Here is a 143846-nt window from a genome sequence, read left to right as displayed (position 1 = left end):
GATCTCAACCTCAATCAATTTTGAGAATTGTTCCAGCACATTATTTTTTAGCAGAGGAAAAAAATTTAAGATGATTTTAACCATATGATCAACGAAGGCATAATGGGGCGCATATATACAGAGATAGGCTACCATGTTTTGCAAACTAAAGTGAGTGTTTTAATTTGTGTTCATATTTTTAGATTTAAAATTCAAATATTTCATCCAAAACTTTCATAAATATAGATAAATTGTTAAATTTCTCTGGCTCCAAGGGTAACACTTTTTATTCATTAAATATCAGCTGTTTGATCAAACTAATTCAAGCTGATCAAATTGTTCGTAATGTACTGTAGAGTCACTCATAAATTATGTAAGGCTAACAACCCCGCCTACCCGCCCACGAGTGTGTATCCTCTGAGATATCTCAATTTTTGCGTGACCGACGTGTCTGGTGCCTATTCGGGGTGATGTAGGGAGTCGGTATTATTTGTGCTTTGAGATTCGTACAGAAACGCATTTAAACGGTTGGAATTTTCCATAAAGTCACGCAAAGTTTGAGATATCTCAGAGGATACGAATTCCCCGCCCACCCCCACCCCAAAAAAAAAAAAAAAACTCACTTCCAAAAGCCCCGAGTAAAAGACAAAAAGAAAACGAAAGCAAGCTTGCAGTCTCTGATTTGTTTGACCATTCTTTTAGTGTAGTTAAAGCAAGGAACGCTCCAGCCTTACCGGTAACTTTAGATTTGTTCCAGTTTGGTACGCATCAATCCACTATTGGTTTTTATGTATTATTAATTAATTTGTCAAATAGCTTTTTCACTTGAGATGTAAGTTTTAATCGTGTCTTAATTAAGCATCAGACTGATGGGATAAAAACTACAACAGATATTTTGCATTAATTAATATACCGGCCGAAATTTCGGCTACCAGTCAAATATTGAATCTGAGACGACAGTAATATATGCCTGGTAGCACATGTAGCTACCAAATATCTATCACTCTAGGCCTAGTGAATTAACCAAGCAACAAACATCACCTACCTTTGGTACCCAAACACTAATTAATTAATTCTCTTTAAAAGCAATAAAAAAATTGACATAGGATGCCCGTACATTCTTCCACCGAAAACTCTAGATAGTATAAGAAGAGTTTATTAATATACTTCGCTGATATAAGAGAAAGTTTTGAGAAGAACAAGAGATGATGACAGAAGAGATTGCACCACTCAGAAATCAAATAAACGACATACTAGAGAGAAACCGATATCTGGAAGAACAGAATTTGCAATTGAGGCAAGAAGCACAACTCCTACGAAAACAAATCCAGTCACTGAAAGAACGAGACAGTGACGAGAAAGCTGTGTTAGTAAAGAAGTTGCGTGCATCTTCTCTTGCCAGCAACTGCACCTCCAAGGAAAAGCAGTTTCTTCCTGATAATTACAACTCAAAAGCTAAGCAAAAGGTATTGCTCCTAGAATCAAAGGCGAAGGAACCAAGGGTGCCCAAACCACCCCCGAATCCAAAACAATTGCAAGCAACTCAACATGCGAAAAATGACAGTGTCCAAGGTCCACCTCCTCCGCCGCCGCCGCCGCCTCCCATGAGTTCGAAATTGCAAGGAGGTGGGGTCCTCAAAGCAGTGCAGAGAGTGCCTGACGTGGTGGAGTTGTACCGCATGCTCACAAGAAAAGAAGGAAAAGTGGATGCAAAGGCAGGATCTGTGGGAATTCCTGTGGCCATGAATTCTAGAGAGATGATTGGCGAGATTGAGAACCGATCATCCTATGTTTTAGCGGTAACTTTCAATTTTGATTTTTTTTTTTTTTTTTTTTGTAAATTAACTTAGTTTGATAGAGGAGTTGCTTTTCGATCTTGCAGGGTCCAGAACTGGGGAAATAAATCTGCTGCGATTCCAAAGAATAGCAGGACCCTGCCTTTTCAAATTAAATTATCCATTTTCTAAATTAAACTATCCATTTTTTGGAATACACGCATCTCATAATCAGTTGATTTTAAGCACGAATCTCAAAACAAATGGATGGTTTGATTTGAAAAGGCAGCATCCCTGCAGCAAATTTATTTCCCTAGAACTGGATATTAACTTCCGTTGTATATATGGCCGAAAACGAATCGAACTTATTCCAGTTTGAGTTTGGTTTGAATTAATTTCGAATTAAATTTGGTTTGAATTAATTTCGAATCAAATTTTTACGAATTCAATTTTGAATCTTTTACGAACTTTTTTACGATAAGGAAGGGTGATCATAATCACCGAAAGCGAGAGGTGAAAGTCGTATAGGGTTTTAGAACTGAGAACGAGGGTTACGACTTACGAGTTATGATTTATGGCTGGGCAGCCTTATGTTTTAACTTTTAAGTCATCAGCGGAAATTAACGGTTCACGTTACTTTGAATTTCAAACTAGAATAGTTCGTGAACCTATTTCGAACGAACCAGGTCTAGTTTGAATTTAGTTTGAATTAATTTCGAACTATTTCGAATCGAATTTTTTACGAACTTTTTCGAATCAAACTTGAATCGAATCACGAACTACGAATTTTTTATGCAGCCCTAGTTGTTATGGAGCATATACTTTAAGTGAAATTAAATACGTATGATGTTCAAATACTTCTTTTTTGTTTACATTACACTTCTATTTTTAAAACTTTAATCATTTTAATAATTTTTAATAATTTTTAAATTTAATTTTTTAATAATTTTAAATTTAATTTTTTTAATAATTTTAAAATTTAATTTTTTAATATAAAAAAAAATATTTTTTTTATTTTTATGTAAAATATTATGATTTTTAAATTTATTGATACATATTAAAATAAAATAAAAGGTGATAATTTTATTATATGTGCACATAAAAAAATAATACATATCGCATCTAACAGGTTTAGTTTGACATATAAATTTTATAAAAAATTGTTATTAGAAAATTAAAAGTGGAGGCATGATTGAGAATAAAAAAAATGGAAGTATTAATATACAAATATTTTTATTTTCAACCTTATATAAATTTATTTAAAAAACAATTATCAAGATAATTATTATCAAGTGATTCATTAATTTCCTAATATTGCCAAGTTTGTCTCATATCTAATAGAACATACATGCTACAATTTCATTAAATAACTATATATAGTATGTCAGTATAAATAATTTGAATTAAAGAAATGAATAGGGCTCACTTGATAAAATACAGTGATCAGGGTAATGGTCTTAAAGCGCTGACATCTTGTGTTCATCTCTCATGAGAGCAAATCAATGAAATAATCAATATGTAAAAAAAAAAAAATTACAAGTTGTATACCTTGTGGTACATACAGGTACCAGGTCTGATGGTACAAGGCATGACTTGAACGCAAGGAGCTAGCTATTATATTCTAGTGTTCCTATTGTTGCATAGGAATCATACTTTTAAACAAAATACGCAAATCTATGACAATGAGGATAGAAATCAAATTTGATTTTCGTTAAAGGTCAATGTTCTGAGTTATGTATAATTTGCACGTCAAGATTAATTGAGACATGGTTTAAAATTAATATTAATTGAGGTATAATTGGGTATGTCAGTTAAGATTAATTGAGACATGGTTTACAGTTAGGAGTGGCAAAAAAAATTCGTAGTTCGTTCGATTTGAGTTTAATTCAATTCGAAATTAGTTCATTCTGAAACAAATCAAACCAGTTCGGTTTGAATCTTATTCAAATCAAACTTAAACTGGGTATAATTCGTTCGAAATTGATTCACGAACTATTTAAATTCGAATCTCAAATAATGCAACTAATGGATTCAACCATTAATCTTTAATAATGCAAGAACCAAACTTATATCACCGCTCAAAATTATTAATATAATGATAACTTATAATAAGAAAATGTTTCAGCAGCGTAACAAATTAACAATGGAATAAGTTTCATTTGACTAGGTCCCTACTGTGATTTTAATCAATCCAACAGCGTAAAAAGTAAAGAAATCTTGAATTAGCTCATAATCTATTAGTGTGAATTCGTGAAAGATAAAAAAAAACCATGTGAATTTTGTTCCGCAAGAAGAAAAGTAATGCATAAACTACCGGTATAACTAGGGCTACCAAAAAAATTGTAGTTCATAATTCGATTGACTTTGATTCGAAAAATTTGTAGTTCGCAATTAATTTGATTCAAAATTAGTTCGATTCGAAATAAATCAAGCCAGTTCGATTCGAATATTATTCAAACTCAAACTCAAATTGGGCTAAGTTCGATTCGGTTTGATTCGTTTACAGCCCTATTTACAGTTAACATTAATTGAGCTATGTCAGTAGAATTAAATCGTATCCGTCAGATTAAATTAATTAAGACCGTTCAGTTTTATTTTATTGTACTGGAGACTTGTACTCTAACATGTATTAAGTAATGCTTTCATTCTGGAACTTGTTGAGTGACCAGATAAAATCAGACGTAGAGTCACAGGGAGAATTCATCAACTTCTTAGCAAAAGAGGTAGAGAAAGCGGCATACAAAGACATGGCCGATGTTGAATCCTTCGTCAAATGGTTAGATCAAGAACTTTCTTACCTAGTAGACGAAAGAGCGGTGTTGAAGCACTTCCCACATTGGCCTGAGAGAAAAGCCGACACAATGAGAGAAGCCGCTTGTAGTTACAGAGACCTCAAAAGTCTCGAGACAGAAGCTGCATCATTTCATGACGATCCAAGAGTTATCACCAGTGTGGCTTTAAAACGTTTACAAGCATTGCAAGACAAGTGAGTGTTAAAATATCAGATTAGAAATTTGTACAACTTATGATAAAAGTAGAAGAAGCAGAAATCATACCATTAGTAAATTTTTTTTTATATATATATTTTGCTTTTCTTCTTCTGATATTTATTTATATTTATCAGTATTTGTTGTCTATTGATCAATATCTTTGCCATTTTGTCATAGATTGGAGCACGGTGTTCATAACATTGAAAGAGTAAGGGATAGCACGAGCAAAAGGTACCGGGATTTCAGGATACCATGGGAATGGATGCTTGATACCGGTATTGTTAGCCAAGTACGTATATATTCCCTAGCAGACTCCGATTGTACTTCTCAAGTAACTTTGCCAAAATCGATATGGGATTCTGTGTTATTGATATTTTAAGTGGAAGTAACTGTGCTGTGTAATTCCTAATAGATAAAACTTACAAATTGTGTTTTACTTCGCTGACTCAATCCTCCATGAGTTTGAATTAATTATCTACATAACAAAACATGAATATTTGAAAGTTTTTTGCAGATTAAGTTAGGTTCTTTGAAGCTTGTTAGAGTATACATGAACCGTGTTGTGAGTGCCTTCAAATGTGGACAGTTTTTGGATGATGAGGACTTAATTTTAAATGGTGTGCGTTTTGCTTTTCGGGTCCACCAGGTATGCTCTCCTTATCTTAATTTCAGTAACAGTAGATGAATTATGTATAACAGCTGATGCTTACTTTTAATGTGAGATCATAATTTTCCTCCTTTTTTCACTCATGTTCAATTACCAGTTTGTTGGTGGATTTGATGAAGGAAGTAATCGTGCATTTCAAGAACTGAAAATGTTGGCAAGCAAGTGACTATTGGTTCAATGTCTTCTAAAGCAGAAAGGCATATCAATGTGCTGAAGAACGAAGCACTGGAATTCCATGATCAAAATAAGAAATTCAATACCAGAAAGGCGGCTAAAATTTTAATGGAGCTGCATCTTCCTATTCAGACACTTATTGGGACAATTATATTAATTGTTCTTCGAAAATTATATACTTTTCTGTCAAGCCGTTTATTATGAACCCAAATAAATTAATTAGTTGAGATATGATTAATAGTTCCGAATATTATATTTAATTAAAACTGTTCAAGGGACGCATACATTTACAGCTAGCTATTTTTGTTTACTATATTTTCCAACTCTAGCTGATAAATGAATACATTTTTAATAAATATTACTTTAAAAGTTCTTTTGAGTTTTCCCCTTACAGTATGAAATTGCTGAATTTTTTCTAGTTACCACCCTAAACTTTCATAATTCTGACCTTATCACTTTTTTAGGAAAAATTCAAAACTTGACACGTGCGCAACCCAGTATGCGCACCATTTTTGTAGTATTTTTTTTCTGTTATGTTCTCTTTTTGCACATAACAACATATGTTTGGTGCGCAGACCAGGTCTACGCATGCTCCAAAAATGGTGTGCATAACAGCTTGCGCACGTGTCAAGTTTTGAGATTTTCTACAATGGTGGTAAGGTCAGAATTATGACAGTTTAGGGTGGCAACTAAAAAAATCTCGGATGAAATTGTGAATACTTTATCCATGAATATTAGCTTGCAGATGTAGTGTCTCATCCGAACACAAGTTTTTGGAGCTTAAATGATTCCAGTTCAATAGAATTCAATAGAGATGATTTTTCTATGAATTGTTTTTAATCAAAATTAAAATGGAAAAGAATTAAATTCTTTTCAAATTATCATGTCTAACAAAGGCAACACCTCATTTCCATATGCTGTGAGCTGACGGTTTAAACACAGCATTATACATTAGTTGAATGAATTTAAACTTGATTTTGAGGAATAATAACAGTTCTGTCATGGGATTTGAATTTTGGGATTTTCTCGAAACAAGAACTGTGCCTGAGAAATTTCTATGATTAGCTGAAAATGTGACTATGATTTCTAAGTGTCAATTAAGGAAATTTATGAGGTTTATATAATTATTTGAAACGAGTTTATACCAGAGTTAGTACTGGTACCGGACAGTACCAAATGGGTGCGTATGCATTAAATAGGATTTTCAAAGCTAGTGGATCCATGTACGCTGAATTGTCAACCTGAACATTGCATATTTTGCAAATTGATCAGCTGGCTCCATAAATTAAATCAGAAAGACAAATCGAAACTAACAAAACCAAAAGGAAACACTTTCATAACCTAATAAAAGGTTCTACACAGCAACTCTTACTCATCTGACAAGGCTTCTCTTTTGTACCATTTGCCCCCACAAAATAAAGATATCACCAATTGCTTCTTGTATGAGCAAATATTTGCTAAACTTCTCAAGAAAGCCCGAGTGACATGCACACAAGTATAAAAAAAATGTACTTAAATAAAACAAAAAGCTACAAGCACAATAGCAAATGGAGCCTGCCAAACATTCATATCATGATGTATTTAAGGAGTCCAGTTTTGAATAATTAAATATCTGTCATCTATATATAACAAAAATATGACATCATTATCCTTGTTGCCATTACAAAATACGTATCACTTCAAACTTTTCTCAAACCTAGAATCCATTACGCTCTAACCATAGCTGCTTCAATCTGTCTGGACAACCAAAGAAGGTGTCAGCTATGTCATTGTTAGCTCTGAGAAATTTTGCAGCATCGAGTAACTTATCATCAGGAACCTGGAACCCCATGTTTCTCAAGTTCAGCAAAAATTTCAGTGGCCGAATAAACCCTGGTATTGTATTTGAAGAAATTCTCATTTGCCTTGTTAAGAGCTCGTGCAATAGCAGCCATGGATTCACTGAGATTCTTCAAGCACTCCTGAATTAAGTTAGTTGAGTTCCAACATTCCATATCTTCAGAAAAAATGTCTTCATATTTTCTTTTAACACTCATTTTGGACGAATAGTTTTTAATGGATTTGCTAGCGGAGGATGTATCATCTGAATTTCCTAGTTGAGGAGAAGTATCAGGGTCCTCCACTCCAAATTTTCTAGAATTACCACATTTTCAGCTTGAAGTTGATCCACCTCATCATTTGTTTTGGCCACTTCCCACTCATGGAATCTCTCTTTAGCAGTCCTTCGCTTCATCCCCGTTGCCCGATCTTTTTCATAAATGTCACGGGAAAGCTCTAAATTGGGAATCTCCTTGTCCGGAATACGCTTCATTTTTTGTTTTGCCTCAGACAAAAGAATTAGCCTATGATCATAAAGTGACAATTGATTAACTTAGGTACCATAGAAATTAAATCAGTTAATATAATCACAAACAGCAAGAAAATATATATGATTTTACCTCAAAAAAGAAAACTATATATGGCCTATTAACTTTTACTTATAATAGAATTGCTTATTACAAAAAGAAAACAATTATCAGTTTTAAATTTTAATAAAAGAAAATTAAGATGAGCAAAAAGAGGCATTATTACGAAATTCCGAATTCAACACGATTGAATCAGAAAGATTGACCTGGTATAATAAACCAGGACCTTTTTTTCTTGAAAAAAAAGGCTGCAGGCCCGTTTCATTAACCATGAAACATTTAACTTACAACTAACGAGTTTTTAGATTCAATGTTGTTGAAGGTCACTAAACTTTGTCATTTGTCATGAATTGGTCACTCAAGTTTGATTTGTCCCTCTATAGTCACTGAACTTTTAATTTGTCCCAATTGAGTGACCGTTTAACTTTCCCATAAGTATTTTGGACGGAATGAGTATACTCCATTAAAATTTTGAACGAAATGAGCACTTTCAATTTATTTTAGACAAATGAGCATATTCCGTTAATTATTTTGATGAAAAAGTTATATGGTGACTCGATTGGAACAAATTAAAAATTCAGTGGTTATTTAGGAACAAATCAAACTTAAGTGACCAATTCGTGACAAAGAACAAAGTTTAGTGACCTCCAGCAAAATTTACCCAAGCTTTTAACTACCCCATAACAATCAGATTGTTAACCCCTATCACAGACATCATAACCAAATCTCCAAAGGAACAATAACAACCACAAAACATCAACACACAAACTAAAGCTCCTCCAAATAAACCGGAACTTAACAAACTAAATATTCACTGAACCGCAAAAAAACAGGTAACACCAGAATCAACACTTAGATAGTTTGGTAGTGCTCCTAACCTGGAATGGTACTTGCATTCGGAGTAGAGATAAGTGCTGTGGAGAGAGACAAGGAGCCAAGGTAAACCACGCGAGCTGCTTCTCGAAGAGAAAGGTTTCAGCGATTAAAAAAAAAAACACTTGGATCGGAACCATGAGCACGATCCACGCAGTCTAAGTTTGGATCGTGATCCCTTTCAACGATCCAACCTTTTAAGGATCGGAGACAGGGATCACGATCCAACCTTTTAAGGATCGTTGACAGGGATCACGATCATAGCTGCATAAAAAGTGCTCTTTTGTCTCCAATGGGCGTTTGTTGTGTTTCGCAAAGGAAGCAGCTGTGAAATCGTCAAGATCAGACTGCTGATTAATTTGGAAACTCAAACGAGCGCGAATTTTTTCCAAATCAACTCCCGCCAATTCTCATCACGAAAATTCGCTTGAAGTCAAAATGTCCCTCCAAATCTCCCTAATCAAAATCAATTCCCGTCGCTTGTGTGGTCTGTGGATTTCGAGATGATTCCGATCAGATTCTAGGATTCCGATCAGACCAAGACGTCCGAAAAGGCAAAAGCATAGTGTACTTTATCCAAAGACACGGCTTTTAAGTTCAAGGCTTCATATATCCGGGCCTGAAATAGTTCTTTGGAAACAAATGACATCGCTTCCTGAAAGAGCAGAAGCCCGTTGGTGATGTAACCCAATTACCTCCTTTATTCGACTCGCATCGCACTAGATCAGAGAGAATAACTACTGCCGCTGCCCAATGCCCATGGAGCGGGATTCAGATCCAGTGCAATGCCTGACCGCGTGTAGAATGAGGTTTGAGTCGTCCATTTAGATCTGATCGAATTTTGAAATGGGTCGCTTTATGGTAACAGAACTAAAAAAATTATATAGCTGAAACACAAAATGTAAAAATACATTCCATCCATTAGGTACACATTTGATATTTTTTGAGAAATCTAAATTATATAAATATTTAAAAATTAAATTAAATTTTAATTAAATTTCAATATACATAATAAAATTTTAAAATTACGAATATGACTAAATTTCTTTGGCTTACATTAAGATATGCTCCTACCATTTTATATTCTAAGTAGGCATCAAATTAATTTTAATCTGACTATAAATATTATATGATACTTTAGGATATACTCCATGAAGCTGGCACCATATGTACCAGCCAAGCCCCTCTCCGTTGTGCATGTAGAATGTGATTTGTTTTCGGTGTTTATTGTTATAGGGTATCAGTATTTTTGTCGAAATGGATAATAAGGTAGGAGAAATTTTTAGAATTTATCGTCTGTTTTCATCGTATGATTTTTCTTGGCATGAATAATGTGTTATAGTGTTTTCGGATTTTAAAAGCTAAGTTATGAGATAAAGTATACTAATTTAGCTACAGCCGTTGTAGTGTTGATAGCGCATACTATACTATATATATAGGCTTTTATTGTTAGGTCCAAACTGAAAATTTATTTTACAGACCAAATTTTTTCAAGGCCATATTACTTTTGTTTTTAATTTAGGAGGATGACATTGATGTGTCTGATGAATCTAAAGAATGACCGATTTGAATATGGAGTAATAAAATGATACTTAATATATATGGTAGTTGAAATAGTTTGAATAGAAAATAATAAAGAATTTATACCATGATGCTGAAGTTATTTTGAAAAGAAAAATATAGATAGTTTATGATACTACTAGGGATATTATGAATAACAATTTGAAATTTGTACTGGTTGAATATGAATATTATAATTCATTAATCAATTTGGTGTTACTTATTATTCTACGAGATTTATATAATGTTGATAATTAGTATAAATATATAATATTATAATTTTTGAGAAAAAAAAATGCTATGTACGATGGTTTTCTCTATAGCTATATTATTTGCATTAGTTTTTTTTTAGCATTTTCACGATGACGCAATCGCTATTTAGAATGTTGATTAAAACAATTAAAATCCTCAAATTATTTCGGAGTAGATATTAAATTTCAAACTCACGATCTTCTGTATAAATAATAATACCTTCAATAATTCCAAGACGTGAATTTGCATTTATATAATATAATATGGACTAAAATAACATCATAAATATTTTAAAAAAAAAACCCCACTTCTCGCATTGTTTTTTATTTATACCATTCATTTCAAAGATCAAAATAAAAACATCAAAGTTCATTCTTTGAAAAAAATAATACAGATTTGTATAGAATGATAGTTTCAAAGGATTGACTTGCAAGCATTACGTTTGCTTATAATTGCTTAATTAGTCGAATACTTTAAGAGTAATTATAGTGAACATCAAATTTTTTTATCGTACATGCATTGGATAATTAAAAAAAAAACTAAAATCATTAATGCGTTGTAATTATTAGACAAACGTATGTTAAATTTGAGTCAAATTTAGAGTTTGACTAGCCATCTATCATAAAGTCGTTAAAATCTTACTATAAATTTTTTAACTATTTAATAAAAGACTAAATAACTTTCAAATCCAAATTTAATACACACGCTGTTTAAGAAATACCTCATCTACAATTTTAACTTTTTAATTTAATACACAAGCTATTTATATTACTTGTGGGCCGAGTACCGAGCCCACTGTCGAGGGCCCCCAATTCTGATTACGCAGGTGGATCCGAAATACTTCACAACGGTCCAATAAAAACCCGTTCGACAAGCCTCGAGAAGTTCCAGCCCGATCTTAGGACAATCACGCTACAGTGACCGTCACTATGCGGGTGTCACCGCTTTCGTACAATAATCTGTCAGAATACGAGTCGTGATTTTTTTTTTTTTGACATTAGTCCGTAGGCACACTCTCTCTAAATCCTGCTAGTCAGAATCGAACCTAGGAACTTCCACATGAGGGCATATGTCTCAGCCACTGTGCTACTTGGCATATGAGTCGTGAGTTACCGTAACTGCTCCTATGCGATAGTTACGGACTGACCAATATAAAGTCCCAAACTCAATCGAGTTAGAAGTTCACAATTCTATTCACATAAGATATCTATCGGAAAGAGTTGCATACCTTAACTCATTCTCTTCTCCAATACGGTCTAGCCTCTTAGAGATAGAACGCATCAGATCGTCTGTCCTTTTTTTTATACCAGAGACACTAAAATGATAAATATATTTTCTATCACTTAGACATGTTTTATTAAATTACATGCACTTTGAATTCGGTCAATTATCCAGCAAGTGATTGAAAATTAAATTCTTGACATAAGAAATTAACTATTCAATTTTATTAATTTTCGAGTGGTTGATCACTGGACTCTTAAATTGCACGGATTCATCCAAAAGTAAATATACATATATAGCTTGTATTTAAATTTTGATGAACTAAGTGTCCTTTGTTGATTGTAAAATAAATTTTATTTTTAACATATTAATTTCCTTCACAGAATTTTGTATTTTTCTTGTTTGTAGCGGCATTCCGGATAAAATTGAGGATTTCACGTTGTGAAAGAGGTAAATGTTATAATTTGAGTTTTTGCAAGTCATACATATTAGTCCTCCAAAATAAAAATAAAAAATGCGTGGATCTTGTTTAATGCAGCTGATGTGAAAAAGTGCTTATGCTCGCAATAATTAATCCTAATTTTTACCCCCCTCTTCTTTTGATGTATTGTATACTTGTATGCTTGAATTTTTTTTATAAACCATAAATAATTAAATAAATTTTACGGAACCAATATGATTACTTTTTTTTTTAAAAAAACCATAAAGACCGGACGGACCGTCCGGTTTCACATCTGTTTTATAAAAATAAAAAAAATTGAGACCGAATGATCCGTCCGGTCTCAATTTTTTTTTTTTATAAAACATAATTTTTTAAAATTTTTTAATTTTTGTATTAAAATATTAGAAATGTTGAATATATTTCTTTGAAAATAGATGAAATACAATATAATTTGATTTATTAGAAAGACTGCAACAAATAACCCGGATCAATATTTTTCAGATTGGGTTTTTCGCGGCTGTAAGAAAAATTAATATATTTCTTTATGTGTTATTGAAAAAAAATAAAAATGCTTAGATTCTGAGTTATTGATCCCGGTTCAAAAGTCACTTCTAGGTAATCCAGAAAATATTGTGATCCTTCTAGTACATTTAATTTATGAAAAGTTATATCTATTTTTGAAAAAAATAAAAAATTTAAGTCATTTAATAATTATTATTCAAAAAAAAATTCTCAAAATAGATACAACTTTTTATAAATTAAATGTCCTAGAAAGATCACAATATTTTATGGATTATCTAGAAGTGACTTTTGAACCGGGATCAATAACTCATAATCTAAGCATTTTTATTTTTTTCCAATAACACATAAAGAAATATATTAATTTTTCTTATAGCCGCGAAAAACCCGATCTGAAAAATATTGATCCGGGTTATTTGTTGCAGCCTTTCTAATAAATCAAATTATATTGTATTTTATCTATTTTCAAATAAATATATTCAACATTTCTAATATTTTAATACAAATTTTTTTTTCTGTTTTATAAAAAAAAAAAAAAATTGAGAACGGACGGACTGTTCGGTCTTAATTTTTTTTTTTTTTTTTACGGATGTGAGACCGGACGGTCCGTCCGGTCTTTATGATTTTTTAAAAAAAAAGTAATCGTATTGGTTCCGTAAAATTCATTTAATTATTTATGGTTTATAAAAAAAAATTCTGTATGCTTGCAACCTTAGTGGGGGCATTCTCGTATCAAGTACATGAACAAACAAATAGAAGCATCTATTATTCTATTCCTGGGCCTGTCTAGTCTTTTCTTTTTTGAATTTCCTCTTTCCACCTTTCCACCTTTTCGTCTTATTCTTTCTTTTTATTTGCTTCGTTCTTTTGAACAACAGAAGTCCAGATACGTCTTCTCATTCATTCATTCATTCGGTCATTCATTTTGATTTGAAATGCGACTAACCACATGGTAATTTTTTATCCATAACAATTATAAAATTTAAATATAGAAAAATTGAATTTATTGAGTCCGATCTAACTATTTATATATCAGAATCAGTATTTAGATCTAAGTTCATTTTTGTTAAAAAAAGGTAAAAATTTGCAATAAGTGTGTCACATTTTATCTAGTCAAAAGTCGGATTCATTGATCAATATTTAGACCCAAGTTTATTTTTGTTAAAATAAAGGTAACAATTTGCAATAAGTGTGTCACATTTCATCTAATCAAAAGTGGATCGGATTCAATGAATCTGATTTATAATTTTTTTTAATGACTGCCACCGAATAAAAAAAGAATTATAGATAGAACTCATTGAATCTGATTCATTTCTGACTTGATTTTTTGTGGCAACCGTATTTTAGATTTTTTTTTCTATCAACAGGCTAATTTTAAAAATGGATCTGAAGCATAGTGATAAATGAATTATTCGGGTTCGGTTCGGCAAGGTCAAAAATTCGTGATTCGGAAATAATTCGGGTATAATTCGGGTATAATTCGGGTATAATTCGGGTATAATTCGGAAATGATTTGGAAATATCCGAATCAGAGATCTCAGTTATGCAAGAGAGCAAAAACAAAAAAAAAGTTATGGGAAACAATTTGGAAACAATTCGCGAATAATTCGTAAATTTCAGAAAAATTTCGTAAAATTCGTGAATTATGGGTTTAATTTGGTAAAAGCTCGGTCAAACGAATAACTCGGCGTTTGATTTGATATCACCAAAAAATGAATTATTTAGATTTAATTCACGAATAATTCGCGAATCTTGTGACTATATTTTGAAGCATTGAATCCGATTATAATATATTTGATAAAACTAAGACACTACATCCAAATTTTATAATTTCTATGAATAAAAAATTTCATATCGTAGTGAACAAATTACTCTTTGATTCTACTTTTAAACATCTTTCCCGTCGTCGTGTAGTGCGAAACAAAGTCCGCTTTTAGTTTTTGCCTTCCAGAGAGAATCATCTTTCTATATGACAGTGTTTGAAATTATGAATGTTGCGTTACCGGGTTTGACCAGGTCCCCCGGCTTTAGGAATTCTTGTTTGCTATTTTTCGAATTGAAAATATATTCGCGTAGTCAAAATATCAAGATAAACGAAATCAAAGATGTATAATATTTAAGCGTGTGGTCAAAAATATCGAGACGAAATATCAAAGACTGTTTTTTCTTCAAGATGGTATGGTATTGGACCCCCATTTTCCAAGGAATTCAAGAATAATAATCTAAAGAAGACTGCATAATACAACAAGTGGAATTTGAATTCAAATTTCCATCCATTAGGTCAGGGCGGAATCAGAGACTAGGATTATGGGACCGAATAAATTAAAGTATAATGTGATTTTATTATATAAAAGCTGGTAAGTATTAGTGATTCACAAATCAGGATTGTTCTTTTTAAACTTCACTTTGAAACAAGAAATATTTATTGAAGCAAGAAGATAAAATTTTAAAATAACGCCATACCTATAAAGATTTTTCATTTAGATTTCTTTTGCCTTAAATAAATATTTATAAAAAATTACTTTCTGCATTTCTCTTAAAAAATGTTTTCTGCCTAAGAATACAAAAGGACTCGTAGTATTTTAAGAGTTCGTTTATACCATAAACATATCAAACAAATTTCCTTTAGATTGCAAAAAGGCATGAAGACAGTCCAACTAGGATGAATAAGAAGAGAAAAATAAAATTAGTTTAATTAGAACATGGGTGATGTGACATAATTAAGAAGCTTGTAAACTTAACTTTCTTTTATGTAATCTTTTAGATTATTTTTCAAACTTTCTTTTATGAAATTATGGAGTTTTAAAAATAAGACAGCATGTATAAAAAAATACTTACATTCAATACACGAACAAATATATATATTTTTAAAAAGATATAATCATGCATAATGAAAAATAGTATGATAAGTCTGTTCTTGTGCATATTAAAATTCTCTTAATATATTGAAGAGAAAAAAAATGGTAAAATTATGAATTTTCCGATCAGATAAAAAAGAATATGATCATTCGGTTGAGCGTGTGATGATGTGATCATATAGCTAAAAAGTTAAAAAAACTCAATTCTATTTATAAATTTATTTATTTATAACTTATAATTATAACTACGACGTCTAAAAGAAAAATAGAAAATTTCAATTTATAGAGAGCCTAGGAGCCTCTAAAAGCAGTATGGCGAATTTAGGCCCCTCCTAAATTTTATATTAAAAGTTCCTCTTCATGTTATAATCTAGAAATTTAAGCTAATTACACTGAAAGAAAAGTGCTAATCATCTCTGGTTTAATATTTCGTTCCCCACTTATTAATGGATGCATGTCAATGTCACATGCAGGTATACTTTTAATTTATTAAATGTAAAGTTGAATCTTGTGACACGTGGCGTATCTAATGGTGAAAATTACTTGGGAGATATCATTATTTAATTAAAACTATAAATAATGCTAGAAGATGTTTACAGAGTTAAAATGGTCTCCGTTTGTCTTCATCAGCATTATGTCGCCAGATCCATTAACAGCGCGCCACATCTGGACGGCGCTCCTGGCCCACATCTAGAAAACCCGAATCTCCAAGTATAAAACTGGAGATCCCCTTGATTGGAAAGACATGGCAGAGAAGAGCTCCTGCCTTGCCTAGTTGCCTTTACTCTTTCTCTCCCAGCACACTCTTGGCTCTTCCTCTCCCGTCTCAATCCAACCTATCCTTCCTCCCTTTCTCTATTAATACCTCTCGCTCCTGTTTCATCTTTATCCATTTATATCCACTAGTGCCATTCTATACTCTCTTTATGGGAACGGGCAGTTCAAAGCACCGGGATGGCTCTAATGGAGAGGAACTAGGCGGACAGCTTTATGTGTCGCTCCGGATGGAGAATTGGAATAACTCTGAACTTATTCCGCATGTTTATGGCTCTGTTCCAATTATCGGCTCCTGGAATTCCTCTAAAGCTGTACTATTCTCGTTACTTTGCTTTATCTCACTGTAATTGTCTCTTACTATTCGAGTCTGATGCTTCTGTATTTGAACTTTGATAGTTATCCATGGAAAGGGACTCGGCTTCTACATGGGAACTGAGCTCCGTCGTCCCCTCCAATCATGGTATGGCTATGATTCTCCAATCCAGTTTGAATGATTTGTACTTTTGATCAGCTGAAATTAATAAAACTCAGGCAATTAGTTTAATCAGCAGGCACTAAAATTCAGGCAATTAGATAAATCATCAGACACTATTTTGTTGGAGTAAATATGGTTATTTTATTTCACTTAGTTAATCTTATTCAATTAAGATATATTTAAAGCAGTGATATTTATACTACTATTTCTTTAAGCAATGAACCGTCATAACTGTCAATAAATAACCACCCTTTTGACCTCCTCCCAAAATGGAGTCCTCTTACTTATTCAGGATCAATTGGCATAAGCATAAATCCTTGCTTTGATTCCTTGTAGAGACATTGGATTTCAAATTCTTAGTAAAGCCCAAAGATGGAGATTCGCCTTGCATTGTTGAGGAAGGCCCAAGCCGAGTTTTAAAAGGAGGCACCCTGGAAGAGGACATGCGAGTAGCCTTATTTAAAACAAAATCTGACAGCGGTGAGGAGGTTGTGATCAACTGCAGGGTCTTTCTCAAAGAAGATTTGGTGTCCCCTTTTGATCTAGCCTCCAGCTGGAGGGCATATCAAGAAAATTTTCAGCCCTCGAGGGTACGAGGAATTCCTGATGTCGTCATGAATGTTGCTCAGCCTGAAAGTACCGAGGTTAAAGTCCTTTTAGATACATACTCTTTTTTTCATGTATGTATATAGTATGGGAAATTTCAGATAGATGCTTGCATACAGGATATCGATAAGAGTTGTTAGTATTTAGGAATACTGATATGAGTTTGAACTAAGAATAATAGAAAGGAGGTTGATACTACTTGATCATAGAATGAGCAATCTTCCATTATTAGAATCTTATGCATGTGTAGAATTTTAACTGTACAAGTACGGATGAATATGCCAATAGTTTTATTTGATTTTAAAGATGAAAAAGACCAAAACTATCCCATCTATTCACAAATATTTGTCCAGATTAACACTTGACAAACAACCGGTGTATTTTTTGTTTCTTTTTTTTTTTTCAATAAAGATCAGTCTTTCCCTTCTCCAGCTCTTTTTTCTCAGAGAACAGATTGTTACCATAAGAAAGTATGTTCTTCCGGAATAGCCAAAATAACTGCCCATGTTTTCAGAGGATCCTCAGCACCCAATATTTTATGCTGTAACAGCTCCACTGCAACTTATCACAAGGTTGTTAAGATCTAGTAAGATCTAGATTGGAGTTGTTAAAGTAGTCATCAAGAGGGATCCATTGTTCCATTTTATGATCCTCACATGACCTCGCGATATCAATCTGCCAGCATCTATTTCTTCAATTATCCTTCACTGCTGCTTCTCTTGCTTGTTATTTTATAAAATCCAGGATAAGTGTGACAAGACTGATCGGTCACCTTTGGCCCCATATCAATCTAGAATATGTATCTACCTTCATTTAGTTACGTTATTGATCCAAGCTCTTCTATTTTGTTTTGTTTGACCAATTCTATCCAAAATGGTAAAACTCAGATTTGGGCCTCTCTTTTTGAGTATATTTCTTGGATAATATTTCTTCAGATCCTATTCCCTTCACCACTTTCTGGTTGGTGTTATATATTTCATTGATGGTGATGATCCTTCGACAAGGTCATAGTCCTACACAAACCTTTTTTTTTCTTCTTTTTTTATAATGTACCCCTTTTCTTATTTTCTCTTACTTCATGCAAAAAAAAAAAAAAAAAAAAAAAACCCACTTCTAAAGCTCTCTATCACATAGGCAACTGGTACAAGTATCAGTAACTATCAGCGGCTCCAATAATAGAATTATCATTATGTTTTCTTAAAGAGTACTTTCCCTTCCAGATTTGCAACTGCTTTTGTATATATCAATTAAGTGTAGATATAAGACCTTTTTAAGTTCTTTCTAATGAAATGGTAATCCTAGATATTTGCTTGCCAGTGTACCGATGTTTCAGCAACACTGTTTGCAATTACTCACTTTTGTGGGCTACCTTGGATCTACTTCCATTAGTAATTTTCAGACCAAATTACCCCTCAAAAGTTTTAAGTACCACTGTTGGATATTCTGAACGAGTTTTAGGGTTATCTGCGTCCGTTTTAATCCCAATTTGTAGAAAACAATGGTAAATTGTAATCATTTCCCCCACTAATTTAAATGTTATTTGTTAGCAGGATGGTCCTACTGGTGGTTTGGAGCTTGATTTAGAGCAATATGTAATTCCTGCACCAACTGCTCGTACAGCTTCTTTCTATGCTGCTAATGTAACCGAAGATCCAAGATCAAAATTTCATTCGCCCATTTCATCACAAAAATATGCAAATGGAACTATATCTGGATCACATGGTAGTGTTGAGAAGGTACTAATTTTGTCCTTTGTTTCAATTCATGATGTAGTGATATATACTTCTTCTGTGCGACATTCCCGCAATATGATGCCCTTTTGTGATGTAGTGCGACTTTAGTAGTTGAATTTCTTACTATTTACTTTGTCTATGAGTTCCATTCGCAGAATTCTTATCCTAGAGGCATTATCTAAAAATTCAGGGTTCCCAGCAATATTTATTTCTCTAGACATTTAGTATTTACTTTAGAATTGAACAGATAAGGGTTCTACCTAATAACCTCGAATAAGAGACTATTTTTTCTTAAGATACTTCTGTGCATCTTTACATCAAAATTGCACACATCATTAGCCTGGTTATGCACATCATTGTCATACTTGCAGGATAGAAATGTTAGGGCTCTAGATCGATCTACATCTCACTCAGTCATGACAGACTTAAAATCAACTGGCATAACTACTTTGCAAAAGCATGATGGTCAGAGAGCTGTCTTTGTCGAACGTGGTGTCGGTTCACCTAGGATTGTTAGGCCGACTCATTCAAGTTTATCTAATGGTGGTCTGATAAGAGTTGACTCAGATGCTGAGGTAAATTCCTGTGTATTTGTACGATACATTTGAATACATGGTAAGTTATTTTTCCTCATTTTTTGTGACAATATCTTATAATGAGGAAGGCTATGCCGGCAGCAGCAGGAGCTGTGGCAGCCGCAGCTGTAGCTGATCAGATGCATGAACCCAAGGAGCACCGTAATTTGGCAATTGTTCTGGTAAGTTTGTTTATATTGTAACTTATTGGTTTATGGGATTTTCACAAAGAATTCCTCATTTGCAACGAATGTGCACAAATGACAAGGTAAGGGTGATTATTCAATTTTAGTCTTAACCTGACCTTGGATGTAATGATTGGGTGTATTGTGCAAAAGAATCTAAAATATGGTCAGTGTCAATTACAATTATCAGAAACTGTGTATCTAATGATTAAAGGTAAATAGGTTTGCAATTTTGAACAAATTATATATCTTTTGTTGTAATATACATAAATAAATTTGTTCTAGGTAGGCTTGCCAGCACGTGGAAAAACCTTCACTGCAGCTAAGCTTACAAGATATTTACGATGGTTGGGTCATGAAACAAAGCATTTTAATGTTGGCAAGGTAATTATTTGTTTTGACCTGTTGCCAAGATAGAAGTACTAATTTGTAACTTTAAAGGTTAATATTTTTTTTGTATGTACAGTATCGCCGCATCAAGCATGGTGCAAACCAGGTACATCTTAGTTGCAAACATTTGTTTGATTTACTACTTACACCTTCAACTCTGCATTGTAAATTTCTTGTATTGTATGTGCCAATTCATAAGGCACACAATCTTATTTTGCACTATTTTTCTCCAACGGTTTCCAGTTTTATTGCATAGGCTGCAGACTTTTTTCGACCTGATAACCACGAAGGCATTGAGGCACGTAACGAGGTTAGATCTAGATATTATTGTAATCAATTGATTTGCATTATCACATTAATATGCTATTTCTGACAACAAAAAAGCAAAATTATATTGACTCATATCTTTGGTGCTAAAATGGTTAGGTAGCAGCTTTAGCTATGGAAGATATGCTGTATTGGATGCAAGAAGGGGGTCAGGTAGGGGAATTTTTTCCTCTTATTATACTCTTCAGAGCTCATAATTGGCCAATGATTCCTTTCATTTCTTGACTTAGGTTGGAATTTTTGATGCAACAAACAGCACAAAAAGCCGAAGAAATTTGCTGATGAAAATGGCTGCAGGCAAATGCAAGGTATCATTTACTATCCCTTTATGTTAATTGACTGCTTTACCCATGTACTGTGTTTCAGCTAACTATTATTTTTCTCCCAGATCATATTTTTGGAAACAATATGCAATGATGAGCGTATTATAGAGAGAAATATACGGCTAAAAGTGCAACAGAGTCCTGATTATGCCAATGAGTGAGTGCATCAATTTTCATCATTTGATACTTGCTTTTAAATCCTTCATAGGGCTAATGGAAAATATTATGTTAAATTCACAGGCCTGATTTTGAAGCTGGGTTAAGGGACTTCAAAGAACGACTAAAGAATTATGAAAAGGTCGTAAAGTAGTAATTATATTGCCTCTCAGTATAATGATACAACATTATATCTAATTGTTCGAGATTAACAGGTGTATGAGCCAGTTGAAGAGGGATCATATGTTAAGATGATTGATATAGCCACTGAACATGGTGGGCGTTTAGAAGTAATTCCTTTACATCCCTTTTTATTATTGTAGCCTTCACCTTTTATCTGTTATATTAGCTTTCATTGCTCATAATCCTACCACTTGTTTAATGCTTTGTTTCTTTATCTTTTCATGATTATTCCAGATCAACAACATTAGTGGATATCTCCCTGGGCGTATGGTTTTTTTCCTGGTAGTTATCTTCATCTATCAAGATATATCAGAATGTATAACTTGTTATATGTTATTACCTTACTGAGTTAGCATGCATCTTATTGTAGGTGAATACTCATCTAACACCTAGGCCAATCTTACTAACTAGACATGGTGAGAGTCTAGACAATGTCAGAGGACGAATTGGTGGAGACTCTGCTTTGAGGTTCGCTTTGACTTTGTTTGTGCAGTCTTTTGATATTTCCTAGTTAATGAGGTTTACCGTCTTGTTGTATGAAATTTTTAGAAATTATGTTTTTTCTGGGTAGACTTGGTATCTCTCATGACAGGACTACAGTTCTAGATGTAAAGATAATGATGAAGTAGCAAACATGGATTTAGGGATGTTAGATGTAGATAATCTGGTTTTTGTCTTCCTTCCTCCTTTTTGTCTTACTGATAAGGAAAACAATAAACGTACAGATAAAGAAGTAAAACAAGATGGGGAGTAACAAAACAAATATGGTCCATACATGATCTTTTAAATTTGAACTGCTGTCCAAAGTAACTTATGGAGCCTTTTCTTTCTTTTGGAAAATAGGCTTCGCCTACTTTCAATTTTATTAATAATAAAAAGAGAGAGTTACAGCGAGATATAAGGTTTGAGAGGGGAAACAGAGTAAAACATAAAAATAGAGAAGAAGAGAGAGAAAGAAACGGCACTGTTAATTTAAGATCACATTCCTAGCTAACTAGCTAATATCCCTAAAACACTAAAAAGTGTTTTAGCTAGTAGTGAGTAACCCAATTGTCAGCTTCACTCCTAATCTCCATAGCCACGAGTTGTGGCGTTCTCTCCCGTGACTAAAATTTAAAGTCTACTTTTGCTTTGTTATTTTAAATTTTCCAGAAAGGGAACTAATACTTGCTGTTTCTTTTATGACTAATGTTGTACAATGGGTAATTATGTATCAATGTAGTGAGGCAGGGGAGCTTTATTCAAAGAAACTGGCTAACTTCATAGAGAAGCGACTAAAATCTGAGAAAACTGCATCAGTAAGTAGTCATTCAAAGAACTTGTTTTTTATTCTTTTGCATTGATCAAGGAACGAATGTCCCCATTAAATTATGCATTTTCCTTAGTGTCCTATTCTAACTTTCTAAGTGACTAAAATTCATGATCATCAGCTGTTGTGTTCATCTCTGTGTTAGTTAAGGACAGGTGGACCTAATACAACAACAACCAAGGCTTTAGTCTCAAACAAGTTGGGGTAGGCTAGAAATGAAACCCAATCGTGGTCACAAGGTGAAGTAAATAGTAGTACTACTAATAGTAATAATGGTACCACTAGTAATAGTAATAATACTAATAATATACCAACTATATTATGCCTACACTAGATCGTAGGGGGCAAAGTTCTAAGACAGGTGGACCTAATAAATAGAGAAAAAGCCCTAGCCTCATTTTCTTTATATTTATCGTGGTAATGTGGCTGCCAATGTTAGACTGTAACTTCATCTGCTTGTGTATTTTCAAATATTACAAGTCCAGTATAGACCTCTGCTACATGGACTTGAAAATATGTCAGCTCCAATATCATTATTCTGACCTCATGTCGATCTTAAGTGTGTATGTTTCTAATAAGATGAAAATTAAAAAAATTATCGTACAATTGAATATTGTGGGACCCGGTGTTGGCTCAAAGTTTTTATTGTCCTACGAACAGTAGTGCATGCTACTGCTGCGTGAAGTTCTTTTTATTTATAACATATATTATCATTGAAGCAGCACTGTACATCATTGTATAAGAGCATTTGCTTTGCTTATTCTTTGCATTTGTAATTTATCTGTCGTTTCTTTAATCTGATTTTTCATGCTTTGTTTCCATGGGATAGATCTGGACAAGTACTCTCCAGAGGTCCATATTGACCGCCAGTCCCATTGTTGGATTTCCAAAGGTCCTTTTTTTTTTCTTTTTCTTTTTACTACAGCAAGTTTAGTGGTTATTTCTAATGCCTGCCACGTTAATGTTGGATCAATTAGATAGTACATCTCAAAAACTGTTATTGTTACACTTTTACCCCTGAATTGTTAGATACAAGTTTTTTCTGTAGTAGCATTACTCTGGAAAGAGGTAAGGAACCAGAAGAGGAAACATTTAACAGATGATGGTATGGTTTTACAAATGTAAACATGACCTTGGCAAATTAATAAATTGATTTTCCACATTTCTCCGTGTCCTTTGTAGCAACGCCGTACTGCTGAATTATTATAAAATTGAACAGAAATTTCCATTCTTACTTTTAGATACAATGGCGCGCCCTTGATGAGATAAATGTTGGAGCCTGTGATGGAATGACATATGAGGAGATAAAGAAAAACATGCCTGATGTATATGAGTATGTATTGTGATCATAATCCCTTTGCTGCAATTGCATTATTATAGGGTATACCATTGCTAATGCCATGTTTTCCCGTTGACGCAGACAACGAAAGAAGGACAAATTGAGAAACCGGTACCCTCGTGGCGAATCTTACCTTGATGTAATTCAAAGGTAAACTCTGGTTTGGAATTCAATTTTGGAAAAAGATAAGTTCCAAAATAACCCACTTGACTGTTTCTATTTTTCAGATTAGAACCTGTAATAATTGAGCTTGAACGTCAGCGTGCACCTGTGGTGGTCATAGCTCATCAGGTATGCGAGCTAATTCCTTTTAATGTAACTACATTTATTATTTTCCAATGTATAGTTTTTATTTTTTTACGAATCCATCTTTTTTCTTCAGGCTGTATTAAGAGCTTTATATGCGTACTTCGCAGACAGACCATTATCAGAAATCCCTCAGATAGAGGTAAGTACAAAATTTCTTATTTATATCTTTTGTTATGTATATATGATTTATTTTTGGAGTGAGGCTATGGTACTTTGCAAAGCGCGGATAGGTCTGTGCTATGGATCCATATCTCCATTTTTTAAATTCAAATAGTTGATATGAACTGGTCAACATGATATTTATATGAAAATGTACTAAGAGACCAAATTTTATAGGGAAATTTTTTTTTATGCCACTCCAAAACATGGAAATTAGGAAATTGCCACCCCAAAACATGAAATTAGTTATTTGCCACTCTAAAGTCATTAAATTTATCAAATTGCCACAATTATACATCTAATATACATATTTGATTAAAATTATTCTGAAAAATATTGTATAAAAAACGTATTTTAGTATTTCCAATACTACCCCTTCAATTAAACAGATCAAATTCCAATCTCCAATCCCCTTCGCCTCTCTTTCACCCTTCCCTTCCAGTCCCCTTCCTCTGCCAGAACATTCAAGTAACAACTCCAGTAATGGCATATGCTTTGTTTCTGACTTAAACTGTTACATCTATTGACGTATCAGTGTCAAAACACCGCACAATCATGAATGTGTTTCAAAAGGAGCCAATAATAAGCAAAGATGTGTTCTTTGCACCAGCTGTCATGGGATATATGTGCTCATTGGCTGGGGTTCTTCTGTTTAGTATGGTGCTGTTCTAAGAAGTAATAAGATATTAGGCTTTTGCTTTTCATGCTTGATTTGCTAGAGACCATGGCTGTGAGCACGGCCATTTACAGTTTTTATACCTCCAGCATTGTCTTATTTAAATTTTTTGTTTCACGAGTAATTTGGCATTGAACTTCTTAAAGTCTATATAAATTAAAAACAAAATTGACCTTAAATAATCATCACGAATAATCATATATTTGACCTTAAATATCTGATACGACAATAGATTGTTCTGGCGGAGGAAGGGGACTAGAAGGGAAGGGGACTGGAGATTGGAATTTGATCTGTTTAATTGAAGGGTGATATTGGAAATACTAAAATACATTTTTATACAATATTTTTCAGAATAATTTTAATCAAATATATATATTAGATGTATAATTGTGGCAATTTGATAAATTTAATGACTATAGAGTGGCAAATAACTAATTTCATGTTTTGGGGTGGCAATTTCCTAATTTCCATGTTTTGGAGTGGCATAAAATTTTTTTTCCCAATTTTATATATTTTGGTATTCTTTTACTATTTTTTAGGTAGTTGGAAAATCACTATTTTCGGATGGTCCAGAATTTTTAGATCAAGTGATTTTCTACCCATCTAAAAAAATTAATAAAAAAATATAAAATTTGCTCTCCAAGTACATTTTCATATGGAGATCATGATGAGCGGTTTGGATCAACTGTTCGGACTTTAGAAATGAAGATATGGATCCATAGCACGGATCGACCTGCACTTTGCAAAGTACCATAGCCTCACTCTTTATTTTGTTATGTTGTGACAGCATAAAAATATTACCTACTGAGATGTGATATGCTGGTGGTGTGTTAATGCAGGTTCCACTGCACACCATCATAGAGATACAGATGGGTGTTACTGGTGTTCAAGAGAAAAGATACAAGCTTATGGACGGGGTTCAGTTTCCATTGTGAAGCAGAATTAAACAAAAAGAAAAAACAATTTTGATTTGTAATGTAATTTATTGCATCATCTACTTCGGTGGCAGAGGTTGAAAGTATGTAGCTTCAGATCTTCTATACCAATAAGTTTTATCTCCAATAAGGTGGTCTTTGATCAATAGGGTTAAACGATTTACGAGCCGTAAAAGAGCTCCGGACAGTTCCATTTGATTAATGCGCGTAATTGTTTGACAAAATGATTTTTTTGGCCTGTGGTTATAAATGTTTTTGCTTTCTAATGTAATTCAGTCATATGCTGTATCCATATAATAATAAGAAAATAAAATTATATTGACTCGTGCTGAATGCCCACTGCCCTCTCTACAAGGGGAATTGTTCAGTCTCGGATGTTAGCTTCGATATAGCAAGATACTTCTTAATTATAGCAGCATGAAATGATAATGAATCCTATACTGTTTTCTTCTCTATACTAGACTCGAGATCAAGTTGATTCCTTGGTGATGAGCAAGAACACAAACTGCGTTTTTTCCATTCTTTCTAAAACGATATAATAGTTTAAGAAATGCTTTCTAAAACGATATAACTGCACCATTTCGGTGAAATTTCAAATTATAGCACAAATGCTTTGTGGAGTGTTTTTTTTCTTTCAGAGAAGCACTTTCAGGAAATGTTTCTCTCAAATGAACCATTTTTCTCTTATTGTTTTTGAATTTAAAAAAATTACGTATTATTAGTACTAATTGAAAGAGTGTGTACTATCATTCGTTGTTGTTAGTCGTTCAAAATAGTCTGAACATAAAATGCAAAAAAAAAAAAAATTCAATTAAAAGGGCTGTTTCAATTTCAAATAAAATAAAAATATAAAGTGCCAAAAATTAGAAATTACAACTCAATTTTTTCAATTTCGACGATCAATTTTGGGTCTGAAAACGGTAATTACAGAATCTGGCCGGTAAGTCCTGTGGATCGTTTTGCGAGCTTTCCGGAATCCGAGTTCTTAAAGTGTGAAATTTTATTATATTTGTGTTGAATTTCTTCAACCTGCAAATTAATTTATTTTAATCAAAATAAATTAGTTATCAACAAATTAATATGCAACTTGAAAAATAGTAAATAATTTATTTCTATTTCTATTTTGATCTGTAAGATCACTTCATATTACTTCATAGTTTTCCATTTTGATTTAGCACTAGTAAGTGCCAACACGCGTTGCCGTGGGAATTAAAAAATGTGTTTTGATCACTTTTATTCAAGGTTCTAAATAGCGATTATCACGTCACCGTGAAAAGGCTAAAAAAAAAAGCTACCGCAAAGCATAGCTATAGCAAAAATTATTCTACATAGCGTTTTTTGTTTAAAAAAATATATTTATATTTCCACTAATTAACAACATTATTTGAAATATCTCTAATAAATTAGAATATTTATATTGAACCAGTACAAAGTTCAAATTGCTATTTGAAATATCCCTAATAATATCATAAACTATCTTTTTTCCATTCAAAATAACTTAAGAATCATGGCATAAACTATATATCATTTTCTATTAAAAAAAACCCTAAGCATTATTGGAATAAGCTATCTATCTTTTTTTATTTAAAAAACAAAAGTAATATGAATCTTGAAAAAAATTGATCATTGAAATAAATTTTCAGTCTGGGCTTTTAAATAAAAACCTATGTAGCATTACATTCGCTATAGTGCATAGCGTGTAGTGTGTAGCGTAAATAGGGGACCGCTATTACCGCTATAGCAGTCGTAGCTGAAATAGCACACTTTTATTCCATAGCTTAGCATTAAAAGTCCAAAAACGCTATAGCACCGTTATTGTATCATCGTAGCGTGCTATTTAGAACATTGATTTTTTTAGATATGAAGTTTGTGCAGATGGATACTTTGTTAAATTTAATTATATTTATATGAAATTTATATTGTTATAGGTGCTTTGTTAATTATCTCTTGTTTTTTCTTCTTTCCTTGTGTTGATCGTGACACAATGTTATGATTAAATTTAACAAATGAATTAGATAAATAAATATTAAATGTAATTACATAAATAAATAAGGAGAGAATAAACATTCGTAATTTTTTGTTTGTTTGCATTCAAATGACCGTAAGCTTTACATTCATTTTGGGATACACATGTTTGATTGTAAATATAAAAGATTCCCTTATTCATTTAAAAGTTATCCTTGAATTTGTTGCGAGTGTATAAGCAGCACTCTGATATCCTTATTCTCAACACCTTCGAGATAAAGGAATTATAAATAGTGCAGTGTGTAAGACCAGTCAAAGCTGCCTCATGCCATATAAGCATCAGAGGAGATTCCATGAAGGAAAGACCTAAAATTTGAAAAGAAGGAATGAAATAGGTCTATTTAGAAGTATTTGGGCCTGTAAAAGCATTGTTTCTTCTTGGTCCGAACCTAGATTGTAGGTCTTCTAAAGTGTGCTGGACCACTAAGAGCCGGGGATCATCTGCTGGTATTTTCCTTCACTGCATTATAATCAAGAACACCAAGGAGGTGATACATATAAATAAGAAAAAATGCAATAGTAACAACATCTACAGTATGACAAACTTACAAGAACTCCCTCTTCTTAAAATCAAGGTACCATCAAGATTTTTAATGCACAAAAAAACACAGTATGTGCTAAGGAATGTTTGTATTACTCTAGAGAGAATCCAATTAAAAACATTTCTTTTTCTTTATTGGATAAGTCAAATAGGTGACCAGCAGGAAGAAGTGATAGATCCTATGTTAATCTAACATGATTTTCACAATGTTATTTAATCCACCACAAGCAAAACTGCTCCAAATTGGAATTGCATATTTGTCAGGGAAAAAGAATAATTTCAATGAAATTTTTTTGATTGAATTATTCTAAAGATTCACACTTGCAATTATCAATTCTTTGATAGTAAACAAAAAGGAATAGAATTTTGGGGTTGGGGGGAAGGAGGGGATTAGATTGCAATTTCTTTTATCTCGATTAATAACTAAGTCACAAGTTCTTTTCAATAGAGATAGTAACAATTAATTATCCTTTTCCAAAGCACATAGGCTCAGCAACAATGAAGGTATAATTGCAAAATCCTAAATTTTCAAACCCAGTTCCTAAAGGAAAACTCCCTATACTAATAAACAGACATGTAAATTTAAAAATTTCAGTAGAGTAATCTATCATACATTTTAGTAAACCAAAAAGAAATAGTACCTTCAAACCCCTGTGGTAAGCCTCAACTGCAGGAAGTGGTGGCACTATTTTACGACTTTGCAACATAGCCATATGTAATTTGCAATTACATATCCACCAGTCTACACATACATGGGTATAATCAATGAAAAAAGGAAATAAGCAAGTCAAAACCTTTTGGTAGCAGTTCAGTTTTGTTATTTACATATCTTGAAATAGTTCATCTTTCACATCTCCAGTCTCTTAATTGAGGTTGCTTTGAGAGCTCAATTGGCTCTTATTCTTAAAAATAAAAAAACATGCCAAAACTAAAGAAACAAGAGGAGACACCAGAAATAATGCCTTTTTAAGAAAAGATTTATAAAAGTAAACAACGCAAAACAAGACAAATTATCATAAATTTTATAGCAAGATGCATCCCTCTCTCAGTGTAACCAACCATGGCTCCCTCCACAAATGTCTACAGTATCACACAACAGAACGAAATAAGTAATAAAGAGTTGCAATCAAAATCCAACCTAAGGTACAACCAAATAAACATTTTGTGTCAGATCAGGTTTAAGTTGTGCTCTCCTGATGACTCAAAAGTCATGCTTTGCTGCAAGTCAGCAATGTTCCAAGTTTATACATAGTACTTCTACATTAGTAAGATACTGTAAGCATCCTACTGAAGAAGTTATTTTAGTAGGAAGTATAAAAGCCCCTTATCATGTAGTTTCATGCAAAAAGAAACTGTATAAATAGAATTTGTACTAAAAAACAAATGAAATGACAACAAGAGATGTAATATATGACACAAGCTTCTTCTTATGCAAGCACTCCATAAAAAAACTAAAGTGACATTTTAAATGAATAAAACCACTTGTAGTTAACTCTAATTAGAGTATGTGGTAATTATTATGGGTTATCTAATAAGGAGTCTAGAGCTTTTCTACAGACTCAAGCCTTTAAAAAGGAAATGCAAAAGCAAAACAAATAAATAAGGATGTACCTAGTGCCGAAAGCTCCCACACGTTGTGGGAATCTGGGGAAGGGAATATCTAGGCAGCCTTTCCCTTGCAATTTTGAAAGAAGGCTGATTAGAACAAATAAATAAATAAAATAAATAAAGAAATAATCAAAACTCACCACATGTAACTCAATAGTTGGGGGCCTTGAGATGGTGTACTCCTCAAAAACCCTAAGTCCAGAGTCGATATCACCACACTGAAGATAACACCTGCAGATAGGCCGTGCCAAGGAAAAGTCAGCATTCACTCAAAAGGCTTGCTCTGAAAAACATTATAAACTTGAGTTTGTCTATGTACAATTATCACAAGTTCCTAATCACTTTGGAGGTATCCATTTTTGACATAGATATATGATCTGCAACAGCATTGCCTGATACCAGAATTGAGCATAAATTGAGAGTATACATGCTTAAATCAGAAGAATTAGGGTGTAACTTAGGTCTCATTATGCAACTGAATGCTAATTGAGGCTTGATAAGGGAAACTGAGATAAACTATGCAGCTGGGTTTACAAATAGAATACATTAATAGTTAGGCTTGGCACAAGGAGGCACCAACGAAGATCTCGTTTTAATCTCAAAAACTATATACAATACATTATATTTTACCTTATTTTTTAATGAAAAAGGAAAATAGACACAGACGAGATCTTGCAGGGCTTTTGGAATTCCAGAAAACCCAATCCATGAATATTGATTTTTCCCCTTTCTTACAAGAACCTAAAAGAAAACAATTACAGTTGTAAATCACAAACACAAATTGGAATTTCTTGTTTTACATATAGGACCCTGCAATTTGTGATTTTACATATCTTCTCTATACATTTTTTTTAAGGAAAAATTGGCTCACCGCATACCCTAAAGTGGGTAGAGACAGGTACCAAGGCCGTGGTGCTGCCCTGCGACATCACCTCCTGGTCGTGCTTCCAATCCACGAACACAAGCGACACCGAGGCACACAAGCAAAAAAAAGAAAACCTAACAGGTGAGTGTTGAGCGACTTAAAAACCTAGGGCCAAGGAGACGGAGGCCGGAGATGCGGATCGCGGAGAGCACCGTGCGCGGCGCGTCTGGGGGGCTGGTCGCTTCGCTGTCTCGCTGGTGGGGATTAGGTTAGAGTTAGTAACTTAGGTCAGAGAAGGCAGAGATGGGATTACGGAAAGCACCTCAATTTTTCTCCAAGAGACAAAGAGGAAGCGTAGGCGACTGAGGGAAGAAAAGACACCGACTGAGGAGACGAAGAGAGAAAAGGAAAGAGAGAGGATCCCAAGAGAGGAAAGAGGGAGGAGATGAAGATGGAGAAAGAGAGAAGTGGATCCGTTTTCCTGCCAGAGACTGAGGGAGAAAGAAAAATCCGTGTGGCTTTGTATGTTGCAGGTTGATATATAATTAATTTCAGACTTGTACACAAACGGATACATAAAATACATGCATAATATCTCATATTTAACAGAATGGTTTAGAATCGTTGGATCTGGTGAATGAAAGGCTGAGATCGTCTCTGGACAGATACACCATTCAGTCCCCTTTATTTCAAGGTGCTATTATAGAAGTTCTGATATTACTATTTATTTATTTATTTATTTATTTATTTTAGATTAATAACAACAACGAGGAGGGTTAAAATGCACCCTCCCCTCATATTTTCATTTTCAAAGTTCAAATAGTCGATTCGAACCTTCTAATATGTTATTCATATTAAAATATGCTTGGAGAACAAAATTTACATTTTTTGAAATTTTTTTTTTACTATTTTTTCAGATTTAAAAACCATCACTTTGCTAAATTTTTTTATTATTGTTTAGTTTAATCAAAAATTCTGAAAAAATAATAAAAAATTTTCAAAAATTATAAAATTCGGTCTCCAAGCACATTTTAATATGAAGAACATGTTAGAAGGTTGAAAATGAAGATATGAGAAAAAAATGCGCGTTAGAAGCACAAAAAGAGAGTGCATTTTAACCCTCCTCAACAACAAATAATATTACATAATTTTGAAAAACTGATGACCAATAATATTACGCAATTTTATACATAATTTCTTAAATTCAAAAACATGCAAGTAAAATAATATCAGAGAAACGCTTCCCGGAGAAATCTTTCTCCAAGTAGAACCTATGAAAAACTTCTGCTAGAATACAGGATTTCACCATACCCATGCTACTCGTTAAATTTATTTAATTTTAAATGCTTCAAATGAAAAATCGGAGATATTTCGGATCTGTATTTTATAATATGGTACTTAATTTTCTTAACCCACTTCAGCATTAAGCTTCAATCACCCAATGACCCAATATGCACATACTTAAATTACGTAATCCCAACCCCTTTCATTTCCTGACTGTATTAAGGCTGAAAGATAACCATCAGTTGAAACATAATCCACTGATAGCAGGAGTTAGCAATGTTATTTCCTAAATAACAAACAGCACGATTTTAAACAACACATTGCCATTTAACAAACTGAAAACAATAGCTATGCTTTTTCCTAAATGAAAATTTGTGCATGACAACACAAAAGTATACATAAATGACATGCTTATAACACAAACGACTACACATAAATGACCACTTAAATGAACAGCAACCACGTAGAGGGTGGTCGCATGCAAATGCAATTAATGAACGAAACCCTCTCCAAAACTGGCAAATCGCTGCCATTCTGCAACACTAAAGGAACCTAAATGAATGAAACAAACACGACAAGACACATCCTATGGCATATTACCCAGATAAAGAAATGACAATTCAAACATACGAGCACTTTTCGCTTGCCTAGATGAAAGGACCCAACTACCATAGATGCTGCAACAATAGGACACTGCCAGCTGGACACCTCCACCTCACGAAACCAGAACTCTTCTGATCATTCCCTGAGTCCATGTGGCAGTCTCCCTCAGCTGGTCATCATCAGACTGGAAGCACTCTCCCAAGAACTCCGCATGGAATGTGCAGTCTCTAAATAAGAGCTTCAGGTTTGGCCCCAGAGTATCAGCTAGGTCTCCCAGCATAGCAACGGCAGCTTTAGTCACTCCCTCATCCCTACAAAGTATTCATCTAAATTAGTTTTGAATTTTATGGGAGTACCTGGAATAAATGGACTAAACTTTATGGATTTTTCAATTGTATTTTTAATTTTGCTCCATTAGCACAACCAACCAATTTTTTTCTACAATTTAAACCCATGGACTAACCAAAATCGTCTATCTACCAGTAAAAATCAGTACTTCAGTCAAGATCTAAAATTAATTATTGCTCACCTGTTCTTGTCTTTAAACACTGCCTCAGTAAACTGCAGAAGATGGCCTGCATAAGGCAACATCAGATCGGCCTTAGCACTCTTGAAACCCTGCAGTATGCCTGAGTAGGCCTCAAAAATGCCACGTCTAAGCGAGTTCACATATTCCTCCGTATCCTCGTCAGTACACTCAATCTGCGCAGACAGCTCAGCAGCACCTTGCAGCATTGGGATTACATATGGCAGATATTTCTCAAAGTTCTCCCCGATAGCCAAAGCAATATCACCAAAGCACGAAAAGATTGGTGGTTTTACCGACCTGTGAAGTACTGCATTGGAGAGATCCTTCAGAAGAACGCTCATTATGCCGTCACAGAAAGGAAGCACTTTGTCGTCCAGTGCACGGCATATATCGCCCACCACACCAACCGAGATTGAACAGACCTGGTATTCCTCAAAGTTCTGCAACCCCCTTTCTAGGTGTCTGAAAAACTCAGGCATGTACTTGGCAAATTCTGGCCCAGTTGTATAAGCTAGGGCACCAATTGCCAGCATGGCCTCCTCATGGACCGTTGAGCTGTGGCATGCAAAGACCCGAAGGAACATGACCATCATCTGGTCAGCCGACTGGAGGATTACGGGCAATGACTCCGACCCGTTAAGTGTCTGTATGATGACCTGAATTACACCACAGAGCAGGGCTTGTAGGTTGCTCTGCCTCTCCTTGTCATCGGTAGAAACAATCTCCATCTCCATGGTCTGGCCTAACCTCTTTAAAATCTCATGCAACAACTGTGCGATCATGTTTGCATTCTCAGGTATGCTGCTACATCTCACAATCTCATTGAGTGTTTCATATGCTGATGATGAGAGCCGGTTACTGCTAACATCTGTCCGGTCTGCAGTAGAGAGGAGGGCTGCTATAATGTTCCCCAGATAAGGTGTGAGCACTGATGAAGAAGGCCCAGCATCTTCATAGCCCTGAGCCAGGAAATAAATGGCCCCACAAACCTTCTCAGCAACATTAGGTACATCCCGAATGCTCTCCAGAAGCACCGACATGATTTTGGGAAGGTTTGAGTTGTCTATTATGGTACTGCTTGGCGAGTGCAGGATTTCAAATATTCTGCTAAGGGTCCATGCAGTTGTGTCCCTGACATGACTACTGGGGTCTTTCATTGCACTGAGCAAAAAATCAAGCCCATTGTGTACCATTGGCGCCAACTTGTCAACAGAAGGGCCTTCTAGGATGGACCCGAATGCAAAAGTAGCTGCTTCATGGCTACGCCACTCTGACTTTGTGATATTAGCCTGCACAAAGGGCATCACAAGAGGGACCACCGCATCCCCAACGGTACAAGCAACTAATCCGAGACAGGTCCCACCAGCCATAGATAGATTCCACACTCCATCTTCTTGGTCTTGGTCCTCCTCTTGCTTCAACAAGGTTTCCAGCAAAACAGGTACCAACACATGCAACGCCTTTTCAACAAACCGGAAATGAAGCACAGAATTACCCTCATCAGAACCGGCACACTCTTCCTGTATCGCAATCTCCTCATCGCAAACTGTGCTCCAGAACTCAATCGCCTGGAGAGCAACTTGTTCCTCATCTCCCCTTATAGCATTGGCCGTCAGGTTAAACAATGTCTGCATATAGGGCTCGAGAAGGCCATAATAGATGGAGGCGATGGAAACGAGGCACTCAAAGGCAGCCTGCCTGATTTCAGGCTCCTTAGACACAGCAGTCTCGCAAATCACCTTCATTATATAGTTCCTCTCCATTTCATTCTCAAAGTTTGTCTGTGCAAAATCGAGGGCATTGTACAATGCCGTGACAGCTGCTAAGCGCACTTCAAACCCGTGTTCAGACTGGTTCATACCCTGAACCACTGCTGTCAGAACAGCATTGACCTGGTCTTGCTCCAGGTCGGAAGGAGAAATCTCCTCACAAACATACCCAAGAGACTGAAGGGTGGCCTGTTTGAGTGAAGCAGGTGTCTCTTTGGTCGTCATGTTGGCAAGCAACTTCCCGATCAAATCCTGCCATTCCTTTCTTGGGATCTCAATGGAGGCCACCTTGGCAATGACTTGTGAAGAGGTGCTGCGTGCATCAGAAACCGGTGATGCCAGGGTCGTTAACAAAGCCTCCTTGATCTGAGACTTGATGGCAGGATCGACAGCAACCCATTGCTTGGTCAGCTGCTCTTTTCTGAAGGAGTCTTTTGCATCGAGCGAGTTCTTCAGCAAGATACCTGCGAGCCGGCGGGATTCAGGGGGCTTTTGCTCGTTTGCCAACTCAGCTGATAAGGAAAGGAGGAAATGAGGGAGGTTCTGCTCCTGGAACTGCTTTAGGTTTGACTCCGCAACAGTACGGATTTGGCCATCAGGAGATTGAGCTGCCAATAGCACCTGAGTGATCTCCATAGCCATTTACTAACACTGAAAGATAGGGCATAAGCAAATAAAGACAGTTCGAAATAGGGGGAAAGAGTGGAAATGTTAATTTATATAGACTAACCACAGAAGTATTTAATCACCGATGGAGGGTTCAGTATGTAATTAGCATTAGTAAGGAGTTGTGCGGGTACATTTTCATGGAACATGTTGACTAAAACCTCTGAATCACACTTCAAGACTAAATAAAATGAAATAGTATCCTTGGGCTCAAGGTTAAATGCTGAATTACATTGACCTTGAAAAAATAAAAAAGGCAGAATTAAATTTCAAAATATTTGCAATGCATGAGAAAGCCAATATAACTTCATTTCAGTTATAAATCAACAGAAGGCTCCAAATGAAACTGTGACATTAAATCAAGAGATCTAAGAGAACAGAATTAATTACACAACCTATTTTGCATGTGCAAGGGCTCTGCACCTAGCAACCTTTTTTGAGGGGGTAACGTCACACCAAACAGTACAGAATCCCTCTGAATATATTTGAGGAAATAAAAAATACATATACTCTTACAATACACAAGAAAATCGCTCGGAAATAATTATGTTTATGAATTAACAAGTCCCTAGAGACATAACTCTCAAAATACCTAGGTCTTCGTAAAAATTGCCGAAAAGGGAAAAACCCTAAAATAGACCTAAACCCTACCATTTCCAACACCAGCAGCACCTTCGACATCCAACAACAAAAAACAAGGAAACTATAGTTATATTACCTACGATTGACTGGACGCTACTGCAAAGAATGGATAAAAGTTTTAAAAATCAAAGAAATTCGAAATGGAAAGCAGATCTACAAATAGGTGCTGTATGAGGAGTTTAAGAACTATTACCTTGGGTTTAGATTCGATGAGGCAACTTCCGCTTGTTAGCGCTTCCGATCGGCGCTCGACAAGGAGAAGAGGGAAAGGGAAAAGGAAAGATAAGAGACGACGGTCGGGATTTATTCTGCGAGAGAGTGTTTTCGAATTTGATGGGAAAAGCGGGAGGGCGTGGGAGCGAAAAACCCTAAATTCAGAGAATCGTGGTCACGTGATTCTCCCGTGCTATGATTGTGTGGGCCTTAGAGGGCTTAATGGCCTTTTAATAAACCCAATATGTCAAAGCGCAACTTGAAGTTTAATGATCTAGATTAGAATAACGAATTTATGCCGCAATGAAAAATCATCCTCAATCGCACGACTCTATTTTACAGTCTGTCCATGAAAAGAGTTCAAAATCCTTACACGACGATATCTCGAAGTAAAACTACTAAAGATTCCCAATTCACAATCCAAACCGACTAGAGCAAGCAATTCTCGGTGAATTTCTTATAGTTCTCTCTCATTCTATTGTACAATGAGTATTGAATTATGTGAATTATGTCCCTCCGTCAAATGCTATCCATTGGAGATAGATTGATCTTAATCAATTAAGTCTTGTTCTCTATGCCACTTTATACAGTTTCTATATATAAAATTCTAGTCCATGTCATCAAATAAATAGATAGAATTAGATGTAGATTTTTATGAACAGATAGAAGTAGGAAAATGTATGCTTTAATCGATCAAGTGGCAAATAGCATGCTTTGCAAAAGAATATGAAGATTTATTTTGGACCTTAGACAAATGAATATAGTTTTTCTTATGAAATTGCGGTGGAAATTTCAAGACCAAACTTATAACAATTTGTGGAAAACCATTACCCAGTACAAATACTATTCTAATTTTGATATACCTTATTCAGCCTTTTGGTGAGAAATAATGAAATTAGATAGTTTAGAACATTGTAGTGTGTTACACCAACTAAGAGTTAATTCATTGTTATTGTTCTGGTTAGATAACATGGGATAATCAATGCCCATTGGCAACCCAATTCTCCTGTCTATTTGAGATGTGTACCGATCAAACAGTTACATTGAAAGAGGTGATCAATACACAACGGAAAAGTCAAATTTAGAAGACAATTTGACCACATTACATTGACTGAATGCTCCTCTATTTTACATAAGATTAACAACATGTCTTTCACCCATACGTATGATATGATAGGATAGCATGGAAATGGAAAGCATCTGGAAAATTATTTGTTAAGTCTATGTATAAATTCATTACTTTTGTAGCACCAATCAAACCAATGTTGTGGTGGACCATACATATTCCATATAAAATTAAAATATTCATGTGGTTAGTTGTCAAGAATAGAATATTGACCAAACACAATCTCAACAATTGAGGATGGATAGGTCATACCAAATGTCAATTCTGTAAGGATGGAAACCACCAATCATTTGTTTCTTACCTATCCTCTTGCACATCAAATTTGGTTTTGGATGGCCCAAGTCAATATGTTCATAAAAATTGATATAGTTTTCAGGATATTATTGAGTTTGCTTGATCCCTTAAGGGAGAAAATCAAATTGCTTTCTTAATCATGCTTTGTGCTTTATGTTGGACAATTTAGAAACTTAGAAATACATATGTTTTCAAAAATAAAAAATCATTTAGAACAATCATTTTGCTAATTATCTCTTTGATCACTTATTGGATTGGTATCACAAGAGACAGGCAAAGGAGCTGGTGCCAGCATGGCTACCGGATGACATTAAAACAATCTCTTCGCAAGTGTGGGACCTAAATGACACTCAAATAGTATTGTATGAGAGTCCAAGTGAAGAAGGAGAAACATTTGAGTATACTGTTTAAATTGATATTATGAATTTTATTATGGTTTGTAATAGGTAGTAATATATGGACTTCGCTTTTGATGCCAAACATTAGTAGGCTTATATTCTATCTTCTAGTCAGTGAACTGCAAGTACTTAGTTCGTAGATTCAGTAGGTTTATTTTGTGTTTTGAACAATTGATCTGATGGATGACTGCAGATAGAACACAGTATTCATTTTTGCATATAACCAGTTTCAAAATTTCTCTAATGAAACAGAATAGTTTTCTATCTAAAAATAAATATTTCTCTCCAACTTGAAAGAAAAAATGGCTAAATATATTAAGTTTTAAAATAAAGATCAGGTTTAAAAAAAAAAAAAAACAAGAGATGCATTTTGAAAGTCATATTGAGTGCAGTCAGGAAGATATTTGCTCCTTTTGTCTGATATATTTTGCAAAATAAGCTTCCAAAATTATAATTCTAAACATACAAAATTCTAAAAATATATTTGAACTTCAAAATTATTACAAAATTAGGTCTATCTTAAAATTTTGCTCTATTTTTATTTCATACCGTGATGGTTTTGCTACAGCGCATGGTCATGAAGTGTGCTATGTACCGCAGCTGGACAGCATAGCAAATAGAACTTGTAGGTTCTGTTGTTGCATACTTTGCATATTAGCTAGAGGCATAACTGTACATAAAACTTTTAAATCAATTTATGAACCAAATCACATTCAAACAAACCGAATATTCAGATAATTACTTAAATGAGGAGGGTTCAAATGCACCCAAATTTTTGTGCACCCAAATGCACCCTATCATTTTTCTCCATTTTAAAAGTCTGAATAGTCAATCCGAACCGTTAGATGCGATCTATATATTAAGATGTGCTTGGCGACCAAATTTTACATTTTTTGGAATTTTTTTACTATTTATTAAGCCACTTTGAAAATCGCTGATCCAATGGTCCAGAAAATGTAAAATCAGCGATTTTCAAAGTGGCTTAATAAATAGTAAAAAAATTAAAAAAATGTAAAATTTGGTCTCCAAGCACATCTTAATATATAGATCGCATCTAACGGTTCGGATTGACTATTCGGACTTTGAAAACGGAGAAAAATGATTTGAAAAATAGGATACATTTGGGTGCATTTGAACCCTCCTCTACTTAAATATATGAAGATATGTGGTACCACTAGGGGTGCAAACGGATCGGATAGTGCTCAACCCATATCCGTATCCGTATTTTTTTTTTCGGATACGGATACAGATCGGATAGTAATCGGATACGGATACGAATCGGATATTAAACGGATACAGATACGGATCGGATATTTTTGGATACGAATACAGATACGGATATAATTTGGATTTCTAATTCAAAATATATATCTAATTAACTTGTTACACCATTACAAAATATATATCTAATTAACTAAAATTCATCAACATAAATATAACTTTAATTAAAAATACCAACACAAAAGATCATCTTTAAAGATATTCTAATACAAAAGATAAATAGACACAAAAAAAATTCTCTCAAGTCTTAACATATCCGGATATCCGAAAAATTAAAATATCCGGATCCGGATAATTATCCGTATCCGTATCCGATTCCGAAACTCAACCCGTATCCGTATCCGAATCCGCATAAAAAAAATCCGTATCCGTATCCGATTCCGCAACTATCCGAATCCGCAATCAGACGGGTAATATCCGACCCGTTTGCACCCCTAGGTACCACATACTAAACTAAAACTGAGGCAGATATCGAGCTTTTTATTTTTATTTTTCGTAACACCGCCAAAACATATATACAGCACATATCAGAAAGCATATATATATTTTTGTAAGGTCAGATAGCGTATATTTATAATGTGTGGATATCTGCCCAGATGGCATAGATTACAACGACAAAAAAAAATGGCACGTGGATAAACAAATTGCATTTGTTTTTGGTGAGAAATATAAACGACGTATTTTTAAATAAGAGATCGATTATATTTAAAATACTTTTTATTGAAGACGATGGCCTAACGAGTTATTAAAATTAACAAAGTAAAGTAAATATACAAATATTTTTTTAAAGTTAAGATAGATTGTGTATTAAGCTTGATGTAATTTTACAATCGATTGATCATCCATATAGTCTAACAACAATTCAATTTTATCAATATTTAGCGAATGATACAATAATTTTCATATTGTACGAAAATCCAATGTACAAGTTATCTAAACTACATTGAATCTATGTAAAATTTTATTTTTTATTTTGATGAGCCAATGTCTCTTTGAAGAATGAATCTTTGAGTTAGTGACAAAGACAATACTCACTTCATAAAATGTCACAATCCAAATTTAAATGGAACATCATTATGATTATTAAATAGTTGAACAATTTAATGTCCAACATTTACTCAAAAAATATTCCTATCCTTTTAATCAACTCAATATACAAATACATTAAAACCAAGGTTCTAAATAGCGATTATAGCGCAACCATAGCCAGTTATTTATAATCATTATAAAATAAAAGGGGTTAATAGTGTCATAATTTTTGAGGTATGAAAAAACTATAGCGCAGCTATAGCTAGCTATTTAGAACCCTCATTCAAACAAAAACGAATATGACATAAATGATGAAATCATGACATTTTACCATGATATATTGAAATCTTCGGCTCAAACTGATATAAATAAAATTAAAATTGGAGGAAATATGCTGCAAAGGATCGGATATTTTTTATGATTTGTTATCAAGAGGCCACCGCTACCCGGGTGCAAAGGATCCGTATCCTTCCAGGTACCTGACTCAAGCAAATTAAAACTGACGGATCAATACCCGGATCTCTATGTCCAGACGCAACGGAAGGAAGCAACCATCAGCAATGCATATAACAGTGGCGACTGGGACCTTAATCTAGAGACATATCTCTCACAGAATGCAATGGAGCAAAGTCAACAGTTACTGCAGCAACTCAACATTTTAACCTTTTAAGAAGGTCAACACGATGTGGCACTCTGGAATTGGGAGAAAAACAAAAACTTCACTGTCAATTCATTTTACAGGGGTATGGAAGATTATCCCTGTGTAAATGACATCAGGGCACAATCTTGGAATATTAAGGCTCCTCCAAGGGTACTGATTTTTATTTGGCTCATGTTAAGAAATAGGATACTCACGGTTGATAATCTTGTCAAGAGAGGTTGGGAAATCCCGAACAGGTGTATCTTATGTATGAGAGCGTCCGAAACGGTCGATCATCTGTATCGCGATTGTCGGTATACGGTGACAGTAATTCAGCATCTCATAAGAAGAACTCGGCATACATGGCAGTGCCCGGCCGCACTGGCAGCACAATACTTGCAAGGAGAATACAGAGATAACATCATCACCAATGGATATTTGGAAATTAGAAGAATGCAGGTCGTCATCTGCTTCGTGTTATGGAGGGAAAGATGTAAAAGAATTTTTAGGGAGGAAAGCATGGGTGAGGATATGTTGGCAAAGGAGATAATTGATGAATATACCAGTTGGTTTGCAAATGGCTGAGGGGGTTCGGAGGTCAATCTCAGAACATCAAAGAGAGACAGGGGCTTGTTGCAAAGCCACTCGAAGATTGGCTTATGGCAACTTTTAAGTTCGGTTCACAAATTTTACTATTTTTGCATTTACATTCCAAAACAGTAATTTCAATTATTGTGCTTTCCTTAATTGCTTTACATTTACAAATTGTATTTTAATTTCAAAAATCTTGTAAAAAACGACATCTCTGGTGTCAGTTTAATGGAACTTGAAGGCGAGACCTTCATTTTTCTCTCAAAAAAAAAAAAAAAACTGACGGATCAGATTAATTCCAGCCGGATCAAACTCAATTCAGTTCATGTGAAAATTGAAGGAGTCCGTTTTGAGATTCGTGCCAAGCTAAGAAAACCGTCCAATTGTATTTGTTCTCAGTCAGGTAACATGAGGGGATGTGAATTCCGGGTGCAAATGGTACTGACCAGACATGGGCTGCTCCGCAATAATTGTGAATTAAATTTCAATCCCTCATGTTTAATTATTTTAATTTGCGAGTAAAGGCTAAGGAGATAGTCCATGGACCATGGAATGGAGGTAGGGGCGCAAACGGATTGGATACAGATCTGATAGTGGTAAAATTATATTTTTATCTGTTTTTTTTTATTTTTTAAATACAAATACAGATATAAATTGAATATTAAACAGATATAAACACGAATCATATATTAAACATATACAAATATATGTACAGATATTATTCAGATACCTAATTTATATATTGTGATAAAATTAATATGTTATTTAATAAATTATTTTTTTCAATAGAAAATAAAAATAATATAATATACATTTATAATTCGAACATTCAATCATTACGATGAACAAAATAATATTTTTCTCATGTTAAATTTGTTATATCATTACAAAATATCGATATCATTAATAAAATTTAATCACTAACATAATCATATTTTAATCAATAAATACCAATAAAAAATTCCTTTCTAACTATATATGAATCCAAAACAAGTGGATACAAAAATGTGGATACAGGTAAGTATCTGTATCTGTAAAATTGGATATCCAAAAAAACTAAAAAATTACAGATACGGATAATTATTTGTATCTGCATCTACTTTCGAAATCAAAACCGTATATATGTAACTGATATGTTTGCACCCTTAAGTGAAGGGCCTTGAGATATGGGCAGTAATTAAAAATTCAAGCAAAAGGAATTGAAAAGAGATAGTCTCAATCTGCACTTAAGAATCAATATTAAAACAAGTAAGCACTTGAAGAATTTGATGAAGAGTTAAGAACGAGGAGGTGCTTATACACGTGATGAAGGGGCAGACCCGACAAGGGCTAGGGAGCCGAATTTTTTATTAATACTCTAAAAAAAAGTTTTTAACGAATATGTCTTTGCATTTATTTAAAAAAAAAAAATATCCTAATTGTCTCCTATAGGAGCGGCCCACACTGAAAACCTGACTGCCCCAGCCAAGGGCGGTCCGCTATGAAGATCTGGCCGCTCCACGGTCAGTTATAGAAGTGGTATGTGTTCGTTTTTTTCTCTCTTCTACTCTCTCTTCTACTCACTACAATTTTTTTTTTAAATTATGTTGTAATTACTCATTAATTACTTTTAATTACCCTCTAATTACTCTTTAATTACTCTTTAATTAGCTTTTAATTACTTTTTAAATTGTTATGACTTATTATTTAGAATCAAATTATTCTGTAATCGTTATTCACCGAACTAAGCCTTGTAACGAGCTGAGCAATGATGATTCAATCTGATAAATTAAAACCCCTAAAAGACGCAATTTCCCGAAAGAATAAAATAATAGAACCCAATACTTACTAAAAAAACATGAAAAAATAATACAATAACAAATTTTTTCAATTATATTGAAATTCAAACGTCTGATTCAAGTCATTGATCGTATTTATTTATTTATTCATGAGAAACACTTCCATATCAAATTATATATGTGATCTTTAAAGCTTATTTTATAATAGATCAAATGATCACAAAATAACAAATTTAGTAATCTGTAGCTGATATGTTCATTTTTTGACTATTTAATCTTAATATAAAATGAACTTAAAAAAATAATGAAAATTTTACGTGAATACATCTTCATGAAAATGAAGAAAATCAACGTTCCAAATTCAAATTTTAAATTTCAGAATAAAAAAAAATGAGATTGTGATATTAGTGGCACAACAAAATGATGACATTAAAAAGTTTAAAACCCTCCGGGTACAATAATAAACGAATACAAGCAATCAAAACAACTTGACTTTATAGTTTTTAATTAAAGTTTTAATCAATTAAAGATCGCATAATAAGACGGTTCAAATTTTTTGCAGTGCCTAATTTAAAGATTGGTAAAAAAAAACAGTGCGATTTGCAAAATAGTTCAAAGGGTTATGGATCGAGTCTTTCTCCAATAGAAAGAACCTTTAAAATCACCGCGCAAGATCAAAACAACTGTTCTTTGGTAGGCAAGGATCGGAAATAACAAAAAATATCCAAGCAAAACCCTGAAAATTGTAAAAAGTGGATCTCAAGACTCAAAAACACACACACACATATATATATATATATTTTTTTTTTCAATTTACTCATAGTATCATAATTGTTGAATTGCACTAGCATCTGGTCCTTTACAAAGTAGATTGTAAATTCTCTGATTAATAAAAAAAAAGACAGAATACATAGCTAGAGCAAGGAATATAGCCTAGAAATATTTGCTATGAAACGTAAAAAAACAACAGAGAAGGTTAAAAATCTAATTTGCCAGCAGGTTAGCGGAAATAGATAGAAACTAGAGGGATATCAATATCATTACCCTCGTCATCGTCACAGGCCACCACGACATCAACATGGCGCCTGTATGACGGCACCTCCACCATTGCCACCTTCTTTGCCACATCTACCACCTTCTTGTTCAGCCTTTCCTTGTGCCTCGGGAACATACTGTTGTACAGCAGAGATGTACCACAAGAGATGCTGTATGCATTCAATCCCTTCTCTTTCAGCCAATCCAGCAGCTCGGCAATAGTCAGGTTACCTGTTATGGTCCAGCGGTCCCACACAGTCCATCTCATGGATTGGTGTTTCATTGTCTTAGGAGCAACTGGTTCGGCCATGGAAAAGAGGGGTAGTGCCAGGTTGGCAAAGGTGTTGCGGTAGTCCTCCATCTTGTGGTTCCCAGCAAGGACTTTGTAGAGCTCAAGGCAGACGAGGCCCGTGGCCATGGCTGTGGAGGTAGCAATGGCAGGTATAATTCTGCCGGCAATGAACTTGGCCTTCAGCTTATCGACCGCAGCAATTCTATAGTTCCTTGCACGCATGTTTGCCAAGCCAGCAATCATGTCCATGTGGTAGTTTGTATCATCATCCTGTAAAAGAACCCGTTTAAATGCATGCCATAGTAGAAATTAATCAATTAAAGCATCGATTTATTCAGCAGAATATTTTCCTAATACTTGGACCTCGTTAAATAAATCCCAATTTCTCACAGAACGAACATAGAAAATGATTGCCGTCGTGTCAGAAGTCAGGTTCAATACCATCTGAGACCTGACCTGTTTAGAACTCGTAACACATTTTTTTGTTTGTTTCCTCCCATTCTTTTTGGAACTGCACTAATAATTGCTAAAGTCTTTTGCAGCAGCCAGATTCAGTAGCATGGACTGTTGAAACAATATTGTCAACTGACACTTAATAGATTGATGCCAATGTGAGCACAACCCCAATTTGTAGACAGTAATATTTGTGGACTAACACAAACAAAGATAAGAATACAAAAACACAATTGTTCAGTGGTAAGAACAGTAATCAATATAATATTTCAATATAGGATGCAGCCTAATAAATAAAGATAAACAATATCAAACCTTCTCAAATTGGATAGGTTTCATTTGGAACCCAGGGGGTAATTTCTTGGCACATTCTTCTAGCTTGCTTAGAAGGTCATTGATTCTAGCAGCATCATCAACAGAAGCATTGGTTGCATTAGTATTTTTCTCATCAGTCGTGATCATGACCCCCTTCTTGGGCTCAAAGACAGGCACGATAACTGAGTTGACAGCATCAGCCAAGGTGGTTGTGTTCTTGGCCCAGTCAGGTATGGGGATTCCAAATGTCTCAGCCCTTAGAATAGAGGCCGCCGTGATGAAGTTAAGGTGAGACGGATCACTGGCTGAGAATTGCAATGCATCTGGAAACCGCTTAGGGGCAGACCAGAATGGTGCACCAGTGCTGGTAGAAGAATTTTCTGGGAAAGTGAAAGTCAGCTGCTTCACACGGTTGGCAAAGTAGTCTTCAAACCTGCCAAAAAATAAAGCACGAACTTATCACTGCAAATGGCTTTAAAAGGATATTAGCTATAAAGGAGATGGGGCATATTTGACACGTGAAGGCATTAGATTGATGGGGCGGAAAATTATAATTTTGTTATACAGTGCATGTCATGACATCCTCCGAAGTAACACCAAATTTAGTCCATCCTTTTAGCACACAATTACGCTCTAGTGCTCTACTAAAGCACTGAGAAATGCCGCAAGGTACCAAGATGTCTGCACAGTAACTATTTGTCTTAATGGCACGAGTATGTGTGAGAGCTTATGCTAGAGAGAGAAAGAGAGATTACTTTAGTCGTGCCCATGCAATGCAATCTTGGAATTCTACACATAGTTCCTTGTCAAGGCATTCGGCAACACGCTCAAGTAAATCTCTCGCCTGTGCATCCCCTGCCTTTCTCATAGTAGCAGCATACTCGCTTGGCTTCAACAGAAAAGAGTTCACCTCATTTGGTGTCTTCTCAAGCAATCCTTCAAACTCGGAGCGTGCCCAAGTGAGACAGTGGTCGATGTTGTGAGGGAAAGAGTGCACGGTACACATGGGAGCCTGCTTTTCAGGTGGATCCCTTGAAGCCCCATAGTTCTCAGTCCGGTGAGGTATTACCATCTGAGTGTTACATTTTGTACCAAGAGTGCCAGATTCCAAGAGGGGCTTCTGGAAGTATACGCACCGCATATCCATGTACATCCTGGCATTCACATTGTCAAGGGCATTGACAACAGCATCTAGACTCTCCCAGAAAGAATCATTGAACACGTTCTCAGTCTCTGGGCAAGCACGGTTTTGAAGGGCTCCTATATGGAGGCCAGGATTGATCTTCTCAGCTGCAGAAGCAGCCACAGTTGATTTTGGCTGCCCAATGTTCCAGTCCCGGAAGAGAAATTGACGGCTGAGGTTGCTCTTCTCAATCACATCATCATCAGTTACAGTTAACTTCCCTTCATCACTGCATGAGACTCCCATTAGAGCAAAGTTCTTCAGGAACTCGCATCCCAAAGCACCCGAGCCAACCATAAACACTTTAGCTTCTTGCAGCTTCTTCTGAAGTTTATTACCAAATACAGAAACTTGTGCATCATACCGAGTGTTTCTTGGCTTCAAATCAGCAGGATCCAGTTGATAAATTGGGAGAGACTCGAGTGAATCGAAGTAAAAGAACTGCGACAGAAGCCAGAGACAATTATGTCAGTGCACAATTTATGCAGAAGCAAATAGCTCATATATATTTGCGTTCTGGTTGCCGTTTGTTGGTATCTAGAAAGAAATTTTAATTGGAAAGCCAAACTTTACAAGGAATGACACTATTGGTTCCTTTCTGGACACATAAGGTACCGATACATAGACAATACCAGAGAGAGAGAGAGATGACACTGACCTGGAAAAGAGGATGGAACTTCCCAGAGCATGCTTTGACAACTTCTTGACCTACAATTCCTCCAAACATGGCTGCCATGGGGTTCAAAATTGATCCTGAACCGCTTGCAAACTGTGTAAAGAGTCTTGGTTCGATCTCTTCTACTTTAGTATCTTCCGATGCAGCCTCATTAATAGAAGTAGCGATGCTTATCAGCCTCTGGGCATCCTCCTCAGACCCAGCAACCGGGAAACGCCCAACCTCAGACCTAAACTTATCTAAGGCAATTAAGGCCAGGTGAATAATAGCAGGTCGATCAACCTTGGAGAAATCACTCAAAAGGAAGCCTCCAGGATCTCTCAAACCATCTCTTAGAGACTTGAATTCTAGGACTTTAGGCTGTTTCACCTCTGTGACTATGCCCCCTTTTTCATACACACCAAAATTAGTAGTGTCCTCTTCGAGAATGAAGGAGTATGCCCTTGTCATTTTAATCTTCCTAGGTTTGTCATCATTTAGTTCGGTCATTCCCTTAATTTCAGAGAAAACTATGTAATTGCCATCCTGGAATTCGAGCCTTTCATCATCAACACAAGAGACTAGCGCAGGGTTGTCATTACTGATGGATGCAATTATACCCGTTCGAGGTTCTTCACCATCAGTATCAATGACAGTGAACTCTGGGCCAAAATCACAAAAGATACCCCCGAAGAGGCCACGGACTTCAGCCTTGATGAAGGCAATTGGAGGGTTCTGTTTACGGCAATATTCATTGAATAGCATTGCTTTATCTAAACCTATGTCTGTGAAAACCACAACCTGCAGCAAATTATTAAAAAAATGAAGAATAAATAGCAGTTTTGAGAAAATACGGGAGAAAAATGTCGAAAAAACGGTCCTATACTACTATAGATTATGGAGAATAAGATGAAATCAGTAAATCCATTGAACTATGAGCAGGGGCAAGAGACCTGTTAAAAAAAATAAGCCCCTCTTACTAAATATAATAGCTATTTTATTCATGAGGTCTGGTACAGATAACAAAATGACTTGACACATTTTGTCAAAGAAATATTTTTGTATGCCGTGCAATTTATCTTACAAATGAAAGAAAAATTATGCAAATTGCTAGATATAAAAAGACTGGACACCAATCTACTATATTCATGCATGAAAAGATGATGAAAATCATATGATTTCACAAAAAAAAAAAAATTGCTAATACCGAACTATTAAAAGAATAAATCAGAATAATCTATGGAGGGTGTTCGGCAACAAAAAGTTAAGGAAGTGGATACTTAGCTTTCTTAAGGAGCCTCAAGTGCTTAAGTCATGTAGAATGACTCCTTAAAAGTTTAAGCAAGCTTAAAAATGTGGGCAGAAGGAAGCTTAAGAAAGTGATTTTAAGCTTTACCAAGGAGCAAGTGTTTGACAAACTTTAGACTCCTTACTCTCGTAAGGAGCCCTAAGGAGGGTGTGCCGAATACTACCATGGGGATTAAATTGCAGAATGTAGACTATTATCACACAAAGAAACAAATTCTAAAACAGTGCCAAGCCTCAAAAAAGTAACATTTGTACCTTTGGTTATTACCCAAAATCATATTTGCAAGTGGTAGAAATCCAGTCCCCAGAAATCAAAACCTAAAAACAATAGTAGTTGTGGAAATGAACCTGATAATCAAGAAGATGGTCCTCAGATAGATCTTCCGTCAAAGCACTAACAAGGACTGCATTGTTAAGCTCCCCCAGTTTCTTCTTACAAGCAAGGGCTCTGTTGGTACCAAAGTCTTCCTCGGTTAAGAAGAAATTGCTCGACAGGTCCTGCATCTCAGCGTTTTCAACATCATGAAGGGTAACTGATTTCACACCCGCTAGAACCAAATTCTTTGCTGAAATTACAACATGGCGATCAGATTTAACAAAAGATTTCTAAAACAACAATATATCTTCCGATACAAAAGCATAAAGTATACACTAATGTTTGTGTCCCATTCAAATCATGTGTAATTACTCCTTTGTTACAAGAATTAATACAAAAACCAAAATTTATAAGTAAGATAACCACTCTCTATAAGAGAATTATTGACACAGAACACATAAAAATGTAACAGGTATTAAAGACAGGGTTGCAGTTAATGAAAGAGATAACACCAGTGTGAAGAACTGTTTACAAATCCATAAATACAATAACTACAAGATGGATGTATAAAGCAATGCTGCAATGCATACAAATGGCTATACCAAAATTGCTTTGCCATATGAAATTTCCCTTAATTATACCACTGGTTCTTGTTGTTGTTTATTTCTTGATTTTCTAAAAAAGAATGGTTTATGAGCTCATTTCATGATTAAGGGAAATTAAGGGAAGTTTCTGTCTAATATTCTAACAACGACCTAGATTTCACACCAAATAATTAAGGTATGTTCTGAATTTCGTGATTTAAAACGACATGTCATTAGAACTCCAGAAAATCCCAATTGAAAAATTGCTCCTCAAAAGTAACTACAGATAAACTGAATCAGATTGATTCAGAAATTTCCAATAGACAATTATCTATCAGTTTCTTCCAATTTTAACCAAGAAAGTCACGTATAACCAAATCGACATCGATTAATGTGAAATATATTAATTATTTTTTTAAGTTAATTTGCATTATTTTGAAAAAAGAACTTGCAAGATTAACTCACCTATCTCAGCCCCGAGCCCATTTAGGCCCGATATGAGTACATTAGATGCAAAGAGACGCCTCATCGTCTCTCTCCCATACACAGCAAGCTGTCGGCTGTGCAAATCCTCGTCAATCGGTGGCAGATTGGTGTTGACACCGTTATTCTGGCCGTCCATTTTCTGGATTGGCCTCGTGACACTGCTCGGAACTAATTCTGTGTTCTCGATTTTAGATCTCTTCGTCTTGTCACCGTCTGACACGTGTTCTTCTGCGTCAGATCCAGCAGTTCTCTTTTGTGGAAGCATATATAGCAAACCCCTGCGCAAAAACCCCAAACACCTCATCGTAAAAGTAGTAAAATAGCATGAAAAGAAAACGAAAAAAGATCGCGATCGAACTAGAACGGTCGATCAAAAGAAAAACTTATAAACTGATCGGCGTGAAAACATCAAGAGAAGCGTGGTTAAGAAGAGAAGGAAACGTACCTAGCCAAACTTTCTGATGACGGAAGGGATCGGAGAGAACAAGAGGAAAGTATTTTAGATTCTTTTTTCAATATGTGGTTTTTGATTGCCGTACAGTTCACTATTTCAATTTCTCCTTTTCCGGGGCTTAGGGTTTAGAGAAAGAGAGAGGTGACTGATGAGGTGGGAGAAATGAGCTTGGAGAAGGGAGACAAACAAATGGGAGAGGCGGCCTGGGGATTGCTCAGCTTATATTTATAGTCTGTGGTCAGAGGGTCCATGGATTAATATTACTAATTTATTTTTTTATCAATGCCTGTAGAGGGTCTACGTATAGAAGAATGAGGTAGACCCAGTCCACGACATCAATCAAGATTTGCAATTTAATGCCAGTTCAATTATTCATGTGGAAGTTGCAATTGATATCTCCATTATTTTATATTATGTACGTAGATGTGCTCATCTGTCATATTACGATTAAAATATGAAATTTCATATTTAATATCAACGGTTCAATTAAATAATTTGTTTTTTTTATTAAATATATATATTTTATGTATAAATATCTAAATTTAGATAATAAGATACTCACCACAAGTAATGCATATATTACAATTAAAATTTAACATAGAATTTTACTATTTTTCTCTGTTTCTTTTCCTATTTCTCCTTTTGTTTCCTTATTTCTCATTCAGTCCTTCTTCAATTGAGCAGACTCTGCCTTTTAGCAATATATTTCTCTGTTTCCAAATTTCTTTGGTTTCCTTATTTCTTCTCCTTTGTTTTTATACAGATCAATCACTTTGACTTTTATACTAATTATATTCATTTATGTTAACAGACTCCCAAGGAAAAAAAAATATCTCATGCACATAAAAAGATTGACTAGAGGCAATTATCAAGTTTCACGTAACAAATAAAATTTTTATGTTATGTCTAAATTAATTGCTTTACGAAAAAAAATATCTCACATATATATTTCTCTTCGTGAGAACTTCGTTTTTGTACCAAACTATTATACTAATTATATTTATTTATGTCAGACTCTTAAGACAAAATCATCATTTATGTTAATTTTGAGGTGATTCAGATTTTAATGATATTTATCTACGGAAAATATATTTCCTTATTTCTCCTACACCCAATTGTACACACAATAGAAATATAATTTCTTATTGTCCTTCTTTAATTGAGCATAATGAAAATCAATATTTTTTTTAAATGGATATATCTTTATGTTTGTTTTTATGCAAATTCTCATGGCATAATAGAAAAGATCAATAATGGAAAAATCCACATGTCTTTATTTGTTTCTATATACACATTTCCAATTTTAATCAGTATCAATTGAAAGAAATAATTATGATTACAATATCAATTGTAAGTTCAAGTCGGTAATTTAATCAGTGCAATGAAATTTGTAGGTTTAACTCAGTAATTTTTGAATTGGAGTTATATTTGATGAATTCTTCTTTTTATCTTTCTATTTGATGTTTTCTTCTTCCATTTTAATGTGCAACTTAATCACTACATAATTCACTAGGTACTTCTACATGACAATCAAAGGTGTCTTCATTGTTGATTTTGAATCTCATGTAAATGAAGATGTCACTGATAGCAACATACAATCCAATATTGTTGAGCCATATATCTGTCACAGTTACTATAGAAGAAGATGAACCGAGTGGGGAAAAAGAATTTACAACATAAATTAAACTAGAGAAGGAACAAAATGAGAAAGATGAACGGTACTTTTGCTTTATGAAAGTTCAACTTAGACTTTGTCATTTGTCTTTGCTTATTGTTCATTGGTCTCTTTTATTTTATTTTATTGATATTTTTTTGATAAAGAGGAAATTGATGCCCAGGAGTGTATACAAAAAATATAGTTTATCGGGAAGTCTTGAGCGAGAAATAAAGTATGAACCATATTAAATTAATATTTCTAATTTTATTATATGTTTTCAATTTAAGCAATTTATAATCTATTTTTCATATTTTATATGTTCATTTTCAGAAATATTGGACTACATCAAAGAGGATCACACTGGCAATGATACTTCAAGATTTTTTTTTCATGTTATATTTGATCCCGTTTTTCATTTGTTATTGTTTCTTTTTACTATTATTAATTATTTGGATCTCCGTCTTTTTAATTTTTTTTCCTTTATTTTTATTTAAATATATATTTTCTTAATTTTATGTGAATGTCAAACAAAAATGCATCTTTATATTTTATTCAATCTTATAATATGTCATGTTGCAACGCACGGGCACAATACTAGTATATATAATGTACTTCTGTTATCGACCCAACATCGTTCACTTCTTTTTTCAAATTCTGAACAATTGTTATCCCTCCTAAATGACAAAACATGTGTGCATCATTTTAAGCTATTTATATTGTCAAATTTGAGTCTGGTCGCATGGAGCCCCGTACGAACTCAAGCACATGCAAATTAAATAAGTTAAAGAGTTTAATGCAAGTCTGTATGATTATATGAATACAGATGAAGCATGCATTAATTAAAAACACGAACATACATACTCAAATACTGTAAATGTATTACAGCGTATATAATTATATTCATAATATTCGTTGTATATGTTTGATTTTAATAAAGGATAAGTCTAGAAACATGATAGACATGATTTTGAACATATTTTGTCTCAGTAATTTAAGATTATAAATAATACTTAAATTGATTAAAAACATTAAAAAAAAACATCCCAAACACATAAATGCATTCTAAAATAATTTATTAATAATGTTTCTTTGTTTTTGTTTGATTAAGCATATATTATAAGCACGACTTAGAATATATTTGTTAGTTTTAGTCATTTTACAACTACAAATAGATCAAAATTAATTAAAAATATGAATATACATGATCTAAAAGCACTGCAACCAAATTGCAATACATATTATACATGTAAGAATGTAGTATCATCACAAAATGGCTAGCATTAGTTCAATTTGACATAATCTTTTGTGATTATATAACTAGTGCCGGTCTGAACTTATCTTAACTTAGTCCTAGTAACTTTGAACCAGCATATGTCAATTTTTGTTTTTACGGAAGCAAGCAGATTTTTATTTGTGCTACATGTTTTATATATGATTCAATGAGATAAAAAAAAAAAAAGAAGCGGATTGGTGCTCTAATACATATTTAGTTGTAGAGTAACTAGCAGTGTTAGAAATGTTCTACATATCATAATATTTTAGGCCATAATTAATAGTTAATTAATGAAATTATAATATGGATTAAGTCTTATTAGGCTGCATTAAAATATGGGCCCGAAATATCTGTTGTCTCTATGATATGATCTGATTAGATAAGACCTATATGATTAGGTGCGAACGAACTGGTGCAATTGAACAGATGTGTTTGATTATAAATACACTAGTATCGTGCCCGTGCGTTGCGACGGGGATCTATTATAAAATTAAATAAAATATTGAAATATTTTGTTATTGATATTCATACAGAATTGATAAAAAAAAGATAAGGCAAATAATAAATCAGGACTACTATAATAGAGCGTTGAAAAATTTAGGATCCAAAGCTCTATTCATCCAGAGAGGATCTCAACCGTTGATTGAGTAAATCTCAGCCTCTCATCAAAAACACAGCTCAATCACAACCATTAATGAATAATTTTGATTTTATACACCTGTTTCATGTAGTCAAGCGTGTAGAAACCTAAATTTAGTTATCCATATACTCGCCACATAAAAAGACACATGAAAATTGTATCATTTAATCTACTTTTTTCCTCACCTTTTTTCTTTACCGATGCAGAAAATGCGTTTTCTTTTTTCTTTTTTCTTTTTCTCCTATCCCGATGCCTATTTTTTCTCTCTCATTTTTCCTTTACGCCATGCCTATTGGATCATTACATACAAGAACAACAGGGTGAGGCAAGAAATGAAGACGGATGGAGAGCATACAGTGCAACAAGGATAGTTTAAGATAGATTTTATTTTAATAGCTGTTAGGTAAAGTAAGTAGTCTTAATTTGTAGTTCTTTAGAATTTTACATTCCTATTTTTCACTTTTCATTTAATGTAATGACTCTTTAATTAATGAAAGTTGCCTACGGGTTTGAATCAAAAAAAAAAAAACATTTTGAGTCCGAACTGGAGAGTTATGGAGACATATGATACTAAAATATTGTTGTAATATATTTAATAAACCGGGACAGGTTGAAAAAAAATTTCATACAGCTGATCTCTTTGGTGGGTTCCGTTACAAAGCACGGACACTTAACTAGTAATTGTAAAAGAAACAATAATAAATGAAAAAAAGATCAAATATAATATAAAAAAATTCTTGAAGTATCATTGCTATTGATCATCTTCGATGTAATCTAACATTTATGAATATAAACAAATAAAATATGAAAAGTAGATTATAATTGTTCAAATTGAAAACATATAATAAAATTAGAAATGTTAAATTAATATGGTTGATACCTTATTCATCACTCAAGACTCATTTATCTAATTCATTTATTCTACTGCCTATGACTCATTTTATCAGAACTGATATCTGTTTGTAAGAACAACACACAAGGTAATAAAAATAACATTAATCAATTTTTTTTTATTACATATGGTACACAAAGCTGTAGTATAATTAGTATCTGAGAGGTCTGTTCTCATTCACCTCAAATGATGCCTGAAACAAAACAAAACAAAACAAAATGGCACAAAAACAGAAATAAGACTTCTTGGTATTAGCTGATTTGACAATGGACAATTTTACCCTCAGTATGATGGGTCTGGATTCCCTAAAGTAACCAAAAATTTGAGTTTAACGTTTGATCAGAATCCAGTCCGAAGTGGAATGCACGGGGCCCTTTAATATTCTCACCAGAACAAATCAGATGAACCAGATCCAAACTCAAAATTTGAGTTACTTTAGGGGAACTAAATTCCGGTATAATAGGGTTATTTTACCAAGATTGGTTCATCTGGTATTAACAATTAACAAAAGCAAACACAGAAAACAAAGGAATAAAACTTCTTGGTATGAACATATTCAACAATGGACAATTTTACCATTGGCATGATAGTGTTATTTTACCAATAAATGGTACCACATCGGACCTTGCATCGGATTTTTGGAAGGCTGAGTTGTTGATTGCGCCTCATACCGGTGACAACTTGAAAACCCTACAAAAAATTACAGTATAAAAGGTGATGTCAGTGAATCAAATGTGATGTTATTTTGTGATGTATTCTTTCCAAACATTACAGGTTAGGTGTATTTTTTGCCAATAATATTGATGATGAGAAGTTGCATTTTGTGAAAATTATTTGATTAACAATAAGACATGTATTTTAACACATCCAGATAATTTTTCCCAAAATTGCAAAAGGAATAAAGATATTGAGATACAAAAGGTAATTTCTCATCGAGAAACAAATAATAGATAAAGGGGTTTGCAAATCTCCAGGAGTTCACTTCGGACATTAGATTGCCATCTGAAAAGTTGAGGAGAATTAGTAGGATGCAACTGCAATTCAATTGAGGTCTCAAACTGGGACAAATAAAGAGTTCTTCCAAAGTTCCAATTCTATTAATAAACAGTACACGTGGTATAAAATGAACTACCTGTGCAGGAATTGAAATCATGTGTTATAGTTGGTGCTTTAGGAAACTAAGTTAGGATAGATAAACACCATATTCATTAAAGTAATAAGCTGGAAAATAAGAAACATATATAAAAAGAAATAGGTCAAACCTTTATCCTGTCAGAAACCATCTTAAGTTGTGCAGTGAGCCCATAATACGCACCATCTGACCAAAAGCTTTGCTGTTAGTGTGCTCCTACACCCCACAATCAAAATAAATACTATTGATTCTTAATAGCAATAATAAAAGACACCAAACAAACTATTTATCAGCAATACAAATTTCATACAATTTTATTTTCCAAAATATACAAAAAAAACTATCACATAAATTATCACCATCACAAAACAATCTTGCCCGTCAAAACCTAACTCAACCAAAATACCCGTTGACTTGTTTAGGTAAGAGCAAAATTTGAGGATAAAGAGGATACAGAGGTTATCAGTTAGAGTTTGCTACTAATCTGAAAAATAAATTAAAGAAATAGTGAGCATCCGTGGAAACTAAGTCCCATCATTACCCACCATGAACAAGCTGTACTAACTTAAGACTAACACAAGGCATGTATGCATATAAGCAATTACAATTCTTTAAGTTAAAATATATTTTAGTGTGGCCAAAACAATTTTGAAATTACAGTGATGATTAACTGACAATACTCCTATGCTAACTGACGATACTATGAACTATTGTCAAATCATATAACTTGAAAAATTATTTCAAACTGGAACCTCAATTAATACCTAAATTGCACAATTAGATATTGAGTACTTATTTATGAGAAAAAAAAATTGGTTTTATTTTCTTACCAGTTTGAAGTGCAATATGCACAAAAAGGGGACCAAGAATACTGCCACCAATTCCAACTGAACAACATCTTTCGAAGTCTTCCCTGTTACACCAATCTGTAGGAAAAGATAAAATGAAAAAAAATGTAATGTAACTCTTGAATTGTCTAACCAATTTTTCCCAATATAATGTTAATAAAAATATCTTTGGAGACTCCAATTGGGGAATCCAAGTTCTGCCTAATGTATAATCCAGTTATTATATTGCAATTATAAAAATTTTCAAAAATTAAGTCCAAACCAATTTCTTAATATCAGTCCAGAAATTACAAGTCGTGGTAATGATCAAACTAGTAGGGTTTTGTGATACTGTCATAGTCGAAGTAATTTTTATCAGCTTTAGACTGCATATATGACTTTCTGAAATTTAGTACCAGTTTAATTTGATTGTTTGCTATATCAATTAGATGGCAAATGTTATATTATATATGGTTTGAATTGTAGTTTGTTTGCACAACTCACGAGGAACTTTTTGAATTGAGAAGTCGACACTTAAGGCAAAAGGGGATCATACTGGAACTTCATATTACAAGTCTGATTCAATTTAGGGGGGTCAATTACACGATAAAGGGTTCACCATAAAATAAGCCAAATATAATTCCAAAGAAATCTTAAGATATAAAACCAAGAAGCACTAACTGAGTTTTTGAGCATCACCAAACCACTTGCTCATCAGATTGGAAATCCTGACATTGATAAAGACCGCACGCACCAGACTCCTTGGCAATCTTGATGGTAATTTACTAAAACTGGCAATCTTCATGCCTCCTGACTTTAGGTTTTCTCTTTTATGTCAAAAAGCATCTCAGAATGAGATGCATATGTAACTTGTATTCGGTTCCCAAGAAAAATGGAATCATCAAAGTTTTCTCTTAAAACCTTCATATCATAATTTTACTATCAAAATTAAAAAAAAAACAAAAAACTTGTAAAAAATATCTAACAGAAATTTGGTCGCTTGTTAAAAAAACAAAAATCTTGCTGATTGTTAGTATTACTTTCTAGGCAAGCATCCATTAAAACCTAACTTAACAAAATTTTAATTAAGATAGACTAAGAAGCATAGATATAATTTTTTAATAAAAAAAAACTATCTTCAAGCACAATTGTAATCACCTTGCATTGCAAACATCAGAATATGATTCACAATCCTTGGCATCCATGGACTTCCACTTGTAAAAAAATATTTGAACCGCATCCAAATCATAAGAGGCCGAGGGGGCACCTGTTGCAGCAGCGACAGTACGGGAGTATGAACCCTAGTCCTAGGTTTGAGTGAAAAAAGGGAAAAATGGTAGGAATTGTGCAAATCGCACAAAATCTTGGCGTCCGGAAGGATAGAGATGTGCTGACAGAGAGCGCGAACATGTAGCTATTCGGTAAGGAAGAAGAAGAATCGACCGGAGATCTACATCAGCGATGTGGCGGTGGCACTTCATCCTTCATCGCTGATCCTTGCATGCCTTGAGCGAGGAGTCCTTGTGGCGGCGCCTCCTCGAGATGATTCGTTGGAGGAGTCATTGGAGGAAGCAACCATGGCGGCCGCAGAGAGCGATGGATTTTTGGTTCACATCTCCATTCTATTATGAATAATCATTTATGTACCCGCGCTACAGTACCCGCGCTACAATAATTGCATTTAGAGGAATAATGTATTATGATCCCCACTAATTATTATTCTAAAAAGATATTATATAGTCTCAACTAATTATTATTCTAAAATCCTAGCAGCACCCTTTCAAAGCCTTGGCACTAATTCCGCATCAACATTTCTCTAACAAAAATAGTTGACCTCATAAAAATAAATACTTCAGTGCATAGATATAAGAGGAGGGTTCAAATGCACCCAAATTTTTGTGCACCCAAATGCACCATATTCTTTTTCTTCATTTTCAAAGTCCAAATAGTCAATCCGAACTATTAGATACGATATATATATTAAGATGTGCTTGGAGACCAAATTTTATATTTTTTGGAATTTTTTTACTATTTATTAAGCCACTTTGAAAAATCGCTGATCCAATGGTCCAGAAAATGTAAAATCAGCGATTTTCAAAGTGGCTTAATAAATAGTAAAAAAATTCCAAAAAATGTAAAATTTGGTCTCCAAGCACATCTTAATATATAGATCGCATCTAACGGTTCGGATTTACTATTCAAACTTTAAAAATGGAGAAAAAAGATTTGAAAGATAGGGTGCATTTGGATGCACAAAAATTTGGATGCATTTGAACCCTCCTCTAGATATAAATACTTTCAATACTTAGATATTGATACTTTCAGTGTCATATATAAAAAGAGGAGGGATCTAATTACAAGATTATGGCAGTTTAGGTCCCCACAAGTAGTTATGTAAAAATTACAACATTGTTTACTATATAGATATAAATACTTGTGTTCTTTGAACTATATACTTCAAGATTTGACTATTAATATTAAAAAAAAGTTATAGATTTGGAACGATTGCGGTCCCCACAAGCAATTATGGCAGTTTAGATGCGGGTACGATGTCAGAAATTTCAAAAAAAAGGCGCGGGTACGATTATTTAAAAATAATTAATTTCTCATTTATATTGTTTACTATATAGATATAAATACTTGTGTTCTTTGAACTATATACTTCAAGATTTGACTATTAATATTTTAAAATAAAGTTACAGATCTAGAACAGTTGCGGTCCCCACAAGCAATTATGGCAGTTTAGGTGCGGGTACGATTATTTAAAAATAATTAATTTATCATTTACATTGTTTACCATATAGATATAAATACTTGTGTTCTTTGGACTACATACTTCAAGATTTGACTATTAATATTAAAAAAAAGTTACAGATATGAAGTGCAGTTATATGCGTTAATTAATGGCAAATTAAGAAATTACCGTTATTAGCGGACGGTTAAACTCAGTTAAATCAGTTCGGGGACATGCTTGGATTTGGTGACTCGGGGTACCAGAATATTTCTCTTAACTTAATTCACCTTAATTTAAAATAAGCAATTTAATCTAAAGTAATTTTAGTGCAGAATCAAACATGCAAATAAAGTATCGCCAACTAGACACGTATAACACCGAGTTCCTCCAACGAGATAGGTGCTACCTATCTCCATTCTATTATTAAGCACGTTGGGTGTCCGATCCGCCAACGACCACGATTGAAAGATGAAACTTCATATTTAATCTCAGCCCTCCAATTACATGATTTGTCTTATTTTGATTAAATGCATATGTTTTATGTATAGAAGTCTAAATTTAATTAAAAACATACTCATTACATGTGTTGCCACACGATACGTTACAATTAAAATTGAACAACTATGAAATTTAGCAATATATTTCTCTGTTTCCTTATTTATTTGTTTCTATATTTCTTATCTTCAATTGAGCAGACTTCACCTTCCATTTTCTTATTTCTTTGTTTCCTTACTTTTTCTTGGTTTCTATACGGATCACAATGGAAATCAATTTTTTTTATTTTTTTTATTTATCTTTCTTTGTTTCTATACATATTGTTGTGGGCAATTTAGAATATATCAATGTGTATGTATATATATTATAAATTGGAAACAAAGAAGAAAAATATAAATTGGAACGTGTGTGTGTATAGATATATTTCTCTTATAATGTGTGTGTGTGTGTGTGTATTCTATATATACACACGATAACACTTTTTTTTATGTTTTTCAATATCATATTATATGTCGATATTGAACTGTTGTACGATATTTGATATTAGATTCGAATCGAGCTATTATTTGATATCATTGGTACTTAAAAATAAAGAATCATCACATTATCAAATTATTACCAGAGATCACGATTCAAGTTAATTAAAAATACAGAATCATCTAAATTCTCTATTAATATATCTCTTAATTTTTGAATAATTATTATTTTTATTGATATATTTTTTTATATTTTTTTTCTTTTTATAATATGTCTCCGTTGCAACGCACGGCCACAATACTAATTTATATTTTACGAATTCTTGCTCCAATTAACGACAACAAAACTAACATTTTTAACATAACAAACAGAAGTTTACGGAAGGGCTCAATTAAACAAGTTACGAAGTGTAACGAACTTCTAAAAAAAAAAAGTTAAAAACCTATTTAAATGATCGAATCAAAGTCAGTTCAAGGTCGAACATAAAATTTTGGACCCTGATAACAATCCCCGCAGGTCTATCCTCGCAAAAAACCCCGCACAAACTGCCAAAAATATCATGGGGGGGACCGCCTAGTCATTAATGCTCCGCAGAAACTGTTAGTATTTAACTTGAAGCATTAAAGTATTTATCTTGAATTCACAAAATATTAATCACTATGCAATGATCTCTATTTAGGAAAGAATAAATCAACCCATGAGTTGTCCCCGCACAAAATTTCTTTTTTTTTTGAATCGTCCCTGCACAACTGGGGACCATTAAATAAGCAATCTCCTCATAAATACTTGCCATTTATCCCCGCACAAATTTTCCTTTTTTTTCTGGATTGTCCCCGCAAAACTGGGGACCATTAAATAAACAATCCCCTCACCCAATGATAAATACTTCTCAGACATAAAGATAAATACTTTATGATACATTGATAAATACTATATGTTACATGGATAAATACTTATCAGACATAATTGCAACTTTTAGTACAATATCAATGATAAATACTTCTCGGACATAATGATAAATACTTTATGATATATGGATAAATACTATATGTTACATGGATAAATACTTCTCAGACATAATTGCAACTTACAGTAAAACATCTGTGACAATGATAAATACTTCCCATATATAATTGTAAATACTTGTCAGAACAACGATAAATACTTTCTTGAACTTTGTTCTTGAACTTGTCAATAAGTAATGTTTAATCAAATCAAAGTATTATCATGTCAGGGACAATGATAAATACTTCTCAGACATAAGGATAAATACTTGTCAGAACAATGATAAATACTTTCTTGAACATCAATAAACAGATTAATATTTATTAGCGGGAATTGTTATTAAATGATAGTATAATTAATGCATGGATTGTTATTAGAGGACAGTATAATTAATGTGGGGATTGTTAATTAATGTGGGGATTGTTATTAAAGGGCAGTAATTAATGCGGGGATAAATGGAAATTCTTAGAGGAATTAGTGCGGGGATAAAAGACAATTAAGGGAGTTAATTTGGAGAGAGAGAGTGCGGGATTAAATGGGGGGACAGGGTTGAGGGGATTGTTATAATTATTCTAAAATTTTCTCATAACTAAACTGGAAAAGCTGCAGACAAACGTAAGCCCAATTATTATTCAGGCCCTCTTTAAGTTACTCCTCGGCCCGGCTCGGTCCATTAGATTAGCCGGAGGGTTACTCTCCCACTCCACTTTCTTCCCTTTCTCCGATCAACCCAACCTCTCCCAGACCAAACAACAAAAAGCTCAGCACCTTCTTTCGATAGTTCCTACACTTCTCCAGGTAATATTTCCCATTAATTCCTCGCCTTCTCTTTCTTTCTGGAAGTTATTTTAAAATCGCAACCGCATTTCTCCGCTCAGATAAATGGCGAGCACGGTTGATTCGACCGGAGAGCCGATTCCGACGTCGTCGGTGCTGATGGCGGCATCGAAGCATATCGCAGTGAGGTGTCGATCGGAGAATGTTGCCTTTCTCAACTGCAAGAAGAAGGATACGAATCCCGAGAAGTGCCTCGACAAAGGTCGCCAGGTCACACGTTGTGTTCTCGATCTGTAAGGGATTCGGATTCCTCTTGATCACGATTCTAGATCTGTTTGTTCTGATCTATTTTATTTAGCTTCAATTAGTGCTAAATTGGAGTTGGGAGATTTCTCTTTCTTGTGGTCGAATATATTTGGCCTTAATACTCTGTACTAAGCATTAGTAAGTCAATTGAAGAAACATTGCTTGGAGTAGCAATTAGTTCTTGAAATTTATGCCAAATTCTGAACTATTTTGCATGATTTTGCAAAGTTTTGGTAAAACTGTTGGAAATGGAACTGAACCCTGTGTCCTTTCATATTAGATATATTAGCATAATATATTTTAAACAATGTATGATGATTAGGACGGTCTATTTGCTCGACTATTTGGTCTGTTACTTTTGCTGAGCTATTCTGTATTGATTTCTTTGCCAACCTTACCATGGGCATCGATAAAAGGCATTTACCATGTGGCCTAATACATTTGCATTGGTCAATTTGTCATCAATTTTATAATAGAAATCATACTGCCATCATAGAGTTTTTTGCTATTTTTCTCTCCTTGTTTTGGAAGTTATGTTTCTTTTGATTCTTTTAATGAGAACTGGATTTGTCCCTTGTAGTTCTAAATTGTGGGTAGGGTTTAAAATAAGAGTTGATTTAACTGCCTTCATTTCCCAAAAGAAATGATGCGGCCAAAATATTTTAAATTTTATGATGTCTTGTTTAGTGATGTTTTTGTTCAAGCAAGCCACTAATGCTCAGATACATGTTTAGTGAACTTTTCAATTCAGTTGGCAATTTCTAAGAGATCTAAATCCTTCAGGACTAATTTTGTAGTAAGCTAGTAAATTGTAATTTGTTCTGTTAAGCTTATATTGTTGTTTAGTAAATGAAGTACTTTATTCAATTTATGCAATAAATGGATCTATTAAAACAGCAACTGGGGTGGTTACTGGTTAGAGTTCATGAACTGTTTAAAAGTTTCAGAGGATCTGAATGAAAATATTTTAATCAGTGCAACCGCAACTTTGTTTGGTAGCACATAGAAAACCCATTTATGTGTTGACCAGACACAAGCTGCATGCAAGTGGCATCAATTATGGCCACAAACAATCAAGTGCCCAGGCATGTTTTTGGTAATTCTTGTGATTAAGGCATACCTTTTTTAAATAACCTAGTCTGAACAGACAAAGGTGTTAATCCGAAACTGCCAGTTATAATACTTAACTATTATTTATGCTTCGAAATGTCAAACCTGATTTATTGTTAAAAACAGTAGTTGGCAGTATTTGCTATTTAATTGTAATTTTCTGATAGTCCTAGTTCCTCAAGCTACATTGTTTTACATGGCTTTTGGTTGGCGGGTGGGGTTAATTAAAACAAATACCTATCTTGAAGAGCTTTAGAAAAGTCTTTTTGCCTAACTTTTGAAATTCTGCATTTTAGCTTCACGATTCAAATCGAGTGTGATTTGAGTCTCCGAACTATCATTGTTGTTTAGTTATGACTCTATTAATAGGAAGTTAGGTATTAAATCAATGTGATTTTTTTTTCAGATTTGTTAGTTCGTCCCAGCAACTTATGGGTGTCTTAACTTTCTGTGCATATATTTGGTTCTTTGGTTAGATTTATTATTTGAAAGCATTGCTGGCTAGTTGTTTATCAAGCACTTCAACTCAATACTGGCATTACAGTTATCATTCCATATGGCTTGAAGACCCTTATTCATATACGGTGTGGTCTTTTACTGATCTACCAAGTTGCCCTTAAGTATAAGTGTGGTAGTAGTCTGGTATAATTTGCTCTTGTCACATAACTTGTTAGAGTTTTTATTTATTTCAAATAAGAACCACATATTGCATATTTGCAACTGACTAACCTCTTTGCTGTCCACCTTTTCAATTTTTTGGGAAGAAGTAATAATAAACATTTTAGGCTTTGATGTTTCTGATCTTTATCAGGGTTTAAGGTTTTAGGAGTATCCACAAACCTGGCACCCAACCTAAACTCATGTCTAAGTTGTCCTGAAGTATTGAACTTGTTTTCAGTTCATTCTACAATTTTGTATGCTTTTACAAAACTGAAAATTGAATAATTTGGAAATCTAGGTTAAGAGAGATGCACCGGAAGTGCCCCAAGGAGATGGATGCTTATGCTGGCTGCATGTATTATTACACTAATGAGTTTGACCTGTGCCGCAAAGAGCAGAAAGAATTTGAGGGAGCATTCCCAGTCTCTGAGTAGTCTCACCATACCGGTTCTGACATCTGTCAGAAATAAATTAGAAGAACCCAATTCATGATTGCGCATGTTGGGTTTGCCATCTTGAGACTTATTTTGCACAGTACTTTTTATTTTGCTTTAGTATTCCCGAGTTATATGTTTTATTGTATTTGTCTGATGTTGACAACAAAAAAGAATGGTCCTCTAAAGAGATGAACTTTTGTTCTTTTTTTGTCACTTGACCAGGTCATGTCACTAAATCATGCCTTCGCGTGTTGAATAAACAGATGGCTTACTCTTCTTTCATTGTGTTTTTGAGATAACATTTGGAATTTACCAATATTATTCTGTTGATATTTGGGCATAAATAGCAATGATAATGCAAACTGTCAAAATTATAATATGTTTATCCTTGGTTAGGAACAAATCTTGATGTACAATTTATTTTAATGCATTCATTTTTTGAACGTTTTTTGACTACTTGACTCTATACAAAATTAATTTCAAAATTAAATTTTTTTGTATGTAGATGCATCACTTGTAAGGTAGAAGGGTTTTAACAGTTTAGATTTGTTATTTGAAGTCAATCTAATAGATTTTAGAATTGAGTTCACAACGAAAACCTTGTTCTACAGTATTAATTGTCAAATGGACTCCGTCTTTTGAATCTTTTAGGCGCAATTCATGTGGCATGTTCTGATTATTGTGAAAAAAAGAAACAGCTAATATAAATTGTTGTTTAATCACATAAATTGACAACGGGTTAGTCCTGGATAGTTATCAGGTGCCTACTGTTCCAATCTTTACCTTCAATTTCTATTTCAACGATCTTATCAGATCCAAGGCAGATTAGGGCTACTCATGATGAACTATTTGCTTCCGCCTCAGGAATTTTATTTGTAGTATTGGCTCAGAGCCAAGATTGTCCAGATAAAACTTGTATAAGACTTAAATATTGAAACAAAAATGCAAGGTGAAAACATAACCATCAAACTGAGTAACATTATTTCCACACGGGATTCTCGGACTGTTGAGGTTGTTCTTTTCGCCCAAGTGAAATAAATAAATAAAGAGAAATATCAAGCTCTAGCCGCCGTCTTCTCTCTCTCACACTTCTCTATTGCGCTCCTTCTATGTCACGATCAGGAGCTGAATTGGGGATTATTCAACTCAATTTTGACTCAGTCAAATGAAGCAACAGAGAAGAAAGGAAACTGGACAGGACGAGCAAAGCGAAGGCAACAACAGTCAGCGCAATTAAACCAATTGAAGCACTGACAGTGGGACCAGAAGGAGACCATTGAAGCGCCCAGCTTTATCAACAAAGCCTGCGAAGTGGGACCAACGCATCAAAGAGATAGTCGCTGAAGTTCATCCACGTAAGCGCTAAGATGGCAAGTGGAGATTCAATCTAGCAATCCAATCGATGGATTAGATTGATTCCAGCTCTAGGAGCTTTGTCTATATAATTAGAACTAGTGTAGAGAATTGAATTATATATTATGTTGTTGGATGTTTCTAATTTTCTAACTCTTAGTTGTTCTTTCTATTTCTTCCGCTGTAATCAAGATTCTGGCTTTTAATCGAAACTGTTAAGTTTTGAGCTTACCTCTTGTGTGAATTGAGTGTCTATGTATATAAGGGTCGTCTCACGTGGTATCAGAGCATCAAAGATCGCTTCTGGGAAGAGCAAACGCAAGAGAGCTAGGAGCATCAGATGACCAATAATGGCGAAAACTCGTCACGGTTCTGCCAATGAAGAGATGGATCTGGCAACTTTGACAGCCAGAATCTCACAGTCTGAGTCAGCTCAACGAGAGATGGGCAATCGTCTAATCCAACTCGAGCGTCAAGCAGCAGTGACAAATCAGGCTATTACCATTAGCAATCAAGGAATTCAGGCCAATGCTCAAAGCTACAGCTGCATTAGAACAGAATCTAAATGCCAAGTTTGATGCAAAATTCAATGAGTTAGCTCGGCTAATCACAACAAGGCTGCAACATTCCACTCCATAAGACAGCACCTCAGACCAGCAAACTGTCACAGGCAATGCAAGAGGAGGAGAAGTGCCACTTCAAGGGGTAATCTTGGAACAAGAACAACCGAGAAGGGATGAATTTCGACAAGATGGAAGGCAATTTGAGCAAGGCTACCAAAGAATCAATCTTCCTCGCATTGATTTCCCTAGTTTCTCTGGAATGAAACCCACATCTTGGGTAGAATGTTGTAACTTTTATTTTGATATGTATTATATCCCTGAGGCATACAAATCAAGGATGGCCACAATGCACTTCACTGGTCCAGCTGAGAATTGGTACAGGTGCTTCAAGATTGCAAATCCACACCCTCTATGGCCAATTTTGGTAGAAGAAGTCATTGATTTTTTTTTTAGATGACACTGGCAAGCCTGTAGATGAGTTCAAGAGAGTGCATTAGTCTGGCAGCTTGGATGATTACATAGCCAACTTCTTGCAAGCTAGAGCCAGGCTCACTTACAAAAGGAGAATTACCAGTGAAGACTTTTATGTTGAGGGGTTCATTAGTGGTTTAAAGGAAGAACTTAGGCATACCCTTGAATTGTTTAGACCTACTACAATGAATGATGCCATCAAATGTGCTAGACATATTGAACTTTCTTTAGACTGTACCATTAAGAAGGTCACCTCAATTGTCAAACCTAACCAGTATTCCATTAGAACTCAAAACCATAACACTGTTAGTGATGCTAGGTGGAAAGACAAAGGATAGTCATTGAGTAAACCTTATTAGAAAATGGAACAGAAGTTTGAACCTCCTAAACTCATGAACAAACCACACAGCACCATGACTTTAGATCAAAAAAGGGCTTTAGGGTTATGTTTCAAATGTGATGAAAAATGACACCAAGGGCATAAATGTCAATTAAAGGTTCTTCATACTATGGAAGCTGAAATAGAAAATGATTCTAAACAAGACCAACTAGAATATGCAGGAGAACAAAAGGAACCTAAATTTGATTACTATATTGAGTTTGAAGAGGGTGGAACAACTTTCGTTAGTATTTGCAATGACTAGTACAATACCTTCATGACATTCAAAGACAAAATAGGGTCATTCCAATTTGTGCTTGTTTTTCGTGCAATAATTTTTTTCGTCTATTTGACTAATTTGCAAAAACATACAATTATTAAATTTTATAATTTCTTCTATTTTTGAAAGATATGTCAAGTCAAATGAAATTGCATTATGAAATACTTGGACTGTATGGATATGTATGTGATGATATATGTAGGATTTTCAATAAATTGCTTGAATTGTTAACTTGTCAAGGGTTAAATTGCAAAATTATTGAACATGTAGAATTGAATATCTTGGAACCTTTACAAGTTATATGATATGTTAAAATGCATGAATTAATTTGCGTTATATGCATTATGATCGACAATCCTTGCTTTAAAAATTGCGTATTAAATTGGAATTGTAAATTGTCATGAAAAATATTTAGAGTATACCCTCAATTATATTTCATTTGTGATTCATCAGTACTATATTGCTAAATTGAGGGGGAGTGCATATTTTGAGAGGGAGCACCTTAAATTAGTGCTAATTTTTCTCCCTTTCGTCGATTTCCAAAAATGGGGAGAAATTGGTACCAATTGCTAGACATGCAAAATAAAAAAAATTCGAATTATGCACTTACTCACATTGTATGTTTTTGTAAATCGTCAAAAGAAGGAGATTGTTGTTCGTGCAATAATCTTTTTCGTCTATTTGACTAATTTGCAAAAACATACAATTATTGAATTTTACAATTTCTTCTATTTTTGAAAGATATGTAGGTTCAAGTCAAATGGAATTGCATTATGGAATACTTGGATTGAAGAAATCATGAAGACTCTTATCAAGAATACAAATTGTAAAATCATAAACTTGATAAAGTAAGTTTGAGGCTGTTTAAACAGGAACAAACGTTACTAAAATGTTGGTAAAACATTGTAACGTTTTCAGCACAACTTGATCAAACGCAAAAGGAACCTAAAACGTTGGTAATGTTTATAAAAACGTTATAACATTTTAGACTATCAAAACTACTGAAGCACAGCTGTACAGAATCAATTTGAAACGTTATAACGTTCTATCAAACGTTGTAACATTTCAGGTGTGTCAGAACGTTAAGTACAGCTGTATCAAATTCAAAATCAAGTCACAAACATTATAACGTTTATAAAAATGTTGTAACGTTTTAATTAATTTTGAGCTTCAGAAATTCCTGTTTTTTATCAAGATTTTTACAGTGCAAAACGTTATAGAAATGTTATACAATCATTATAACATTTTGATCGATTAGCTGAGCTGTCAGAAAATTGAAACCCTAAATCGCATTTTGAATTAAAACGTTGGTAACGTTTTAGCTCATTTAACTCATTTTTTAGCTATTTCGGATCTGGCCGATGATCTAGATGAGGAAGACATGGTTGACTTCGTACCAAGGACTTTGCGAGAATTCAATGTACCGAGAGCTGGAGACGTGAGGGGAGACATCAGACTGCCAAGGATTTTAGGACAACATCCGAACTTAAATCATGGTGTTGTCAACATAGTGCAGCAGAACACCTTCCATAGGTTGGATCATGAGGATCCACACGCTCACCTCCAAACCTTTCTTGAGTGTTGTACTACCATTAGAACAAATGGCGTAACCACTGATTATACCAGACTTGCATTATTTCCTTTTACTCTTAGGGATAAGGCCAAGAAACACCTGGAGGGAATTGTCTAAACTGTTTCTGATCATATTTTTCCCTCACAAAAGAACTGCCAAGGTTAGAACCCAATTGACCAGTTTTAGACAAAGGTCTAATGAACCCCTGAATGAGGCCTGGGAAAGGTTTAGGGAATTGCAATACTCTTATCCACACCATGGTAAACCTGATTGGTTGCTTATCCAAACATTTTATGATGGTTTAATTGAAAGTACTCGAACATCTGTTGATGTTGTTGCATGTGGAGCCCTGATGGAAAGGGAACCTCATGAAGCTATGAACCTGATCGACAACATGGCTTAGAACCAATAGTGGTTCGGCCGCGACAATACTCGAGCTGGAGGAGGCGGTCGATTCGAGGTTGATCAGATCACAGCACTATCCGCCAAGCTGGATGCCATGCAAAGATGAGCATGAAGGTAGTTGTCAACCATCAACCACAGCCATGCGTCATGTGTGGAGACAAGAGTCACTCCTATGAGCATTGCCCACTGGCGCAAAGGGATGAGGAATCTGAGCAAGTAAACTATCTCAACAATGAATCATCTCATTTCCTAGGACCACAATTCAACAATCCCTCGAGCAGCAACAACAATCGAGGTTTCTACCACAATGCTTCTTTTCCCGACTCGAACAACCGATCATTTCAATCAGGGCCTCCCAAGTCGTATATCGCTCCCGCTGTGAGTGATTTCATGCATGAGCAAGGGAAGATGAACCAAATGATGTTCGAGCAACTGCAAGCAATGAATGCTCAACTGACTGCTCAGAATAAGTTGATGGAGCAATTGGGTCAACAAGCTGCCTCTGCACAACCACCTCCTGGAAGACTGCCCAGTCAACCAGAACCCAATCCCAGAGGAGAGGTAAAATCTATAACCATGCGAAGTGGGACCTATTACCAAGGACCAGCCATGTCAACTGCCCAAACTGCCCAGCACACGGGCCGTGCAGACTCTACACGGGCCGTGCAGAACCCGCCTCTTGCAGAAACTGAGCACCTTGACCGCGCTGAGCCCACACGACCAACCGAAACTTTCTAAGACCACCAAGCACACGGACCGTGCAAATTCTACACGGGCCATGCAGAAGGAAACTGACAGTCAGAGAAGAAAAGGGGCCGAGAAACCACCACCTTACCGGCCACCTGTTCCTTTTCCTCAGAGGCTAGCTGTGAACCTCTACTGTGACAACAATGGAGCTATAGCTCAGGCCAAGGAACCGAGATCGCACTCGAAATCCAAGCATGTTCTACGCCGTTATCACCTGATACGAGAGATCGTAAATAGAGGTGATGTAAAGATATGTAGAGTTGACACAGTCAGCAACACAGCTGATCCACTCACAAAACCTCTTCCACAAGCCAAGCACCAGATGCATACTGCTTCTATGGGTCTGAGACACATAGGAGACTGGCTATGAGTTTTTCTTTAGATCTACGAGATTTTAGAAAACTAGAGATTTGTATAAGTAGGGCCTACAATGATTGGCTCCTAGCTTAAGTGGGAGAGTGTTAGTTTGTAATAATCTAGAAGTCAATAATACGATAATTTATCATAAAGCTTTGTTCATGAATTGAATGTTTAAATTATATATATCATTTTGTTGCCTTGAATATTATTGAATTATGGATCATTTCGAGTTCATGACTAGAATTGTGAAACTACATAATAAAGATGATATATATTCATAAGAAGTCACTAACCGAGGTAATTAGCAGGAACACTAATTAACCGTTATTAGGTTAGTATGTGGATTAAAAGATGGTTAAGTTTTACAAACCATTGACACGAGATGTCATTTTAATCACATAGATACATGTTCTCGGAACATGATATTTGACAGACCTCAAATGAAACATTAAATAGAATTGTGTTCGTGTCATTAATGTTTTCATTCAGTGTAAAGTTCTACAGTATGAGGTATTCATCGTTCTAGCTAAGAGATGTGTATGTGTGAGTGTTATCTAACGCTGTCCGTAAAAAACAGTCATAACGGTAGCACTTCCATATGTATAGCTTAGCTAAGGAAGTGATGGTTTACCAAAAGTACTATTGTCCCTCGTATTTTGTACGAGCTATAGCATCACTAGGCCCCTTGGTAGAGTTAGATTATCTGCATGCGGTATAATTACAAGAGTAATTATATTTGATAATCTACTCAAGATCAAGAAAAGATTAAGTTAGCAAGGATGACACACATCTACCTTGAAACTGATCTGATAGCTATGTGACAAAAGAACTGACACAAGTAAATTGTTTACTGGATCGTGATATTGTATAGTACAGCATCATCTGTGTAATTGGATGGTCATGATGTATACTGCCAGATGCCGCTCATGATTATAAAAGTTAAAATAGTTTTAACTCTATTTACCAACATAACACAGATCCTATTGGGTCACACCATATAGGAGCTATTCGGAGAATCTTACTGATTAATTATAAATTGATTGTAATTAATATTAAGATGGTTATAATTAATTATACGTGTTATAATTAAATTATACTTGTCATGTAAAAATGACAAAGCAAAAACTAATGGTTATAATTAGTTATACTTGATATAATTAATTATAATTAATTATACATCATTTAGAATGACAAACAGAAACACTGGTTAGTTTATAAACGTGTTTGACATGTTGTATAAAAATTACCAAACGAAAACCGCAGACGAATATAATTGTACATGACAATTATACATATTTGATTTGGATATTTACTATTCATAATGGGTTTGGGTTAATGGGTTTAGAATCCATTAAACTAATCTAACCAATATGAAGTTGCAAAATCAAATTTGAATGCCTCTCCAAAACCGCCATTAAAGGGCAAAATTGTAATTTTGGCAACTTCGGGGTTATTTCGGTCTTTTGCGAACCTCCTCAAATGCCTATAAATAGAGGGGCATAGGTGAAAGAGAAAACTCACTAATTCATGTGTTAATCTGATTACTTCGTTAATTGGAATTTCTCTCTTTCTCTGTTTACGGTTTTGCGGATCGGTGAATAGTGTTTTACCGAATTTCGCAGTATTTCAGATTTGGTTTATTAGTGAATCTGATTAAACAAAAGTTTCGATGAATAGTGTTTTTGCTGTATACCGCGGTTTATAGTATTTCTGGCAAAAGAAATAAACCGCTCTCTGGTTAATCCTGGTGGATAACCAATAGAGGTATCACACGTGTGATACTCCTAGTCGATTTCTTCCCTGGTGTAGCTCTTTTCGCTCGGTCTGCATTCCAACTGTGATTTGGAAACAAGGTATAAATTGTTATATTAATCCATTTAATTGGTAAATAGATTTAAAACTTTAGAAAATCAATTATGGAGTAGATCTGTAAATAGGATTAAACGGATCTTCTTGATTCATTTAATCCGTAGCTTAAGGTAGATGTAAAAATTATTGTTTTACTCTTTCCGCACCTTAAGCAAATAAATGGGTTTGAACCGTCAAAACCCCAACATACTTAATCAATGGGTTTGAACTATCAAAACCCAACAGTAAGTTCTATGTACCCGTTGATTTTGTGGTGATAGAGATGGAGGAGGACAAGGAAAACCCAATCATTATGGGACGACCATTTTTAAAGACAACTCGAACACTCATTGACGTGGAGAATGGGACTCTGACTCTGCGGATTGGAGATGAGAAAGTGGAGTTTAATCTCAACCGAGCTATGAAGTGCCCCTCTGAAACAGAAACATGCTGCGCAGTCGATGTGGTAGATCGATCGGCCAAGGAACAATCTTGTAAGCAATATGGCAGTTTATTTAAAGATTATCCTGATTATTTGGCTGATCCACAGGTGCAGAAAGCTGTCTTAGAGAATATGTGTGCAGCAGAAGCGAAATTTGACAGTCTGAAGGAACTCTCACGTGGGCCGGATGGATCCCATGCGGGCCATATCCCACAATCTGAGGGCCTAGAGAATAGAAAATGCAGGTCGGATAAAGATGATACGAGGGTTTCACGCGGGTCGAGTGCACCCGACGCGGACCGCGTAAGAGCCCAAACAGAGCAATCGATTCCTGAATTCAAGCCTCTTCCATCCAACCTCAGGTATGAGTTCCTAGACCTAGATAAATCTTGTCCTGTGGTTTTAAATGCAGATCTCGACCCAGATCGCAACACCAGAGTCTTTGAAGATTTGAAAGCCATGCAAATGGTAATTCGGGGTATTATAATGAAAGCTCAGCAAACTGTGATTGGGGGCTTAATCGAGCAATTCACAGGTGAGAAACCAGCCACCTGCCATGCCAGCGGAACCACCACCAGTCCACACAAACCGTACAGATATCATCAGAGCCGTGCAGATCAGCACACGGTCCGTGTACCTCAAAGGTGGACGCCCCTCCCAGAACCACCCAACCCATCTTTAACCAACCAGTGAGGCGCCCCTGCCTCACCCCTCACTCCATGTCTAGTTAGTTTCCATGTTTTCTTATATTTACTTTTTCTTGTGTGAATTCAAGCATTGAGGACAATACTTCATTCAAGCTTGGGGGGTGGAATAAAAGAAAACTGTATTTGCATTTAGGTCATGTTTATTTTTCAAAAATTTATATTTTTAGGTAATACATTTGCGTGATTGCTTAAATTAGGGACTTTTGTGAAAAGTTTTGGTTGTGTTTTGGGATGACCTTGAGAAATTACAACTAACCCCATAATTGATCAAATAACTGATTAGGAAGGGATGTTTTGATAACTTGAAAAGATGAAAACTTGAATTGTATCGAAAAGTAATTTTGAAACTGAACTGTGCCTTTTTAATAGGGAAATGGGGATTATAAATAAAGAAAGATTGGGATATCCACTGGTATGAATGAATATCATTGGATGTGTATATTCATGGTGTATGCGAATATATATATATATATTATAATAATAATAATAATAATAATAATAAGAAGAAGAAGAAGAAAAAAAATGATGAAATAAATGAAAAGATGGAGAAAATAAGAGTACTGGCAATAAGTCCTATTGGGCGCCTTTGAGCTCGTCTCCCAAACTTAGAAAAGAAAAGAACTTTTGCATACATCAACACATGAAGTCCGCGACTTTCTAACCTAAGCTTGTTCCAAGCTTGGGGGGCAAAAAGGGAAAAAATTACCACAAACGAGGGCATAGTTTCAGTAAAAGAATGAAATATTGATCAATTCGGATAATTAGCTTTACAAGTATTGAAATATTACTGAATTTGAAGTTTGATTAGTCAATTCGTGGGGTGAATCAAAATTGATCAAGGAAAACCTAAATTATACCCAAAAGGATTCTCGAGATTCTTAACTATAGCAAACTTCACATTTAGAATTTAATATACATTTAGGTAATCCAAAGACTAGCTCGATACCTAAGTTGAGATTTTTGCTTGAGGACAAGCAAGATTTCAGCTTGGGGAAATTTGATATCTCACAAACTTATCTATATTTTCGACCTATATTTGGTAGCAAAACTTGTGTTTAAACCGTTAAATCGGTCGTATTTCATTGAAATATCTATAGAATGTGGTACTGCTACAAGTTTATTCTTATTTAACATCGGGGGAAATCAAGGAAAAATCTAGAATTGAGAAGTTTTTGTTGGGTTTTGACTGTTCAAACCCATTGATTAATAGTGTTGGGGTTTTGACTGTTCAAACCCATTGATTAATCATGTTGGGGTTTTGACTGTTCAAACCCATTTATATGCTTAAGGTGCGGAAAGAGTAAAACAAAACTTTTACATCTACCTTAAGCTACGGATTAAACGAATCAAGAAGATCCGTTTAATCCTATTTACATATCTACTCCATAATTGATTTTCTAAAACATTAAATCTATTTATCAATTAAATAGATTAATATAACATGTTTATACCTTGTTTCCAAATCACAGTTGGAATGCAGACCGAGCGAGTAGAGCCTCACCAGGGAAGGAATCGACTCGGAGTATCACACGTGTGATACCTCTATTGGTTATCCACCAGGACTAACCAGAGAGCGGTTTATTTCTTTTGCCAGAAATACTATAAACCGCAGTATTCTGCAAAAACACTATTCACCGAAAAATTCGTTTCAATCAAATTTGCTAATTAAACCAAATCTGAAATACCGCGAAAATTCAGTAAAACACTATTCACCAATCGAAAACCGTAAATAGAGAAAGAGAGAAATCCAATTAACGAAGTAATCAGATTAACACGTGAATTAGTGGTTTTTCTCTTTCACCTATGCCCCTCTATTTATAGGCAAATGAGGAGGTTCGCCAAAAGATCGAAATATCATCGTACTTGACAAAATTACATTTTTGCCCTTTTGGATGAGGCATCCAATTTGGATTTTGCTATTTCATATTGGTTGGATTTGTTTAATGGATTCTAAACCCATTAACCCAAAGGAATAGTAAATAGTAACTATCCAAATCAAATATGTATAATTGTCATGTACAATTATATTCATTTACGGTTTTCGTTTGGTAATTTTATACAACATGTCAAACACGTTTATAAACAAACCCGTGTTTCTGTTTGTCATTCTAAATGACGTACAATTAATTATAATTAATTATACCAAGTATAACTAATTATAACCATTAGTTTTTGCTTTGTCATTTTTAACATGACAAATATAATTTAATTATAACACGTATAATTAATTATAACCATCTTAATATTGATCATAACCAATTTATAATCAATCACAATAAGATTCCCCGATTAACTCCTATATGGTGTGACCCAATAGGATCTGTGTTATGTTGGTAAATAGAATTAAAACTGTTTTAACTTCTATAATCATAGGAGGCATCTGGAAGTATACACTATGACCATCCAATTACACAGATGATGCTGTACTGTACAATATCACGATCCAGTAAACAATTTACTTGTGTCTGTTCTTCTGTCTCATAGCTATCAGATCAATTTCAAGGTAGATGTGTGTCATCCTTGCTAACTGTATCTTTTCTTGATCTTGAGTAGATTATCAAATATAATTACTCTTGTAATTATACCGCATGCAGATAATCTAACTCTACCAAGGGGCCCAGTGATGCTATAGCTCGTATAGAGATACGAGGGACAAATAGTATTCTTGGCAGACTATCACTTCCTCAGCTAAGCTATACATATGGAAATGCTACCGTTATGACTGATTTTTACGGACAGCGTTAGGTAACACTCACACATACATATTTCTTAGTGGGAACGATAAATACCTCATACTGTAGAACTTGACACTGAATGAAAACATAAATGACACGAACACAATTCTATTTAATGTTTCATTCGGGGTCTGTCAAATACCATGTTCCTAGAACATGTATCCATGTGATTAAAATGACATCTCGTGTCAGGTGGTTTGTAAAACTTAACCATCTTTTAATCCACATGCTAACCTTATCGCGGTAATTAGTGTTCCTGCTAATTACCTTGGTCAGTGACTTTTAAGAGTATATATTATCTATATTATGGAGTTTCACAATTTCAGTCATGAACTCGAAATGATCCATAATTTCAATAATACTCAAGGCAACAAAATGATATATAAATAAACATTCAATTTATGAACAAAGATTTATGATAATTTATCGTATTATTGACTTCTAGATTATTACAAACTAACAGTTTTTACACGGGCCGTACAGCATTCTACGCGGACCGTACAACCCTCTGCCCGACCACAGACACGACCAGGACACTTGATGCTGAAATTTCAGGAGCTGAACTTAAAACAATCATAGATTTTGACTCGTAACTCTGTTTTGAGTGTATGACCACTTTTCGGAAAGCTTGCAAGAAGATCTACAATCTGAGAAAAAGACATAGGCATTTTTGGAAATTCTACACAGCCCATACAACATCTTATACTGCTCGTACAACATCCTGTCCGGCCCGTACAACATCCTATCTGGGCCGTGTCAGGCAAATCCGGAAACATATCCAGAATTTGGAAACAAGGCCTATTGAAGGAAGGTCGGCCAGAAAAGCATATATGCGGGATTTCTTGCACCTGAGAGCTAATTCTGGATTAGAGAAGCATTTTCTAGGGTTTGGATTGGCGGCTATTGCTTGGAGGCGAAGTTGAGAAGCAAAAGACGCGAGTTTTGTTGTGGATCTTCTTCTTCTTTGGGTTTTATCATGATTTCTCATACTCTTATCTATTTTATTTGTTTTAGAACTATGCTTGAGTAGATTTCTTTGTTTCTAGGGTTAAGATGTAATCGAATGTTTTGTTTTGCATGTTAGATATTGGATTTTTGTGTTGAAATTTGTGTTTGCTTGATTGTGCTTGATTGTAATTGCTTAGATTAAATTGTTTGATTGTTATTGGTTTGCCAATAGATGAATGATCATGTCTGTTGCGCATTTCAACCCTTATAATCTCTCAACCAAACTAAGTACATGAGGTAGGATTAGTTATCCGAAATGTGAAACCAAGTAGTAGCCGAAAGGTGAACATTTCCTCCTATCGATGGATAAGAGGTTACCTTTAGTATACCAAACAAGTAACTAGGAAACGAAACCAACATACGAAAGTTGAGGTTTAGAATCCTAAGAGGGCAAATATTGCAACTCCATACCAAGTTAATAAACCAAAATACGACGGTTGCAGTTTAGAAACATTAGGTCTGGTTAGTAGAACCCTACACGAAGGAACAACACAAAAAACAGTATCTGGTGCTTTAACTCGAAGTCAACACAGACTGTGTAGGAAGCTACACGACCCGTGTCAGGGACTGAGAGGCTAAACTGAGATGAGTCTGAAATCCTGGAAATGTCTTTTTTATATCTGATTTCAAGCCAAATTTTACTTTTTATCATTTAATTATTGCAATTGAATTTAGGAAACATAAATACCAAAACCAACTTTTTAAACTTCTCGTTTTTAGCTATTTTGGGTAGAATCTGGTTAAGACTTGAACCGTCCCTGTGATCGATACCCAATAATATACTACGCGATAGGATTGTGTATTTGCAATCTGAATCGAAAGTGTATTTAAGATTTAAAAGATATAGCTTGCTATACTGAAACTTTGTACATACGCTTTTGTGTGAACAGTTTGGCCTTCGTGTTCAAGAGCTAGCACCATGTTTCTCCTTCTTCTTGATAAAGCATATGCATTAAAATATCGAGTGTTGTTGTCTCCTTCTCTTAGCCAGTGGCATCTTGCTCTTTGACTCCACCTAATTTCACTTAATTTTGCAAGATAGAATAGTCTCTGCCTTAAGAAAAGCCTCAGCTGAAATTCTGCTTGATTCAAGTTTCTTTTTTCCTCAATTTGGTCCAAGCCAGAGATTGCCTTTTTGGAATTCTCCAACTGTATTGCCATCTGACTATGATTTGAGCAGTGCCATGATCTGAGAACTTTGTGCATCTCCCACATCTTTTGGTTGAATAATTGAACAGTACTCGACCCTTGCCTTGTCTGAGCTTCCCACACTCCTTGTATTATCTTGTTCACTTCAATAAAATCGAACCAGAACCTTTCAAGTCTATATGGCTTAGGTTGTGTCTGAGGTTGTTCACTTCCTCTCTCTATTCTCATCGAACCGTTCTACTTCATCTATCTCTGAATCCATATCCTCTGCATTAACTCAACTCAGATTTTGAGATAATGCATCTCAAACGTTTGATCAGAATTTGAACCAAATCAAACGGATTATATGTTATTTAAAGAACATTAATTACATGTAGATGTCATTTAATATGTTATTTAAAAAATGTTATTTGTTATTTAGTTTTTTTTCTTTATAAAAATATGACATTTTGTATGATTTTATTTTTTGTTCTCTTATAATATGCTCTCGTTACAACATACGTACACGATATTAATTGAAATACTAAAAAGATATGAATTCAAAAATAATTCTCTTATAACTTTATCCAAAATAAGTATGGCATCATTTGTCTTTCCTTTAGTAATGAATTAAACAATGGTGTTATAGAATAAAAAGACAACTGATTAACTATAGATTTTTTTGTGAAATGATCCAGTAGGGTCATTTTTGGAAAAGTAAAAAATGAAAGCTCACAAGGCACAAGTTAATTTTTTTGACAATTTAAGAATAATTAGGGTATTGTTTGAATGACGCAACATATATAGTTTACTTTGTTTTCATAATTTAATTTAGTTGGAAGACAACACAAACAATAGCCACTATTACAAAAGGCCAAGTGTACATAAGGGATCTAAATGGTTTTTATGCAAATCATCTAAGAAGTCAAATTAGAAGTATTTTTTGAAACTCGTATAATATTGAAAATTAACAATATAAAACTTATACATTAAATAGCTGTAAAATGACAACAGAATGCAATGTAGTTCGCTAACAAAGAAACAAATCGAAGGCGAGGTTACAGCAAGACGTAACCCTAATTACTACTGTAAGTTTTTTTTTGAGAACTTGACAGAAGCTGCCAAAGTGGTCACTATTGTAAGTTTCAAAGGAGAAAAAACGAAATGTTTGAGAGGTAGAGGGAGGGAGAGAGAGAGAGAGGAGATGATTCGTAACCATCTGATTCGTTTGCATGAATATTGAAGGGGCATCGTACATTTCACTTCAGGCCAGATTGGTCCAGATTCTGATCAGACGAGATGCATTATCTCAAAATCTGAGTTAATGCAGAGGATATTGATTCGGAGATAGAGAGATGAAGTAGCACGGTTCAATGAGACTAGAGAGAGGTCTGCAAGCGGGTCCCATTTGTCATACAGTACATAATCGATCCAATTTTTATTTTCATTAAAGAATCTATGCAAAAATTAATATTTAGAAGAGAAGGGATTTAATTACATTTTTTTTTGTAACACTAAATTACACTCTCTATTTTTAAAGTTTTAAAAGATAAAATAGTCGATTCAAACTGTTCAACATAACAGATATATTAAAATGTACTTGCAGATCAACTTTTACATTTTTTCAATTTTTTTATTATTTATTAAAGTATTTAACAAAATCACTGTATTCAGACTATTGAATTCTTGTATCCACCTTAATAAATAGTAAAAATATTCAAAAAAAATAAAATTTGATATTTAAGTACATTTTAATATATTCATCGTGTCAATTAGTTTGAATTGACTGTTTAGACTTTAAAAATAGAGAATATAATGCGGCGTTACAAAAAAAAATAAAAATAAAGGTGTAAGCGGAGAAACTAGACAGAACCAATTCATTGGATCGAATTACATTATCGTAGTTTCATCCCATCTCTCTTGACTGCTTGCTTCAAATCAATCTCTCTTATCCACCTCACCTCCTCTCTCCTCGAGCCCTTTCTCTCTCACTTCCCTCTCAATCCACCCACTCAGACAGAGATTTGGGCTTCGGATTCGGATTCTGATTCGGATTCGGATTCGGATTCGGATTCGGTTCACCTTAATTTGTTTTCTGCTCGGATTCGGTTCACCTTAATTTGTTTTCTGCTCGGATTCAATCTCTGAGCAGAGCGGGGAGGTGTGCCGTGGGATGGAGATTGATAGAGCGATAAGGGAGAGCGCTGACAGGCGCCTCCAGACCAAGTACCGAAATGCGGTTTATGTCATCCAGCGCGCTTTTGCTCTCTACCCGTTTGTTCATTTTCTTACTCTTCTTTATTTACTAAGTTTTTTCTGTTGTATTTTATTTTATTTCTCTGGGGATCCATACCAATATGAAAATACTTAGTTGATGTGGTCACTATTACCTGGGAGATTGGTTTCGAGAATTCCTGAATAATTTCTTTATTTTAAGATTAATACTGGTCAGCTTGACGTGGTACCTGCCTGAATTCTTCTGTGCATCCCTGAACTGAAGGTTTTTAGTGTTGTTTAAATGCTGAGAATTTAAGATCAGTCCCCACTCCCCATGACTACTGACAAATTGATTGAACTATTTTTATTTAATTTTTTTTTAATAAAACAGGTTCAAGGAAGTCGCATTCAGTTTTAATGGAGGAAAAGACTCAACTGTAACTACTTTTATCACTATGATCCCCCCCTCTCTCTCTCTCTCTCTCTCTCTCTCTCTCTCTCTCTCTCTCAGAAGAAAAATCTAAATGGACATGCAATCTACAATGACAGGTGCTGCTGCATTTACTAAGAGCTGGTTACTACCTGCACCAAGATAACACAGAGAGCACCAAAGGAGATGAATTAAGTTGCATACAGAACTGCCCGATTCGTACCATCTACTTCGAGAGTCCTTGTGCTTTCCCCGAGATCGATTCTTTCACATTTGATACTGCTTCTATGTGAGTCCAAAAAAAAAAACCTCTTTGCTAGCTTATTTCTTTTTCTTTTTTCATCTGTAGACGTGTGCGCGTGTGCATATATTAGGGGGACGTTTTGGGAGAAAGTGGGGTTATTTCTTTTTTGATCATTTTCTCATATTTTGCTTCGTAGGTACGGGTTGCAGTTGGAAAGAATTCAATCAGATTTTAAGTCAGGGTTAGAAGAACTAATGAAGGAAAAGCCTACCAAAGCTATTTTCATTGGCACTCGAATTGGGGATCCTAATGCGGTACTCCTACATCCTTTTGTGTGTGTGCGTTAGTGTGTGCATGTGTGCGGGCATGAACGACAAAAAATAATGATTCAAAAAGATTCGCTGACCACTGCATGTTTGTAATCTTTACCTTTTGTCGTTCCTTGAACTTCGGTTAATTGCAAAATTTATTCTGGTTGCACATATTTCAAGAGACCACATTCATGATCCTGTATTAATTAGCTTTTTCTTTAGGTAGTTTTAAATACTCTGTTGGTTTGCTTATTTAGATTGGCCAAGAGCAATTCTCTCCAAGCTCAACTGGGTGGCCTCCATTTATGCGTGTCAACCCAATATTGGACTGGTCTTACAGGTAGTTCTAAAAATAATGATTTTTATATTATATCTAAAAAAAAAGTAACTGATCAAAAGAATAATAGCTTAAATCTGCTCTTTATTTTAACAGGGATGTATGGTCCTTTATTTTAACTTGCAAGGTCAAGTACTGCAGCCTCTATGACCAAGGGTATTCCTTTTTCGTTCCTATTTTTTTACTATTTGCAAATTGCTCCTAATATTTTAATTTACTTGGCAACAACACCCTACATTTCTCATATCTGTGAGTTACAGTTGTCATCTGATTTTTTTTGGTTATTCAAATAACATGAAACAAATTAAAATATCACTAATTTAGTTAAAAAAAAGTGACCAACTTGTCCCTTAATATTTTGTATGAAATTTTACTGAGTTCATTATTAATAGTTTACGGTTATAAGTGCTCCATCATCTAGACCTACATGACTTGATTCATTGAGTTGGGACTTGGCAAAAGAAAACACTTTTAATAGCTAGGCTTAAAAATGTAGACATTAATCAGAGTTTAGTTTTCGTTTAATAGAACAATAGAGAGCAATATATGAAACAGTCTCAAACAACATTAGTTATCAGTTGCAAATATGAGAATGTTGCTTACAATTTCAAAAATGTAATAATATTGGTGTAAGATGAAAAGCCTGCCCTTGTTTTGCTTGAACTTTTCTTTTGCTATGTCATTTACTTGAACACAAGATGCCAAGACATACATAAAACATGTTATTCTTTTCTTTAGGTACACTTCGATCGGGAGCATTTATGACACTGTGCCAAATGCATTACTAAGAATGTCCGATAGCTCAGGACCAAAAGGAAGTTTCAAACCAGCGTATATGCTTTTAGATGGGCGGCTTGAAAGGGCCGGCAGAACGAAAAGGTCTGCTTCAAAAACAGACAAGAAAACTGATTGTGTTGCCACTTTTGATAATGGTGGAGTGAGTGTCGATGCCAGCACGTGTACTGCATCTATCATCGTTATAGGTGATGAGATTTTGTAAGTCCTTTTTTCCAAAAATTTAATTTTGTTCCGTATTTGACATATGACCTGGCATTGGCACATCCCTGCCGTTAGTTACATATATTTGTCTCTAACAATTACTAAACACTCAAATAACCAGGAGAAATAAAAAATGAAGAATGCTAAAAGAAACTGTTGTTGAGTATGAGACCCTACTATTTCAGTCTGTTCCTTTATGTGTCAAGAAATATGAGCACATTACAGGGAAATCTCAAGTTCTTTTTTTTCCTTATCGAGAAAAAAGGCAGGAGATAGTAGCCTACTGATGCATTAAGTAAAATGCTCAGCATATTAGAATTATGCAAATTAGTTTAGGAAGGAGGGTATGCAATAATTTTTGTTTATTTAAATTTTTGACTACGATGGGTTTCCATTTCTAGCCTACCCGAACTTGTTTGGGACTAAAGGCTTGGCTGTTGTTGTTCAGGTTTGGGACTGCAGAGGAGAAATTAGGGTCTCAATTGTGCAAGAAATTACATGGAATAGGATGGCAGGCTTCACACATTAGTGTTGTCCCAAACGAGGTATTTCTTTATTGGATAATAGCACTTAGACTACCAATTTAAGTAACAAACCTCCAATTTATTTGATTTATTGTTATGTGCAGATCGATTCAGTTGCCGAAGAAGTCGAACTCCGCAAGTCCACTGCTGACATGGTTTCTTCTCGATTTCCTATTTATTTTTTTTTACTAAATTTTGAATGTTATATTATTGTAACTCTTTGTTTTAGTTGCAAGATGGGTTGATATTAGGATATCTTTGTAGGTGTTCATATTTGGAGCTCTTGGTCCATTACCCTCTGATGTTTCCTTAGCTGGTGTCGCAAAAGCATTCGGTGTTCGTTTGGTAGTATTCATTTTCTTCTTTTAAAATGAACATATTACTTGAAACCTACTTTGTACAAAGTTGCTTTTCTTAGTATTATTTATACTGAGGTAGCAGATTATCATAAATAATAAAGAAAAAAGGTTGTAAGGTCGAATTGCTCGCAATAATTTCTCCAACTGATAAGAATTTTCATTTTGCACACCATATCCAGAAGGAAAAAAGGAAAGAATTTAATAATTCCGTAGATAATTTGTTAAATGTATATCTTTGCTTGTGTTGTTGAAGGCTCCGGATGAAGAATTTGAGGAGTATCTAAGGAAATTTATTGGAAATGATTATACTGGTGACCGAAATGAGGTGCAATTACCATTAATTATGCTTTTGATTTTTCTTCCTCTGTCAATCTTTTTTTTTCTGTCTTCTAAATTTTGTATATATACAACATTTGTTTGAGTCCTCTAATACTAGTCTTTTGTTTTGCTCTGTGTATTTCAGATGGCTCTATTGCCGGAAGGAATAACGGAGCTATTGCACCACGAAACCCTACCAGTACCATTGGTATGTAAAATGCAAAATTAAAAATGTAAGGCACCTTGAAGGACAAGACGAATTTATCCTTTGCTAATGCAGATAAAGTGCAAGAATGTGATAGTAATGGCAGCAACAAATGGAGATGAGCTAGAAACACAATGGAGTTGTCTATTGGAATTGCCTGAATCGCCTCTTTCTGTCAAGGCCCCTTTTTTCTCTCTGCATCTCACCACCCTCCTATCTGATGTACCATTGCTTACTTTTTTCTTGCTTTACATTCCCTAGAAGAAAAAATTAGACGTAAACGATTCTGCCTTGAGATTTTGCCCCATTTTTTTGGGGTTTTTCTATTTTTTTTTATCAGGAAGTAGTGACGACGTTTCAAAAGTACAAATTAAGGGCGGAGTTGAAAACAAAATTAGGGTGGGGTTTGAATGTGTTGTGATTCATTTAATAAATGCATGGTAATGAAATGTAATATGAGTAGCCAAGTAAATGTATCTTGAGTTTGAATATTGGATAATAATATGTACTTTTACATGTTATGCAGGTGGAGACTGCCAAGGTTCTATCAAAACTAAGCATTGAATTCCCTGATATTCACAAAGGTACATTGTTTTACTTGTTTCTACTTTGCTATATTGCATAGCAGTGCTTCTTTGAAGGTGGATAAGAACTCGTATCACTTGTGCAGTTTGTCACCGGAATTCTAGAAATGGGTCTCTCATGATAAGCTTTATTGCAAAGGTATTTTAAAATTTAATAAGCATACTTAGTTTGCTGTAACTGGTAGGTCATTACTTGGATGATCTTCTCTCGATGAGTTACCTTTATTTTTGTGCATTTTAGGATAAAGGGAGACTCAATGCCACTACAGAGAAATTTTTTAACAGCTTCCCTGAAGGGTCCTTTTCAAAGGTCGTCTGAGAGACTGAGTCAGCTTTTTGTCCCTCCAGAATTTTGTGCACATTGATCAAAATAAAAGGGTTAGGGGGAGGGGGGTTGTTTGGGAATAAAGGCTTTGAAGAAGAAAGTTTTTTTCCTAAAAAATCGTGGTACAAATGGCAAGAATAGCTGAAATTAACAAGAGGGATGAATTGATAAGCAACCCTTTGGCTAAGCAGTCATACCTAACAAACATATTTATCCATTTGGAACAGATTATGTTACCATTCATGATTAAATTATGAAAAAGCCCTTGTGCAAGATGAATTGTACCCAGAATTGTGGTGGCATAATTTTTGTGCATTTGTAAACAGGTCTATGTTTGTGACTTTCTCCTGGTAGAGAGTTCGATTAATATATCAATTCAATTTTATTAAAGTAAATGCTCCGTCTCCATTTGCCAATACATATATAGGACCTTCCTGAGCAACAAATCCCAGCCCAGTCCAGCACACCCAAATAAGAAGAGGAGAAGAGAGGTTAAGTAGTGGACACTAGTCACACTACTGATTTCACTTCTCTGCCAATCTCTACTTAATTATGCTCTCTTTCAGGCAACACGGATAGGATAATACAAAGTTTCAGATTTTGTTTTCTACAATTGATATATGATTATAGGTGTAGGTACATTTTTCTTTTATACGAATATTGAAAGAGATAGGCGCATGTCATGTCCAAGTGCTGTATATAATAACAAAAATGCATGTCCAAATAGAGTCGTTTTTTCAAATAAGAACTGCATGTTGCATATTTGCAACTCACTAACCTGCTCTTCTGTCCACCTTGTCAATCTTTTGGGAAGAAGTAATAAACATTTCATCCTTTGATGTTTCTGATCTTTATCAGGGTTTAAGGTTGTAGGAGTATCCACAAAGCTGGTACCCAACCTAAACTCCTGTCTAAGTTGTCCTGAAGTAGTGAACTTTTTTTGAGTTGACTATACAATTTTGTATGATTTTACAAAACTGAAAATTGAATAATTTGGAAATCTAAGTTAAGAGAGATATTGCACCAAAAGTGTCCCCAAGGAGATGGATGCTTATGCTGGCTGCATGTATTATTACACTAATGAGTTTGACCTGTGTCGCTAAGAGCAGAAAGAATTTGAGGGAGCATTCCCATTTCCCAGTAGTCTCACCATACTGGCTTTGCCATCTGTCAGAATAAATTAGAAGAACACAATTCATGATTACGCATGTTTGGTTTGCCATCTTGAGACTTATTTTGCACAGTACCTTTTATTTTGCTTTAGTATTCCCGACTTGTATGTTTTATTGTATTTGTCTGATGTTTACAACAAAAAAGAATGGTTCTCTAAAGAGATGAACTTATGTTCTTTTTTTGTGTCACTTGACCAGGTCATGTCACCAAATCATACCTTCGCGTGTTGAATAAGCCGATGGCTTTACTTACGCTTCTTTCCTTGTGTTTTTGAGATAACATTTGGAGTTTACCAATATTTTTCTGTTGATATTTGGGCATAAATAGCAATGATAATGCAAACTGCCAAACTTTATTATAATCTGTTTATCCAGGGCTGGAACCCAAATTTTGATGGACAATCTATGTGTGGTACCAATATATCGAATGCTTACGAGTTTTACATAAGTAATCTTGGCTCTAAGCTAATTCTAAGAATATAACTCCCAAGGCTGAAGCAAATAGTTTATCACGATTCACGAGTAGCCCTAATGTGCCTTGGATCTGATTAGCTCGTTGAAATAGAAATTGAAGGTAAAAATTGGAATAGTAAGCACCTGATAACAAGCAAGGACTAACCCGTTTGTCAATTATGCGATTAAACGACAATCTCTATAAGCTGTTTCTTTTTTCACAATAATAAGAACATGGCACATGAATTAGAGCGCCTAATATATTCAAAAGCCGAAGTGGTCCATTTGAGATGCATTCACATGCTCAGGTCTGATTTGTCGGGGCAACGACGAGAACTGGGCCATTATGTTTGGGCTCGGCCTCACTGGAACTGGATAGTGGATACTTGTGCTCTCCACGGGTGCAGCGCGCCGTGAACTGTTTGATAATTTGATTTGCTTGAGATGCGGCTCATGCGCTCAGCACAATCGCAACGAAGATCAAACGGCTAAAATGTGCACCGTTAATCTATCTGCCCCAAATTACAATATCTCCAGAGAGAGACTTTTAGTTAATGGCTAAATGCAATTAAAAAGGTAAGCCAGGAATTACAACTTCGCAAATGAACATAAATTCTTTTTTTTTTTTAAATCTTCGCAGATGCTGCAAAGTTGTGAACGGGTCGACCGAAACTAGAAAATTTTAATAGAAATTGTTGAAAATTAAAATGTACAATTGTGATGAGTGAGATTTGAACTCAAGACCTCTCAACCACAAAATAAAAATTTAACCACTATACTACAACTAAACATTTATTATTTATTAAGAGTGGCTAGACTATATAGAAAGTTAAAAAAAAGAAGACAAAATCCAATTAAATTCCTATACATATAATTAAAATAAAGAGGGATCAATTTACAACAATTTTTTAGTTACAACAAGTTACCACAACCATGTTCTTTATTTTCAAAGTTCAAATCGTCGATCCAAACCGTTAAATGTGATCTTTACAATAAAATGTACTTGGAGACCAAATTTGACATTTTTTTACTATTTATTAAAATGGGTACAAAATTCAATGGTCTTAATTTGACTAGTTTTTGTACCCATCTTAATAAATAGTAAAAAAATCTCAAAAAATGTAAAATTTGGACTCCAAGCACATTTTATTGTATATATCACATCTAACGGTTTGGATCGATGATTTGGACTTTGAAAATGTAGAAAATGATCGTGGTAACTTATTGTGACTCAAAAATTGTTGTAACTTGATCCCTCCTCAATTAAAATTTTGAAATCGTAGGGGTGGCTGACTAAGCCTTAGATCCGCTCCTGATTCTAAGGGTGTTGTTCGGCAAGGGCCTCTTTAAACTGCTAAAGGAGCCTCCTTTAGCTTCTTTAGCCGCTTAATATTGTCAAACATCAATTCCTTAATGCGGATTAAGACAACCTCTTTTAGGTTTCTTTTGCCCAGATCTTAATCCCCTGCCTCTTTCTTAAAGCACTTTATTCTAGGGGTGTAAACGGTCGGATACAGATCGGATAGTGGTCTTACCGTATCCGTTATAATTTTTCAGATACGGATATGAATACGGATAGCCTCGGATACGGATACGGATCGGGTATTAAATGTTACGGATACGGATATTTTTCATAATTAACTTGTTAGTTACAAAACATCTATTATATTATTAAAATATTAGTCACTAATTATGTCATAGTGTTATATTGTTCATCAAAATATATATTTATATACAATTTAATAAATTATTCGTACAATATGCAATTTATTAAATCAATTTAAAAACATATATCACATTTGTTGTGGTTTAAAGTATAAACGGTCGGATACGGATAGTAAAATGCCTTATCGTATCCGTATCTGTTATCATTTTTTGGATACGGATACGAATCAGATAATTTAAGTACTTTTCCGGATTCGGATTCGGATCGGACGAAATCGGATATTATCCGATCCATTTACACCCCTACTTTATTCCTTCTTTTAATTTTTTAGTTATCTTAATCCCTTGCTTCTTTCTTTAGCCTATCAAATAACTTCTTCTTAATGCAGATTATTTAATTCTCCATGTGTTGCCGAACATTTCATTTCTCTAGTCAACTGTGCTACCGTTCTATCTCGAGTGAGTGTAAGGGTAGTAGACTTTGTGTTGGTGGTCGTTCATTGTTTCTGGGCTAAAGCCAATCGGACAAGTGAATCTAGAATTAAAAGATATAAGACTAAGAATAATTATTAGCTATCTAGCTTGATTGATTTGACGGGGACAATCCTGAGAGCGAAGTTAAGTGAAACTTCTACGTTATCCTAGCTGCCCAACATTTAAATTCGCTCTTTTGTATTTTGAAAAATACAGTACTCGTTACAGCTTTTGTTCCCTGCAAGTTGGTCCATCCCAACCAAAATATTCAGTATCCCCTACAAGCAATGTCATTCTCGTTTTATCAACAGTATGGGAAATGGTCCAGTCCTCGCGAGTGAATTTTATTCTGGTACCTTGGGATATTTTCAAATTAAATATGGTATATAAAAGAAGAAAACGTTAAGAGCGGCCATTTTTATTAATAACCCAAAAAAAAAACGTTTTTACCAAAATAACCACCAAATCTGAGTTTTTTCAAATATAACCAAACCGCCAGGGATGCTGGCGGTCCACTTCTATAGCGGACCGCCAGGGATGCTGGCGGTCTGCTTTTTTTTTTTTTTTAGAGAGATCTAATTTTTTTATATTTTCATTTGTGAAGTTTTAGTTTTTTTTTTGCTTAGGATATTTGCCAAAAAATTAATTAGAATGTTTAAAACATAAACGAAATTTTTATTAAAGAACTGGGAGTTTAAAATTAAAACAATTATAATATTAGTCTGAAATTTCGAAACAGTCAGACCTAATCGAATTAAAACAATTTATCATTTATCTCTGAATTAATTATTGAATATGCTAGATAATCGAATTAAAACAGCCAGGGATCTGGGCGGTCCACTATGGACTAGACTGCCAGTGATCCTGACGGTCCAGTATGCTGGCATATAACCACTCTATCTCTCTCTCTCCAGCACACAGTATCATTTATTAAACCACAGAGAAGAAAGAGAGAGCGATTTTGGCGATTTTGAAGCGATTTTAGGCGATTTAGATGCGATTGCTACAGGTATTTTATTTTTTATTTAATTATTTTCTGTTTAATTTTTAATTAATAATTATTATACCCACAGTCCGTAAATACTATAAATTAGTCTTTAATTAATATTGTAATTAACTTTTGAATTGCAAAAAATAATGAATCTATTATACTGTAATTCTTATGAATGTTTTTTTTAAATGTAGTTTGTTAAGGACAAAATGCTGGTTGCACTGTACGTGGGCGGTAAGCTAACTAAGGGTGTAGAGGGCGTGTATTACTCGAAAGATGCCTCATTCGACTTGCAGGTTAATGAAAGAACCACATTTATTGAACTTAAGCAACTAGTATACGAAAAGACTGGTATAAACCCCAACCGGTATGACTTAGAATTGGCTACCCGAATTGACACACAACGGGCTGGGGCGGGTAGACCTTACTTTGTGAGTTTTCCTATAACAGATGAGGAGTTGTGGAAGGCTGTGTACCAACAATTTGAGTCTAGGGGGGTCGCGATGATAGACTTATATTCCAGGAGGGTTCCCCAGGCCGGGGCTAGACCTTTTAGTGCGGCTGGGGCTGGACCTTCTAGGGCTCCCCCTGCTGGACCTTCAGGTTATGACAATTCGGCTTATGACAGCCAGGGATACCACCACTCCCCTCATGACAGCCAGGGGTACCACCACTCCCCTCATGACAGCCAGGGGTACCACCACTCTCCTCATGACAGCCAGGGGTACCACCACTCCCCTCATGACTACCAGGGGTACCACCACTCCCCTCATGACAACCAGGGGTACCACAGTCCCTGTTATGACAACCCGGGGTACCATAACTCCCGTGAGTTTACTGAAGTTGTACCCCCACCACCACCACCCAGACAAGCACCCATAATCCCTACATTTCCAGCTATACCAGAGTCAGTACCGATACAGTTATCCGTTAATCGAAATGATACTAATATTGATGTTGATGTTATTGATGCCATACCGGAAAGAGAAATGGAAACTGGAGATGAATACCAAGGAATTTGGGAATCTGATGACTTATCAGATGGTGATGCAAATGTACCAGGTTTGTCCAGGGAAGAAAAATTCCCAATCAGGGGTCGGGGGAATAGGCATCCTGTCGCCACATTCAACAATACCACATCTTTTGAAGAGGCTGACATTAGTTTCTTTGGTCCTCGTGTTGTATACAATCGTGAACTTGCCCCAGGGCAAGTCTATACCAACATAGATGAACTTGTAAAGAAAATCCATGAGACTCATGTTCACGGCAACTGGGAATGTATATTACAAAAAAGGGAATCAAAAAGATTGGTTGTGATATGCAAAAATGCCCCTCGTTGCGAGTTTCGCCTTTGTGCAACCCCTGCGGGTTCGGGGGAAGCATGGATAATTAAAAAGTGTGAAGCACCTCATACATGCAAGTCTGCGTCCACAAGGACAGACCATTCAAACCTGACAGCATCACTAATTGCCGATGCAATTGAGGCAGACATTAAGTTGGACCCATCTATGAGCATCAAGGCGGTGGCTATGGCCGTCAGACACAAATACATACATGTAATCCCAAAATATAACAGGTTGTGGAGAGGTCGTGAACTTGCGATTTGCAGAATATTCGGTAGTTGGAAGGATTCATACGACTATCTGGCACCATTGCTCCAGGCTATGGCAAGTACAAATCCCAGCACTGTATTTCAGCGGTGGCATGGCTCCATTTATGACAAGAATGGAGTACTAATAGAGGGAGTTCAACAATTCAAGGGCATAGCATGGGCTTTTGGTCCTTGTATCCAAGCTGTGCCATTCATCATACCCGTTATCAGCATTGATGCATGCTTCATGTCTGGCCGTTACGAGGGGAGGCTACTGATAGCATGTGCATATGATGCTGAGAACCAGCTGTTGCCTTTGGCGTTTGCAATTGTTCAGAAAGAGGATGGTGAGAACTGGGGATTCTTTATGCAGTTTTTAAGAAGACGGGTGGTTGGGCCAACAAAGTTTTTCTCTGTAATATCATACCAGCACAAAGGAATAAAATATGTTTTTGATCGTGAAGAATACGGTTGGTCAACACACACTGGCGAGTGTGTGCACAGGTTGTGTATGCAACACGTTGCGGAGAACCTTAGCAAGGCAACCGGACACGATATATGGGTCCTAGAAACATTCAGACGTAATTGCAAAAAAAAGAAGTCGAGAAGGGTGGAAGAGATGAGTAGAGAATTTGCAAAGGTATGTGTTTGTTAATTGTTTACATGTCTTATTGTACTTTGTGGACATATTTTTATTTTAATTGTTTACTTATATTATTTTATTTCCTTATTTATATGTAGTATATGCCGAAAGCAAATCTCTACTTAATGAAGGTGGGCAAAAATAATCCCAGAGATGTCCAAGAGCCACCAGCATACGAGAAAATATATCAAGCACGTGATGGAGGTTACCGTTGGGGAATTATGACCACCAACGGTTCTGAATCGCTGAATGCAGTCTTCAAGGAGAGCCGGACGTTGCCTGTGGCTGCAGTTGTAGAAGACACTTTCTACAAGTTAAATACCTGGTTTCAGGAACGGCGTGCTAAGGCCGCAGAATTAATAAGGATGAACCAGTCATTTTCAACAAGGGTGGAGGAGAAACTAAGAAAACACAGGAACAAAGGTGCAACTATGACCGTGATCCCGATGGGTAATGATGGTACAGAATTCGAAGTGCACAATCCAAATGAGTATGTTCCTTCCAGCCGTAGACCAGATGGCACTATGGAGTTTGTGAAGAGGGCTTTCAAGTACGTAGTGCAATTCCAAGAGGCAAGAGAGGTGACATGTACATGCCAAGGACCCCAACTAACACACATACCTTGTAGTCACGTGATGGCGGTATGCCGAGTGAGAAACTTCTGCGAGGATCACTATGTCGCTGACATGTATCGTACCGATTACCTTGCTTCTACTTGGGGTGGATCTTTCCATTCTTATGCCAACCAGCACGAGTGGCCTGCGTATGTCGGTGATAGAATACTTCCTTCAGAAGGATGGATAAGGAAGGGGAGGAGGAGACACAAACGTGCTATAATGACCATGGACGAGATGGGTGGTAGGAGGCCATCGGGAAATCAGGCTCGTCGTTCCGTTTCTGACAGGCGCAGGGCAGGTATGTAGCATTTTTCGGAATTAATTTATGATTTTATTATATTAATAACTGAATTCTGTTGTTATGTTCAGATGCCATAAACGAACACAATGAAAGAGAAAATGCGAGAGTTGTTGCTGAAGCAACTGGTAGACCACAACCACCTCTTGCGACCCAATCATCTAGTAGCCAAGGGTCTACAAGTACTGCCGCACCTGCAGCTGGCACCAGAAAATCTTCTCGTCTATTAGGTTTATTCCGACGTCGTGAAAGATGAACTTATTATTTTGCTTGGATGAACTTATTCTGTTTGGTTTGAACTAAGTTATGAATATTGGTGAACTTCAGTTGTATAATTGAACTTTAATTGTATTCGTGAACTTTACTTGTTAGACTACTTTAGAACTACAGTTATATTATCTAGCATATTCAATAATTAATTCAGAGATAAATGATAAATTATTTTAATTCGATTAGGTCTGACTGTTTCAAAATTTCAGACTAATATTATAGTTGTTTTAATTTTAAACTCCCAGTTCTTTAATAAAAATTTCGTTTATGTTTTAAACATTCTAATTAATTTTTTGGCAAATATCCTAAGCAAAAAAAACTAAAACTTCACAAATGAAAATATAAAAAAATTAGATCTCTAAAAAAAAAAAAAAAAAAAAAAAAAAAAGACCGCCAGCATCCCTGACGGTTTGGTTATATTTGAAAAAACTCAGATTTTGTGGTTATTTTGGTAAAAACGTTTTTTTTTTGGGTTATTAATAAAAATGGCCGCGTTAAGAGGGTTGGAAAGAAAAGTTACTCTTTTGGGTGGTAGAATTTGTTGGAACTTGAGTTCAAAAAACTCAAAATTGTTAAAATCACCGTTTGTAATATTTTGTTAAGCTGAGGACTAATATGAAAATCCTCATATCTAATTAATTCAATTTCAGGTTCTTCCTAGTTATAACCGTTATTCATTAAAGGAAACATTGAAGAGGTGCCATCAAGCCTCTATTTATTTCCGTATTTTATGTGATAACAGATATAATTAAACAAGCTATTAATCTCTATTCATTCTCTATAATTAATTGAATTTTGTTTTTGTTAATATCTGTTATTAAGAGGTGCAATTCTTCATGATTATAAATAGCTCTGTTTCTCTTCTTTGTTTGGTATCAGGAAAAAAACAAAAATAAAGTAATTACACTCTCTATCTCATTTTGTATACATCCCTCAAATTTGATATACATCCCTTCTCTTCGTTTTGTATCCAAGGAAAAACATAGATTCTCTCCCACATAATATTTTATTTATCTTGATTGATTATTCTGATCTATGCTGGATATTGCGGAGTTATCGTCAGTTGCTTCCATGGCATGCCTAAGAAGCAACAACTCCGGATTATCTTGGTTGCGATTCCATCTTGCACGATGAGACGGAATACGCTTAAGGAAAATGTTTCGTACACGATCCGAATAACTCTATTTCAATTTGATTTATTTTAATTAATTTCTAACTATCTGAATATTCTGAAAATTTATACCAACAGAATTACACAACTGAATTCTGTATTTATCAGCAATCCTTCTATACTGTTTATCCCTGCACAGAATACCACTTAACGAAAACTTACAGGGAATGAATTTCGTCAAATTCGTCCCCAAATTTAATTATCTGTTCTTTGACCTCTTCGATAAAATAATTATGTTTATTGAAATATAGGGGTTAGCGAGGATAGATTCCAACTACTAATGTGGGACAAATATGGATTTTTAAAATCGGCCATCTATAACGGGGGACGCAGCAAGTGGGAGCACACAAAAAGAAGGATCTGCAGGAGATTAGACTGATAGGATTATATTAATTAATTTCTATCAAGACAACATACCATGGTCGACGGGAACACATGACAACATGCAATAGGAATATAAAGAAACAGCAAATGCATTGATAGAGTTCAATAAAAAACGATAAAACCAAATGAATGGAAGATGTAATCAAGTATTAACTGTAGCAACTTAACGCATCTAATAATGAGAGGTCAACAAAACAATCCACAAAGACCTTGGGAAAATACCCAAAATGTAACATGTGACATGTTACATGTCCATATTCATGTACTGAACTTTATCAGAGAAGCCGGAGTTTGGTCTGCAGTTCCCTATTTATGCGACAGTAGTCAAGAAACAGCTAATTTTTTCAGTGTTCTCTTTCCCACCTTTTTTCACATTCCAAAACGTATACCCATAGGAATCAATAGTATGATTTAATGCAAGAGTAATAAAGAGAAAGAGCTTGATGAACCGTCTCTTTTTCCAAAAATATACTTTGCTGTTCATATTTTTATAAGTGAGTTATATGAGCAACGGTGGCTAGAAAAATGCGCCAGAAAGAAAACGCTTCCACATGTACCCTTTCACTCTTTAAGAAAGAAGATAAACCCATATAATAACAAGAAGCTAACAAAAGGGCGGACAAAAAAAAAATTGTACATAAGAGGCTGCCTCTATCTGATATTTTGCCTCTGTAAGATGCTAATAATTTCTGAAAATTGTGGCCGTTTTGCTGGATTGTTATTCCAGCATTTATTCATTAACGACCTCAAAAATTGAGGGCAGTCTTTGGGTATTTCGGGCCGAAGTCCGCATGCTGCAATTCCAACTGCAGCCTGAACTGGAGAGTAAGAGGAGTAGGCTTCCTCTCCAGTGGCCATCTCCCATAGAATCATGCCAAAGCTGTACACATTGCTCATCCATGTCTCTGTCACACTCTCCGGATCACCGGCTATGATCTGTTCAGTTCAAAGACCAAAAGTCAGTAGCAGTTTTTGAATGAAACTTTCATGATTGTTTTCTATTATGTAAAAGTCCAAAGCAAGTTCGATAGGAGAGGAACTTGGATAAAAGTTTGTAATGGCATATGAAACAATCTAAATGAGGCTATTAGCAATCCCCATTGGTAAACAAAGAAATCCACATTTGTTTCATCAAAGTGCTTCCAGCTGTCAAATCTATTGTTCTACAAAGATATTTTCATTATTTTCTAATCACTTGTTTGTGAATGACTCAGACAAAACTCAATCAAAGAGAAAAAGAACTTTAGGCGTACTAATCAAATAGCAAGTTCATATAAAGCAACTAAAAAATTGAAGTGGAGTGCCAACGCAAAATAAATATTATGCTAACGAAAGCAAACTAACCTCAGGGGCTAGCCAGCGGTACCCAGCTGTCTCATACTCCGTGACCTCTCCTGCATTGTTACAAGGTGTAACAACACCCATGTCTCCTAGATAAGCATTCCCCTGCCGATCCAACAAAATCCCCTGCGTGTTAAGGTCCCGATATGCAACCCCATGATTATTCATAAACATCAACCCCTCTGCCACATCCAAAGCAATCTTTACCAAATCCCTTGTACTCAATCTTTTGTTCCTCTCAATTACCTCACTAACTGAGCCCCCTTCCATCAATCTCATAACCACACACAATCCATGACTCTCATCAAAACAAACCCCGTAAAGCTGGATGATATTTCTCTGCCCACAGCTCATCAGCTGTAACAAATCCTGCCTTACCTCGATTTCATATGCTGTACCCATTTCACACCCCCTGAGTTTCTTGACCCACACCTTCTTCCCTCTATACATGCCCTTGTACGAACAGGATCCTACCCAATCGAGAAATTCCACCTCGTCAGAGTTCAACATCCACCTTCCAATCTCCTCGCTGCCTGATCGGATGGTCTGCCATTCATCAATAGACACCACAACAGAAGATTCTGGCAATGGGGTTGGGAGCTGTGTACGCCTCTGGGACTCATTACCATGCACCTGACCTTCTTCCCCATCAAGTTGACTTTCTTCGTCGCAGTTCCTCGAGCTCTCCTCTTGGCAACCGCAAAGCCCAAACGGGAGCTTCACACCACCTGTGCTGTTCTTTTTTCTTTTCACTGCCGATTTTAGTGCATTTTCAGCACGGGATTTGAACATGGCTTCATGCCCTGGTTGAACAATGATAGTGACCACTCCCAATGTTAGGCCCTTTTTCTCGAAGATTTGGATTTTCTTGCAAGAGAGAGAGGGGCTGTCGAGAGAGCCGGACATGGCTTGCCAGGAGAGGGGCGAATTGCATGCGAAAGTGAGTTTAAAGACTGATCCTTCATTGCTGAAGTGGCTTTGTTCGACTTCTTGGATGTGAATGGATGGTAGGTCTTCACTAGCTGCTTGTTCGATCAACCGGGCATGTAAAGCTATATCCTTCATGTCAAAACCGGCTTGTGCATAGCTGTAATTAGAAACAGCAAAAGTGAAAAATGTTAAAGATATGTTTAAAGTAGAGAGGAATAACCACTAGTTTTATAGAAAGACTAAAGTTGACAACAGTTACTAATAAATTAGATGGAAACTGAATGGTCTAATTCAGTCTCTGGGATATAAGATGCATTATTCAAACAAACAAAAAAGAAATAAGATGCATTAAATTGTTTCCATTGGGCCTCACATTATCTCCACTTCAAATCTCTTCCATTCTTTCTTCCCTCTCTCCTTTCCTTTCACTATCTGATTTTCTCTAAATTTGCAACTGTAAACAATGACTTAAAAGCAAAAATACTACACCTGTTGGGTAAAGAATCAAAATGTCGGCGAAGATTAGCCAAGAGCCGATCGGGCAACTGGTTATTCTTCGGATAGAGCTGGGCCAGGTTTCTGACAATACCAGCCCAGATCGGCCGGTCATTGCGCTGCTGAGCTGCCGGAGCATTGTCCAAACTAAGCGAGTTCTTCAATGCGGAGATCGCCCCATTGAACCGGTTCTGCCACTTCTTCAGAGGCGGCGCATTGGATCCAGCGCAGCTGTTCGTAGAATACGCCTTGGGAGATGTCCTAGGAGAAGAAGCGGAGGAAGAAGAGGTGGAGTAGCCGGAAGAAGGAAAGGCCTCAGATCGGTCGTTTCCCTTCATCAAGACTTGTTCTAGTACCACGTCTTCGTCCGTGCTTGGACGACCGGACCAGCATTCAAGCGCCGCCGCCATTATTCCAAAACAAAGAGGGAAAGAGAGAGAGAGGGAGGAAGAAAATTGCGATTTTCTCTGGTTTATTTACTGCATGGGGAAGGTGCGCTAGTAGTAGTGAGGTAGATGCGAGAGCATAGATATATAGATTGGGAAGACTAAGGAGAAAGTCAAGAAGAGTTGATGGGGAAGGAGTGGGGGAACAAAACAGAGTACAGGATGGATAGAAGAGGGGCGGATAGTATTGGAGAGAGGTTGGAGGAGGCGGTCGGGGGACGTTTAATGAGGCATGTGATGTCGCTGTGGACTGTATAAAAGAGGACTACGGATTCTCAGAAGACGCTGGTTCGTTGGTAACTAAAGTTGGTTACTGCTGACTTTGTGCCTGATCTGCCTTGAATAGACGGGTAAAATGTGATGCCACTTATTTTGCAAACAAAAATGCGATACCGTTAATTTTTTCTGCTTATTAGCGGTAATAACTGTTATTTGGTTTTCATTTTTTCTAATCTAAGCATTAAAAATATCAAAATTAAAAATTTGAACATGTTGTGTCGCCTTTTAATATCTATGCTATAAGTAGACAATTAGAGGAGGGATCAAGTTACAACAATTTTTGAGTTACAATAATTTTTGAGTTACAACAAATTATTACAATTATTTTTTACATTTTTAAATTTCAAATCATCGATCCAAATCATCAGATGTGATCTCTACAATAAAACGTGCTTGAAGACCAAATTTTACATTTTTTGGAAATTTTTTACTATTTATTAAGATGGGTACAAATTTCAATGGTATGAATTTGACTAGTTTTTATATTCATCTTAATAAATAGTAAAAAAAATTCAAAAAATGGAAAATTTGTTCTCCAAGCACATTTTATTGTAGAGATCACATCTCACGGTTTGGATCGACGATTTGGACTTTGAAAATGTAAAAAACGGCTATGGTAACTTGTTGTAACTCAAAAATAATTGTAACTTGATGACTCCTCACTGAGAAAAGAAACATTAATTTTAGTACGCATTCTACTGAAACCGAAGTGGTAAACGCCAGTACAAAGTTTTGTTAAATAAATTAGAAATTTTAAGTTAATGTTCATACTAACTATTAAACTAGTTTTTTTTTTCACATAGCATTAGCCAGATAATGTCATAATTTAATTAAATTCATTAAAGACGCATCGAAATTTGGAAATAAAATTTCCAAGTGAAATCACTCAAAATATCACAAAAAAATATTATCGTACAAGTAATTTTCTTAGGGAGCATTTTTATTTTGAAGAATTCTTTTAGCTATAGTTAAATACTTTCTTTAAAGATGCACTTATATACCTCCAGAGTGCAAACATCTTTTTAGAGTTTTTTAATAATCCTCTCCACGTTTTGTACTAATTAGCTCGTCCGTTACCACACTTGCATGGTGCCATGTGTGATGTGTCTCAACAAAATATATTGTAATTTTTTTATGATATTCATTTTTAATTCTTCCAATGTTATGATCATAAAAAAAAAAAATCAAAAAAAATCTCAACATTAAAATCACTACATTCATATTACTTCTTTTTTAATGCCAAAAGGACGCTAAGAATTGTGCCCATTCCATCAAACATTCATGGCTTATTTGACAAACATTAACATTTCTTTACTAATAATTGATGCTCGGAATTAAGATTTGAACAATTTAAAAGTTAATGCCTAACAGTTTAAGAATTGATGATGTTTGTTTAATTAAAATTCACTAATTATAAACAAAATATAACATTTCTAATTTTATTTTTTATTTACTCCTGCTAGTGCATATTTTGCCTCCTTTCTTTTCACTATTTTTATTTTTATTTTTTGAGTTATTTACTAGAATATGTAAGTATTTGCATACTTCTGTCGGTAATAGACATACCATCAAAAATAACAATTTATGTCAGCTTACTATCAACAATAATCATTTTATATTCTCACAGATAATCACATATGTTTCTAGTGTGCAGCTAAATCACTTGCAGCAATGTAGTTAGAGAGAGTTTATGTTAGAACCATCTAAATTTCTGTTAAGATTATTTTAGATTTGGATCAATTAATTCGATGGAGATATGTCTTTTTTCTCCCTTTATTTTTCCCATTTAGGCTACTCCAAGTTTTAGATATTTTGGATTTGAATGAGTTTGGGTCTTGAGTTATCCACGTGTCTAGATTTGTATATTTCAATTAAAATCATAGAAGAATCGACGCCAATAATTTTTTGTAACAATTGTTTGATTCATTCATAATCAACAGGCCAGCTTAACCCGCTGTATATATTTTAAGAGAAGGGATCCGATTACACTTTTTTTTGGTGACACCGAATTACATTTTTCATTTTTAAACTGTTTGGACTTTGTAAATATAGAGTGTAATCCGGTATTACTAAAAAAATGTGTAATTGGATCCCTCCTCATATTTTAATTTCATACATAACTATGATTTTAATATCGTTCTATTAAATATTAAGAGATGGAAGAAAATTAACTCGACAAAATATATTATGCTGATTTTGTTAGTTCTTAACGTACACATGCATATGAAATTTAAGTCTAAATAATGCAAACATTTCGTGTAGACATGACGGATTACATATATATAATATGTGCCGAAATTTTTAAATATACCCAAATTAAAAAAAAAACCAAAAAACCATTAATATTCACAATTTCAAATTTGTCCGGATTGCAATGTGAAATGACGTCACCATTCTTTGAGACCATCATTTCACGTTGTGGCCCGCAAAAAGAAAATTTGGCCAATTATTTTAATTTTAATATATTTGTATAATACTTTCAAAAATAAAAAAAATTAATAATTTGAATATGTTAGAAACAACATCAAATAAAATAGATAAATATCTTATAATTTAGATGTACTAGAAGGATTCTAAAATATTTTTCAGACAAGATTTTTTCTGGCTATAAAAAAAATATACTTTGGATCTGAATTATTAATCCTGGTTTAAAAATCACTTCTAGTAAATAAATAAATTATTGTTGCCCTTCTAGTACATTCAAATTATAAGATACTCTATCTATTTTGAAAAAAAAATCCTTGTCATCATTACAAAAGTCAAATCATTTTTTTTCAAAAATAAATAGAATATTTTACAATTTGAATGTACTAGGAGGATCACGATAATTCAGTACCAAAGTATTTTTATTTTCTTCCAGTAACACATCAAGAAATATTTAATTTTTTTTTACATCCGAGAAAAATTCTGTCTAAAAAATGTTTCGGAGTCCTTCTAGTACATCTAAATTATAAGATGTTTTATCTATTTTGTTTGATGTTTTTTTAACATATTCAAATTATTAGTTTTTCTTTCCATTTTAGAAAGTATAAACAAATATATTAAAGTTAAAATTTTGGTCGAACTTTTTTTTTGCGGGGCTGCAACTTGAAATGGCGGCCCCCAAGAATGGAATCGCTATTTCACGTTGCGGTCCAGATAAATCTGGAATTCTCAAAAAACTGTAGTCTTTTGATTTATTATTTTTTTGGCAGGGATATATTTAAAAAACTGGGTAATATGTGTGATATTTGGTCAATCAATTTTATTATAAATGTTTCTCAAATAATTATTATTGGAGATACTTTATTGGCACTCGGCACCATCCATGAATATTTTTGAATCCTTTACAGCTCGATCAGCAAATTACAAAAAAAAAAAAAAAAATTCTGCCAATTAAAATTATGACACACCATACAGTAGCTAAGGTCATGCGATGAGCATGACTGTACTAGTAAGCAGTTTGTCGTTTCGAATGAACAGAAACAGGCGAAGTAAATAAATAAATAAACTCGCCATTAAAGAAAGACGAGGATCGGAGATCCAGAGCAGAGCTAAAAGAGGACCAAACAGTGAGTTAGATAAGAGAGCGCAATAGTACAGCACAGAGCTGCTCCATGTATAGCAGCAGCTCTGTGTCTTTTATTGGCATCACGAGAAAAGATCAGGCTAGCTCATCCTGATTTTGTTTTAGGAGAGCAGAGATCCAACTTCCAATCAAGCATACATGGCAATATGGCATGGTGTCTTTGTTCTCTAGCTACAGCCTTTTTGGCGCTGCGCTTTTAATTCTCTGATTTCTGCAGGCTTAGGTTCCTATTCAATGAAGAGAGAGCGTGTTATTTTCGGCTTTTATTATTTTAATTTATTTTATTTTGCTAGGACTAGCTTCGCACTGTCTTTAATTCTTGTCTCGTCTTGCTTTTATCTATGTAGCTGTCTTTATTTAAGCCAATATAAATGGGATTATGATTTATGGGGCTATCCGTTCATTATACAAGTTCAGTTTTGTATTTCTTTTCTGGTATCTGTTAATCTGTATCTCTATTGTCAACAGTTATAATTAAAAGATAAAAATTTATATTGAATATCAATTCTCTAATTAAATAATTTATTTTTTATTGATTCTATGCATTTTTTTGATTTTTTTACGTGTAGAAGTTCAAATTTATTTAGACACGTACTTGTCACATACAAATTGTATTATCTTTCTGATTGGTCCTAATTTTTTTTTCCAATTTTTAAATATCATTTAAAGAATTATTTAATTGATTGATAATTGATTGGTCATGTCTTTATTTCTTTCTATTTTTTATATCATTTAAAAAATGTTATTTGTCATTTTGTATGAGATTTTTTTTATAAAATATGTCAAAAATTAAGATCGAAAAACGTATATGTCATTTAAACAATTTTATTTATATGTAGATATCATTTAAAGAATATTATTTATTATTGTCTAATTTTTTTTATAAAAATATGATATATTAATTGTATGAACTTTTTTTGTTCTCCTATGACATGTTTCCGGATACTAGGATAAAACTAATAAAGCGAAAGATGCATCAAATGTTAAATTTCTATCTTAATCACCTTTAATTCGTAAGTATTCATAACAGCATTAATAATGAGTCTGGCTAGTATGACATCAGTGTCATTTCAGTCTATGTAACACCAACTTCAAAATCTATCGAATCGACTTCAAATGGTGAATTCAAACCGTTCAAATCCATATATTTAATTAGTTGTGTTACATGCAAAATCTATAATTTTTCGAATTTATTTGGTATAAAGTCAAGTGGTCAAATGTGAGGGTTTTTAAATTAATTTTAATGCATTCATTTTGCAATATTTTTGACCGCTTGATTTGATACTAAAATAACTAGAAAATATAAAAAATTTGCATGTAAACGTATCACTCATAAAGTAAATCAGTTTGAACGGTTTGAATTAGTTGTTTGAAATCTAACCAATGAATTTTGTAGTTGATGTCATATGACACCGATCTGATACTAGGTGGACTCATTAATAATTTGTAATAATGATAAATTAAAGTGTGACCTGAATTAATTCTGATAATTTTTCAATTGATTGGTACTGCAAGTGATGTGCCAGGCTGTGAGATTCCATGTTATGTACCGAAGATACAATCCGTAAACCATAATTGGGACAATCGCTGGGTGGGGCCCAATTTTCTGATTCTGGGTCCAATGCTCTGATCTGGTACAACTTATGATGTATGCCACCATGCCGCGATAAATTTTCGCCTCAAAGTGTAATACATGCATATCGGTCCCGTCCGTATATTTAAATTTGCACGATATACTTTGACTGAAAATTTGCAAAAAGTCGTCTAACAAATCGATCGCGAGTCTTCGGATTTCTGTATTCATATTGTACATACGTATCATATTAAAGAAAATTTTGTTTCGCAGCAACTTTCACATGCATTTCTCTCTTAAAAATTAAAAATTTCATAGTTCGCTCAACGAGTCAGAGATTTTCCACTGGAGTTGGTTAAAAAAGAGAGAGAAAAAGGCGAGTAGTGGGGCACGTAGCGCTGGAAAATATGACGATCAAAGCAGGCAAACAAGGGACCAGTGCTGGCCCGGCCGCGTGCCATCTCTGAATTTCATGTCCAATTCTTCCTCAAATCTATTAAAATCCTTCTAATAAATTTGTTAAGAAGAAAAAAAATATCAATAGAAGAATGTGGCATTTTTTTTTTGATGAAATACCCGTAGGTGTTGCTATTGATTAAAAGAAGAATGCGGCATGGATGAGGAGATGCTACTGTACGGTCGGCGGGTCTACGTAATCGGACTAGGGCTGTCAGAAAAGCTCGCGGCTCGCTCGTGGCTTGCCTCTAGCTCGCTCGGTAGTGGACCGAGTGTTAACGAGCTAGCTCGGCTCAGGCTCGGGCCAAAATAAACGAGCTGAGCCAGGAGTCAGCTCGGCTCGTTAAGCTACAGTGAATTTAGGGTTTAGTCCCGTATAATTTTAAGTCCAGTCCCATTTTTAAAGACGCAATTATGCAAAATTGATGTATTTTCGGTTTGGGAAGAAAAAATATGGCTTTAGTTGCTTGAAGATGTGCCTGCTGGACAATTTCTTAAATTTTTTGAATGAGACTTTTTATTTTTTTATTTTTGAATTTGTATAATAACAGCCCAATAAAGCCCAATGAGCCAGCTCGTCCGCTCGCGAGCTAGCTCGGGCTGGCTTGTCACAAGCTGAGCCAGGGGTTTTGACTCGGGTGACCTAGGTCCAGCTCGGGCCAAAATAAACGAGCTGAGCTGAGGCCCAGCTCGGCCCGAGCCAACTCGTTTACAGCCCTAAATCGGACAGAAACAGTACGAATGTTCCCTCCAATGCAGATCCTCTCCATTTCGCGGAAAGCATGAGATTCCCTCAAGTAGTGGTTTGCTAACGGGTTACCCGTTAGGGGTAACGGGTAGGACGGGTAAAGGGGTAGGCCGGGTACGGGTAAAACCCGTGACGGGTAGACGGGTAATTTTCCCAAAACCTCTATCCGGTCCGTTTATTACCCGTACCCGTTGCGGGTTGACGGGTACGGGTCCAGTCCGCCCGATTTTTTTTTTTCTGTTTTTTTTCAAAAAATTCAAAATTTTTTGAAGTGAAACGGGTCGGGTACGGGTATGCGGGTAGACGGGTACGAGTAGACGGGTACGGGTACAACGGGTTTTTTAAATTGGGTTGTCCGGTCCGTTTATTACCCGTACCCGTCTACCCGTTTGTACCCGGGCAACGGGTACGGGTAGCTCGGATAACGGATACGGGCCGGGCAAAACGGGTTGAACCCGTTAGGGGTTTAGCAAACCACTACCCTCAAGTCATGGCTTTTTTCCATTAGAAAAAAAATGTTTAATAAATAGTAAAAAAATTTCAAAAAATGTAAAATTTGGTTTCCAAGCACATTTCAATATGGATTAAACATTTAACGGTTCGAATCGGTCGTTTGAATTTTCAAAATAAAAATATGACATGGAGTACAAACAAGTTTTACTCCATGGCTCACCGTAGTTTATCTCTTATAATTAGTTTAGGATAATTTTAGCATACATCCATTTTTAATGGCATGTTCATTCAATATCTTAAAAAATATTGTTCAAACAAAAAAATTACGAATATATTCTTCACCGTTAAAATATGACATATATCAAATGTGTGCCAACTTGAAAATTATTTAGCCTTACATCAAACAGCTTACAAATTTTAGCAGCTCTTTTATTGATGACCAATTAAATTTTAAATTGATTTGAACTAAATAATGAAAAAGAATCTACAATTTTTAGCTTTTTATTTATATTATATTTAAAATATTAGATGTATGTATTGGAAAAATTAAATATATGCTAGAATTATTCGTAAGTTTATACAGTGATGGAGCGGTGCTTGAAAGAGCGAAATTGTAGACCACTATTTCGACGACTGATTTGTCAAACTATAAATAATTAGAAGAGAAAGCAATTGTCCAACCATAGTCAACCCTACTATTCATTCTTTTACGATTCTATTCAATTACTGATTCAAATATTATCCCATGGTTATTTCTCGAGGTGCCAGACAACTTTTTTCTATACTCGGTAAAAAAGAAAATAACAAGTACTGCCAATTAGGGGTGAGTAAATCGCTCATAACTCGTGAGTCGTTCATAACTCGCTCATTAAAAACTCGTCTAAACTCGCTCATTTATCCGCTCATTTAAACTCGCTCATTAACAACTCGCTCATTTACTTAATGAGCGAGCATGAGCATATCTCAACTCGCTCATAACTCGCTCATTAAGAATTTGCCACATCTAATCCCTGTCACATTTAATCCTATGTAATTATGTGTAACATCAAGTTTGTCTCGTTAAGATTGATAGATAGTGAGCATAGTTTCATATTTAATCTTGTGTAATATAGTGAGCACAATGTAACATTTAATCATGTGTAATATACTAATATTCATAGTTTCATATTCATTTTTTTTTTGTAAATCGGCAGAACCAAAACCTCCACCTAAAACCCAAAACAAGTAATAGTCATAACAACTCGCTCATTTAAATGAATTATGACAATTTGTTGAATTTTGTTATGATGACTTTTAACAAATTTTGTTATACGTGAGCACACTATATAATTATGTTATGAGTCATAAGTCATAACTCGTGAGCCGCTCATAACTCGCTCATTAAAAGCTCGCTAATTTACAACTCGCTCATTTACTTAATGAGCGAGCATGAGCATACCCTAACTCGGCTCATGCTCGCTCATTAATCACCCCTACTGCCAATGCTTATTTAAAAAATTTATGATCCAAGGAAAAATTAAAGTTGGTGACGCAGGAATTGGTTATCCTCTCTTCAAGCCTGACCGGTTTTGTCTGTTACCATCTTGTAAAAAATAATATACAATGTTACCATCTTTTCTGAAAAAAAAAATGAAATTTACCAGGGGCGCACATACTGCGATGCTATTTAGGGAGAAACAACCAGAAATTACAGTTTTATGTTTTTAGGGAGTGCCGATTTAATATGTGCCCACGATAAATTTCATTTTTTTTTTTTGAAAAACGATGTTAACATCGTTTCTTTAACCAGTCGATGTAATTTTTCAATTAAAGACTTAAAGTTGATTCTGGTGGTATATTTGCCTTGGCGATACCAGCTGTCCAAATTTCGCCAAGGACGGAGCTAATTATTAGGAATAGGAACTGTTCTTTCTGCTGGGGTCCTGTGGTAAAGCAATAATTCTTTAATTATTAATTTATTAAGAACTTATTTATCGAAAAAATACTTCTATTATGAAGCAGATTTCCATTTATGTTAGCCCATGCTACCTGATCTATCATGCTATGTTTGATGTCTCGCTCTCTGAGGCTTTATTGCGGGGCCCTCTGTCCTAACAAATACTGTACGATCGAAAAAAATGAAGGTGCATTAATCATTAATCAATCGTTTGATCATAAAAATGAAAAATGCATGCTCTCTTTGCCTTGTTTCTCCTCACGAGTAGCCTTTCTACAAGATAATTCCCTTTTGGAATCCCCCAAATTACCACTGAATACTGATGATTATGATATGGCATTCCAAATTCAAATCGGACTTTTCTGTCAAATGTTTCGCCATTGAGGTCCCAGGAATGATGTACTTTTAAGCTCTTTGCAGTAAAATGGGGGCATCCTCGGAGATTAAGCATGATTTTCTACGGCAAGATGTCGGTCTAATTATTATTCTGGTCCTGAATCCTGATGATGATTTGATGTACTTCCTGTTGGTAAGTGGCCATTGGAAGTCTGGACTCTGGAACCACGATTAGTAATTTGCCCTCTGTGTTTCATTCAAGTATAGAGTTATACAAAAATATTTTTTTATGTAAAGTTATAATATTATTTACTATTTTTCTTTGATTGAGCAATTGGGAGAATAAAAAGGGATAGCCATGTCGATTATTAAATTAAGATATGTAAATAATGCCGATTTTTTTATTAATAACATTAAAAAATAATAAATTACAGAGCATGATATCATTTTATGAAAAAAAAATCAAATATGACATTTTCTCTGGATAATCCAGCGGAATACATGTCCAGCAGAATTGATTATACATTCCGCTGAATTATCTAGCTTAGGTTCGGACGAATCACTGTTCACGTGGGAAAAAAAATCAGTTCAACTGATTTTTTTTTTCCCACGAGAACAATGTTTTTCAGTTCAATTCCCGTGCCCATTCCCATTTGTCGGCCGAACAGGCCCTAAATGCCTATTCCAACGGAACAATCCATTCTCATTAAAATATTTGAAACGCATCAATTTCAGTGTTGTTTTATATTAAAATATTATAAAAGTTGTTTCAATATCATTGTTGACTCAAGATTTTTTTTCGGTTAAATATTAGAATTACTTGGCTGTTTCGATTAAAATATTAGAAACATCAATTGAATTTATAATATTTTAATATAAAAAAAAGTTAGAATTGTTGTTTTAGCTGAATTATTCAGCGGAATTAGATCCATTGACCCAAAATTGAACTTTTTTACAATTTTGATTGCACATTGACTCAAAATTGAACTTTTTTTTTTCTTATTACATATGCTTAAACAAATTTTAATCAGAAAGCTGAGCTGATTTACCGACACATTTTAAATTTAGACTGAACACTTGAAACGAAGAACTTTGTAGTATTTGGGAGGAGACCACTTTTTTTTTTTTTTTCTTTACATTGTCCCCAGAAAAAAAAAATGAACGCTATATTTATTGTCCTGGTAATTTTTTGGACTCGTCTGTGGTCGACGTCATGGTCTCCTAATTTTCAGATTCAGTTTATAAACTTCTTCTTGAATAATTCTAACAGCTAGCACTGTGGATTTTAGATTTCACTTCTTCTTCTTATTCTCGATTTTAATTTAGCACTTCAATTACATAAGTTAGTTTTCATGTATTGGACCAAGCTAATTTTACCTGGTAAATTAATAAACGCGCTTGCCCCATCTTGATTAGTATATAATTAGGAAATAAATCTGCTATGATTCTTTAGAATCAGAGGGACCTTGTAATTTCCAATCGACCCATTTATCCATTTTGAGAGTCGTACATATAAAAAAGTGAATGGGTGAAATGGGAATTGCAGGATCCCTGTGATTCTTCAAAATCACAGCAGATTTATTTCCATATAATTAAGATATAATTTAGCAATAAAAAAGATAACGTGCAATCTCAAACTTACAAAAAAAAAAAAAAAAAAATACTCTTTCGTTATTTTTATATCTCCTTACATATATTGCCAATGTGTAGATAACCCCGAATTAAAAAATGTTGGAATTTTTCAATACCAACTCTAAATAAATCCTAATTTTTCAATTTACAAAATCGTTATCAAATTCATTGTATTAATCCAAACAAAATTAATGTATGCTTTTCATTGCAATTGCATGTGTGATGGAGGTTGGCTAATATCAAAATGCTTGTTCCAGAGTCATGATGCAACCAATTGGTTTTTCGATTTTCAAAGTTCAAATGGTCAATCCAAACCATTAGATGTGATATATATATTAAATTATTCTTGGAGATCAAATTTTTATTTTTTAGATTTATTTTTACTTTTTATTAAGTCAGTTTTAAAATCATTGATTTTAATAAACAGTGAAATTTTTGTGAATCATTGAAAACAACAGTTTTAAAACTGAAATGATAAATAGTAAAAATTTCAAAAAAATATAAAATTTGTTCTTCAAGCACGTTTTAATATAGATTGAATTTTGAACGGTTTGGATCGACTGTTTGAATTTTGAAAATGTAAAACCGAAGCATTTGTTCCACAACCTAAGAACAAACCTACAGAGGTTGGCTAATATCATAACGTTTGTTCCTAGACTGTGGTGCAACCAATTGGTTTTCCAAATTTCAAAGTCGAAACAGTTGATCCAAACCATTAGATATGATATCTATATTAAAATGCGCTTGGAGACTTGATTGTATATTTTTTGAAATTTTTTTACTATTTATTAAGCCAGTTTTGAAATTGTTGATTTTAATAAACAGTGAAAAACTTATGAATCATGGAAAACAATGATTTTAAAACTGGCTTAATAGATAGTAAAAAATAATTAAAAAAATGCAAAATGTAGTCTCCAAGCACATTTTATATAGATTGAATGTTTAACTGTTTAGATCAACCGCTAGGACATTAAAAATGTAAAAATCAAAGCGTTTGTTTCACGACCTAAGAACAAGCATTTTGATATTAGCAAACCCTCCTCTATCTATCTATCTATCTCTCTTTCTCTCTCTCTCACTCTATATATATATATAGGAGGGATCAAGTTACAACAATTTTTGAGCCACAACAAATTATTACAACCATTTTCTACATTATCAAAATCAAAATCGTCGATCCAAACCATTAGATACGATCTCTACCATAAAATGTGTTTGGAGACCAAATTTTACATTTTTTTTTTGAATATTTTTTTTACTATTTATTAAGATGGGTACAAAAACTAGTCAAATTCAAACCATTGAATTTTGTACCCATCTTAATAAATAGTAAAAAAATTCCAAAAAATGTAAAATTTGGTCTCCAAGCACATTTTATTGTAGAGATCATATATAACGGTTTGGATCGACAATTTAGACTTTGAAAATGTAAAAAATAGTTGTGGTAACTTGTTGTAACTTGATCCCTCCTCTCTCTTTCTATATATATATATATAGAGAGAGAGAGAGATGGGCTATGGTGCATTACAATGCATAGGCATCATTGTGCATTAGACCATAAATCACCGATTCAAAGTTCAAATGACCGATCCAAACCGTTCATCTTGTTCTCCATATTAATATGTACTTTGAGACCAAATTTAACATTTTTTGAAATTTTTTTACTATTTGTTAAGCCACTTTGAAAATATGAAAATCCGGGTGAACAGTAAAAACAATAAAAATTTCTGGACCATCGGATCGACGATTTTCAAAGTGGCTTAATAAATAGTAAAAAAATTTCAAAAAATGTAAAATTTGGTCTCAAAGTACATATTAATATGGAGAACAAGATGAACGGTTTGGATCGGTCATTTGGACTTTGAATCAGTAATTTATGATCCAATGCACAAAGATGCTTATGCATTACAATGCACCATAGCCCATCTCTCTCTCTCTCTATATATATTATATGCTATATATTACACACACATACACACACTTGCATCTACATCTAAAATCTATGTTGGATGTAATTTCCTACCTGCATATTATGCATATTAATATTTTTAAATGCGGTTTTCATGCAGTATGATAATTTTTATGTGGACTTATATGTATGGATATTAAAATGAGAATTTATATATATATAAACAAGCATACAGTAACATGCGGTTTCATACAAAACAAGTATATAGTAATACGCGGTATCATACAAACTAGTATGTGGTAATATGTAGCTGTAACCACATATATAATATGTATAAGAATTTCTATGCAGAATCTAACCGTATATAGATATGCAACTGCATAAATCACATTTTACTACACTGTGTATATGCATGCATATAAATTTTGTTGTGTATCTCAAACTTTTAGATCGTCCCGTGTACATGCAAAATATGCAAAATGCATACATTTTAAAAACGGTTGAGACTTATGGGTTACGACATAAAAAGGTTCGCCTCTGCCAAGAAAAAAAAAAGAAAGACAATAAAATGGTTCACAAATAGACACCAAAGTTTTAGAGCATTCTCCATATTAATTTCATATACGAATAGGTATTTTAGTTACGCGTCCAATTTAAAATTGTAAAGTTCTTAATAAATTGGTTCGGATAACTAATTCGGAACTACTTCTTCAATGCTTAATTATTGTTGGGATCTTAAAAGTCAACTAATAATGTTTTATTTAAAGATCAAATAATTACATCTCATCTAGAAATTAAATACTAATTATATTTTGAATAATAAGAAGAAATAATTCTCACTTTAACCTATTAACTGGTCTATGCCAAATTAAGTCGACTCATAAAACATAATTATAAATGCAGAATACTATACCGAATTCTATAACGTTTGGCATAGAATTCTCAAGTATGAAGAGTTGTCTCTGTGTGCACGAGACAAGTCTTCAATAGCAAGAGTCATTCTCACTATTACGTTGTATGGTCGTGGTCCAAAACAACAAAACAGGCCTTTAAGAAATCCCTCCAAGTTTTCTAATAAATTTCTTCTCTCTAATATTTGACAGTGGAATAAAAAGAGAAAACACTTAGATTCTGTGTAAAATAATTATTGTTTAGAATACTGAGTTATGTCTGATATCTTGTGTCTTGAAGACCCATTCTTATATAGGGTAACACATGCATGCGGCTGCACCAATGACCAGACGCGTGTACAGAATCGCCTTTCCTTTGATAACCAACTTTCTTGAATTAACAGTGTTTTGTGCAGCCCACACAACTCTATGGACAACGATTCTTCTTACTTTCAAATTTTAGAATCAGTTAATTAATAATTTAATCTTTCTTAAATTGTTTAACATATTTATAAACCACACCCTATTGAATACATAAATTGTTAAATATCTTAATTTCATATTATATCACTTTAATTAAAACAATTATATATGACAATATACTATTCATAATTATATTACATATATGCTCAACCGTTTGATCATAATCTAACATTAAGGGAACGACTAACAGTACCCTTCATTCAGTCCCCTATCTGTCCCCCGCACTAAAAGACAAAAACAAGTATAATGGGGGGACCACTAATTGATGCGCATGTGATAACTACCGCCAATGAACAGGGTTAACGCGATTTTATTTATCGTCAAAACGTATAATATTCATACCTACGAATTTAAAGTATTCATACTTATTATCTATAATATTCGTCATATGTAAACACAAATAAACTGGAGGGGACCATTAATATTGGGGACCAGTAACGACCAGGGAGACCGCTGACGACGTATGACAGCCTGGATTGGAGACCGCAACCGTCTGAAAGCGACATTTGCCAAGATTGAGGACCACTACAGCGAATCTATATACTAATTATTAAATATTTATATCTAACTAATGAAGTATTCATTGTTGACAACATGAAATATTCATATATATAAGTATTCATATCCAACAGCCCAGTATTATAGAAAATATTCTCACCTGACACTAACAATATTCATACTGAAGATTACAAAGTATTCATACATGTACGAAATAATTTATACAATTCAAAATCAGATCTCTTCTGTGACACATCTTCCAAGACATATACTCAATTCACTTAAATTTTTTTATAGTAAGTATATAGTGTTCATATCTAACTAATGAAGTATTCATATCAAATTAATAAAGTATTTATAACTAATTAATATAAATATAAACTATTCATATCTTACATAAATAAAGTATTCATATGTTGCACTCTGACAATCTTTGCTGGGCTAGCATGGACCCCCTCCAATGGTGCACCATGCTCTCCCGTTAGATCTCGACGGTGCACCACGCTCTCCTCGCCGGATCTCGACGGTGCACCACGCTCTCCTTGCCGGATCTCGATGGCGCACCACGCTCTCCTTGCCGGATCTCACTGGAGAGGAGGTCAGATCGTTCTTACTTCCTAGATTGATCTCGATACCCCGAGAGATTTGGAGAAAAGATGGAACAATGGCGAGTCGGCAACAGATCATGTTTCAATCGGAAATTTGATGAAAGAGAGGGAGAGAGATCTTAGACAGCGGGAGAGTTTAGATAAACAAAAGTTGGAAATGGGAAAAGAAAGAAAGAGGAAGAGGTGGCCACGTGGCGGAACAAAAAAGGGACGGATCAGCGGAGATTGAAATCTTTATTCTAACATTAATAAATTGGATTGTCAAACAGTGGAATCCGACTTTATATACCACCATAAATTAAAGCATCACTTTATTATCCACATAATTTTTTCAGAAAATACATCAATTAAGGTGCAGTGCTACGCTGGTAATTAAAGTTATCTCAGACGTTTTCTTTTAGGAAAGTGAGTTGTGATTTTAAGTAGCCAATGCATATAATATGGCCTTTGCTTCTGAATTGCAGAGCATATGCTTTTGTGAATACTTTCATTTTCGAGCACATTGGACTTTTTTTATTTTGTGTGTTCTGATTCATCGAAAGGTTGACTTAAAAAAAAAAAAACGATTTAACTCTTCTTACTTGATTATCGCTTCACGTACCAGCTTTCCACCAGTGAAACTATTCATTTTCTTCAATTGCTTGGCATTATTATAAAAGAGGAGAGAAAATCTGACAGCCATGTCAAAGCCGATTAATAATTCAAGGAAACCATATTATCATATTTTACTTGATCTATTAATATATTTGATACATTACTTCAACGCGAGTCTCCGTATTACCCAAAAAGGCCAAAGGGGAGAAAATAGGGTAGAGAAGAGAATCAGGGAATCACAACATTTGCAACTGATTGAAGCAACAACCAACTAAAACATGTTTATTTCCCTTTACAAAAGGACATCCAATTGTTCCTATTCTAATAATAATTATTAATCAAACAAAGAATCATTAATTTAGGCACTCAGGCATCCATTACCTTCCCATTAAGCAAACCAGAATTGAGAATCCCCCACAAGGAAGAAGGACGGTTTTGCATGTGCCTGGCAGAAGCATGTGATGCCTTTTGGTTCAGCATTTTCCATTTGAGTTATTCTGTGGCACCTTTTACTGTGGTATTGTGTGTTATGGAGACATGAGATTTATTCGTCATTCACAAATCACAGCAAATTTGGATTTTCAAATATAAGATATCTCTTATGAATATGCATTGTTTTCAAGAAATTTCAATACAAGCACAATTTTTTGATCAATTACATACTATCAATGCTCAAAGAAAATGATACAGCAGTCTTTGAGTAGAAAAGTACTCAAAAGGTAGGACCACAGAAGAACCAAGCCGTAGGTTTCTCTATTCTTCGATAGACCTGTACTTAATGGTCTAATCATGGGTTTAACTCCCGAGGATAAGATTCTTGTTGAAAGAATACTAATTCACATAATAATTCTCTGGACCGTACGATTTTGGACGCACATCACATGCTCCATGGTGGCAGACGTGCCAAGTAATCGGCGAGAGGCAAAATGACTGAAGAAGTGAAGAGGTGATCCAAGTATGGACTTTAAAAACTGAAAGTTGCAATTGCCATTTGGAGATCCATTTTCACACAATTTAAGAAAATGGGCTTTTTAAGGCTCAATTGCTTCTTAGAGGCCCATTTGGTGCAAAACTTTGTTACCAATTACCAACAAGACGATCCAAGCCTTATCGGTACAGTGACTCTAGCCTCTGCAGTCGGAGTTGGATCTATGATCCATTTACTACGAACAAGTCATCCGAATCCGTTTGGTTGAAGACGGGTCTTCCTGTTCCGATCTGGCGCGATCCAATCGCAGACCGCGAAATCTTTCGTCTCCTCCGAAGCTTCAAGCATCCTTTCTTCTTTTGTCTTTTGCGGTTTCATCTCTCCCCCTTTCTGATCTCGATCGTTCATGGCGTCTTCGAGTTCCTCGAAGCATAGAAAGATCGGAGAGGAAGAGGAAGAAGAGGATGAAGAAGAAGATACCGTAGAAGAGGTCCAGCTAATTCTCTGATCTCTGTTGATTTTAATGAGCTTCTTGGTGTATAAACTTGCCAATGCTGATTAATTGCTGTTCTGCTTTCTCATTATTATGTCTTTAAGCCTAAATTGGCGACAATCAACCTTACCATTCATAACCATTTATACGTTACGAATTGATTAGAGCTCATAATTATCACTGATATAATGGTATAACTTTATATTTCTTATTTCAGTAAAAGACTCTAAAACCGGAGGTTTATGCTTAAGTTACTTTAGTCTGTCATTTATCAGCTCAAGAGCTCATTGTCTTTTGCTTTGATCTCTTCTACAGTTTGAAGTGTTTGACGATTTTACAATTGCATCTTCATGGGAAAGGTACTGTTGAATGGCTTGCTTTTCGTATTCTGCCTGCTAGCCTTTCTTAAATTTGTTTTCATCATTTAGTCTCGTATTTTTAAATGAAAAGTGACATTAAGCTTTTTTTAACCCACTAGATTCATATCAGATATTGAAGCTTCTTGTCGCCAATGGTTGGCTGATGGTTCAAAGAACTTGGTGGTATGTTTTATTTTTTGTAATTTATGTCGAGTTTGCTTGATAATTAGCTTCGATTAGCATACTCATGCGTACTAAGGCACAATGAGGCAGTATTATTTACAAAAAGGAACAGATGGGGCATTTTACTCTGATTGTTTTATACAATAGCAGAACTCAATTATTAATCTACCATAATAACATCCTAGCACCACCTATAACAATCTGGTTCCTGTTGGTTACTCTATATTGATTTAATTCCGGATTGATTAATTCAGAATATATTAAATATGTTGTTACTCATTTTTCTTTGTTCGCCTCTTGTCGGTTTATTGCAGGAAAAAGGTGCAGAGTCTTTGGGTCAATACAAAAATTTGTATAGGGTCAAGAAGGAACTAAAGTATGGTGGAAAAACATACTCCATGGAATTTAACTTTGTAAAGCCTGTTACTGGTATGACGCTATTTCTCTGAATTTCAACTTTTCTTTTCTTGGTGTAAAGTCTTACCTAGAGTCGAATGAGAAAGACATTAATTACTTTATATCATCAGCTAGAGCTTCATGTTGGGATGATGATTTGCACAACATGCAACTATCTTTTGGAGTTGATGATTTTCTGGTATGTCTTATTAAATTTTTGTAGAGTCCTAAGTGTGTTGCACTCATCGGTGCATCTAATTATTTTTGTTTCTTTCAAGGTTATTGCTCCACGGAGTGCGAATGGAGTTGTTCTAGATGATCCCGAGTCAACTAAACTTTTGAGTTCTGTTGCCATTGCTTTATCAAACTGTGGCAGGTGATTGTTCTCTTTATGCTGTTTCATAATTTGAAATTGTCCTCCTGCTTTCAGACATGAAACACACATGCACAAACAGGTGTCAGTGCTGCTAGAAGTCATATCCTAAAAATGCTAAAAGGAACCTACGGATAACTTTGTATATGCATGTAGTAATCCGCTACTTAAAATGGTCAATTGATTATAAGATTTGATGTGCTATTTTTTTTTTACAAAGGATGAACACACAGATATCAGATTTGTTAAAGAGTTTATACAGCACTCGCACATTGAGGATGATGTGCAGTGTGTACATTATGTATAGTAATTTTAAATTAAATGGTCAGTGATTGTTAGAGTTCATACATCTAGCTGTTTGAATGATTATTTCATTAAAAATTGCAGCAACTGGCCGGCATTTGTCCCTGTTCATGATCCTTCAAGAAAAGCATATAATGGGATTCAAAATATGGGGGCAAATTTTACAAGAAGATTTGAAGCTGATAGAATTGCTACCCAAGTGCCTATACGCCTGATGCATCTGGAGGGCTTATATGAATTATTTGTTTCAAAATTTGTGAGCAATCTTGCACTTTTTCATATTTTACTTTATTTTATATTTTTCTACAATGTTTCCTTCTTATTAGTTTGTTATAGGTTAAATGTATATGATGGCCATATTATACTTTAACATCTTGTTTTGAAGGTTCTATCCACGACAGATTTTTCAACAAATTACTTCAAGGTGCAATTTGCAATGAGACTTTCCTATGAAACCCCACCTTATGATTATAACCAAGAGGAGATTCTAGAGTCTGAAATTGATGACTCAGTAGAAACAGAAACAAGTGCATCAAGTCGCATAAAGAAACAATGGGACGAAGATTGTCCTTGGACAGAGTGGTACTCTGCTGAAGACCCTATCAAAGGTAATCAAGTGCAGATTTTTTTTGAGAGAGAATTCCTTTTTGTCTTCTTTCTTGATTGAGAAATATATCCCCTGAAATTTCATTTTGTTGTCCTTTGTTTATATGGATAAATTTGAGGTGGTGTTCTCTTATAAAAGAGGCAAATAACATTCTTATTTGTTGAGTTTAGGTTTTAATTTAGTAGCTATCTGGCGGAGTAGAACTATTGAAGGGTCCCTTGAAATGGCCGAGTTGGAAAACACTTCGTCATTTGATGCCGAGCACTGGCTTCTTTCACCTATTGTTTCTCAAGATATGTAAGGATCTATATATAAGTGGTCATTTCTTTTGTGTTTCGTACAGGCTGTTGTATCCTCAAGTTTTTTGCATTTCAATGTTGTATCTAATGTTGAGATCAATTATGACAATTGTGTTCTGTCAAAGAAAAATATCATAATCATAATTTATATTTTGTATTTGTTGCAAAAGTTTCCATTACATGAGAACCTGCACATTTGACTGAATAGTCATCTTGTTATTTGAATGATCCATGCAGGGTTGATGATTCCATTGCGAAATTTGTTGGGTTTGCCCCGCAAATTGGACTTCTGATAAGTGCACTTGATGCATCATTCGAGGCACAATTTTTGGAAGACTTTGTGGCAGGTCGAAACTTCTATTTATACCAGCACTTTATTTCCAGGTGTCAGAATTTATGAGGTTTTGTTCTAATTTGCACAATTTCATGGTAGACAGCTGAAAATACGGGCCTTGATAATTCGAAATCTACTGCAAATGTGCCCCCACCTTCTGTTCTTGATCGTGTATTGAAAGAGCTATTTAAAGATGGTAATTTTCCATTTCTTTTTAAGCAGATTTTCAACTTTTGAACTGTGAACTTTAGATAAGATATTTTGTATTTCTCTTATTTTATATTTTCATTAGGGACTAGTAGTTCTCCGAACGTTGAAGTGGAGAATAGAAATTCCCGTGCCGTAAAAGGAGCACCTCTACAATCCCTTTTTGCGCAATTTTGTCTCCATGCACTGTGGTTTGGGAACTGCAATATTCGAGGTAGCTCCAAAAGGAATCTGATTTGCAATCCTTCTTTTCATCTATGATCTAAAACTCCCCTTTTTACTAATTAATATGTAACAGCTATAGCAGTGCTATGGATTGATTTTGTGCGAGAAATAAGATGGTACTGGGAAGAGTCAGAACCGTTACCTAGAGTGCCAGGCAATGGCACTATTGATTTGTCTAGTTGTATTTTACACCAGAAATTGCAAATGGTACTACACATTGATCCTCTAATTCCTTTTTTCAATCTTCTTATCGAAAAGAAGGATAATATAATTCTTTACAAATCCAGAAAATGAATTACAATTTTGACAGGGTAAGGGCACCTTTTAAATATTGTCAAGTGATATGCCTGGGTCTAATTAGTTTGGTGTTTTGTAGCTTGCTATATGTATTGAACGAAAGAGATCGCGAGAGAATGATCAGAGCTTTTTTGATTGTGAAAAGGAAGATGAGAATTCAAGTAATAAGGTGCTTGCATTTATACTACAGTAGTTCATTTTCTTAAACTATACAAATATACATAAGTATATCAACTTCGATGCAGGTCAAAGTCCAGAAAGATCTACTGACAGGCCCTTCAATTGATAACATTGACAGGTATACTAAGCTGCAGAACATTAATGATTTTCATTGTGCTATTTAAAGAGCTTCCTCCAAATGTATGGTATATCAAGGAGTTCAATGTTGGATGATATTTCTGATAAAGTGGTGTGACAGAAGATGCATGTTAACAGTTTTGGGTAAATTTAATGAAGTTACATGGTCATATCTAGGTGTTGTTTATGCTTCAAGTAGTTGTGCATGCCAAAACTCGAATGACTGACCAGTCAGAAAATTCAGCCAGTACATATTATAATAGAAGGGACAGTAATCAAAACAGTATCTAAGAAATCAGAATACTGTAGAGTTCAGGAAAGCACTTATTTGCGCTAATGATTCTTGCAGTTCTTCTAAACATGAGTATTTTAAAACGGAAACAAAATTAGCAAATTCTTCTAATCAGAAGAAAGTTGACAAAACAAGGAGGGGATCAGCAGGTGTTGTGCTGTCCATGATGCTCTTAAATTCATTTGAGGAGATGCATGCTCCTTATACACAGGTTTATCTCTATCAAAATTGACATTATTTTGGCACTGAAAACTGTGAGCATCCAATTATATTTTGAAGTCCAGTCAAGAAGACCAGAAAATCAGACGGATATGCACATGGTGTAGGGTCATGCCCAAATATGGTATAACTTGTCACCTTATATGGAAATCTATTAGGGAGAAACAAAACACAAATGTACGAATACAAGTGATACATAAAAATCAGTAAGAATTATGCCAATAGTTTAGCATGTATGAATAAAGCCTGCGTTTTCAAACAAAGATACTAGTATGGTTGCCGCTGAATCAATTATTTGATCTGCTAGAAATCTCACTTCATTTCTTTATTAAGAGTGCACCACTAATGACTGAAGATATGCATGAGGAAAGGCTCCATGCTGTAGAGGCCTTAGGCAATACAATGGTGAGTTGTGCTGTACTTTTTACTATATCAAGGTCCGATTGGTTTTAAATTGAACTTCTCAGATTTACTTTTAATTGAAATCTTTCTTACGAGTACTCCTGTCAATGTGGACTCGGTCTAAGTACTTTAAAAAGTTACACACCTGAAGAAAGCTCTATTCTCTGCGATACCAAAGTGTGCAACTGATTGTTCTATATTGCAGGGCTCTGGTCAATTGGAAAAGGACATCTTGTCTTCAGGTAATTAAGTTAAACATCAAAACTTCTTACATATTTATCAAATTCCAGTTCGCAGAATCTCTAACTTGATTCCCACTAAGTGTGTTTTCATTTCTATGCAATGAAGACATGTCGGCTTTCAAAGCAGCAAATCCAAATGCAGTATTTGAAGATTTCATAAGGTGGCATTCCCCAGGTGACTGGGAGACTGATGTAACTGAGGGCAGTTCTGTAAATAAACTGAACTGGCCTCCAAAGGGAAGGCTTTCACAGAGAATGTCTGAGCATGGAAACATGTGGCGCAAGATTTGGAATGAATCTCCAGCTCTGTCCATATCTGAACAGAAGCCTCTGCTAGACCCTGTTAGGGAAGGAGAAAAGGTGATGATTTTTTGAATCATTTTTGTTGATCTGGAGGAAGATTTAATTAAGTGTCCGAGACAATGTTACAAGACTTCTGATCTAGGGTTGTTTTTTCTCTTCATTGCTGTTATGCAGATAATGCATTATCTCGAAACATTAAGGCCTCAGCAACTCCTTGAGCAGATGGTCTACACTGCCTTCAGAGCCTGTGCTGACATATTAAATCAGACATCTTATGGTGGTTTTAAGCTAATGAAAACTAAAATGGACCAACTTTATCTTACACTAGGGTCCTCATTGAAATCTTTACAAGGTACTCTATATTGTAATTGAAACCCATCTATTTACATTTATGCTTGTGAGAAAATTGTCTTCATCTGATAACACCAGTACAGTATCACAATATTATCATGTAATTGACAATTTTTTTGGAAGAGAGCAGCAACTGTTATGTAAAATACTGCCTTAATTATCTCACAGGAAACCAACTTGACAAAGATGAATTAATTGGAGATTTAAAGCAGCTTTGTACTGTTTTTGAGCACATCGAGAAGTTGGTAATCCTTGCTGCATCAATCTATCGGAAGTTAGCTGATGCTCCACGCCTCTCCGAAGCAATTTTCACTGATTATTTTAATTTCTATCTTCCAAAGATGGGCACTGGGTTGACAAGCATTTGCTATGACAAGGTCCATACATAGTGAATTATGCCTCTTTCTTGTCCATTTATCATTTATTTTTGTGAAATGCAACCGTGACCCATGATTTTCTAATAATGCATCTATATTTTAGTGGTAGCAGGTTGTCATATCTTCAATGAAGCATTATAACAAAAATATGACTCAAACGGTCTAATTGGAATTCTTTTTCACCTGACTGAAGTTATCAATAACATTACCCAAGTAGATCTCAAGTTAAACCGTTTCAATCAATTCATGCAGGAATTTGATAGCAAGCAGGAGGTGAAGATGCGGGAACGAGATGTGGTTGCAGGCATGTTCCCACCCCCTACTGCAAATCAGTCCTGGCGAAAAGTACTGAGCATGGGAAATTTACTTAATGGCCATGAGCCAACTCAAAGAGAGATAATATTCTCTGTAAATGATGCTGTGAGCAATGGCCATTATGGTAGTAAGATTTCTGTAAATGGAGATGAGGACGTAGAAACATATCGTATGTATATATGTGGGACATCCAATGATTTATGGGCTGCTCTGTCAGTGACATCATGGGACTAACATCATGAGGTATACATTAGAATGTACAATAATGTTTTAGGTGGGTTTTTTTTTTTTTTTTTAAAGCTACTTGTCGAAGACCAAATTTACAGGTGGAGTTATTATTTATTGCTATCGTAGAAAACTAAAAAGAGAAAATGATGAGGAAGATTTTGAAGTTGCATTATAGTTAAAGGATGGGTTGTTGTACGTGTTTGGAATTAAATTCTGGAATACTTTTGTGTTGTCACAAAGGAGTTATTATTTATTCGTATACCACAGAAAACTTTTAAAGAGATAATGAAGAGGAAGATTTTGGAGTTGCATTTTTAAGCATTGGTTGTCGTTGTACGGGTTTGGTTTTGAATTCTGGAATCTTTGGTGTTGCCTAATGGTTAGTATTAGGCTTTTAATTTTCTGATCATATTATCCGATATGCAATGTCTGATATGCGAAGGGACGTAGGAGTATTTTTTGTAACGCGCCATAACTGAAATCCCTTTGATGTACAATTTCTCCACCGAGTAAATATCATTCTTTGGGAATAGTAGATAAATATAGATATGTTGTTTTATTTATTTATTTATTTTGGCAGTATAACAGCTTACAACGCAAGTTTCCATTAAGCGACTTCACTAAAACTGAGAATAATTTTGCGGTCATTTGGTCTGTCTTCAGTCGTGACAGTAACTAAGCAAGCAGATGCATGCTTGATATTTTCGTTTGATTTTCATGTTTGGCAAACTCATTGGACCCTTAATGTTGCAAAACGAAATGCTATAATATTCAACTTTAACCCTGACACGACCTGCTAAGAATTTGACAAATACAAATATTCAAAATCCGTATTAAAAGGAAAGAAAAAAAGCAATACATGAATTATTCCCACTACAAATATACATTTCACACAAGTACCATGAGCAAGAGTAACAACATGGAAAATTTGGTCACATAAAGACTTGCCATGAATAATCTATAAAATAACAGGCAATGTCTGGACCCTAAACCCTCGATGGGCTATATTTAAATCACCATTTCTATCCTCATCGTGTCAGGGAGTCCAACATTGTTCTTATGGCATACACCATTTCTTGATTTCTTTTCTTTGGGCATTTTTAGCACCACTCCATCACATACTTCTGGCCTATTGTTGCCTTTGTAAGATTTGCAGATGTAAGCTTCAAAATTTTCATAATCCTGTATTGAATGAATCAGTATTGGTGTAATGGCAGTAAAACGACTGAAATAAACAGTTACCTTATTATAGGTTCATATGAAATATAAAGGGGAAAAGTTTTGTGCTGCTCTTAATTACCATATTCAAAATGAAATTTATTGTTGAGAAGTGACATCAAATATCTAAGCCCAACTGAACCTAGGGCTTAATAAACACTACTCAGACTCGTATAAATATAGCATGCATAAGGTGTCTTTATTAAATATGGTTGACAGTAGTGAAAGTTAAAATTAATCAGACTAAAGGTAACTCACTTCATATAGCGGCTCTCCATCAACTACAACCCAAGGAACATATTTATGTGGTGGCTCCAGAGCATCAGTTTTTGCTGCATATTTAAGGTCAAGCTGAAAAAGAAACAAAAGGAGATTAACACCTCCAGAAAATCACATAAAAAGAGGTTATTGCATTAAACACAACAAAGTATTTGCTTATTTAGCAGACTATTGAAATTTATTAGAAAAAATTTAAAACTTGTGTTCTTATTTTCTTTGGAATATTTTATTTGAAAACATTCACAAAGAGACCTATGTACCCCTTTTTCTGAGAAAGGAACAGAAGTGGTCACAAGTTTCAATTTATCTTTATACAAACCCAGTACAAGTACAAATTTTAATCTAAATAAATGCATCATTTTGTTGACCTAATGGATCCTACCCAGCTTCGAATCAGTTCCACTTGATCTCCATGTAGAGAGTAAAAGAAGAGTAAAACATGAACATCATGGATCAGATTAACCACCCAAAGAAAGGGCAATTACCTGCTAACACTCCTTGTTATAGTACCTGTTATACCAACGTACCAGGGCATGTGCCAGATGCAGGGCGGTAGGTCTGGACATATCAGTAGAACTAACAGGAGGGTTGGTATGGCTATAGTGGCACAGGCCTAGAAATGCACGAACTACACACCTAAAGACAGAATATGCTGCAAAATTGAAGGGCTCATATGTAATTTTACTTGAGCAACAATTGTTTCTTTTTTATGGTTCTGCTGGCATGCAATAAGACATGCTGCTTGATCTGACATTTAAACACTTGTGCTGGTTGCTGTTAGTTGGTCGCTTATGAGGTGGTTTTTATGGCTGTGTTCTATGTGATAAGGCCTCAGATACACTTGATCTTTCTTGACTGTACTTGTTGAGGCCTCAGATACACTTGTCAACAGAATTAGGTCTTATTTTGAGATCTTTCATGGTTGTACACATTGGAGGTTGATTCTTATTAAGTAGTTTGGGGTTTATAAAGCTTGTTCGAGTAATAGAAACATGTGATCCCTGAGATCACTTTCTTCAAATAATAAATAATAATACATAAAATAAATCACGCGTAAATATCAGATAAGAGAGGGAAGCAGAACCTCATGACCATATCCATTCTCGTAGCATTCTAAAACAGGCTTAGGATCTAATCCAGTTGTTGCAAAGCAAGATTCCCACTCGAGGTACTTGCGTTCTATTACTAAGGACTCTACACAATTTATGAAACCAAAATGCACATCCTGAAAGTGAAAATACCAGTTAAGTGTTATACGTAAGAAGCCGATTCAAGTAAGATTCAGATCACCAAGTGAAATAAAAAAAAAAGTAAAACTATTACCAGATCTGGCCAAGCATCAATTGCACAAGCCTCAACTGTGTTCAGTACGCATTCATATTCACCATGCTGTCAGCAAAAAGAAATTAAATCAGAAATGCTATAACTTGTTTATGAAATCTTACCATACCATTGTCATCAATCATTACTAACTCGCGTGCTTTTGCTATCTGATTTTCAGGAGATGTCTTCTAAAAATTTGGAGTTATATAAAATGCTATTATCAGTACTTTGAAAAGGCAAAATTATACCAATCATTTTTATAAACCTAACTTCAGAGAAGCTGAATTTATTATTGGCCTACAAAAAAGGAGTTTCAACCTGAATGAAGCTGTAGCTATTCCAATTCACGTTTTAGCATTTCATACTTTTTTCAGAAGGTACAAATCAAGTGATTTAACAAATTGTTGGGCTAGAACTCTGTAGAAGAGATTTATATTAATAGATAAAGCCCCATCTTACAATTCGTTTCTAGTACCAAGATGCAAGAAAAAAGGGGATATTTTGAATGCGCTCGGGTCGGAAAAGGGGAGGGAAAACAAGAAAAAGGAAAACCTGGCAGGTGATGGTTCCATTGGAACGAACTCGAGCGTTACCATAAGGGATCAGATTGAGATCCACGATTGAGATGAGGCCATTATCAAATATCTTAGCGAGATAATTGACGATAAATTCGGCGCTGTACGGGCACAGCGTTTCGTAATACAGCTCCAGAGAAACCCTCGAGCCCTTAGCGGTGCAAATCAAGGGGCTATAGCATAGAGTGGAGAAGAGGAATAGAGAAGCGAAGAGAAAAGCGCGAGAAGAAGAAGCCATTGTAGATTACCGAGGGGTTTAGAATTCGAATTTAGGGGATCAGAGTTAGAGGGATTGAGAAGAAGAGACTGGAGCTGGCTTCATACGTGTCATTTGTGAGGTGAGGTTACGTGGCAATCATACGGCCAATAGATTTTTTTTTTTTTCATCAAAGCCTGAGGTAAACAGGTAACTTTGGATTAAATATATCATTAAAATTTCAAGTTTTAGATGATTTCCGATTAGGATTTAGTAAACTACCATTTACCCATTACAGTTGGAACTTTAGTTAGTTAAGAGGTGGCTTGAAATTAAGAATCTGATCGCTCAAGGAAAGAACCATAAAATGGATAGAAGAGGACCTGACAGGTGATGGTTCCGTTGGAACCAACTCTAGCGTTACCATAAGGGATCAGCTCGAGATCGACGATGGAGATCAGGCCATTATCCCATATTTTGGCGAGGTAGTTCACGATGAAATTGGAGCAGAATGGGCACAAGGTCTCGTAATACAGTGCTAGAGAAACCTTCGAGTCTCTAGCAAGGCAAATTGGAGCAGAGGAGAGAACGTAGGGGAGGAACAATATGGCCAGTAGAAAGGAGCCGCGTGAAGCCATTGTTAGAGAGAGAAGGGAGGGAGCTAATTGGAATTGGGTATTTGAGAATTGAAGAGAGAATGAGGTTGGGAACTATGAACTACGAAGAGCGGGGGCGGTATGATACTCTGACTGCCGATATTTGGGGATTAGATGACGTGGTGAGCTCGGATCAAAAGAGATATATACTTGTCAATTGTTATTGATGTTTTGATTTCCGTTTTCCCGAAATTTTTATTAATATAAAAAATAAATTAAATTTCAAAATCTACATTCCAGACTAAGAAATTTCGAAATCGCCTCAAATTGTAATTTTTTTTCTTCAAAAATTCAGTCTAAAACTACTAAATAAAATTGCAGTTTTGAAATTCTAAAACTGCAAAAAAAAAATTACAGTTTTATACTTTGAATTCCAAAATCGCAATTATTTTTGACGATTTTAAGTTTTTCATATTATTCGTTTAATTGAACATAAATGTTTATAATTTATTTATTTTTTTGTATTGAAATATTAAAAATAGATGAAATACTATATAATTTGATTATTAGAAAGACTGCCACAAATAATCCGGATCAACATTTTTCAGGTCGAATTTTTTGTGATTGTAAGAAAAATTAAAATATTTCTTTCTGTGTTATTGGAATTTTTTTTTTAATCTGAGTTATTAATCCTGATTAAAAACTTACTTCTAAGTAAATACAAAAAATATTTGGATTCTTCTATTTTCGAGAAAAAAAATTGTAAAAAAAATTTAATGAGAATTTTTGTTAGAGATTTGTCAGACAATTTAAAAAAAAAAAAAAAATAGAACGATCGCAATATTTTTTGTATTTACTTAGAAGTGACTTTTGAACCGGGATAAATAACTCAAATTCAAAATATTTTTTATTTTTTCAATAACACAACTCAATATTTTAATTTTTCTTACAGCCGCAAAAAATTCGACCTGAAAAATGTTGATCCGGGTTATTTGTGACAATCTTTCTAATAAATCAAATTATATAGTATTTTATCTATTTTTAAAGAAATATATAAAATATTTTTAATATTTCAATACAAAAAATAAATAAATTATAAGCATTTATGTTTAATTAAACAAATAATATGAAAAACTTAAAACCGTCAAAAATAATTACGGTTTTGGAATTTAAAGTTTAAAACCACAATTTTTTTGCGGTTTTGAAATTTCAAAACTGCAAAAAATAAAATTGCGATTTTAGACTAAATTTCCATAAAAAAAAATTTACGGTTTGGATAGACTTCGAAATTTCACAGCATAGGGTGTAGTTTTTGAAATTTAATATTTTTTGTGGATATTAATAAAAATTTCGGTCCGTTTTCACTAGGAGCATAACAGGAAGGACTTAGAAAACGGCTTTGTTACATTTTCGGTTGTATAGTCATTATCGAGCGGGCTTCATGAAAATAAAAAATGATTATTCAGGTAAGAACATCTTCGTACACTTATAAATTGAATGGTAAAATTCTTGTTGAAAATTTTAAAATCTTTATTGGTATTTTTATTTTCACTTTTATAGTGTAATTGTAAATTTTTAAAAATAATTTACTAAATAAAAGTTTTCATTCTCTCATAACTAATCAAATTTATTGCTCTGACATTAAAAGCAATTGCTAATTAATTACTTGAATGTAGGAGTTGTGAAATCAAGTTTGAAATTAATTTCTCTTTACTCTTTGGCAGATATTTGAAATTGCTATCAATTTTATGGATGGAGATGCTCTAACCATGTTAAATTTAGGGATGAAATTAGAAAAATCTTGACATTGGATTGAAATTTAAAATGCACAATATAATGAGTGAGATTTAAACTTAAATTTTTATAACTATAAAATAGAACTCTAACAAATAAACTACAAGTAAATATTTAATTGGTTTGATGAAGAAAGGACATTAAATTATATGGAGAGAGTAACTATTACATTATATATTATAAGGACATTAAATTACAGCGGAAAGGACATTAAAATTTTAAAATGCACAATTTGAATTTTTTTTATATATAATAGTTACATTTTTTTTTTCAGAGATGGAGAGAGTAATCAGCGGAAAGGAATTGAGTTGTTGTATTTCTGTTTTTTTGATAGGTCCGATCTGAATATTGTGAGGTCAGACATAAGAAGTAATTTGACACAGTTGTTCACAGTCATGCTAGGTTGCAAATAGTAGGAAAGCAGCATTAGCATCAAGTATTCAACAATTTCATGTCCCTCTTAGATGCCAAAAAAAACATAGTTCTCTCATTTCCCAAATTAAAACGCATGACATTTGAGTTCGTTTCCAAAGTCTTGGGATTCGCTTGCTATTGTCACCATTGACATTCAGCTAGTAGATTGAAACCAAATCCCATATACCTAATCCTCTTTATGTTTTGTTTGCAACAGAGATGTCCTTTTGTGTGTGTGTGTGTGTGGAAATTAGGCTTGGTAGTGACTACCAAGTTAGTCTGCAACAGAGATGTCAATTGCCCTAATTCTTCTTTCTTTCTTGTCTGATATTTCCGTGAATAACAAAATTTGGCGAATCTGATCAATTGATTTGGTTACTCAAGTTGGAAGCTTAAGGCGGGTATAAAGTAAATGAGTAATGTAGAGGGAGATGAGTTCACAAGCACCAAGTTTCATGTATCTGTCAGAATTTGTTATTTGTGAGAGGGGATATTTTCACTTGTGCATTGTTGATTGATAAGTTATGAAAAATTAAGACAGTTTCATTTCATTTCATTTCATACTCGTACTGTAAACTGAAAGCCATACCCATATGCTTGAAGTACAGTGGTTAAAATTACAATATGATCATCTTAGGGTGCATTGAGCCAGGTTTCTATTAAGGGACAAGTACGGTTTCGACTGATAAAACTAAAGAAAAAATAACATTAAGAAAACTGAGAAATTCAAGAGGATCGTGCTTAAAATGAGACGACTCAAACGTCTTACACAGAGATGCAAGACACATTGTGAAAAAACTCAATAACAAAGATTATACTTTTCTCAATTTTTATTTACAGTGCAATTTCTTTTTAATTGGGAACTCAATAAGAAATTGGCCTGAGGATTAAGCATCAACCTGTTTTGATAGAGCATTGATCTCGGCACCTGCTGTCTATAAACCAAAAGACCATGTCTACGGTGCGTTGTGCACCGTTTCTACGAGGGACAAAATTGAACTTCATTTGGTGTGGGACTTCATTTAATTTAATAATTCAATGAACTGCCGACTACGTTCAGATGGGTTCCTAAATTTCTTGTTTTCAATTAGCCCCAAAGAATATTGCATATCGGTTGATTTGGTTCCATGCAGAATAAAATATATAAACATGATAAAAAACAACGATAATAATATTCTTTTACATAATAAAAAAAAACAACGATAATAGTATTAAATAATAAGAAAATAGTATCATTTATATATTTAAAAACAACAAAAAAAAGCAAGATTAGATACTAAATAGTTTTTTTTTTGAGAAATCATGACAGAAGCTGTTGTGCAAATCTCCACCTGAAGTTCTCTAATCTCAATTACAAATTCATCTTAAAAGCATATCAAAAGCATCACAATTTGGACAGTTGTTGCACAAAAAAAATAATGAAATGGAGGAATAAAAAAAAATAAACTTAGTGGATCAGCTGTTGTGCACAACACACCTCTTCCTCTCTACCATTTAATTTTACAAGACCCACAAATTCTGAGAGAAACAATGACATCACCATTTATTTCATTATTTTCATGCTCCGTGTTATTTTATGAAAACCGAGCAGTCTCAATGTGTTGGCTCACGTGCTCCATGCCCATACAAACGAAGGATCTCTTCTTCTCTAGAAATCTTTCGAAAATTAACATAGAATACCCATTAAAGAAAAATCACAGAGGAGAAAAAAGAGAGGGCGAAATTGAATACTAAAACATAATTCTTTGTACATGAAGAATGAGAAACACAAACTTAATAGGATAGGGCTTCAATTTTTTTCATGGTAGGGCAAGAGCCAAAAACTCAGTACTTTAGAACCTATGTTGCATGGATACGGATACGGCAATACAGCAATTGTCAAAAATCTAGGATACGATACGCCTATTTATATATATATATAATATTATTATTTTATATATTATATTTAGATAATCATAATTTAAATCAAATTTGAAGGAAAAAATAAAAACTTAATCTAAGTTTAAGTTAAATATTATATTTATCTAGAAAATATCACATACGATGCTTTAGTGTATTGGATAAGGGTTTTGGCACCAATTGGGAAGACCCTAGTTCGAATCCCGCTCCAAGCAAAAAAATAGAGATTTGTAGTGGTTCACAGATTTGCCGTATCTGCTGGCCGTATCTGAGAGTATCCAGCCGTATCTGAGGGTGTATCTACTAAGTAGGGATACGCCACGTAAGCGGATACGCCAGCTGGTGTATCAGAGCTGTATCGGGTGTGTATCCGTATCCAATACGCGTGTGATACGAATACGGGGCCTAAAGTGGCGTATCGGGGTAACATACTTTAGAACTAATTTTGAAAATCAAGAGTAGGGTAGCTGCCCTACCCTGCATCCGCCCATGATTTTATGTAATAGCTAGCTAAGAATGAAATATATATGTCCAACTAGAATGCCATTTTTTATATAAAGAATTATCTTTGAATAATTTATTAATCATCATTGAGCCTAAAAAAAATAAAATCTATCAAATTGCACATAATTTTTTAGCAGTAATATTACTGTTTTACACATAAATATAGTCCTCAAACAGAGCGGACTTGAAGAAAATTGAAAAAATATTGGACGACTCAATATGGTCCTATCACCTAGTCTGTTATTTTCTCCAAGCTCAAAGCCATGAAGAAATCATCCTGACGCCGATGTCTAATTAAGACGAAACCTAATAGAGATCATAAGAATCTCAATTGGTTGCTAAACTCTCCTCATCCAACTTTCGCCGGTGACCACAACACCATTTTCTTTATTTACCTCTCAGGATGCTGCATTCTCTCCAAGATCACACTCGTCTATGAGAAAATCACCGAATTTTTTATTAATAGAAAATAAATAAATAAAATATCGAAATACAACATAACTTTTGAATTTTGTCAAAAACTGAGCAGAACGGGTTGTGTAAACCCATCCCACTGGACGGGTCTAATTATCCTGTCCGGGTTATATCCTTAATTAACCGCAGTTAATCGGTTAAAAAAAAAAAAAAATACCCGGACGGGTTGTGTAATCCCATCCCGACGAAAAAAAAATTACCCGGACGAGTTGTGTAATCCCGTCCCGACGCAAAAAAAAAAAAAAAGACCGGACGGGAAAATAAAACCCGTCCGGATTTATATACATATAATATTATTATATGTATCCCATCCCGAGGCACTATGGTCGTGGGGCTGACCTCTTGGCACGAGTTGCAGAAGCATCCCATCCCGAGGCACTCTACTCTCTTGCAGTGATTCAATTCCTAGGAAGCGGCGACATCAATGGACCCCTACCACCACTACTTCGACAATCCAGCAACACTTTGTGCCAAGTCATCCATGCTCGGTCACGCAGATGCCGTAATTGAAATCGGCCACTGTCTCTGGAGGTGTGCCAATATGCCTCACGGCCCTCACCCGCCTGACTGGGTTCAAAGCCTGTTGATTGATGAAGACGACGAGATTGGAGAGAAGAACGGGATGGAATTGGTTGAACACATTGGTAGGCAAGCACACCCAGCAAATTTATTCCTAATTGAGTGGTGGCAATTATCTGACGTGAAGATCAAGAGGGAATCAGACGGTCTAAAACTCTGCTCACGTCTATGTGGCAGGAGGGAGACAAGGAGCAACGAGTTCTACAGGTGCTGCTGCAACAATGAGTTTTAATATTATATGTATATAAATCCGGACGGGTTTTATTTTCCCGTCCGGCCTTTGCTTTTTTTTTTCTTTTCTTTTTTGCGTCGGGACGGGATTACACAACCCGTCCGGGTATTTTTTTTTAATTTTTTTTCGTCGGGACGGGATTACACAACCCGTCCGGATATATATTTTTTTTTTTACCGCGAAGTCGTTTTAACCAATTAACTGCGGTTAATTAAGAATATAACCCGGACGGGATAATTAGACCCGTCCGGTGGGATAGGTTTACACAACCCGTTCTACTCAGTTTTCGACAAAATTCAAAAGTTATGCTGTATTTCGATATTTTATTTATTTATTTTCTATTAATAAAAAATTCGGAGAAAATCAGTCCATGTCGTCTCCAGGTGGGGTATCTGTGCCGGTAGAGCTGGTGCGTGGTAGCAACAATTGTGGTGTTGGTGTTATAAAGGATGAGGCATCTGATATTCTGATTGTCTATCCTTAAAAATTCAGTTTTGATAAAAAAAATGAAGATAGTACAGTTGGTTATAAAAAAAATTCTAGCACTGTTGGTTACTAAAAAATTGAGATTTTGATTTCTCCTTAAGCACTGCTAAGTTTTTTTTTTAAAAAAAAATAAATCAGTTTTGACATGAATCGTCCGATTTTAAAATGACGCTCTAGATTTATTTATTTAATCATTGTAATTGTAGTGGAGCCGAACCCCGTCAGCCCAAAGCTAAACCCAAAAACGCAATTAAAAGATGAAGGTGGATAAAAGATGGAAATATAAATGCCACAGGGAGGGCCCAATTCCCTACACTCCGATTTTCTCCTCTAGTAGGTTTCAGTGTTTCTCTATCTTCACTGTTAGCGCCGTTTATAGTCCCCTCTCCTCTTCCACTACCATCCTCCTTCGCCTTACAATTGATCGCCTGGTCTCTTCTCTCGACTTCTGTCTCTCGAATCTTCTAGCAAAATTGCATAGCCTTGACAGGAGGGGCCCACGCAATCAATCGTTTGCTCGGCTCTCCTCGCCTCCGGTCTTGCGTCTGGGCTCTCTCGTTTTAATTCTCTCCACACACCTACATCTGTCAGGTTAGAACAAGGGTCTATTATAATTATGTTGCAGTATTTGTTTTTAGAACTAGTTGCTACATGGCACTGAGCTTATTATTTGCTAATTATGCCTTTTTTATGTTTTTTTTTTTTTTTACATTTTTTATTATTGCCGAGTAGAAGCTAAAGACCAGTCATGTCCTCAGTGGAAATTTGAATGTCAAAGAGCGAAATATGATTGCTCTTGGTGTTTTTTTTAGGTTTCATCTATCAGAATTAGACTAGTAAATTGCATGTGCCTTGCTATGGGTTATATTTTTCAAATAATTCATTGGTCATTTTCTTTTAATTAACTCTATATTACGATGAATCCTTCAAATGTCATCATAGAACCAACGTTAAAAAATGAATCGTACACAACAAATGAAGACAACAACAATAAACAGTCAGATTTGTAACACTGGTGCTAGCAGTTTCAACTATAGTTACTAGTGAATGAGCTCATGTATGGATATAAATTGAAATATGTAACTAATTAATGCATGAGACATATAGCACGTTGCATGTACATATAGTGTTTGCTGGGTTAGATTTTTCCAAAAATATATAATTTTTGCCACCAGCTATGAATTAGAAAATGCGAAATAGAAGCGGCTTACTTGCAAATGGAAACAAAAATAGAAAAACAAATAAAATCTAATTAATAGAAAGATTCAGTTTATGTAATAAAATTTACAGAACTAATATAACGTGATCAAAAGTACTTACCAAAAAAGTACCAAAGAAAAATACGAAATGAGTACTAGAACTATGGTAACACAGCTTTCAGCCATTAACCATAGACAAAACCGTAAAGTTGGTAGTAGCATAGGGGAAAAACAATGACCAAAATCAATTGTTAATTTCATAGCTGTCCATGCTTGTCAGGTTGGTACCTGAATTTTACTCTTATATTTCTGTTATATAATGGCAAAGTTCACCAGAGTACCTTTGCTGTAGTTTTCATAAAGGGAGAATACAAAATTAAAAGTAGATAATGACAACTATAATGAAAAAGAGGATGTGTCCATTTGGACAAAAAGAGAGGGTGCGGTAGTTACTGGTAAAATGGAAAATGGAGAATGGAGTGAGAAAGGGACAACATTTGTCAAATTCAACAGTTTCAACCAAGTTTTCACAATTGAACAAGTAGATATAAAGTTAGGAAAAAAATTGTTTCAAAAAGAAGTACAAGTCAGAATTCACACTTCAAAAAAATTATAACAAAAGTGTATCAATAAAATTTCAAAGGTACTATAAAAGGAAGAAAAGCAGATCTACACATTGCTTTTCCCTTTTAAGAAATTCTAACAGCAGATTTTAATTTAGAAAGTCATATTTTATTGACAATACTGTACAGCTAATAAGGAAGATACAAAATAATCCAATTAGTTTATTCAAGTTTTCATATGCTGGAGAAAATAATTAGATGGACAGGCAAAAGCTTGTCTTAATAATTATTAACAAAATCAATTGATCAAAAATATTGCAGCTGTAAATTGGTCCATCTAATTATTTCACAGTTCTGTATATATTTCGTGATCATAAATTATTTCCATTGTATGAAAACTTTTGCCTGCCCATCTAATCCCTTATGTACAGAACCTATTGATCAGAAAAAAAATTTCTCTTTTTTCTATCTCATAATTGTTCGTGGGAGCATGGTTCAAGTTTTTTTTTTTTTTGAAAAAAGCAATAGTTCTGTATATATTTTGCAGTTCTAAATAACTATGAGATGGAAAATCAAAGAGAAAAATAAATAAAACAATAAATTGAACCAATTGAGAAAATTCACATATCTCATACCTTGATTTATGATCGGTAGATAGACTCGTTGTATCTGCTAAGGTGGCCTGACATGGGTTGAATATCCTATCCTCTGCTTGATTAGGGAATACTGAGAAAGAAGTTAAGAGGAAACAAAGTTGGATAAATTAGTCAGCGAATTATCAGATCTGAATAGTAACGAAATAGGAGGAAGTAAAGAAGAAAATGAATTAGTGATGGAAAATAATTTTGAAGGTATCCTTGCTGCCACAAATATGAAGCTCTCTAAACCTCCAATCCATGCTTAAATCTTGTTTGATTTTGTTCGAAAGTGAACTTGTGGCGGAATAAGGTGCAGCAGATGGCATCGGATGGAGGTGTTGCGTCGTCACAAGAGGGAGATAGAAGGGAGGACAACGACACCCTTGCAAAGAGGAGAGGAGAGGATCAGAAGAGAGCGGCGCGCAGAGAAGAGAAAGGGAAACCCTAAGTTATATGGCTCCTGTTGATGGCTGTCTTGGACTATTGAATCCCTACTGTTTATGGATTAGGAGAAGGATCCAATGGTTAAATTTGACCTGTCCTTAGATATTCAATCCTAGCCATTCAGATCTGAGAAATTCAATCACTACCACTGGCGGATCAGGACAATACATGATTAATGCAAGAATAGAGATAATTAATGAAGTACTTTTTTCTTGAAAAAGGGGATATTATATTTGGAGGATATTTATCCTGGTTTGGGTGCTTAATGAAACTTTTTTCTTTATAACAAGTATAGAAATGGAAATGGAAATTACTTTCTTTTTCAATTTTTTCAATCATTATAGATTTCCTTTGCTAATTGGCACTGGGCCTACTATTTGTCAATAATGCGTGCTAAAGGCTGGTCATTCTTCTGTTGGAATTTGAATGCCAAACAACTACAGTGATAGAAAGGAAATTATTCTCTCTTTCATATTTTCAACTCATTATAATTTCCTTTTGTGTAGGTGTCAAGTTCATCTCAAGCAGCCAAGATGAGACCAGATTGGACTGATCTTCCAGCAGATACATTGCCCATCATTTCTGAGAAGGCTTGCAGCACCAACTTGCAATACTTTAATCTCCGGATGGTTTGTAAGACGTGGTGGAGTGCCCTTGCTCCCCACCCCCAGCATCTTTGCCGAGGCCCATGGCTCATGCTCCCTAGACCCCCTAAAGATGTCTATAACGACATTGGTATTGACCATTCTGATCTTTCTTTCTATGATCTCTTTACATCCCAAACCCATCAGTTTCATTTGCCATTCATCAGTGACAAGGACATATGCGGCTCCTCACGCGGCTGGCTTGCGCTGGAACATGACCACAGAGTAACATTATTGAATCCGATCACTGGAAGTTCTATCGGCCTTCCTTCGTTGGATCGGACCATTTCCAACATCTAAAAGGAAGAGGTCTGTTCATGCAACCCAGCATGAACAATACACAAATTGTGTATATAAGGTGACTTTTTCTTGCAATCCTTCTGAGCCTGGTTGTATTGTTGTGGCTTGGTTTCTATCATTAGATTGGGATTTGGGTTTTTGCCGGATTGGTGATACTCACTGGACGGGTTTGAAGAAGAAGGGGGATTCAGGTTCCTTTCTGTTGGATATTATCTGCCATAACAACATGGTTTACACAGTCAACAAAAGAAAAGAAGTGTCAGTTTATGACCTTCAAGACCTGTCTGTTAGGAAGTTCTCTTCTAAAATCAACTTCAATGATAAACATGACCGAGTAAATCTGGTTGAGGGAGGCGCAGTACCTGGTGAGCCCCTTGTAGTTATAAAGACTGAATATCGTGGAAAGACTAAAGTTGTTGTGCATAAGTGGTTTTATGATAGGCGGCAATGGGGTCAAGTGCGTGACATTGGAAAGCGAGTGATTTTTCTTGGTAGGTATCATTCTATAAGTATGCACTCTATCAATCTGCAGTTGGAGGAACAGGGAGAGAGAAGGCGAGAAAGTGAAATATACTATTGTGTAAGGCATCCCCTGAACATAGAGCAGGTTGGCATCAATAGGGTGAATTTGGAAAGTGGGACGGATGTTCTGCATAACCCTAGCAGCTTGGAAATATTTTCTTCAGATTCTGGATATGCCATGTGGTTTACGCCTAGCCTAATCTAGCTTTCTTAGGGACACCGCAAAACATTATTTCCTCTTCTTGTTCCAGGTACCTATCCATAACTCTTCTTTTTTCAAAAAAAAAATAAAAAAAAGTAAATGTTATATAATTGGTAGCATTAAGGGCACATTTATATTATCCAACTGATTTAAAACAACCATGTAGTAGTTAGAAAAGCATATTTTGTTATTAATGTACTTGTGACAACAAGGGATCTCCATCATTAAATGCTATCAGGTATATTATCATTGACTGAAGTAACTACACAAATGCATTATTGGTTGTTAAAGTAAAAATGGAAAAGTCATAGTTGATAATTATTATTTCAACCATCACAGCCTTGACAACATAAGTGTTCTTAGAGGAACTAGCATGGCAAAGTCAAATTGTGGTTGGTAAACTGGTGTGTGGAACTGTAGTAAACCAAATAGTAGAAAATTGAATTACCCAAATTGAAAATTGTCAGAAGATTTACCACCAGTTGTTAAGTAAGATGGTGGTATAATTAGGTTTAAGTCTTGGGAAATTTTCCTTGCACCTCATATTTTATGTTTCAGTCTATTTGAAATTAATGCCATGAACTTGAATGCTCTTAGCCAATATGGTGTCTAATTAATTTGATTTCTTCAAGAACGAAGTTCTCAACTTGAAGTGTTTAGACTTTTTGTTCAGGATATACTAACTACACCATAAAACAACAGGAACCAATGATTCTATTGATGGAACTTCAGATGCATGCTCTACCATTGCAATTATATGATGTGATTTCCTTCAATAATTCTATGACGCTAGGATCAGAAGTTAGCTTTGCTGAAGTGCCTTGTATTGGTTTAGCATGCAGCTGGTTATACATTTGAAACTAAACTTGAGCTTTTATATTTTATTTTTTTCTTTTTAATTGTTTTTTTTTCTTTTTAATTGTTTTTTTTTTTCAAACTGAAATCTCTAGGATGCCTTCTCTAATCCAATCAACTTCCTAATGTAGTTGTTGTTGTTTATGTTTTTTGTTTTTTACATTTTAGTCTTTTATAACTGGCACTAGATATATATCATTGTTATGCTGCTTGTGTTTGTTTTGCTGGGGAAGATTTAATGAATGAGTACAGGGACTATGTGGTGAAAATCTTTGAGATGTTTGACACTGGCTCATCATTTTGATCTGATTGAAGAATATGAGAGATGGAGGGTGTAATTAGCTGAAAGGATTTGAGGTGTGCAGCGTGTGCTGTCTTGTAATTTTCTTTAGGTCTGATCTGAAGACGTGAGGTCAGACATCAGAAATGATTTGGCACAGTTGTTCACATTGATACGAGGTTGCAAACAGTAGAAAAGCAGCAGTGGCCTCAAGTATTTAACAATTTCGTGTCCCCCAATTTGATACCAAAACAACGTAGTTCTCTCATTTCTCAAAGAAAATGCATGGTGCAGTTTGGTACCAATTTAGTGATCGAGATGTTCACCAACAACTGTTTGAGTTTTTTATTGAACCGTCCTGTGCTGTGTTTAGGGTTTAGGGTTTAGGGTTTGAGTTTTTGATTGAATCGTCCTGTGCTGTCTGCTTTGATGGTACTCGAATTAATTTCCCAAGTCTTGGATTCGTCTGCTTCTGTTGCCATTGACAATCTAGTAGAGGAGTGTTCTTTGCAATCAAAAATTATAAATTAGTAACGCTCGCAAGGCTGCAAAAAAACAGGTCCTTATTAGATCTGACAATTGGGTGTATTAAACAAGCATAAGTAGCTTATTAGAAAACAAACAACAAAACAAAATATAGCTTGATTAGCAAACATATTCAAAGTAAAAAAGTTAACAAAGAGAAAAAATAAAATAAAGGTAACAACGAAGAAAGTTCTACAAGCACTCATTAACAACAAGATAGCTAGCACAAATGGCATCAGATTATCATCTTGCATAATATGTCCATATGTTTAAGCACTCATTAATAGAAGTATATGATAAAATATAGAAAATAATTTCCATCTATTGTTTCTTTGTTCATTTATCTAAGAAAAAGATAAAATTATTAAGTCACTGGTATCATTATGCATTGCACAGAAAGAAATACGGAGGCATTATTTCTTTGCTAGATCAGAATTTACCAATTACCAGGTAAAATTTCTTTGCTCATCCGTCTATTATCTCTAACTTGGACCGTTCAATCAGAATTCGGATCAATCTGGTCCAAGTTAGAAATTAACGGAATCCCATTAATATTTATGTCAGAGCCAATCAAACAGTCTGGATCCAAACTCAAATTTTGAATTGAATCCAAACTCGTCTAGAGCACGGTCTAAGGGACAAGTACGGCCACTGATAACATTAAGAAAACTGACAAATTCAAGAGCTTCATGCTTAAAATTAGACTACGCAATTGTCTTACACAAAGATGCAAAGCACATTGCGAGCAAAAGTTAATAACAGAGATTCCACTTTGTATCTACACTGCAAATTTCTTTTTGATTGGGAACTAATGACAAATGACCCCATAACTATAATCATCATCCTTCTTTGATAGAGCATTGATTTCGGCACCTGCTGTCTATACACCAAAAGACCATTGCAGTAAGATGCATTATGCATATTTTTATGAGGGACTATATTTGAATTTCATTTGGTGCGAGAATTCATCTGGTTTGATAATTCAATGAACTACCGACTATGTACAGTTGGGTTCCTAGATTTGTTCTTGGTTCAATTAGCCCCCAAAAAATGTTGCACATCGATCGGTTCATTTGGTTCCATGTGATAGTAGCTAAAAATGAAATATAGATATTTCTGCAAGCAGTAAACTATTAGATGGCACCCAATTTTTGAGTGGTAACTCATAATATTACTTCCTTGCACATAAATATAGTTCTCAAACAGAAAAGATTTAAAAAAAAAATAAAAAAAAATTGAAAAATTACGGAAGGACTCAATATTGTCCTATCACCTAGTCTGTTTCTTCTCTCTAAACTCAACTCAAAGCCGTGAAGAAATCATCCCACTGTCAATGTATAATTGATAAGAAACCTAATAGAGATCAGAAGAATCACAAATTGGTAGCTGAGGGAATTCAGAAGCCATCTCCTTATCATGATCCAATATAGCATCAACAAACGAACTCGAGCCCTCCCCTTCACCCGAACCTGCTGCCAGAAAGTTGCTACAACTCCCCTCCTCATACAATAACACGCCACAATCATACCATCCTTGACCAATAGCCCAACTTTCGCTGGTGGCCACAACACAGTTTTCTTTCTTTACCTCTGAAGATGCCACATTCTCACCAAGATCACACCCGTCTACCAGAAAATCAGTCCATGTCGTCTCTAGTTGAGATGTCTGTGCCGGTGGAGCCGGTGGTGGCAACAATTGCGGTGTTGGCATTGTAAAAGAGGAGGCAGCTGATGATTTGTTATGAAGGGGTACTCCGATGTTGGGTTTTGTAAGGAAAGCATTCTTGAGCTCACGATTGAATGTGGTGGTTTTGGTGGTGGTGATGGTGGAGGAAGAAGAAGGGGATGAGGGAAGGGGGTGGTGGGACTGGGGGTGTGAGAGTCGGTGGATTGATAGCATTACATCACAAATGGGACGGTGAGTGACAGGATCAATGCCGCTTTGAGAGAGCTTCTTGCTTAATTTTGTGTTCCAATAGTTCTTCACATCGTTATCTGTTCTTCCCGGCAGAGAGTTCGCAATGATCGACCACCTGCATGAATGAGGCAGATCTTTTAATTTGGTAACATCAGAGAGATTGTAATTTACATATGTAATCTCTAAAGTTTCTATAATAAAGATTTATATGATTTTTTAGCTAGGTACCTATGATATACCTTTTCAGTACAAGGAATTAATATCATCTCTCATGTCATGCATACACAAATGAATTGAAGGGAGACGATTAAGTGTTATGACATCAGCTCACCTTTTCGGTCTTCTTCCATTCATATGTAATTTTGTTTTTAAATTATGACCAATTAAACTCTATATGTACATTCTAGTTCAATTGATATGTTCAATACATCTGAACTATGGTGCTGTTAGAACTGGTACCTCAAATAGCAATGCTTGGGGTCCAAGTACTCAAAATCTGTTTTTCTGATATTCAAATTTTAATTTCTTTGATCTATTTACCTTACCTTATCCCCTTTGCTGGGACATAAATATAAATTATTGTGTGCCAATGTGAGATCCATTTCTCTGGGTATAAAGTAAAAGGCATTAAAACATTAAAATAGCAAATAGATTTCCTTCAAAAGAAAAATGAAAATGAAACAAAATAGAGAGAATTTCCTGCTTCCTATCATTGCATGCAGAGTAACAATGTGTTCTTCTTCCTCTGCAGTGAAGTTCTCATGTTTCAAATTCGGCCTCAAATAGTTAGTGTATCGCAGCCGGCAGCTCTTTCCACACCTTTTAAGCCCTGTGTGTGACCTTTCACGAGATTAGAACTATAGAACAAGAACAACAAGCAAGCTAGGAATTCAATTAAAAAGAATGGAAAGAGGAAAGCAATTCTAGTATGGTTTAATTAATTTGCTCTCAAATTTTTGCAATGAACTTGGAATTCTCTATTGAAAGATAAAATCCATGTAACACAAGGAAACAAAGTATATTAGCACCAAAATCTCCCTTATCACATAAAAATTACAAAAAAAATATAGAAGTAAAGGGAAATAACCTGCTTTCTGAGGTACAGAAGTCCAGTTACCGATGCCGTGAGTGGATGTGTAAGCCAGCAGTTTGGCATCCTCCTCGGCCGTCCACGGACCTTTCTTCACAATTGCTTTGTCGCAACACGGGGGGCGGCCCATCTCCTGATTAATCTGTATTTTTCAATCACTTACCTTGTGAGCATTAAAATATTTAATATAACAAGGATGGAGATCATATTTCATCTGTTTCCCTTTCTTATGGAGTATCAGATTATAGTGCAATTCAAAGTATTAAATGTTTGTATGTAATGTAAGGTTCCTTTTCTTTTCTTCGTTTTTTGTGAGTTATGTAAGCTTTTCATATATTTCAAGTATGTTCAATGTTTTCTTCTCTTACTCCAAGATATTTAATCACCTATAGTGGCCTTCAAATTAAACTTGAATATGTAACAAAAGATGATGCTAAGAAAATGTACTTTTGAAAGCAGAGTACTTATTCAAGATAAGTAGCTGATGTAGATAGTTCTTGGAGAGTGACTCAAAAGGTTCATGCAATGGCACAGATATAAGGATAGATAGAGTAAGAAGGTTCAAATTTTTTTTGAAGGAGAAGAAGGCAACAAAAGCATGGGACTACCCCTCATTTAACTAATGATCGCATGAATATAGTCATCATAATTAAACCTACACCCTTCTAATAAATCAACGGCACCTAATAGTGCAATAATTTTAAACCTTAAGAAGGTTTAATTATTACTTTATGTTGCTAATAATTAATGATATA

At 34.7% G+C, this 143846-nt stretch overlaps 11 protein-coding genes and 3 long non-coding RNA genes across 22 annotated transcripts; 7 read left to right on the top strand and 7 right to left on the bottom strand.

The window, feature by feature from the left end:
* The first annotated feature begins 950 nt into the window (after positions 1 to 950).
* LOC144556154 (CHUP1-like protein) lies at positions 951 to 5954 on the top strand. Its single transcript, XM_078304642.1, has 5 exons — positions 951 to 1778; positions 4424 to 4740; positions 4922 to 5033; positions 5259 to 5390; positions 5509 to 5954. The coding sequence occupies exons 1-5, from the start codon at positions 1185 to 1187 to the stop codon at positions 5575 to 5577; spliced, it is 1224 nt and encodes a 407-aa protein (XP_078160768.1). The 5' UTR covers positions 951 to 1184; the 3' UTR covers positions 5578 to 5954.
* A 10574-nt stretch (positions 5955 to 16528) lies between these two features.
* Positions 16529 to 26396, top strand: LOC144555449 (6-phosphofructo-2-kinase/fructose-2,6-bisphosphatase-like). Of its 3 annotated transcripts, none has more exons than XM_078303785.1 (23): positions 16531 to 16803; positions 16889 to 16952; positions 17304 to 17611; positions 19124 to 19309; positions 19678 to 19881; positions 19971 to 20063; positions 20352 to 20450; positions 20533 to 20562; positions 20713 to 20766; positions 20883 to 20936; positions 21014 to 21091; positions 21172 to 21263; positions 21347 to 21404; positions 21478 to 21552; positions 21680 to 21727; positions 21816 to 21913; positions 22668 to 22743; positions 23584 to 23646; positions 23996 to 24087; positions 24175 to 24243; positions 24321 to 24384; positions 24476 to 24541; positions 26077 to 26396. In XM_078303785.1, exons 1-23 carry the CDS (start codon positions 16642 to 16644, stop codon positions 26170 to 26172), a joined length of 2229 nt encoding a protein of 742 aa, XP_078159911.1. In that variant the 5' UTR covers positions 16531 to 16641; the 3' UTR covers positions 26173 to 26396. The 3 variants fall into 3 exon arrangements, with proteins under 3 accessions (XP_078159912.1, XP_078159911.1, XP_078159910.1); XM_078303784.1 differs by having other exon boundaries at positions 19121 to 19309; XM_078303786.1 differs by lacking the exon at positions 23584 to 23646 and having other exon boundaries at positions 16529 to 16803; positions 19121 to 19309.
* Positions 26397 to 32801: 6405 nt separating this feature from the next.
* Positions 32802 to 37074, bottom strand: LOC144556067 (ARM repeat superfamily protein). The gene is made up of 3 exons (XM_078304558.1): positions 36898 to 37074; positions 33628 to 36047; positions 32802 to 33409 (listed from the first exon to the last, which is right to left on the bottom strand). The coding sequence occupies exons 2-3, from the start codon at positions 36036 to 36038 to the stop codon at positions 33211 to 33213; spliced, it is 2610 nt and encodes an 869-aa protein (XP_078160684.1). The 5' UTR covers positions 36039 to 36047; positions 36898 to 37074; the 3' UTR covers positions 32802 to 33210.
* Positions 37075 to 44813: 7739 nt separating this feature from the next.
* LOC144555396 (ubiquitin-activating enzyme E1 1-like) lies at positions 44814 to 51333 on the bottom strand. 2 transcript variants are annotated; one of them, XM_078303709.1, is made up of 7 exons: positions 51127 to 51333; positions 50661 to 50959; positions 49644 to 49861; positions 47991 to 48788; positions 46905 to 47773; positions 46150 to 46582; positions 44814 to 45651 (listed from the first exon to the last, which is right to left on the bottom strand). In XM_078303709.1, exons 2-7 carry the CDS (start codon positions 50944 to 50946, stop codon positions 45055 to 45057), a joined length of 3201 nt encoding a protein of 1066 aa, XP_078159835.1. In that variant the 5' UTR covers positions 50947 to 50959; positions 51127 to 51333; the 3' UTR covers positions 44814 to 45054. The 2 variants fall into 2 exon arrangements, with proteins under 2 accessions (XP_078159835.1, XP_078159834.1); XM_078303708.1 differs by lacking the exon at positions 51127 to 51333 and having other exon boundaries at positions 50661 to 51000.
* A 5708-nt stretch (positions 51334 to 57041) lies between these two features.
* On the bottom strand, positions 57042 to 58706 carry LOC144555829 (uncharacterized). Its single transcript, XR_013512132.1, has 2 exons — positions 57560 to 58706; positions 57042 to 57213 (listed from the first exon to the last, which is right to left on the bottom strand). It is a non-coding gene; the product is annotated as an uncharacterized LOC144555829 (long non-coding RNA).
* Positions 58707 to 62915: 4209 nt separating this feature from the next.
* Positions 62916 to 65834, top strand: LOC144555178 (NADH dehydrogenase [ubiquinone] 1 alpha subcomplex subunit 8-B-like). Its single transcript, XM_078303423.1, has 3 exons — positions 62916 to 63065; positions 63146 to 63337; positions 65419 to 65834. Exons 2-3 carry the CDS (start codon positions 63150 to 63152, stop codon positions 65552 to 65554), a joined length of 324 nt encoding a protein of 107 aa, XP_078159549.1. The 5' UTR covers positions 62916 to 63065; positions 63146 to 63149; the 3' UTR covers positions 65555 to 65834.
* On the bottom strand, positions 63469 to 87536 carry LOC144555179 (uncharacterized). Its single transcript, XR_013511992.1, has 2 exons — positions 87188 to 87536; positions 63469 to 65189 (listed from the first exon to the last, which is right to left on the bottom strand). It is a non-coding gene; the product is annotated as an uncharacterized LOC144555179 (long non-coding RNA).
* Positions 81542 to 86682, top strand: LOC144555177 (phosphoadenosine phosphosulfate (PAPS) reductase family protein). 2 transcript variants are annotated; one of them, XM_078303422.1, is made up of 16 exons: positions 81542 to 81834; positions 82165 to 82210; positions 82323 to 82492; positions 82644 to 82761; positions 83016 to 83098; positions 83192 to 83251; positions 83834 to 84091; positions 84543 to 84639; positions 84723 to 84773; positions 84883 to 84963; positions 85231 to 85302; positions 85441 to 85503; positions 85576 to 85722; positions 86027 to 86084; positions 86171 to 86223; positions 86326 to 86682. In XM_078303422.1, exons 1-16 carry the CDS (start codon positions 81791 to 81793, stop codon positions 86401 to 86403), a joined length of 1479 nt encoding a protein of 492 aa, XP_078159548.1. In that variant the 5' UTR covers positions 81542 to 81790; the 3' UTR covers positions 86404 to 86682. The 2 variants fall into 2 exon arrangements, with proteins under 2 accessions (XP_078159548.1, XP_078159547.1); XM_078303421.1 differs by having other exon boundaries at positions 81661 to 81830.
* Positions 87537 to 96581: 9045 nt separating the features above from the next.
* On the bottom strand, positions 96582 to 99503 carry LOC144556018 (Protein kinase superfamily protein). Its single transcript, XM_078304490.1, has 3 exons — positions 98899 to 99503; positions 97483 to 98566; positions 96582 to 97074 (listed from the first exon to the last, which is right to left on the bottom strand). The coding sequence occupies exons 1-3, from the start codon at positions 99312 to 99314 to the stop codon at positions 96790 to 96792; spliced, it is 1785 nt and encodes a 594-aa protein (XP_078160616.1). The 5' UTR covers positions 99315 to 99503; the 3' UTR covers positions 96582 to 96789.
* A 16932-nt stretch (positions 99504 to 116435) lies between these two features.
* On the top strand, positions 116436 to 123376 carry LOC144555752 (Rab3 GTPase-activating protein catalytic protein). Of its 4 annotated transcripts, none has more exons than XM_078304167.1 (22): positions 116436 to 116731; positions 117050 to 117093; positions 117213 to 117276; positions 117591 to 117705; positions 117804 to 117871; positions 117951 to 118048; positions 118433 to 118604; positions 118734 to 118956; positions 119126 to 119252; positions 119492 to 119601; positions 119692 to 119784; positions 119881 to 120009; positions 120094 to 120227; positions 120397 to 120486; positions 120563 to 120615; positions 120964 to 121117; positions 121459 to 121530; positions 121733 to 121769; positions 121876 to 122129; positions 122247 to 122424; positions 122592 to 122800; positions 123053 to 123376. In XM_078304167.1, the coding sequence occupies exons 1-22, from the start codon at positions 116648 to 116650 to the stop codon at positions 123347 to 123349; spliced, it is 2805 nt and encodes a 934-aa protein (XP_078160293.1). In that variant the 5' UTR covers positions 116436 to 116647; the 3' UTR covers positions 123350 to 123376. The 4 variants fall into 4 exon arrangements, with proteins under 4 accessions (XP_078160293.1, XP_078160294.1, XP_078160295.1 ...); XM_078304169.1 differs by having other exon boundaries at positions 116548 to 116731; positions 117224 to 117276; XM_078304170.1 differs by having other exon boundaries at positions 116550 to 116731; positions 117808 to 117871.
* Positions 123377 to 124161: 785 nt separating this feature from the next.
* Positions 124162 to 127655, bottom strand: LOC144555753 (gamma-interferon-responsive lysosomal thiol protein-like). 2 transcript variants are annotated; one of them, XM_078304173.1, is made up of 5 exons: positions 127318 to 127655; positions 126164 to 126229; positions 125925 to 126065; positions 124820 to 124912; positions 124162 to 124525 (listed from the first exon to the last, which is right to left on the bottom strand). In XM_078304173.1, exons 1-5 carry the CDS (start codon positions 127570 to 127572, stop codon positions 124352 to 124354), a joined length of 729 nt encoding a protein of 242 aa, XP_078160299.1. In that variant the 5' UTR covers positions 127573 to 127655; the 3' UTR covers positions 124162 to 124351. The 2 variants fall into 2 exon arrangements, with proteins under 2 accessions (XP_078160299.1, XP_078160298.1); XM_078304172.1 differs by lacking the exon at positions 127318 to 127655 and adding an exon at positions 126716 to 127094.
* A 5384-nt stretch (positions 127656 to 133039) lies between these two features.
* LOC144555628 (F-box protein At5g50450-like) lies at positions 133040 to 133426 on the top strand. The gene has a single exon (XM_078304024.1). It carries the CDS (start codon positions 133040 to 133042, stop codon positions 133424 to 133426), a length of 387 nt encoding a protein of 128 aa, XP_078160150.1.
* A 938-nt stretch (positions 133427 to 134364) lies between these two features.
* LOC144555751 (uncharacterized) lies at positions 134365 to 139564 on the top strand. Its single transcript, XR_013512098.1, has 3 exons — positions 134365 to 134503; positions 137263 to 138473; positions 139127 to 139564. It is a non-coding gene; the product is annotated as an uncharacterized LOC144555751 (long non-coding RNA).
* A 1704-nt stretch (positions 139565 to 141268) lies between these two features.
* TDF1 (Duplicated homeodomain-like superfamily protein) lies at positions 141269 to 143221 on the bottom strand. The gene is made up of 3 exons (XM_078304561.1): positions 143089 to 143221; positions 142705 to 142830; positions 141269 to 142120 (listed from the first exon to the last, which is right to left on the bottom strand). The coding sequence occupies exons 1-3, from the start codon at positions 143219 to 143221 to the stop codon at positions 141438 to 141440; spliced, it is 942 nt and encodes a 313-aa protein (XP_078160687.1). The 3' UTR covers positions 141269 to 141437.
* Between the last annotated feature and the right edge of the window lie 625 nt (positions 143222 to 143846).

This window comes from Carex rostrata, chromosome 6 (genome assembly GCF_964058835.1).
Source record: "Carex rostrata chromosome 6, lpCarRost1.2, whole genome shotgun sequence".
Lineage (NCBI taxonomy): Eukaryota > Viridiplantae > Streptophyta > Magnoliopsida > Poales > Cyperaceae > Carex > Carex rostrata.
The sequence above is the reverse complement of the archived record's forward strand: the minus strand, read 5'-3'. Positions and strand labels throughout refer to the sequence as shown.

Coding starts and splice junctions, on each gene's coding strand:
- LOC144556018 (XM_078304490.1), bottom strand. CDS start 99,314: ATGGCGGCGGCGCTTGAATGCTGGTCCGGTCGTCCAAGCACGGACGAA. Junction 98,567..98,898: donor TTTGATTCTTTACCCAACAG/GTGTAGTATTTT, acceptor TTCTAATTACAG/CTATGCACAAGCCGGTTTTG. Junction 97,075..97,482: donor ACCGCTGGCTAGCCCCTGAG/GTTAGTTTGCTT, acceptor TGAACTGAACAG/ATCATAGCCGGTGATCCGGA.
- LOC144555396 (XM_078303708.1), bottom strand. CDS start 50,985: ATGAGGTGTTTGGGGTTTTTGCGCAGGGGTTTGCTATATATGCTTCCA. Junction 49,862..50,660: donor TGGGCTCGGGGCTGAGATAG/GTGAGTTAATCT, acceptor TTGTAATTTCAG/CAAAGAATTTGGTTCTAGCG. Junction 46,583..46,904: donor ATTGCATGGGCACGACTAAA/GTAATCTCTCTT, acceptor ATTTTTTGGCAG/GTTTGAAGACTACTTTGCCA.
- TDF1 (XM_078304561.1), bottom strand. CDS start 143,221: ATGGGCCGCCCCCCGTGTTGCGACAAAGCAATTGTGAAGAAAGGTCCG. Junction 142,831..143,088: donor TTCTGTACCTCAGAAAGCAG/GTTATTTCCCTT, acceptor GGTCACACACAG/GGCTTAAAAGGTGTGGAAAG. Junction 142,121..142,704: donor TCTGCATGCAATGATAGGAA/GCAGGAAATTCT, acceptor TGCCTCATTCAT/GCAGGTGGTCGATCATTGCG.
- LOC144555752 (XM_078304167.1), top strand. CDS start 116,648: ATGGCGTCTTCGAGTTCCTCGAAGCATAGAAAGATCGGAGAGGAAGAG. Junction 119,253..119,491: donor CCTATTGTTTCTCAAGATAT/GTAAGGATCTAT, acceptor TGATCCATGCAG/GGTTGATGATTCCATTGCGA. Junction 120,487..120,562: donor ATGAGAATTCAAGTAATAAG/GTGCTTGCATTT, acceptor ACTTCGATGCAG/GTCAAAGTCCAGAAAGATCT.
- LOC144555177 (XM_078303421.1), top strand. CDS start 81,730: ATGGAGATTGATAGAGCGATAAGGGAGAGCGCTGACAGGCGCCTCCAG. Junction 84,092..84,542: donor GTTATAGGTGATGAGATTTT/GTAAGTCCTTTT, acceptor GTTGTTGTTCAG/GTTTGGGACTGCAGAGGAGA. Junction 84,640..84,722: donor TTAGTGTTGTCCCAAACGAG/GTATTTCTTTAT, acceptor TGTTATGTGCAG/ATCGATTCAGTTGCCGAAGA.
- LOC144555178 (XM_078303423.1), top strand. CDS start 63,150: ATGGCGAGCACGGTTGATTCGACCGGAGAGCCGATTCCGACGTCGTCG. Junction 63,338..65,418: donor ACACGTTGTGTTCTCGATCT/GTAAGGGATTCG, acceptor TTGGAAATCTAG/GTTAAGAGAGATGCACCGGA.
- LOC144555753 (XM_078304172.1), bottom strand. CDS start 126,976: ATGGCTTCTTCTTCTCGCGCTTTTCTCTTCGCTTCTCTATTCCTCTTC. Junction 126,230..126,715: donor ATGGAACCATCACCTGCCAG/GTTTTCCTTTTT, acceptor TTTTGCTGACAG/CATGGTGAATATGAATGCGT. Junction 126,066..126,163: donor TTGATGCTTGGCCAGATCTG/GTAATAGTTTTA, acceptor TTTCACTTTCAG/GATGTGCATTTTGGTTTCAT.
- LOC144555449 (XM_078303784.1), top strand. CDS start 16,642: ATGGGAACGGGCAGTTCAAAGCACCGGGATGGCTCTAATGGAGAGGAA. Junction 21,264..21,346: donor AGTCCTGATTATGCCAATGA/GTGAGTGCATCA, acceptor TTAAATTCACAG/GCCTGATTTTGAAGCTGGGT. Junction 21,405..21,477: donor GACTAAAGAATTATGAAAAG/GTCGTAAAGTAG, acceptor CGAGATTAACAG/GTGTATGAGCCAGTTGAAGA.
- LOC144556067 (XM_078304558.1), bottom strand. CDS start 36,038: ATGGCTATGGAGATCACTCAGGTGCTATTGGCAGCTCAATCTCCTGAT. Junction 33,410..33,627: donor GTGTTTAAAGACAAGAACAG/GTGAGCAATAAT, acceptor AATACTTTGTAG/GGATGAGGGAGTGACTAAAG.
- LOC144555628 (XM_078304024.1), top strand. CDS start 133,040: ATGGACCCCTACCACCACTACTTCGACAATCCAGCAACACTTTGTGCC.
- LOC144556154 (XM_078304642.1), top strand. CDS start 1,185: ATGATGACAGAAGAGATTGCACCACTCAGAAATCAAATAAACGACATA. Junction 1,779..4,423: donor GATCATCCTATGTTTTAGCG/GTAACTTTCAAT, acceptor TTGAGTGACCAG/ATAAAATCAGACGTAGAGTC. Junction 5,034..5,258: donor ATACCGGTATTGTTAGCCAA/GTACGTATATAT, acceptor AGTTTTTTGCAG/ATTAAGTTAGGTTCTTTGAA.